At 40.0% G+C, this 144,179-nt stretch overlaps 1 protein-coding gene across 1 annotated transcript; it reads left to right on the forward strand.

Moving 5' to 3' along the window:
- The first annotated feature begins 26,469 nt into the window (after positions 1-26,469).
- Tnfrsf21 (TNF receptor superfamily member 21) lies at positions 26,470-92,625 on the forward strand. The gene is made up of 6 exons (XM_047559421.1): positions 26,470-26,988; positions 47,602-48,250; positions 49,750-50,244; positions 73,097-73,362; positions 89,847-90,075; positions 91,776-92,625. The coding sequence occupies exons 1-6, from the start codon at positions 26,893-26,895 to the stop codon at positions 92,003-92,005; spliced, it is 1,965 nt and encodes a 654-aa protein (XP_047415377.1). The 5' UTR covers positions 26,470-26,892; the 3' UTR covers positions 92,006-92,625.
- The last annotated feature ends 51,554 nt before the right edge of the window (positions 92,626-144,179 follow it).

Consider the following 144,179-nt stretch of genomic DNA (forward strand, 5'->3'; position numbering starts at 1 on the left):
ACTACACTGGCCAATAACAGATTTTGAAGATGGAATTTTGCTTTAGAAAATAAGCCCCTTGCCTCCCCTATCCATCATTTTTATTCTTTTTGGTTTTACTTTTCTCCTGAAGTATCTCCTTATAACTCTACACTTAACTATAGCTGAGGTCCCTGTTAAAGAAAGAAAATGAAATATAGATTTGTGTTGTGCCTATGGGTTTCCCTTCCTTCCCAGGCACACATTGATGTTACACTCCATGGCTCAGCTTGCAGAGAGATGCCCTAGAACAAGAGTAACCACTCAAGCACTTGGATTTGCTCCCTGGATTGCTCCTCACCCCAGTGTCCATCAGGCTTCTGTTCTGTAAAAACCGGAAAAGTACATAAGGGTCTCTGGAGCAGGCAATGAAGCTGCAGGAATCAGGTGAGCCAAGTTGGTAAGCCTCTATCTTTGGGGCAGAGTGTTGTGGCAGATTAGCATAGAACCCAGTCCAAGTAAAAATAGGACTTTTACCAAGACCATGATTGGAGAACACAAGTACACAAGGAGAGAGCTGAAAAGTCAAGGAGAAGCAGGAATGGTTAGCTATTAGTTTAGCCAAGGTTTAACTTTGGCTGGTAACTTTGGTCACATTACAGAGGGATGCCCTAGAATCAGATTTACCTAATCTAAGTCTTGTTTTTCCATAGTTGAAAAATGGAGATAATGAATGCCTACCTCAAAAGCTTATTATCATGATTAAATAAGGTACTGTTGGTGAAGCACCTTGCAGATTACCCAGTACTTAGTAAGTATTTAAAAATATCATTTGCTTTCTACATAGCTTCTTTTTCAAATAGTACTCTGGAGCTATTATTCAATTGTGTGCATTTCTTCTCCATTTCATGATCAAGGACTTCATGTTGGTAGTCTTGATTTTGCTATGAAAGGAGAATTCACACCATGGAAATTGGCATATTGTACAAGCCAGGGACTCCTCAATATTCTTCCACTCAGAATTTTTCAACATTTATCAGTATACCAGTGAGTATTGGTCAGATAATTTAACATCTTTTTTTTTTTTTTTTTTTGCAGTGCTGGGGATTGAACCCAGGACGTTATGCTTGCAAGGCAAGCACTCTATCCACTATGTGTGCTATATCCCCGGCCCTAATTTAACATCTTTGATCCTCCGTTTCTTCAACTTAAACAAAGAAGAACAAAATAAATTCTCTCTATTGCACAAAGATGTTATGTCAAGTAAAAAATGAAAAATAGAACCTGATTGAGCGTATTAATGATTCATATTAATGTTAGCTAGAAAAGATACCAATGATACTTCTTTCTGGGAAATGCACTCAAGTCTCAGTTTTTCTGAATACCCTGGGGGAGGTAGAAGACCATAAAGGTGAACATCTCAACCAAATCTACTCAACCAGCATATGTGTCCGAGGCCTTATGCTAGATGCCAATGATATACCAGTGGTGAAGATAGAGTCTCTGCTTTAGGGGGCGTACTACTAAGGGGAGAAGCCTAGCAAACCAGAATAACTATGCAGAAGCCACTGGCTATTGAGTATTTGAAATGCGGCTAGTCCAAACTGACATGTGCTGTAAAATGTATTATTTAAATTAATTTCACTGGTTTCTTTTTATATAGCTACTAGATAATTTAAAATTATGTATGTGGCTCACATTGTACTTCTATTGACCATTTGCATATCTTCTTTAGAGAAATATCTATTCAAATCCTTTGCCCATTTTAAAGTTAGATTGTTTATTTTTTTGTTGTTAAGTTATAAGTATAATTTATTATTCTGGACACTGTACCCTAATTAGATAAATGATTTGAGAACAATTTCTCCCAATAGGTAGGCTCTTTCTTCATTTTCTTAATAGTGTTCTTTTTCAGATTATTTTGGCTATTCAGGTTCTTTGAATTTCCATGTGAATTTTAGAATTAATTAATCTATTTCTATAAAAGATAGTTGAAATATTGATAGGGATTGCATTGAATCTGTAGACCAATCTAATGTTAAGTTTTCTAATCCACAAGTATTTATTTAGGTGTTTGTTAATTTCTTTCTGCAATATTTTATAGTTTCCAGTGTATAAGAAACTTGGTTAAATTTTTTCCTAAGAGTTTTATTTTCTATGCTATTGTAAATAGAATTGTCAAACTGGAATAATAGTAATTTTATTAGAACTGGTTTTGACTGTTCGTTTCCTTGGTCTCTCTGTTAAACTGTCTGTCTCCTGGTATCACACCCAGCTCTTAAGCTCCACTAATTCTAGTTGATTGCTCTATTGGTTTAGATAATGCCCTACATGTTAACTTGCTTCACAGTCTGATTCAATTAAATTCAGGGTATTTACAGAGGTACCTTTTGGGGCAAATTTTGAAGTTTGTTCTAACCCCTAGAGGGCTCTCCTTAGCTAACTCTTTGCCTGGTTCCTTTTGGTAAACCAGTTGATCTGTGGTTCAACTTGATATTCTAATAGAGCTATCAGCTTCCTCTTAGTTGCTTACCACAAAAATCTCCATTGTTTACCAAAGTGACCTAGGCTTGAGTTTCCCCAAATATGAGTCCATTCCTTTGGGAAGAGCGTTTCTATTCTTTTTTTCACTATGATTATACATAACGATGGAATTCATAGTTAAATATACATGTATGCATAGTATATAACAATATAATTTGGCCAATATCATTCCCCAGTATTGAGCTTTTTATTCTTATGGCATACTCCCTCTGGACAAAATAACTGAGCCCTAGCTTTGGAACTGGACATGGACACAGTGGGATACTTCTCTTGAAGCCACATTCCCACTTAGCAAACAAGGTCCTGGATAGGGGTGATAGCTTCTGTTCTTCTTGGTTTGCCTCTCCCAGCATGGAATCTGTCTCATGAGTAAGTGATTGCTAGGGCTCCATATTTACAGCTTGCCACACCTGGGGCCAATCCTCTGCCTAGCCCCCTAAAGTTGTGAGATGGATGGAGCTAGAAGGGATGAGAAATGCTGCTCTCCACCTCTCTTGGTGAGCTATTGTTTTACTTGATTGAAAGCTGAAAGGACAGGGACCTTGTTTTCTTGTCCATACGCACCAGGTTAGCACTTCTGTCATTGCACTGAGGCATGGACAAGGAAGGAAAGGAGTCATGGTGTTCCTTCTGAGATTTAGCAAATTTTCTTGAATAAACATTTCTTTCCGTATGCATTATAGACAACTTTCAGAGACTCAAAAATGTTATTGTTATAGAATTTTCATCAATTACTGCTGTTTCCTGGAGAGTGAATTCTCACAGCTCCTTGTTCTGCCATTCTGGAAGTGGAAGTAGTTGTGATTTATTATTTTTTTACACAAAACTCCAAAATGATAAATGAGAAAATGTGTTGGATTTTACTATACTAAAATAAAGGTCTTTGTTAAAGAATGGATAGTATATAAGAAATTAACTAATACAAACCAGGTGGCAGATTGAGATAAAATATTTACAAAGCATATTTATAATAAAGCATTGCATATTGTTAATGGATACACTTCTAGAATGCATAGGAATTCCTAAAAATATGCAAGAAAATGTTGGGCAACCTGTTAGAAAAATGGACAATGGTTGTCAATAGGTAATTCATGGAAGGCAAAAACTCTTAAAACTAATAAATTCATAAAGAGAGGCATTACATCATTAGTAGTTACTTAAAATGCAATTAAAGCAAAATTTCACTTTAACCTTAAAATCAGGCAAAAAGAAGTCACATGCTATTGATATGGTTTGGAAATTAAATGTCCCTCAAAGACTCATGGGTTTAAGGCTTGTTCCCCAATGCAGCAATGTTCAGAGATGGGGTTTTCAAGAAGAGATTGGGTGGAGGCTTTGATCTCATCAATGGATTAATCCATTTAGGGATTCATAGTTAAATGGATTATTGGGAGGTGCTAAAAAACTGTAGGGGTTAGAACCTAGTTAGAGAGAGTGTGTCCTTTGGGGCCTTGCTTTGGGAATTATGTCTCGTCTCCAATCCTTTCCTTTCTCTCCATTGATCATGCCCTTCCACCAGGATGTTCTGCCCCAACCAGAGAAAACTGACCTTTGAATCAACACCTTCAAAACCATGAACCAAAATAAATCTTTTCTCTTCTAAGTTGATTTTCTCAGGTGTTTTGTTCCAGCAACCAAAAAGTTGACAAACATATTATCAAATGCTGATCAGAAAATGGGGAAACACAAAGCCTTTATGTATTGCTGGTGAGAGTAGAAGCTTTTGGAGAGCAATTTGGTGGGTATTTAGTGAAAATAAGTATATTCTTAGCCTATAGTTCAGGTAATCTCTTGCTGAGGACAGTAGCTTAGAAAATCTTTTACAGAGAAACGAAGGGAAAATGATTCACAGGAACATTGCTACTAATGTTTATCAGAGCAAAGATTTGGAACCAACCTAAATGACTATCAACAGGGAATGAATGAACATGATGTATATTTTCAAATATATCAAGCGCGTTGATCAAAAAGAAGGAACTACTATACATATATCATAAGTACTGTTCACAAGCTTAATATGGAGGATAGGAAGTAAAAAGCAAAATGAAATGCTAGAATATTGTATTTTATGTAAAATGTGAAATAATACTTTTAATGGTCCACTGTTATATAAATTTGTGATTATAGATATGGATGGTGGAATGATCTCATGAACTATGCAAGCATGGGTATATATGGTGGGAGAGAAATGGCAAATGGCATTTGGTATGAGAGGTGAAGATAGCAAAAATGCATAAAATGGATTTAACAGGGATTATGCAGTTTGTATAATCTGGTTGTTGCCAGAAATGTGCTGCACACTGAAGAGTATGCCTAGTTCTATGAAACTGATTCTACATGTGAGAGCTTCACAACATTAATGATGATGATAAAAATGAGATCATTATATATAAGTGACTAACAATGCAAATAGCCATACCCGGTTCTCCTTTGCTTTCTGACTACCTTACAGGGTAGCACCAGAACTAGGAAGATAAATATTCAAGATGAATGTTGAAAATTCCCACAATAATTAGAGTTTGGATTACTTTACTAAAAACTAGACATGAAGTGCTATTATAAAAGGTACTACTTATTTGTTTAAACTGGTCAGTGGTTCAGTCAAGTGGAGAACAATTGGGAAGACAGTTTAAAAAGAAAATATTTCAACAAGGCAAGCTGTTAAGGCTCATATGAATTATCCATGGAAAATGAAAAATTAAAATTCTGAACAAAATCCCTAAGACTTGAAAGATGATCCAAGTGGTGCCATCTGCTCATAAAATCATTGGGAGGCTGTGGAACTTTCCAGCACTAGGTTGGATTGTCTTCACAAAGCTGCCTGGACAAGATCCTGTGACTCCAGATGATCAGGCTAGTTTCCAGGTGAAGAAAACCACTAATACACTTTCATTCTCCATACTTCATACATTTATGCATAACAATTCCTAAAGTAAAGAAAATAGTGATAAACCCTCATAAACCAACACTTCAAACTATGCTTCCTTCTATTGAATTAAAACCTAGAACAACCCCAATTCATTATCAACACCTGCCTGATTCATAATCATTCTTCCAATTTCATCTCAGGTCTGAGAAGTAGAACGAGCAAGGGTATTGAATACAAACACATCTGGGCACAAACCTAGACTCAACTCCTTTTTAGCTGCATGATCTCAGTCATGGTTTAAAATCTCAGGGTATCACAGTTTCCTGAGTAAAATAGGGGAAATCATATCTAACTTTTGAGTGATTTTGAGAATTGAAAAATTAAAGCAGGCACTCAAATCAATATTTATGCTTCACTACCCCTTCATGTTCCTCTACTGCTCTCGTTCCTACCATCTCTTCTCCCTTGGAACTTCCCCATCACATGCAGGTGCAGTTCAATAACTTATAGCTTGATTGTAATCTCATTTCATGGTGTAAGTCTTCTTATCAGGAAGAGCTTGACATGAATGTTCTTTTTTTTCTTCTGACCTCACTCTCTGCCTTTTCTCTCCATTTCCTCCTTCCAGTGTCTAGAAAAACTGGTGTTTAACAAATCCTTGTAGGCATCCTGGCTAGAGGGTTCTCATCCTTCCTAGATGCCGCCAGGAATATATCTCAGTTAAGTGCAAAATTTCTGGACAACATTCAGGGCAACTTCATTGTCAGGAAGTGAAGCAAATGTTAGAGTTAGAACATTGGTTTGATGGATGGTGCCAAGTATTTCCATGTTTCCAGAATCACCTCTATCCTTACAGGGCCTCCCTCAAACAGACAACTGGAGGCCTTCAATATGGGCTCTCTCTTTTTTCCTCTGCTGATGATCCCTCCCAACTTAATTTCCTCTTTGTCCCCCAGACAGGCACTTTCTAGATATTGTAGTGAATCCTACTCAGAGAATAACTTGATGGTCTTACTCTGCTAAAGCCTCTGGTTTTGTACTGTCTTACACTTTTTTTTTTTTTTTTTTTTTAGTTCTGGGAATTGAACCCAGAGGTACTTTACAACACTGAGCCATATCCCCAGTCCTTTTTATTTTTTTATTTTTAGACAGGATCCTGAAGTTGCTTAGGGCTTTGTTAAGTTGCTGAGGTTGGCTTCGAAATTGCAATCCCCAGTTGCTGGGATTACTGGTGTGCACCACCATGCCTGGCTCTCTACTGCCTTATTATAAAACAAGTCATATTTATTGACCACATGTATTTAAGCCTAAGAGGCATGTACCCTCCACTTTACACACAGGAAAACTGAGGCACAGAGAGTTTGCATAACTTTCCTAAGTTCTGTATCTGTTACCTAATCAAAACTTCATTGCTAGTCAGGTGCAGCGGTGCATGCCTGTAATCCCAGAGGCGCAGGAGGATCTAAGACAGCCTCAGCAACTTAGTGAGGCTCAAAGTAGCTCTGTGAGACCCTGTCATAAAATAAAATATAAGAAAGGGCTGGGGATGTGACTCAGTGGCTAAAAGCTCCTGGGTTCGATCCCCAGTACCAGAAAGAAAACTTCACTGCTGCCACCCCAGAGTTAAACAGGTGTGAGGAAAAGAGAATCCCAACCTGCCCCACAAGTCTTGATATGTAGAATGCTTCCCCTAAATGTCCCTCAGATTTCCCAGTAAGTGGGTGGCAGAGGAGTCTTTTTTTCTATCTGATCCCCTAAAGAGAATTGGTTGGGATTAGGGTTTAGCCAGCAAGGGCACATCCTCAGGCTTCTCCTGAACTTATGTGGTCAGTGAGGAACCCAGAAATCTTGAATATCTCCATAACAGTACTTCTCAGTTCATCTGCTTATTACCAAGCCGAGAAAAAAGAAATCATGTAAGCACAGGAATTAAGAAGAGCCCTCCTTGGGGGCTGGGGCTGTAGCTCAGTTGCAGAGCGCTTGCCTATCACTTGTGAGGCACTGGGTTCTGTGCTCAGCAGCACCACATAAAAATAAATAAATAAAAGTATTCTGTCCATCTACAAAAAATATAAAATAATAATTTAACAAAGCCCTTTTTGCCAGACACAGTAATGCACACCTGTAATTCCAGCTACTTGGGAGGTAGGAAGATCACAAGTTCAAGGTCAGCTTCAGCAACTTAGCAAGACCCTGTCTCAAAATATAAATAAAAAGGATGGAGGAATAGCTGAGTTGTGGAGAGCCCTTGAGTTTGATCCCCAGTGTGGTGAGTGGGATGGGGGTGTATCAGAAGAAAGGACAGAGGATGATATACCATGCATCCAACCTGTGTGCATTCCTAAGGAGCAACTCCAGAAGAATTCTCATTAGAACAACAGCCTGATTATTGCCAAATTGCCATGAATAGGAAAGGACCTAAAGAGTCCTGGATTTCCATTAAAGTACCCCATTGGCTGTAACTGGTGCAAAATAAATAAGCAAAAAGTGTTATCATCAGAAAAAGATAGGTAATCTTTCTTTTCTCCAGATAACATAGCAGCACTTATTGTCATGGGGAATTCTCTTTTCTAATTTGTTTATTTGTTTGTGGGTACTAGGGATTGAACCCAGGGTCTCACACGTGCTAGGCAAGTGCTTCACTGCTGAACTACATCTTTTGTCCCTTCTAGTTAAACTTTTGCTATCATGTAGGCCTATAATGATACACCAAACCATGAAAATAGTTTTACCCTACCATCCCCAAACAGGAAAAAAATATGTAGTTTTACTGGTAAGGGTGTGTGTGTGTGTGTGTGTGTGTGTGTGTGTGTGTTGATAACCAAATTCACAAATTCACTATTAATCCTTTTTTTTCTTCATATTTTTTATTGTGATAAAACACATCTAATGAAATTTACCTTCTTTGCCATTTTAAGTGAAAAGTAGTATTAAACACATTTGTACTCTTCTACAACTGTCACCATCATCCATCTCCATTATTCTTTCCATCTTGTAAAATAGGAATTCTATATCCATGAAACAACTTTCCCCTCTCACCTAGCCCCTTGGCATCCATGATTCTACTTTCTGTTGTGATGATTCTTTTTATTTTTATTTATTTATTTTTGATTCATTGTACACAAATGGGGTACAACTTTTCTTTTCTCTGGTTATACATGAAGTAGAGTCACACCGTTTGTGTAATCATACATGTATACAGGGTAACGATGTTTGTCTCATTCCATTCTTTCCATCCCCCACCTCCACCCCTCATAGTCCTCTACACAATCCATCCTTCCTTTACCCCTCCCCCCATTATGTATCATCATCTACTTATCAGAGAAACTATTAATCCTTAAATGGATGATTTCATGGATATACAATGTACCAGTTTCTCTAAAATTTATTGGGAAAAGAAAGGCTTCCTGTTTTTCCAGGTGCAGGGAGCAGGGTTTTTCCTGCTTAGTGGGATGCACATGGAGTGCTCTGTCAGCTTCCACATCACAATGACCCTCAGGAAGCCAATCACTGAGCCAGTTCCAGTATGTCCAAATGTAATACGAATTTCTATGAAAGGTCTTTAAAGGATCTTAAGTCATTATATTCTGGCCATTATGAAGAGGGCATTTATTCCAAACATGAAAATTAATCCAGTTACATTTCGATCATAGAATTAATGTCTGCTGAGCAGTTACTATGAACAAAACACTCCAACAGATTTTAAAGAACAGTCATTCTTCTTGCTGGTGGAGGAACTTAAGACCTGGGGAGCTTTTCTTTCTAACAATTTTGTTGAGAATTAATTTACTACTACTTAACTTGCCCATTTTAAAATGCAATGAATTTTAGTAAATTTACAAAATGGTGCAAACATCATCAGAATCCAATTTTAGAACATCTTCATCACCTCAGGAGCTTTAAGAAGTTGCTAATGCCCAGATCTCACCAAAGATGGATTAAGTCAGACTTTTTGAGTGGTGATTCAAGTAGTGTCCCAAAGGGTTGTGAAATGCAACAAGTACTGAGAAGGACTGCCTTAAGAGGACACCAGCTGGAGTGCGACCCATCATGCCACTGTGGAACCTGTCTATCAGCAGGGTTTCTTAGCCTTGACATTAACAACTGGGGCTAGATAATTTTTTATTTTATTTATTTATTTATTTATTTATTTATTTATTTATTTATTTATTTATTTATTTTAACAGGGTCTTGCTAACTTGCCCAGGCTGGCTTCAAACTGGAGCAGTTCCTACTTCGTCCTCCTGAGTAGCAGAATTACAGCTGGGCTGGATAGTTCCTTCTTGTGAAGGGCTGTCCTATGCATTGTAAGATGTTTAATAACATCCTTGGCCTCTACCTACTGGGTGCCAGTAACACCTCTCCCCTGCCCTAAATTGTAACAAGAAAAAATACCTTTAAACATTGCCAAATGTCCCTGTGTGTCTGTGTGTGTGTTTGTGTGTACGAGTGTATTGGGGTGGGGTTTGTTGTGGGGGCGGGCCCAGTTAAAAAACACAGTTTTGTAAAGATTCTAAGACATGGTTACAAATAAGTGAAAAACTTGATAAAAATAAAAACACTGTGAGTGATACAAAAACGATGTTATAGTAATTTAAAGGAAGAGGAGGAGGAAGAAGATTCTGTGTGTTTTGGTTTGGATGTGAGATGTCCTCCAAAATCTCTTACGTGAGACAATGCAGGAAGGTTCAGAAGAGAAATAACTAGGTTGTAAGTCTTAACCCAATTAGTGAATTAATCTCCGATGGGATTAATTGAAGTGATAGGGTGTGGCCAGAGGAGAATGGAATTGGGGCATAGCTTTGGGGTATATATTTTGTATCTGAAGAGTGAAGACTCTCTCTCTTGCTTTCTGATCACCATGCTGTGAGCCGCTTCCTCCACCACCTTCTCCTGCCATGATATTCAACCTTACCTGGAGCCCTAGGGAAAGGAACTGTCCTTCTATGGACTAAGACCTCTGAAATCATGAGCCTTCAAATAAACCTTTCTTCCTCTACAATTGTGCTGGTCAGATCATTTAGTCACAGCAGCAAAATAGCTGACTAAAAGATTGGGTATATCCCAGTGTGGTTTAGTGGCAAGATATCGGGCTTTGAAGCAACCAGACTTAGACTGATATACTGGTTCTGCCATTGACTGGTTTTCTGATCTTGAACAAGGTAGCTAAATTTTATGAGCCTGTTTTCTCAGCAAATATCCAATGTATATTAACTCAGTGTAATTTACGAAATGAAAACAATGAGATCTATCTTGCTGTGCTATTGGCAGGATGTTCTGGTTTTAATACCAGGTATCTCCCAAAAAGCTCACGTGTGAGACAATGCAAAAAAGTTTAGAGATGGGATGATTGAGTTGTGAGGGCCTTAAACTAATCAGTGCATTAATCCACTTGAATGGATTAATTGAGTGGTAACTATAGGAAGGTAGGGTGTGACTGGAGGTAGTGGTCACTAGGGTTGTGCCTTCAGGGTACATTTTTTGTCCCTGATGAGCAGAGCTCTCTCTGTTTCCTGATTGCCATGACCTGAGCTACTTTCCTCTGCCATGATGTGTTGCCTCACCTTGGGCCTAGATGGGGTTGGCCATGTATGGTCTGAAGCCATGAGTGCCAAATAAACTTTTCCTCCTTAAAATGGTTCTTGTTAGATCTTTTGGTCATAGCAACACAAAAGCTGAGTAAAAACAGGAAGAGAAGTCCTATGATAAACATTAGGCACACAGTAGTCACTTGATAAAACCTTACATTGATTGGGCATTTACTCTGTGGTAAAGGCCTTATATAATACCCCATTTCATTCTCATAACAATCCTGTTACATTGGTAAAAATTATTATCCCTTTTTTACAGATGAGGAAACCAAGACTTTGAGAAGTTAAATAGCATGACCAGGTCATGGAGCTTGGTAAAGAGGAGGACTCAGATCTTAAAAGCTGGAGTATTTGAGACTCTACTCCATGGCACAGTCCAATGCATTTAAACTTTCTTATCCTAAGGACTACCTGGTACATTGTTAAAAATGTAAATCTCAGTATTCAGAAATCCTGGGATAGGATCATGAATCAACATTTTCTACAAACACCACAGATGATTCCTATAATCAGCTAAGTTTGGAAATGATTGTTATAATGCTTCTTATAAATATTGAATAAATATTAAATAAATAATAAACTAGCTAAAAATCCTGGTTTGGAAAATCAGGGAAATGTGTAGAATTTTGACAGAAATAGCAAGAAAGACAGCATTACTGAAGGAAGGAACAACAAGTAAAGGGTAAGAGGCTTAAATATATGGGTCATGCTTGGGTGTTTCAGTAATAAAAGCTAACATTTATCTTGTAGTGAGACCAGGCAATATTCTAAATAGGTTGCATATATCATGTTACTTAATCTTCTCCAGTGACTTTGTGAGGTGAGTACTATTATTTTCTCATTTACAGGTGAAGAAACTGAAGTACAATCTTGTATAAGGTCCCATACTAGCAAGGGTCAAGACAGGACTTGAAACTAGCCAACCTGATGCCACAGCCTGCCTCTCCTAATTTGCATGCCACATAGCAAATTTTGGTAGGAAATTGTGGAAAGACAGACTGGAGCTGAAGTTGAAATATTAGCTCTTTACTTTTTTCCAGCAATTTCTATGACCCAGTCTCTCTGCATGCATTGCCCTGGGGAATCACAATGGAATTGCATTGCATCCGATTCTCATAACTGAGTTAAAGTACCTGAAACTCAGGGAGTGTATGACTTTGTCCAGTAGAGTTATTTTGTTATAGGAACCAGATTATAAACTTAGTTTTTCTATTCCCAAACATTTATTTATTTATTTATTTATTTATTTATTTTCTTTAAATTACTTGCTTCATGCCCATTATTCTTTCAACAAGTAGTCATGGAAAACATGCACTGAGCCAGAGCTACAGAAAACTAAGGTGTGCTTGTGTCCTGAAGGGAATCACAATCTTGTGTGAAATACACAGATAAGCACTTAATTCTAATGGTAGTAGAGTATTAAAAGCACTCTGTCTAGAGAAGAAGAAAAACTAAATTCTACCCCGGGGAGCAGAGAATTGGAGATGGCATTAAGCAGACTTGAAGAACCAGCTCAGGAGACCTGCTGGGGGTAGAGACTTAATTCTTCAGACAATGGCACACAGTGAGTGCAAACAAACCAGCATTTAAGATTAGTTGAAGCTGGATGGAAAACTGATAGGAGGTAAATTGTTAGTCCAGTTGGGAAGCTATTCTGGTAGCTTGAGGATAAGATGGAAGAGACACTGGAGTCCTAAATTAGGGCTGTGAAAGTGGAGATGGGAGGGCAGGGAGAAAAGCAGAGGAGAATACTGTGCATGGTGAACATGCAGATGTTGGGTCTTTCTCTGTGTCCTCTACCTAGCAGGAGGATGTACAGAGGGAAAGTTTGTGAGGCATACATTTGAATCTTTGTAATTTACTCCTTGATCCAGGGGGTTGAACTCCTGCGCATAAAGTTTTCTCTCATCTCTCCCACATATATAAGTTCCTTCACTTCCAGGAAAATTAGAAAGTTGCCCTTTGTCAATGCTGCCACTTTGGGGATAGCATTTGATGTCTGGGAGGCAAAAGATGAGAAGTTAAGATAAATTTCCCCAAATTTTTAATGTTGCTAAGACCTCTGCAGACAATTTATGAGTGAAAATTCTAAAATTGAACCTCCTATTATTAAGTATACTCTTTTCATTTTCATGTTTACATTAAATAATCAAGACTCAGTTCTAAAAATAAGGTACAAGTATTTGCAACTTGACTTTTCCTATATTCTCACTTCCTCTCTCTGTGTTTTTTCAACAAATTTGTTGAGACTTCAAAGTTAGACATCAGCTGGGCATTCTGTGGTCCCAAATTTCCAGACATGATAGTGTTCTGTGGAAGTCCAAAGCCCACCCCAAGATGACTATATCTCTTGAAGGCTTGCAGCATGTTCTGATCCAAACTCCTGCTTTTGCTGTGTTCCTAGGTTGATTGATAATCTGGAATAACTCTGCGTGCCATTCCTTCTTGTTCAACAGGGGATTCAACTCCTTTCACTCTAAGCATGATTCTGGGCTCACCGAAGGAAGGCAGGAGAAGGGAGGGGCATGTATGTTGCAGGGAGACAATATCTTCAAATCTAAAAAGTCATCTAGCCTTCTTAGCTGTCACTAGCAGTGACTTCCTGGTTTTAGTCAGCTATTTCACTGCTGTGACTAAATAATCTGACCAGAAGAATTTTAAAGGAGGAAAAGTTTATTTGAGGCCTCACAGTTTTGGAGGTATTTGTCCAAATGCCTTCAATAGAAGGCTGGTTCCCTTCCTCAGGGTTCGAGGTGAGGCAGAACATCACGGCAAAAGACATGGCAGAGGGAAGCGACCCACATCATCAGGAAGCAGAGACCAACTCTACTCTGCAGATACAGTCTAAACCTCGTAGCCATGCCCCAATTCCCACCTCCTTCAGCCACACCCTACCACTTCAATTAATACCTTCAGAGATTGGGTTAAGACTTTTACAACCCAATCATCTCTGAATTTTCCTGCATTGTCTCACATGTGAGCTTTTGGGGGACACCTCACATCCAAACCGTAACACTTCCCATTGCCCATTTCTTACCCAGGACAGATCTCCAGCATGCTGCTTCCTCTTTCCCTTCTTCTGTTCTTCCTCCTGCCTTGAAATTCTCCTTTTTGCTTTCTGAGACGGTATTCTGTTCCCAGCAGCTTGGACTCTCGAATCCATTGGATAGCAAAATGATTCAAGAGTTTAACAAAGTGTAGGGGCTCTTTTCAACAGAATCCAGCCTCTAGATGGCAATTTGTGGTGATAGATAGCAAGGCTCCTTTCCTTCCGTCTCCCATCTGTTATTTCTGTACGTGCTATCTTCTGTTACAAGATTTTAGTCTCTTGGTAATAAAACCAAATAAAGATAGGTACAAAGTGCCCAAAGAATGCCAGTAAAGAAGAAACTTGCACTCAAAGGGCTTTTGTGTTCATCTTTGCATTTTCCAGTTTTAGCAAGAATCCTGCTAAGTCAGTTTAACCAGAACTCTCACCCTTGATCTCTAATCCAGTTCCTCATCCCCTGCCATATGCTAGGTCATGTTTGATCACCTTGGCAAGGATTCAGCAAGAATCTTTCTAGGTCTATTTAGACAGAATCCTTCCTTACCCCTGATGATTCCTCTTAGTATTTTCTATCACTGATTTCTTCCCTTCTCCTTGGCTATAAATTCCCACTTTTCCTTGTTGTATTCAGAGTTGAGCCTCATTTCTCCCTGTGAGTTCCCATTGCAGCAGCCCTGCTAGGTACCAATCACAATAGTCCCACTTGAACAAAATCTGCTTTACTGTTCTTTAGCAGGAACAGTGTGTCAGAATGGGGGATATATATATATATATATATATATATATATATATATATATTTTTTTTTTTTTTTTTTTAACATGGATTTGGGTTCATGTCTTGAAGAAAGGATAGGAGTTCACTGTGCAGGTAAGGGAGTCAAGATAGAAGAAAATTAAAAAAAAAAGCAAATAAGGGCAGGAAACAGCACAAAATATAAACAAACTGCCAAGAAATTCAATATGGATGGATCATATTATGTATGGTGGGAGGGTAAGGATGGAGGAGGTGAGGCAGGGCTAGTCATGTCCATAGCTGGAAGATTTTTCCTTGGCAACGGGAAAGCTTGAGAAATCATGCAATGTCTCTGTCTTCCTTTTTTTAAAAAAATAAATCGAAAGTACAGTTTATCTTTTTCTAGTTGTTCCAATGACATCTTTAGTCACATTATGTCTCTAAAATTTTTAAAGCTTTTGAATCTTTTATTGACATAAAAACCATATATATTTATGGGGTGCAGTGTGATAATTTGATACATGTACACAGCGTGTAATGATCACATCAGGGGAGTTAGCATTTTCATCTCCTTAAACATTTATCATTTCTTTGTTCTGTGAGACTTGGAACTCTTTTCTACTTCTTTATAAAATATACAATGAATGGCGAACTACAGTCCTCCTTCGTCCTGGGCTACAGAACACTAGAACTTGTTCCTCCTGATGTGCCTGCCTTTTCTCTGCTGCTGTGACCTTTCCCCATCCTCTGGTCAGCATATGCACTTGTCATTCCCACCAAATGAGCCAGATGGGAGCATTAATTTATTTGAACAGACATGTGTCAACATCATTTGGAGAAAAGGCACCAGACCCATTACATACACTCAAATAATGCGATTAAGACTAGTTTGAAAGCAGCAGTCCTCAGTCCCTCCTAATTAAGCCCTGACTGCTTCAGCTCACTCTGTTTCTCAGCTTGTATCCTTAGCAAATTTCCACTTCTCTATCTTTCCACTCTTCACCCCTTACCCTAGACACACACACACACACACACACACACACACACACACACACACTGTCTTATAGGCTCTCCCTTGCTGCCATGTAACTCTTATGACAAGTTTCAATATTCACTGGATTTCCTTAAGTAGAAGGGGTAAATTCTTAGAACCCAACCCCCCTAATGTGGGGGAAGTTACTACAATATGAAACGTGGTCATTTTCTTTATATCTTTATTAGATTCATGGAATTCTAAAAGCAAGGGACCTTAGAAACTGTATTATGGAATCCAACTCCCAAGACTCTAGTAGGCAGCTTATAGTTGAATCTTCTCTTCTTTTAAAAATCCCTTCAGACTGCATTTTGATGCAGTCCGGAAAACATTAAAAAATAAATAAATAATTTTTAAAATCCCTTCAGCCACTCCATGTCTTTTCACTGGAGAATTTAATCCATGTATGTTCAAGGTAATTATTGATAGGGAAGGACTTACTGCCGACATCTTGCTAATTGTCTTCTAGTGGTTTTGTTGACCTTTTGTGCCTTTCTTCCTCTCATTATCTTCTCTGTGGCTAAGTGATTTTCTCTCGGGTTATTTTGATTTCTATGTTTTTATTTTTTGTGTATCTACTACAAGTTTTTACCTTGTGGTTACCATGAGACTTACAAAAAAAAAAAAAAAAATCCACGTCGATCAGCTTCTCATCACTGTGACCAAAATGCCTGACATGAACAACTTAAGCGTGAAAGATTTATTTTGCCTCATGGTTACAGAGGTTATAGGCCACAGTCAGTTGACTCCGTTGCTTTAGGCCTGAAGTGAGGCAGAATACCATGGCAGAAGGGTGTGGTAGAAGACAGCTGCTCAGATCATGGTGGTCAGAAAGCAAAGAGAGAGAAAGCATCCAAGGAAAAGATAAACCCTTCCAGGGCATGCCCCTAATGACCTACCTACTACCTCCAACTAGACCCCACATCTAAAGTTTCCACCCCCTCCCCATAATGCCATCAGATTATTAATCCACTGATGACGATATCAGAGCACTCATAATCCAATCACTTCCCCAAAACCCACCTCTGAACATTGCTGCATTGGGGACCAAGCCTTCAACACAGGAGTCTTTAGGGGACAGTTCATATACAAACCGTAACAACATCTTACAGTTAGGTTATTTTGAGCTGAAAACAACTTAATTTTGATTGTAGGAAGAAACTATAGTACTTCACCTCTCCTCTATTTTTAAATTCTGACAGCTTTCTATCTCTTTGTGTTTCTCTTCTCTCTCTTGAACTCAAACTTTACTCTTTTGATGCAGTCCCATGAATCTCATAGACTTTCTTCACTTCTTTTCTCCTCTGATTGTTCTTTATTCTTTTGATGCAGTCCCATGAATCTCATAGACATTCTTCACTTCTTTTTCTCCTCCGATTGTTCTTTACTCTTTTGATGCGGTTCCATGAATCTCATAGACTTTCTTCACTTCTTTTTCTCCTCTGATTGTATATTTTAAAATAACCTGTCTTCACATCCACATATTCTCCCTTCCTCATGAGTTCTGCTGTTGGTGTGCTCTATTTTTTTTTTTAAGAATAATAAATGGCTCTATATGAAAGACAGAGTTTAACTTATTTGTGGAGTAGTCAAGGAAGTAGGATCAGTTTTCAACCCACACTATTCATAAATCAGTTCTAGAAAAGGTGTCTTTAAGATACACATATCCATTGTGCTCATCCTTATGAATTCTTTATGTAGCATTACTTTTAGTATTGGGAAGAGAGGTAACTAAAAGCCTTGCCAAGTGACAACCACATTGTTGGTTAAATCTAAGAATTTAAAAAGTTTTAAATATTTCAGTGAAATGATTAATTTCAAGCAAGGTTTGGGTGTTTCTGACCCTTGGGAAATGACTTCAGGTACAAGCAATTTATTCAGCCTAGGTCATAACTCTATGTACAGTATGTCCCCCAAACTTCAGTGCAGTGTTAAGTTTTAATTACTTCAAAAGTGCACATTCTGCAAACAATAGCACAAAATCCTTTGAAAGTATTATTTCATTTTCTTTATTTGTATGCATTTTGGTGAAATTAGAATAATTTTTTTTTTGTATTGGCCAATGTTTGTTGCCTTCAATTCAAAAGACAAAAATTAAACTGAAAATATAGTATTAACAAAATCACAAAAATGTAGTAAGCATTGATGGGATTTTAGACATGCTACCCCAAAATATGATACGATGGCATTCAAGTAAACAGCAGAATCAGGACATTATCTCTGAGTTTCTTCTGCCCTTCTTCCTTGAAACAGGCCATTGAAGATTCTCTGACCTCCTTCTAAAGGAGGTCAGAGAATCTTCATTCTGGATCTATCTACCCTAAACCCAGAGAAAAGAAATGTCCTAGTCTCTGCAGACACGGGGACACAGTGAGGAATCTGAACAAACAGCCCTGATAAGTCCCCCTTCCCTGTGCTATTACCATAGGCTGCTGTTTGATTTATCTAATCACACCTGTGCACTGTCTACTCTTCATCCAACCTAAGCATAAATATACCCAGACTTCCTTTGGGTCTTCATTTCTGAGGCTTCCATGTCACATAAACTTACATGAAATGAATGTATACACGATTCTCTTTTGTTACAAGTGTCTCAACCAAAAACATTGAGATGGGTGAAATTACTTCCCCCCCCCCCCATAATTTAAACTTCAAATGATTTTTTAAAAAAAAGTTTGTATTGAGGTTGAAAATCACAGTGACCTCTGAGGTACCCCACATAAAATACCATGTGTAGTGATTGTCATGTGGGGTAAAAGTAAAACGATTTAATCAGAAGGGAAAATTCCTTCTCAAAAGAAAAAAATTCTTTTCCCTGAGATCAGATGATATAGGCAGTGTGCCAAAGTGTTAGTCATACACAAAAACTAAAGACCCTTGAAGAGCTGAGGCTGGGTGTATGTGTGAAGTGGTAAATTGGGGAGTAGGCAATTATATTACCTAAATTTTCATTGCTTAAATGAACTTGGATCCAGTTGTTTACTTGCTAGCAAAATTACTTTTCTATCATTTGTCAGAAGCTTTAAATGTTGCCCTGACCATTTGTAGAAACTGAAAAAAAAAAAAAGTTACTCAAGAGATGGAGTTCCTATTTACTCAAAGAATCTTCTATAACAAGGTGTTATTGTGAGGCAGTTCCCTGTACATTGGCTAGGGAGTGAGCTGAGGAGCCAAGAGACTTGGGTTCAAATTCTATCTCCACCAGTGTGCTAGGTAGGTGAACAGGCAAGTTGCAAAAGTCCCTTTAAGTCTCAGTTTGCATGGGGATGATGATGCAGATCATATAGACCTCAAAAGATTATTGTATGTATCAAATGAGGTAATACACACGAAGGACTTCTATGGTACATAGTAGATAGTCAATATTCAATACATGCTACCATTAGTGTTCCTTTTATTTCTAACAGCTCAAATCCTCTCCTAGTTTTCATCATAAGTGGAGTCAAGTTCCTTCATTTGGAGTGGGCCAAAAGAGAAAACTGCTTCTTTCTTTTGCAATAAGCCCAATTTCTGAAAGACAAGGTTTAAGACTTCAAGACAGAGGAAGGTAAAACAGGATTGCAAATTCAAAGTCAGCCTCAATAACTTAGTGAGGCCCTAAGCAACTTCCTTTGAAAGCAAGATCCTTTCCCAAAATAAAAAAAATTTTTAAAAATGTGTTGGGGATATGGTTCAGTAGTTAAATGACCCTGGGTTCAATTCCTGGCACTGAAACACAAAACGAAAGCCTTTGTAAAAAACAAAGGGAAATCATTCTTCTCTAGGATATGAAGACTTTTCTGTGCAAACTAATTTGAGATTTTACCAGAAGTGACTTCAGAAAGGTTTGGGGAAGTCCTGAGATGTTGGGAAGAACAAAGGTGTGAGAAAGGACCCAATAGAGAGGGAAGAGAGAGAAGGCTTTTTGTTCCAGGCTCTCTTTAATGGGTAGATGAACTTTCAGAACAATAACTTCAAATCCAAACTTTGTATTGAGCCCATTTTTTAATTTTTTATTTTTTGGCAGTACTGGGGATGGAACCCCGGGCCTTGCACATGTTAATCAAGTGCCTTATCATTGAGTTCCACCTCCACCTCTGAGCCCATAATTTTAACCACTGTACTGCAAGGGCCCCACTCCACTGGAAATCCAACACCTTCTATAGGCGTTTGAAGACGGGCTGCCAGGTGAAATGAGTTTTTGCTTCATGCGCACTAGTTCTTCATGGTTTGCATCTTAAAACACTTATTCGGTCACCCAACAAATCTGTATTAAATAATCTGTGTGCCAGTTTCTATGTTAAATATAGTGTCAAAATATGAATGGTATTTATATATCTGGCTCTCTTTCCAATATTATCACCCATGCAGATGGTGGGGATTGTGGTTTGATGAGAGGAAAAACCCAACTAGAGAGATAAGAAAGTGGTTATGCATAAAAAAAAAAAAAATTTTTTTTCAAAACTTAGTAACACAAAGAAGTAGCAGGTAATGTGGATGCACTTTTTTATGTGCATATTTCTTAATGTATTTAAGGATGAGGACACCCAGAAATCTTATTTATGGGGAAAACCAGGAAAGAGAGATTCTTTAAAATGCTAGGGGAAAAAGAGGTACAATTTTAGAAGAGTTGTAAACTCTAGACCATAAGAGGAAGCCTCAGCCTTGGCGAGAAGGACCGGTACCACCACCGCTGAAACAGGAGAGAAAGACGAGGAGGGGTCGGGGAGAATGGCCTAGAATTGCAAGAATGAAGTAGAGGAAGCTGGCTTTGCAGAAGCATGATCATCAAGATTATCTGAAGAGAGTGAAGGGACCAAGGTGGGGACGGAGGAGTTGAAAGCAGAAAAAGGCTGGTGCAGCTATCTGGGTGGGTGTCTTGAGAAGTCAAATAATAAATTATGCCTGTCATCAGGAGGTGAGGACCACCTGAGGTGGGTGGCACACAGCTTTGTTGGTGTCTTTACCATTGATGGATATTCACAGGGGAAGATCTGAAACCTTCTGGCCAGGCTCTGCCAAACAACTCAAACCCTGGTAGGCCAGGGGGGAAACTTGTGGGATGGCTCTGGGGCAAGTGATGTGACAACGGGATTGGGGACAACAGAGCAGGGAGAGGTAGATAAACCAGAAGTCATGATGGACATCCAGGTCAGACCAAAGGAGGGAGAAAAGTACACAGCTTTTGGTCAGAAAGAGAAAAACGTGAGTTTCAAAGGACAGTGTGACGTTGTCCTATTTCCTGTGCCTTGCTCGTTTTACTTACTTGGTTCAGAAACCCAGCCAGTTTTTTCTAATTTACATTTTCTCCATATTCAAGGAATGACCCATTTACCCTTCTCCAAATTCTCCAAACTCAGCAGTCATTTTCTGTTCTGTACCTGTACAGCTTGAGTCACACATCTTCATACTAAATGACCATTTGTATATGCTTCCATGTATCTGATTTTCTTTCTTTCTTTCTTTCTTTCTTTCTTTCTTTCTTTCTTTCTTTCTTTCTTTCTTTCTTTCTCTCTCTCTCTCTCTTTCTTTCTCTTTCTTCTTTCTTTCTTTCTTTCTTTCTTTCTTTCTTTCTTTCTTTCTTTCTTTCTTTCTTTCTTTCTTTCTTTCTTTCCCTCCCTCCCTCACCCCTCTTTTTATTCCTTTCCTTCCTTCTTTTTTCTTCTTTCTCTCTCCTTCCTTCCTTCCTTCCTTCCTTCCTTCCTTCCTTCCTTCCTTCCTTCCTTCCTTCCTTCCTTCCTTTCTCCCTCCCTCCCTTCCTTCCTTCCTTCCTTCCTTCCTTCTCAGGAATTGCAGGGACGCTTGATTACCAACCCACATTCCCAGCCCTTTTTATTTTTTATTTTGTAACAAAGTCTCACTAAGTTGCTGAGGGCCTCCCTAAATTGCTGAGGCAGTCCTCGAACTTTTGATATTCTTGTCAGCCTCCCCAGCCACTGGGATTACAGGCATGTGTCACTACGATGGGCTCGACTCGATGGGCTCGTGTATGTGATTGTGATGTAAGTTTCTGTAAGCTTCACCTTGTCTGCTGTTCTGTTTGCAACCCCACCTCTTAACCCTGGGCCAAAGCAAGTCCTCAGTAACTGTTTGATGACTGAGTAGATCAGTCAGAGAAAACAAGTGAGAAAAGTGGAGAATTCAGTTGATTTGGTAAGTTTCAAACTAGACAAGCAATTCCACGGTCCTTCCACAGTTCCCAGTTATTGCTTGAGCATCCCCCTCCGCAATCAATGCCTTCGACAATCTTCTTTCCCATCCTACTTCAAACCTCCCACACTGCTGGAAATCAGGTGAAAAGATCCCACATGAGCCTATTAGTATCCTAACTCTTCCACGGCAGAAAGAATAAGAAAAGATAAACTTAGTCCATGCTTATTGTTTTGTGCATGTGGAGGCTTAAAATATCAAACAGATGCAGAGAAGTGCAGGGGCCTGTCCAAAGTCACACAGCTGTTAATGCTAGAGCCAAGTTCAGAAACCAGGATTCTCGACCATTCCACTTTTTACAACACCATCTTGCAGCTCATCTAAGTGTTTTTTCCCTAAATTCTAATTTATCTGAAGACATTTAAAGCTTTCCAGTGAATGTTTATTCTTTAGTAAGAAGAATTTATAAAAGATTATCCTCCCCAAAAGGAATTTCAGAGGGGAAGTTGATTTTTTTGAGTACATACTAAGGGATAAGTCATTTGAGGAGAATTTTACAAATTTTTTCTTATTTGATCCTCACATAGCTATTATGAGATAGTTTTTCTTTTTGACTGCCTTACAAGTGAAGAAAATCATTAAGGTTAAGGTACTTGCTCAGACCTACCCAGTTAATGTAGTAAAATGGGGATTTGAACCCACATCTGGACGCTTCCCAAACCTGTTCAATTGTGTGTGTGTGTGTGTGCACGCACCAGAGATTGAACTCATGGGCACTCAACCACTGACTATATCTCTAGCCCTCTTTTGTATTTTATTTGGAGACAGGGTCTCACTGAGTTGCTTAGTGCCTCACTTTTTGCTGAGGCTGGCTTTGAACTCACGATCCTCCTGCCTCAGCCTCCTGAGCTGCTGGGATTACAGGCATGTGCCACCACCATGCCCAGCCCTACTAACTTTTGTTTAAATTATTAAATAGTCTATCTTTTATCAAGAATAGGGAGAGTTATGAATGGGATCTATTTTTCCTCATGAATTCTCCTATTAACTAAGAAATTATTTCAGACTATGAGTGGGAAAAGCTTATGACAAAAAGAAAAATTACAGGGGTGGGTTCCTAAGCACATGGGTGATGGGCAATTACAGGCAAGCTCCTTTTTTCCACAATGCTATACTTTTTACATGTTCTTTCCTCAGAGAAGGAAATAATTTAATCACATCACTGTTCTTGGGAGTTAGACAGATGTGTCATATCTTCTGATAGGAATTGGCCATCTTATTGTTCAAATCATCATCCCTTCTTTATCATCCAAGAAGGAAGGAAGCTTCTGGAACAATGCCCACTTTGCAATTCTATCCCCATTTGATCTTATCCAAGGGTGCTGTCTTTGTAGTATGTCACCATGGAGACTGGATCAAACTCATGCTCATGCACTTAATCTTGCAATCTGTTGCTGAATGGCCGATATTCCTTCTTAGGCCAAAGAACAGCGGGTTCTTAAATGAGTTCTTTTAAGGAAAAAGAGGCCTGGACAAATTGTTTAAACCAAGTCCTGGACCCAGCACTTTAGTAATACACAAGATTAAACCTGTCGCTGTTTGTATAAAACAACCCAGGATATTTGAATTCAGGCTTGGACAATGAAAAGATACAATAGATGTGTTACGTATTTGACTGCTTGCCAAACTTTCCAAGTTTGTTTCACTCAACAAATATTTACTGAGCTAGGAAAACTATCTCATATCTTGACTATGGAGAAATAAAGATGATTAAGACATGGACTTTGAACAGGACACCGTGGCGCATTCCTGTAATCCCAGCAACTCAGGATCGCAAGTTTCGAGGATAACCACAGCAAAGGTGATACCCTGTCTGGGAAAAAAAAAAAAAAGTGACTTTACTAGGACTTTGAACTTCAAATTAAAATGAATGAGGAATTTTTGCTGGGCTTTTGGTAAGGGAAGAATATGATCAGATTTGGGTTCTAAAATGTTCATTTTTCTTAGCAGGTGAAGAAATGATTTATTGTAGGACTGAGAGTTCCAGGGACAGTTAGAAGCAGAGAAACCAATCATGTGGTTTGGGTAATCAAGGCAAGAGGTCTAGACTACAGCAGAAGAGCTATACAGGGTACAGGAGGGGCAGGGGACACAATTGATAGACTAGAAGTAAATTAGAATTGAATGAGTTAGAATTAGCAGTTCTTAGTGTCACATTGTGTAAGATGAGTGATGGATAACTAAGTCTGAGACAATGGGAAGGCTTCCCTGAGGTTCACATGATAATTCTGCCTGGCTAAAACTTTAGTCACATAATAATTAGCAGCAGTGGAGGCTTGGAAATGTATTCTTGTATTCTGGGCAGCCACATGATCAACTGAAAATAGGTATGTACTTATCATGGGGGACAATAGCAATTGTAACTACCCATACCTGTATTATAACTGTACTATTTTAATCAGTGATACTCTTCTCCTGAGAGGAGACTGAGAGGTCTTCAAAGGCAAGATGGGGTTTTATTATATCTGCAGCAACCAATGGTGCCCGGCACATAATGGACACATAGATACCTACCTACAACGTGTTGAAATGAAATGATATTGTTGTTGCTTAGAAATGTTTCATGTTCTTCTTCCCTCTGAGCTTGGCTTCAGATGACTCTTATACCTTTTGTGTGTTCACACTTATTCCTGTCAAATTTCTACCATTCCTTCATAACTCAGCTCAGAAATTTGGCCGTATAGCAATCACTTCTTAGAATGGGAACAAATGTTATTTTTATTATGAAAAGTGGGTACGTTAGTCCTCCCTCCCTTATCCACAGTTTCTCCTTCTGCAGTTTCAGTTACCTACAGTCAACTACTGATGTCACGACTCGAAGGCTCAGTGATCCTCTTTCTGACTGTATATCCCAGAAAATCAATAGTAGCCTAACACTATATCATATGCATATGTCATTCATCTCATCAGGTGGACACTGGGTCATCTCACATCAATCACCAGAAAAAAAAGTGTATAGTACAATAACATATTTTGAAAGAGAGACAACATTCATATAACTTTTATTGAGAATCTTGTAATTATTCTATTTTATTAGTAATTAGCATTGTTAATTTCATTCTATGCCTAATTATAAATTAAGCTTTATTATAGGTATGTGTATATGTATAGGGAAAAAAAAACATAGTATGTAAAGGGTTGGGGGCTATCCATAGATTCAGGCACCAACTGAGAATAAGGATAAGGGGAGAAAACCATACTTATATTTCTAAAACTTGAAAATTTACCAAAACTTCCCAAAGTGTTCAGGATAGAGAAAAAAGTACGAGGCAAGATGGTAATACTGGTGCTTTCCCCAGTGTCTAGTTATATTGTCTCAGGTCTTTAAATAGAAAGAGAAAATATGGAAGGATAAAAAAAAAGTATACTGATTAGAAATGTACTAAGGAAAGTAAAGTATTAGCATTGCGTTTGAGATAAAAAAAATCTAAGAGAATTGTACAACATTGGGCAGAAGTTGAAAAAGTCCAGAGATGGAGATTGGAGGTAGAGTGATTTTATGGCAAAGATAAAATTGATCTTACCCACTTAGTTCTTGCTTTTAATCTTTTGATCTTAATTATAATTACAATTTATCAACACGGCATCTTCTCTTTACTTAATCTTTAGAAAGAAAACTTCCTTATGTATCATTGAATTTTTATCTTTTCCCAGAAAATACATGTCTAAGTGACTATGTTGAGTTAATCAATGGTTGAACCATTTTTACAAAGTGAAATGAAAGTCGATATTTTTTAAAAATTCAGAGTAATAAAACTTTATACCCCATCTAGATTCAAATTATGCAAGATTCAAATGATCCATAATTTATCTGGTTCAAAATCTGAATCCTTTAGGAAAACGAATCTGTCCACAGATTCAATGAGTCTGATGCTGTGGACCATCCAAAGATCCAATACTAGTACTCGGGGTCTGGAATTCTTGGTATGGATTTCCTTAACTGCATTCCTTAGCCCAGAAGGCCTCAAATTTTACCTGACTTTTAAATCACTTGGGGAACTTAAAAAAAAAAAAAAAAAATCCCAATGCCCAGGCCAGGCCACATCCTGTTCCAATTTAAGTCAGAATCTCTGGTGATATTGATTGCCCAGGAATCAACACATAAATGTTTTAAACCCTCCACCAGGTTCAAAGCACAGCAGTTTGAGAACCAACACACAAGTCTCTTTGTCACGTAGTGGATCTAACTATTGTGTGGTCGTTGGTTGTTTTTAATAATTGTGTCGGAAACAATAGCTAGGTCTCGGCTGTAGAAATAATTTAGTTAACATTATCTTAGAAAGAAGTTAAATCAGGGGTATGCATGACTTCGCAATGCTTCCCCTGGCTCCACAAGCAAATGCGATTTCTTCAACGAACGCCAAGGGGCGCCCTCTCCCTCCCCGCTGTACCTGGAACGCCTTTCCCTTGCCGACCGCACAAAGAGCCCGACCTCCTCCCGGGTGACATCACAAAGGGCCGGTCCCCCGCCCCTTCGGCGCCACCACGTGTGTCCCCGTGCTTAACCGCCACCCTACTCAGTCCCTCGCCGGCGGGTCTGGGCAGCGGAGGAGGGTGGTTGGTAGTGGCTGGAAGCTTCGCTATGGGAAGTTGTCCCTTTGCTCTCTCGCGGCTAACCCTCCTCCCTGGTTCTCCGCAGCCGCTGTCGGAGGAGAGCGCCGGGGGGCGCGGGCTGCAGCCGCGGCTGTTTCTCCCAGCCCGGGCGGCCGCGCCGCTCGGCAGGTGCTGAGCGCCTCCAGAGCTCCTTTGCCGCCTCCCTCCCCTGCCCGGCCGCCTGGCTGCCGCAGTGCACATGGGGTGTTGGAGGTAGATGGGCTCCCGGTCCGGGAGGCGGCGGTGGATGCGGCGCTGGGCAGTAGCAGCCGCCGATTCCAGCTGCCGTAGGGCCACGAGCCCCGGGAGTCCCTGCGAGCCCCCGGCTCAGCCATGGGGACCTCCGCGAGCAGCAGCACCGCCCTCGCCTCCTGCAGCCGCATCGCCGGCGGAATTGGAGCCACGATGATCGCGGGCTCCCTTCTCCTGGTGAGCGCTCCGGGGTACCGTGGGTGGCGGCTGCGCGGAGCACAAGGAGCTGCTCTCCGGGAACGGGGCGGGTCCCCTGACCGCTAATGCAGGAGGTGCGGGGTCGAGCCAGCTGGATTGGCAGGGTTGCAAGGGAAGCCAACACAGCGGAGGGCTCCTAGTAGGTCATTTGGGCTCAGGGCTCAGCTAAGGCTTGGGAATGTAGGCGAATTGTTTTCCTTGCAGTCTGGTTGCGCTGGAGGAGGCGAGAGAGGTGGCCGCCCGGCTTCCTGCGCATTTCAGGGCTTTTTTCCCTACTCGGCCTACCTCTCACCCTGTACATCTACCCTCACTCCGACATCCCCACAACCCATCGACCGCTGCCCCTTCTCCATGGTGAGGGGTGGGAGCTGCAGTATAGGAAGCCGATGGCTCGCCGCTTTGTTGCAGCTGCAGTGTCATGTCGGGATGCTACCGCAGTGGGAGAGCGGTACCGGTGCGCCTCGGATACTGGAGACCACTCGGTGCTTCCGCTCGGTGCATTCCGGAGCAGGGCACAGGCCGCCCCTTTCTTCATCCATCTAACATCTCTCATTTCTCCTCCCACTTGGCTCGGGTGGGTCTGTTTCTGAACGAAAAAAAAAAAAAAAAAAAAAAAAAATCCTTAGATCCACTCTCAGGCGCCTTCAAAGCACACCGGCTTGAAGCCAGTCAGCATGCTGGCGCCCGGTGGGGCGGGGGGAGGGGAAAGAGATCTACATAAAGAAAGATTATTTCCTCCAGTCTTTACTATTTTTCATTTACCTGTGGTTAGACAGGTGACCCTGCAGGGTGATGGAGGCTCCTTCAGCACCCAAATTGCATCCACACCTGGGGCGTGCCCTCTGCGTAGTCCTCCATCACCTGTCTGACCAAAACCTGAAAACATCCTTGACCCAAAACTTACAACTTCCCCTAAGTCCCTTCCCCTTGTTTCTCATATTGGGTGAAGGGGTGAATTAGACGGACGAAATGGATGAAATCAGACCTTCAAGCCAATATAAGCTTCCCATGCCTATATTTCATCCCTGCAGGGAGGATGGAGGTTGTTAACTAAAAACCAAACAAAAATGAAAACAAACAAAGAAACAAACAAACAAACAAAAAGAGGCTATTTTCATGGCAGAATTGTGGAAGGGAAAGGCAGGCTTGCTGTCTCCTCCGAAAGAGCTTGCTGACTGGCCAGCCAAAACCTGCTTAGATCCCAGGGCACTGCTGTTGCCATGGCCTGGGAATTCATCCTACAGACACTCTGGTTCCTTGTGTGTGTGTATTTTAAGGGGAAGGGAGAGACTAAAGAAAAGTTTGTTGCTGTTAGCATTTATAATGAGGCAAGTCCGTGTCTCCCTACAGAGACTCTTTTCTGCCCATTTATAATAATGGTAAAACCCAGGTTTGTATCCTTGAAACAAGTATGGTTAGCAGGAAAGGAAGTTCTTGGGGCGCTGAATATGGATTGACAATCGATGTAGAAACATTCTGAAGTCCATGGAAACACCCACCCTAACACGGGTGGATAGGTTTGTTAAAGAATTTTCCTCTTTAAGGCCTTAGACCCACTACTCTAACCCATCACATGTTTGCTGAGTGCCTCTGATACATCTGATTATAATATTCCTCAAAGAGTCCACTCACTGAGTGAATTGTAAGGTGTTATGCAATATTCATTTATTTTACCTTTTAGCATGAGATATGTACTTAAAGAAGGGTTTCACTGTAATCAAAGAGTAGATTTTAACTAACCAAGAAAGGGTCTAGCTCCTTTGCTTGCTCAAAATTTGTGCACTGGATTTGTAACTTAAGACTAGAGAATATGGGTAAAATTTATAATGGGGTTTAGAGGCAATTTCAGAGTGATAACTAATCCAGAATTCCTTCTATTGCTGCTAACTATAATAAAAAGGCTTTGCTTAAATTCATAGAATGGCAGGATTTGACGCCTATCATCCTGGGGGATGATTATTGAGTTTCCTCTTTCATGGCCTTAGATGTACTACTCTAAGTCACCACATCTTTGTTGGGTGCCTCCAAGACATTTGATTATAATACTCCTTATAGGGTCTACTCCATAAGATAATTTTCTATATATCTCCCCAGATACATAGTTGGACTGAGAGGGTGTGCCAGGGATCACCAGGGACTGTGGTATAGCACTCAACCAGGGTGGGGAAGAAATCTTTTGTCCTTTCTGTACCCACTTTACGTGCCCCACACTCCTCAGCACAAGCTTTGTTTTTTATTTTTAATTAATCAATATTTTTTTTTTTTTAGCTGCTGACAGACCTCTTGGGGGGTTGAGAATTGAACCCAGTACCTCACACTGCTAGGCAAGTGCTCTACCACTGAGCCCCAACCCCAGCCCAGGACAAGCTTTGTTAATGTGTGAAACAATGATCTCACTACATTGTTCTGTGAAGTATTTATTTATTCATTGGGAATCTTGATCGAATCACAATGACAGACACCATGTACCTCAGGGAAACGTAGTGAGGTGCTCAGAACCTCCAGTAGTGGGGATGTGGGATGGTTTGATTAAACATTTATTATGGCTTCTAACTACCCCTCTTCCTTCAAAAATCAACCTTTTTGTGTGACAGTCTTTGTTATTGTCATTATTTTTATGACACTTCCTTTTCTTTTTTTCTTTTTGTCCGAAGACAGGGTCTCACTCACGTTTCTTAGGGCCTCCTTAAGTTGTGAAGGCTGACCTTGAACTTGCAACCCTCCTGTCTTAGACTCCTGAGTCGCTAGGATTACAGGCATGTGCCACTGTGCCTAGTAGCTTACTATAGGCTTTTAAAAATACGTACATATACTGGGGTTGTAGCTCAGTGATAGAGTGCTTGCCTAACTTGTGTGAGGCACTGGGTTTGATCCTCAGCACTAAATGAAAATAAATAAATAAAATAGAGGCATTGTGTCCATCTACAACTAAAAAAAACTTAAAAAATTAAAAAATATATGTGTTATATGTATGTGTATATATGCACGGATATCTAGAGAGCAGTTGCTATGTGCCAGATAGATGCTTTATATACAGTATCTCACTTATTCCCAACATCTCTGTCAAGCAGGTGATATTGTCTTCATTTTACTGGTGAGAAAATAGTCTCCAAGAACTTCTTTAGTTCGTCCTAGGCCACATAGCTTTGAAGTAATGGCACTGGGTTGGAACTCCTTAATTAACCTTCTCCCTCAGCCCTGTGCCACATTGCCTGTGTAACAACTTCCAGTTGATAAAAAAGTGCATTAACAGAGAAGGGTCACTGGGGGAAAACTGAGGAGGAAGTCTGGCTGGCTGTAGAACGTAGTGAGAATTACGTGAGTGCCTTTGGAAGGAAGTGTTCTTGCCTCTTCCCTTTTTGCTTCTGATGAAAGTAAAACACAAACTGAAGACAAGGTATGTGTTCCAGACCAAAAGTCTGGAGACAAGGTAAAGGAGACCTTTGGTTTGTGTCAGTTCAAAGAATGCGCTAGAAGAGCTTACCCAGTGCAAGCCAGAGATGCCTCTTGCCCTCAGGGAGCTTTCTGGTACAGATGAGTGGAATGTCAGGAGAGAAAAGAACCACAACTGAGAACACTGGAGCTGAACTTTTGGAAACTATAATTTTTCACGGCGTTTGGATTCCCGATAGGACCGTTTGCTATATATCTGGGCCAGCTGTGTGCTTACAAAACACCCACTATTTGTTTTTGTCACTGTTATTGAGACTGGACATCTAGCTTAGTGCTACCTTCTAACCTTATTGAATCAGTGTCCTAGCATATTGGTACTTTGTTTTGGCTATTTGACTATGCAGATGAGGAGTGGTCTGGTGGGGGTTGACGTGCTAAATCATGTCAAGACATGGTGTAAGTTCATGCAGAACTTAAAATTAGAGCTTATGTTTCCGAAAGATTTTCTCCTGACACTATACTCCTAGAGTCTGATAACTGGAAGGGAGCCCAAAACCTCTGATCTAACACCCTATATTTCTTAGTTGAGAGAAAAAGAACCTAGTTTGAAGAAGGGGATTTTTCTGCTCCATGTTAACAAATAAGCCTACATTGAGCATCCTCTCTGAGTGAGGCACCCACCTAGGATGTGGAAATCCAGAGATGAACTGGAATTTGCATCTTGCCACGAAGGTACAATTTGTAAGATCTGTGGTCATCATTAGTGTTGTTGGGTCTCACTTGCTTATCTGGAACCGGTGGATGAATGTCTTAGATTCAGGGTAATAAACAAAATGTGATTGATGATAAAATCTTTGAAATACCTGAAGTAACTTCTGTTGTTAGTCTGAAAATCAGAGAAAGGCAGCATTTCCAATTTGAGGAAAACGCTTTCCCTCAGTAGGGAAAGTGATTTACAGGAAGTCAGGAATTAGGAGGAATGGGCATCCCAGAACTTGTATTGGAATGAAGGATTCCTGACTTTCTCCACAAGTCATGCCTGCCGCCAAAATTATAGAATGGGTTCAAGCATTCTCATGATAGAAGTAAAGCCTCTTTGGAGGCTCCATTAGTTTTGTGCTTGCTCAGCAAGAGCTTTATAAAACATGTAAACAATAATTGGCTAAAGTAAAGTTTATTAATTTTTTTTTTTTTTTTCTTTTCGTGACGGGAAATGGTCAGATGCATCATCAGACTATTCAGGGGTGGGTATGAATCCAGTGACTTTTCCTTGCATAAACAGCTATGCCTATTTTCCAGTAAGCGCTAATATTCTTCTGACCTTCTTACCCCAAGCAGGCTTGGCAAACTGCAGTGATGCCAGGTCACCAGCAACTTCTTGGCAAACTCAGGTGCTTCTCTTCTGTGGAAAGAGGAGCCTAGATTATCTGAGAACTTTGGGCATGTGTCTAATGATCATCTGGAGCAGATTCAGTCTGGACCATTAGATGTCTGTTTAACAGAATGACAACCAAAGCCATAATAGGAGTCAGCTTGGCCCCCCCAAATTGAATTCCCCTTTAGTGTTAGCAGGAAGCTGAACTTTGTGGCTGGTGTAGTAGCAGCTGCAGAGCTTTGGTTCTTTAGGAATAAAGGGTGTGATCATAAATGAATCCTGGCCTTTCTCCAGTGTTTATATTTGTCAAATACCAAAAAATCAACAAGAATCTTAAATTGGCTTGTCTGTTGCCACCTGGCTTTCCTACCACCTTCCTTTTCTAACCTGAAGCTGAGAGGAACAGAGCCCAGGCAGATGCTACAACCTGGGAGGAACCTGGCAGATGTCAGTGAGTATGGGCAGGACCAACAGTTATGGAGAGGGGAGCTCACTGATATTTAAATCCAGATGGCACTGATATTTGATCCAAAGCAGTAGTGATCTCACCATTCTTAAGGGGCACTAAAGGTCACCCACCAGGAGGATTTTCATATCAGTGTCCTGGCTATGGAGAGGACAGATTTTTGCGGTGAAGGGAAAGCTATGCACAGAGGGGACTCAGGCAGGTGTGGGGCCAGGCAGCACCTGGGTGGGTCATCAGGGTGCTACTCTATGCTGTTTCATCTTCTCTTCAGAATATTAGAAAATTACACCCAAGACTGTCCTAAACAAATAACAACAAAGAAATAAAAACAAAAAGGAGAGAGAGGTTTAGTTAGCTAAGTCGTAGCTAAGTCTTCTTATCTAATATTTATATAATTAATTTTCCATTTTTTCCCCTGCTGCCAGAACTGCTTGGTGTGTCTGTTGTTTGGCACCATTTGCACATCTGTCTGTTTTGGGAGAAGGAGCATGAGCTTAATGGATTTAGAAGAGAGGTGGGGAGCAGGTCCACGAGTCCTGGAATCAAATAAAAGCAGTTGTGAATTCGATAGGGCTTCAAGGGGAGGGACAAGAAAATGCCTATTAATGTTAATCATTGATATCGATGGCTCTAGCCTTCATTTACTGAGTGCTTATCACTGATGTTGAATACCTTCCACAAACCATCTCAGTAAATCACACAAGTCCCCAAGCTAGGAGCATTAACCCCATTTTACAGATAAGGGAATGAGGTTTGAGAGGGTTTATGTTCCTGCTTTTGGCAAGTGCTGGAGAGAGAATTCAAATCTAGGTCAGTGTGGTTTCATACACACTGCTCTTTCTGCCAAATTGAAGGTAGGGGCCAGACCACTTGAATTCACCAGAATTTTGTTTTCTGTTCACTTTCTACACAGAAATGATCTTTCCAGAGAGTTAAGTATGCTCTGATGAGCAGCTCTGCTCCATGATGGTGTTTGGAAGTTTAGCCAAAACTACTAGTAAGAGTAACTTGTGTGTGGATTGAAAGGGGAGGGTGTGGAACCACTGGCAAGCATTTTCCTATGGTGTGACTCTGACGGGCAGTGGTGCCATGGTTAAGATGGAAAGCTACTCCTGCAAATTGAAATGTTATAAATAGGGAATGAATGCTTTGCCTCCCTGCAACTTGGGTCACTTTGAAAAATATTTGCTTAGTGAGTAACAGTGTGACATGGGTTCTGCTTAGTAATGTAGTTTCAACTCACTTATGCTAAGAACCTGAGGGCTTTTAGGAGTTTTTTTTTCCTTGCTGTCAGCTTAATTATTTGTATAGGGTAAGTGCATGGGCTTGGACCGTCTGTTGTTAATATTTCCTTTGTTCTCTTCATTTCAGGTCTCTTAGAAACTGGTTTAACACTGGGATTTGAATGGTTCTACCAGTGTTGGGTGTGTGAGATTAATCACGCTTACTGGTAGCATCCTCTTCAAATATATCTCTTTTGTATATTATAGGGATTGAGTCCACCAGGGAAAGACAGAGGGTGAGGGGAAGTTGTTTAATTGCTGGTACAGGAAAAGTGGTTGGAATTCTGATCTCCTGAAGAACCTTATGACAGACCATTATCTCATTTCTTCTAGATATGGCCAGCTCTACCAATGAAAAGTAGGAGAGGTAGGAGGGTTGGGAAGGCAAAAGGTGACAGGTTCCCAGAATAATTTAATTGGTTATCATCCAACCCTAGCTCCTTTTTTTATGTCTAGAAGTCCATGGCTCTTCTTTCCTCTTGGATTTAAATTGTTTACCTGTTTGTATGTGTGTGTGTGTGTGTGTGTGTGTGAGAGAGAGAGAGAGAGAGAGGTTTCTATCACTGTGACAAAAATGCCTGAGAAAATCAATTTAAAGAAGGAAAGTCTTATTTTGGGTCATGGTTTCAGAACTTTTGGTCCATAGTAATTTGGCCCCATTCTTTGGGCCTGAAGTGAGGTAGAACATCATGATGGAGAGGGTGTTGTGGAGTAAAGCTGCTCAGCACATAGTGAACAGGAAGCAGAGAAAAAGAGAGGTCAGGGTCAAGATAAACCTTTCCAGGGCATGCTCCAATGACCTACTTCCTCTAACTGGGTCCCACTTCCTGAAGTTCTTACTACCTCCAAAAATGGTATCAGTTATGAACGCATCAATGTATTAATCTGCGATTAAAACCCTTCTGATCTAATCACTGCCCAAAAGCTCCACTTCTGAATATTGCTGCATTGGGGACCAAGCCTTCAACACATGAGCCTTTGGGGAACTTTCCAGATCCAAACCATGATACTGGTCCAGGAAAAATTACAGAATGGACAAAGTGTGTGTGTGTCTTTCTGTCCTCATGTTCAGGGGCCAGTGTTGTTTCTTCCACTCAGTTTCTAAGAAAATGGACAGTGTGCTAATCATCTTTGTATTTCTGGTTCAATGTCCTGACACATAGTAGTTAAACAATAAATGCTTGTTGGATGGTTTCCAGAAAGATCTTGCCTTACATTAACTCTTTGTTCATTCTAGACAACTTAGGGGTAGTTGGAGGTTGGGCTACACCTCAATACTTTGAGCTGCAACTCAAGAGTACCTGAGTTATTAAGAAAGAACATTTTAGAACATTTAACATAAGCAAGTTGGCGAACTCAAAGAACCTAGTGGATACAGAATTGTCTTTATGTGTCCGACATATTTAGTTCTCTTCCTTGACAATATTTATGTATGGCTAAAACCAGTGTGTATGTACTTGCTGGTGTTTGATTTTCCTTGTGTAGCTATTTTCTGCTTTCTTACAGAGATATATTTGTATTTTTCATTTATTTAATAAAATTTATGTAGCATCTATTAAATGTCAGTCATGGCTAGAATCTGGGTATATGATAGTGAATGGTTACCCACAATCTCCCCCTCTTGGAGTTCCTAGAAGGGTGATGTTTAATAAGAAGGAACCAAATACAGAGCAGGAGGAAGAGTGTGCCAGGGGGAGAGAACAGCCCAAACAAAAGAAAGAGCCACCATGTTCAGGGAAGGGAAGGAAAGCCATTGTGTTTGGTGTGCTTAGTGAATGGGGGCTTAGATTCTAGTGGAAGAGACAGGAAGATGCTAGATCATACAAGACCTCTGAAGATGTGAAGCCATCAGGATGTCATTCAGAGTGCAGTGAGAAGCAGGATAATAATATGGCTTGAATTAAAAAGAAATTTTAATGATTCCTTTGTGTGTTTCATTTTTGCAGTGCTGGGGATGGGCCTTAGGGCTGGGGATGGGCCCCAGGGCCCTTGTACATACCAGGCAAGCACTTTGCCACTGAGCTATAGCCTCAGTGCCCCCCTCCTTTCTTTAAGGTCACTCTGGCAGCTCTGTGGAGAATGGATTAGAGAGGGGCAGGCAGTGAGGGTGCAGGAGGCTGGTTGGAATTTTTTATAATCGTTTAGGGTAGAGATGATGGTCTTGGGCTAGTGGATTAGAGGTATAGAGCAGAGAGTTTGGAGTTTGCCTATGGTGATAGAAGGGGCCAGGTGGTTTTGAAGTAAAGCAATGAGCAAGGCCTCCTCCCAGGTTCCTAAGTTGAGTGTCTATGGTGGGAAGAACAGACTGGAACAGGAGTGGATGAGATTGGGAACCCCGACAGCCGGGTGTGTATTAAGTTTGAGGTGCCTGTGATTCACCTCAGTTCAGGCCTTCACACCAGCCAGTTTTAAAAGAGCCTCACCCCCTGGTTGGATGTGTTGGGACTTCCTGCTGTTGTCAGGTGCTGTTCTTCTACCAAGCAGTCTCTGGACAAACCAATTACTCTTCTTCCTTTTGGGTTGTTTCCCCGAAGTGTATTCCTCAAAGTGGACTTGCTGGATCAGAGGAAATGAATGAACAGTTTTATGACTTTTACTGCATATTGCCAGATTGTTTTCAGGAAGACAATTAATACAAAGTGCCACCAGTCACCCATAAATGTGTTTTCTATCCCATGACCTGCCAGCAGTGGAGTTTATCATTTTAATTTATTTATGTGCCTTTAACATAGATATTTAAGGTATTTGGTTGTGCAGATTGCCTTTTTGGCCGTTGCTGGAGATGTCACAAATTTATCCATATTATGATTACCATATTATGATTTATATATATTATAATTAATTACTCATGTTGTCCTCTGTCTCAACTGTGGATCAAAGTTATTTTAGTTTCATTTACATTAATTCTTTATACCTTTTTGATTATAAGCTTTTATTAACTGTGTGTATGGAATGTATTTTTACAGTTAGTATTATATCAAACATGAACATTTAGGTTTATATTGTTAAATCTATTTTCTCTTTTTGGTGTCTGAATATTTTTCTTGTTGTTGGTGTTCATTTTATTAGTCAAAATTGATCCCTTAACAGATGAGAAAAACTATTTCAATACTTTGAGTTTTATATATATATATATATATATATATATATATATATTTTTTTTTTTTTTTTTTTTTTGGTACTGGGGATTGAACCCAGGGCTGCTTAACCACTGAGCCACATCCCTAGCCCCTTTTATATTTTATTTAAAGACAGGGTCTTGCTGAGTTACTTAGGACCTCGCTAAATTGCTGAGGCTGGCTTTGAACTCGTGATTATCCTGCTTCAGCATCCCAAGCAGCTGGGATTACAGGCATATGCCACCATGCCCAGATGAATTTTATAATTTTATCATTTTTAAAAAATTTGTTCTACTTAGTTATACCTGACAGCAGAATGCATTTTGACACATCATACATAAATGGAGTATAACTTCTTATTCTTCTGTTGTACATGAGGTAGAGTTACACTTGTTGTGTTATCATAGATGCACATAGGTTAATAATGTCTGATTGATTATACTATCCTTCCTACCCTCAGACTGCCTCCCCTCCATTCACTTCGCCCTGTCTAATCCAGTGTACCCCTGATTTTCCTCAGCACCCCCTTATTGTGAATTAGCATCCACATATCAGAGAAAACATTCAGCCTTTGGTTCTTTGGGATTGGCTTATTTTGCCTAGTATGATATTCTCCAGCTCCATTCATTTACCTGCAAATGCCATAATTTCATTCTTCTTTAAGGCTGAGTAATATTCTATTGTGTATATGTGCCACATTTTCTTTATCCATTCATCTGTCGAAGGGCATCTAGGTTGGTTCTATAATTTTATCTCTTAAAGGTTCGGTCTGTTAACTTTTCTAGGCCTTAATGTCCTATTTGTGGTGAAGAATTACCTACGTGTGTTCTACAGGTTGTTTATGCAAGTTCTGTGAGTAAAGGACTGTGTGGGCAAATACATTTGAGAAGGGCCACACTCCTATAATTACCCATTGTGGTCAGCTCTTCTGCAGGGCCTGCTGGAGCCAACAATAGGTTGATATTAGTTGTGTCTTTCCAAGAGAAGGTTATAAAATAAAAATTGCCTCAACTTCAGACCAGGATGGGTAAATTATCTGTAAAGTGCCAGATAATATGTATTTTTGATTTGGGGGGGCATATGTTCTCTGTAGTAATTATCAATTAATTCTGCCTTTATGTGTAAGAAGAAGAAACCCTAGGCAATACCTCAAAGAATGAACATGGCTGTGTTCCAATAAATCTTTATTTGTGGACATTTGAAATTTGAATTTCATGTAATTTCATACATCCCTGAGTGTTATTCTTTTTTCCCCCCAATTATTCAGAATGTAAAAATCATTCTTAAGCTTGTGAGCTATACAAAAACAGGCAGATGCTAGAGTTTGCTCACTTTTTTTTTTTTTGTAAACCATAAAATCATTAACATCTTAGAGGACTGGATCAGGGAAACTCACCCTGGGAAATGCCTCTTTAATTGCTACTCCAGTTTTCTAAAGTGTACTTATTAATAGTAAATCCTTCTTCTCTCTTGTGCTTTCTCATTTGCTATTTACCACAATTTAATTTTAAATGTTTTGAAAATTGTCCCATGTTTCTCTTTTAAATTGTTGCCATGAAGCCTGTATTGTTTTGTTCTGTAGTGTGCTCCATGTTCAGGAGGGTGTGTTTCAGGATTGCAGCTTTTTAAAATCTGGAATTTTTTATACGTTTCTCAGGAATCGAATATTCGCATCTTAATTGGGATGTGTTAAAAGATGGTCGAATTCTAAGGGAAGCTCAGATATAGTAAGATAATTCAATGAGAGTGATAATTAAAATGACCAACATGTATGATTCTGATTCTCAAAACAGTCTTTGAAGAGGAGGTATTATTCTTACTTCCATTTCACTAATGAGGAAGTGGAGACATAGAAGTTGAGCCACTTGTCAGGGTCACTCATTATTAAGGATAGAAAAAACGCTAGAGTGTTTTTTCCTACCTCCCACCAGACACCATATTCTCCAGTCACACCAACTGGAGTTGGTGTCAATTCTGACACCGTCTACCTGGAGACAGCATCAAATCCCACAGGTTGAGGGCTCAGTTGAGGCCACATGACTGGCCCCCACTTCCGATGCCAATAGCAAGTCCCAGGTTGTGATCTGTGCCTCTGATGGATCAGCTATGAATCAGGGTTCCTCTGACCCCCTCTTTGGATTCAGTTAATTTGCTAGGGTGAGCTCAAGAAGCTCAGGGAAACACTTTACTTACATTTACTGGCTTATTAATAAAGGATATTACAGATGATACAGGTGAACAGTCAGATAGAAGAGATGCATTGGGCAGGACATGTAGGAAGGACCTTGGAGCCCCATGCCCTCTCTGGTTGTGCCACTCTCCAGGCATGTGTTCAGCTATCTGGAAGCTCTCTGAACTCTGTTCTTTTGGGGATTTAAGGAGGCTTCAGGATATAGGTGTGATTGATGGCATCATTAACCATTAGTGTTCAACTCTACCTTTAAACTCTTCCTCCTCCACAGAGGTTGCGGGGTGGAACTAAAAGTCCCAACTCTATAATTTTAGTTTTTCTGGTGACCACACCCCATCCAGAAGCTACCTAGGGGTCTCTAGTCACCAATCATCTCATTAGCATACAAAAACACTTTCATCTCTTTGAATATTCAAAGGGTTTAGGAGCTGGGTGCCTGGAACCAGGGACCAAATATATGTTTTTATATCACACCCAGTCAGTTCCTAGTAGAGCTGGGCTTACTTGGTGCACTCCAGGCTAAAATAGGTTTTGCTTATACATTGATGCTGGAGTTGCTACCCTGGCTGGAAAAGTTGGTTTTGCCTGGGTGTCTATGCTCTTCTGTAAATCCCCCGTGAGTATGGAGCAGCACCCTCCTGTCCGTGCCGACTGTCTTGTATGTGATGCCAACTCGCTTACCACTTAGTGACTAAGTAAGTGGGCAGCCTGCTCATGGCATCTCAGTGTGGTGGAGGTCTTAGAAATAGCTGTGGTGATGGAGGGAGGCGCGGGTGTGTGGTCCAGTGACTGAGCGCAGGGTGCACAAACTCTTCTGCATTGCAGATTCTGGGAAAGCAGCATGGGGTGAAGTCCTGCCTGTGTTTTTCCTTTCCCAGTGTCCCCTGAGCTTGCCTCCCTCTGGTCCCACAGTCAGCACATTCTAACCATGGCATTCTCTCTATATTCACCAGCTTTAAAAGCAGTCCTTGCTTTTGCCCTGGCAACGGAAGACTTTTTTTTTTTTTTTAACCCAAGAGGACAGTAGGAAATGTGAGAGCTGACCAAGTTTATATAACATAAGTGGGAACTGTTCTGCCTGAGATTTGTGAGAGCTTTGTCCTTGAAGCATTCCTTACTGTGTATTCTTTTTTCCCTTCAAATCTGGAGAATTCCGAGTACCCTGTCTTGATATTACAGATTTAACATGATGCTTCTGATAAAGTGGTCAGAAAGTTTAAAAGTATCCAGTTCTGCCTGACTTTTGCCTTGTGGTCATCTGTTAGTGTGCTTTATAGTCACTGTCACAGGATTAACTTGGTTGCCTAATAGTCTCCACAGTCACCAGATTTCCTCTTAAAACAGACGAGCTTTATGCAGCATTGAAAAATATTCTACAGCAATCTCCCAAGTGATCTCCTTGCTTATCTATCATGAATAGTGAAAGTGTATCACTGCCTTGAATTTGCACATTTCCCATTAAAATATTATTATTATTTGATAAGGGCAAGAACCACATAAATGTGTTGTAATCATAGCTTCAAGGAAGTTTTGTTTGTTTGAAAGATGAGATCACAGAATAAGGATTGTTAAAGAGTAAGTAGGCATCAACATTCTGGTGTGTGTTTGTGCAGCCGGGTGCTTCTTGTGTTCTGTCAGGCCCATCCCTGTGCCCTGGAGTATAAGTGAAAGAGCACAGGCGTGGTTTGGGTCACCAGGGTAAGCACTGAGATCCTGGAAGCCTTTACAGCTGGTTATTTACAGAGACTTCTTCCCTGCTTTGGAATTTGTTTTGTTCTGCTTTTTACCTTTTAATCATGCAATGTTTATTGTGTTCCTACATCATGTATGGCTTGGGGTAGTATATGATATTTGCTTCTGTCATCTGTTGTTGTTTTTGAAATAAATGTTCTGAAGTTTAAACTAGAGAGGAGTTTAGCTAACTTTTGAGAATAATCTCATTACACTGCTTATAATTTTAAGCATCAAGTTAGTGTAATCTTCTTTTAAAAAAATGAAAGGGAAATGTTTTAACTCTTCAATACATTAGCTTTCCATCTTAAATACCATGTAAAGGGTAATTCTTGTAAGCCCAGCAGTGGTTCTGTTAAAAGTGATGCCCTTGGTGTCTTTGGAGGTGAAATGAACTATTTGCCCTCACACCGATAGGTTCTAGGCGACACTCTCATGTTATACAACTAAGTTGTGGGGGTTTCTCACACTTGTGTTTATATACTTGCTCATTTTTGGCAACCATCCCCCACCTTTTCATCTACTGTTTCTAGTTATTCATGGTCTGCAAATTTATTCATTTAGTCCACATACGCTGGTGAGGTAAACAATGAATTAGGTCCTCCAGGCTTGGATAGGACCAGTGTGTAAAATAGGCCTCATCCTTGTCCTCATGCATCTTGTGGTCCAGAAGGGAAGACACACTAAACCCATAAAATGTGGACATAGAAAATTATGGTAGTCTTAAAGGGGAAAAAGAGGTTGGGAGAGGTTGTGAACTTATTTTCCACTGGGGAGGGGCAGGCATGGATAGCATTCCAGAGGGGTCCTGTCTCTGTTAATGATTTTGCATTCCATCTGAAGTCATGTGGGAAGCCACGGAGAATTTTAAGCTGGGTATGAGGATCCGATTTGGTGGGTGAGTTGGAGCGGGTGGTACAGAAAGGAAGAGCGTAACTGCAGCATTCATTGTTAAGCTCTCAGAGGAGGTCTGAGGGTTCCTGTGAACTTGTCATTTCTGTATTTTTGACATTTTTTTTTTTTTTTGACCGCACAGTGCAGGTATTGCCAGACTTTTCCTTTAAAGGGCCAGATGCTAAATCTTTTGAGTTTGTGGACCTTTGTTGCAGCTATCCAGCTCTTCCATTGCAGTGTGAAAGTAGCCACAGGCAATACCTACACAAATATCTGAATTCCATTAAACTCGTCTGTTAGAACAATGGGCTTGTTGGATTTAGTTAACTGGCCCCCAGCTCAGAGGATGCTTTGCTTATTATTTCTGCCATCTTCATTAAGGAGATTGTTGAGCAAACGAGGAAATGTAGTTTACATGGTTGTCCCTGGCCTTGAGCTGCTTATAATCATTGTGGGAAGATAAGTATATACACTTACGAGGCCATTAGCGAATATTAAAAGACAATATATAATTAGGCACCAATATGATGAACAGAAACAGGAAATGTGATGAAGAGTTTGCTCATCTCCTTGGAATCTGGGTGTCTAGAGGTGTGTGGAATTTGAGTGTCTAAAAGCTTCACAAAGTGGTGGACCTTGACAACAGTAATCACAACATAGAAGGTTAGAGTTGAATGCAACCTAGTCTAAACCTGCTAATTTTATAAGTAGACCAACATCCAGCTGATTTTAAGACAGAGGTTGGACAAGAATAGAAATCTTTTCTAAATCTTTGCCCAGATATTCTTTCTATCCTAGATTTAGTCCACCCATGGACTGGAAATACATATATGGTAGATTCTTACTAATAGAGAAGAGAGGATAGAGAAAGATGTTTCAAGTTATGGGTTGTACTGAAACTTCTTTTGATCTGGAAGAAAGCAATTCTCAAAAGATGGAGCAGTATTGTTGCTTCTGCCATTTGGAATGGGAAGGAAAGAAAAGAGAAACTGGGTGGTTTAGGGGTAGGGAAGGAGGGACTTAAAGAAGATTGGAAAACGTATGCATTAACGAGAAGGTGATCTCCATGGGCTTAGGTGGAAAAATCTCTAAGTTATTGCATACCCATTATAGATGAAGAGGTCTGACTTTAGAGAGAATGAAGTAGTCTAGAGTTTGGATGTGCAGATTTTATGCAGTATTAGAAATTAAACAAAAACAAATCACCACACAGTTCATAGGGCCTGTCCTTTTTAGATACAAAACCAAAAGAAAACCTAAAGCCACAGCAACGGCTAACTTAAAGTATGTCCATATGTATTATGTACAGATACTCAGAAAAAGGTCTGGAAGATGTGCACCAAAATTAAGTGCAGGCCCCTCTGGGGGGATGTGAGTGGATTTGAGCAGAGAGATAATTGTTAGAATTAATGCAAGAATGTTTATATTTGTTATAAAATACTAATAAAGAACGTTAAGATAATTAAAAGTGCCAGGTTGGGTAAGAGATCTGGAGGAAGTCCCTCTGACAGAGATGGGATTGGGCTGTGTCCATATTATGTCTTATAATCAGAGAAGATTAGAGCCAGAGGGGGTCCTGGCTTAGTTTGGGGGTCCAAAACATAGTTGGACAGTGAAACAAACCACAGCTAAAACAAAACAAATTCTTGGTCCCATTACGGGCTCATAATGATCTGAGGGTATGAGACTAGGGATATGAAGTTTTTTGTTGTTGTTGTTGTTGTTGTTTTTAAACAAAGCTTCCCCGGTAGTTTTGGTACTGCATTTGAGACCTGAGTGAGGCTTTGGTGAAGAACCTCTGATCTAGTTTATCCATCTGTACCAATGGGAGGATTAAGGTTCTTGATCAGGTTGGACCCAGTCTTGGGTTTTCTGGCTCCTACTTTCCCACATTTCAATGACTGTGCCTCCTGCTTTCCTTTGTATCAGCCTTAGGTATCATCTAAATTTGTTTTACATTATACAGAGACCATCCTTAAATCTATATGTCTGTATAGATTATTTTGAGAGGGGGTCTTGCTTAGTTGCTTAGGACCTCACTAAGTTGCTGAGGCTGACCTTGAACTTGTGATCCTCCTTGCCTCCTGAACTGCTGGGATTACAAGTGTGCACCACCACACCCAGCTTTAAATATTGTTTTTAAAATTGATCTACCTCATCCTCACTATACCCATTACTTTATCCGCAGGATCATCTCTGAGAATGATTTTTCCTGTGTTTAATTTTCTTAGAAGCCGAGGGATTGCCACCAGGCTAGTGGGAAAAAACTAGGAGATCAGGAGTCTGCAGTGGACTAAAAGATCTCACTATAACAACTTCTCTTAGGTGCCATCTATCTCTGTAAAGAAAAAGGAGAGGTTGCCACCACTTCCTCCACATGGTTCCCCCAGTTTTGAAGCATAGTGGGTTTAGCCCCTGACTTTAGAATTAGAAGAGATCTTTTCAGAATCATTTTAGGAATTAACCCTCTTTCAAGTGAATTCTTTAATTGGAAGACAGGCTCATTAGCACATGGGTAAAGTGGAACTGCTGTTTGAGGCAGAGGTGGGGGTCTTGGAACCTACTTCTCACTCTTTGGTCCAAGAGACGGCCCTATGAACTGTGTCCTCTATAGTGCTCTTTTGAGTCCAGTTTGAAAGCCATCTCTTTCTTCTTCTTTCTCCTTCCGTAGTAACCATTAAGCAAATCCAGCCAACCAAGCCCTCAAATCTGTTACCTTCTCTCTGTTTCCATGGCTGCCATGCTAGTCCCAGTCACCAGTGACTTTCACCTAGGCTCTCACCTCCTAGTGCACTTTTTCATCCACTTCCACTCTTCACCTTCCACTTTGCAATCAGATACTTTTTATTCACAAATGTGATGACATGCCCCCCCCATATAAACCTAAAATCACTTGTCATTGCAGTTTGAGTTAAGATAAAAATTTCGAGTCTCTCCAACTTTAGCTGTGGCCACTCTGATGCATCTCAAGGTAGAGACTTAGCTTTTTAGTTCCTGATAGGAGCTTCCTTATCCTTCAAACTTTTGCTCTGGAGTTCGCACTGCCTAATCCCCTCCACTTCTCCTTGCCTTCACCCCTGGAGTTAATTTCTGCTTCTCCATTCTTGAAAGCTTCTTTAAAACATTTCTTTAACTTTTCTGAGCTAAGAAGTGCCTGTCAATGCCCTCTGACAGAATTCTATTTCTCCTTCTCTACAGCAGTCTTGGTTCTGGCTAATTACTGGTTTTATTGCTTTCGTACATCTCACCTGGAATAGAATTCTATTTTTTTTTTTTTCAAAATTCTATCTTTAACCCATGGCATGGTGCTTCACATACACATAGTGGGTCTTCAAGAAATATTTGTCCAATGAACTCATAGTGTCTAGTTTTCACACAAATCTCACTTCTGTTGTTTAGCCCAGGTAAGACTATAAAAGCATCTATTGTGTGTTAGCTGGTTTTTGGGGCTGGAAGTGCAGCCTGTAGTATGAGGTAACTTACAGATCCATTTTCAGACTCTTAAGAACTGATAAATCCACTGGGAAAGAGTGTAGGTGCAGTGAGGTTTGGAGGAAGAATTTGTGACTGCTAGAGAGACCTGGTAACTCAGTAGTCAGGGGTCTTATGGAGAACCTGTCATCCCCTATTTTAAATTTAAAAGAGCATTCTCCAGGGGAGATATACACAGCTGTAGGAAATTGTTTTAGTAAGTGTTTTTGCTGCTCTGACCAAAAGACCTGATAAGAACAATTTTAAAGAGGAAAAGTTTACTTTGGGACTCACAATTTCAGAGGTCTTAGTCCATAGATAGCTGACTCCATTTCTCAGGGCCTGAGGTGAGGCAGAACATGATGGCAAAGTATGTGGCAGAGGAAAACAACTCCCCAGTTGGAACCAGGAAGCAGAGGGAGGGAGGGAGGGAGGGAGGGAGAGAGAGAGAGAGAGAGAGAGAGGGAACATTTCACTTGCCAAGAACTAAATATATACCTCTCAAAGACAGGTCCCCTAATGACCCACCTCTATCAGCCATACCCTACCTGCCTATGGTTACCACCTAGTGAATCTCTATTGGGATTAATGTACTGATTAGGTTAAAACTCTCATAACTAGATCATTTCACTTCCAAACTTTCTTGCATTGTTTCGCATGAACTTTTGCGGGGATACCTCATATCTAAACCATATCAGAAGTCTACCCTGAAACCTATGCCCATATACGCATGCAGTGCCATTTTGTGACCCGTGCTCGTTCTGTAAAGCCACCCTCCTGTGTGTGTGTGTGTGCGCGCGCGTGTGTGGCTGGCTGACTTCCCAGCCTTCCACAGAGGAAGGGAGGTTGACTTAGGTCATGCTGCACATCAGAGTGATGATGCTCATCCCTGACCACCACTCACAGGCTGGGTCTCAGATTCTGTTGCCTGCTTTCATTTGGGTTATTTATAAGTATTTCAAACTTTCCAGGATGCTATGGCTATCTAAAACTGCTTTTTCATGTAGACATTTCATAATTAATAGAAGTATGGAGCAGAGAGCCCTTGGATACCCCTTGGACCCTGACTTCAGTTTGGGGGAGATTGGAACCAATCTTGTTCTTGATATACTTGCCAAATGAACTCAGCCTCCACAGGACAGTTTCCTCTACCTAACGCATCTGCATTGCTCAGAAAAGTGTGGCTAGAGATGATTTTGCAAATAGAAGGGGCAAGAAAAGGAAATATAAAGCCAGAAGTGAAAAGGGAAGACATCACAGAATTTATCATCAAGAGGGAGGTTCTTTTCCTTTGGGTTCAAAAGTTAAGCATTTTTTTTTTTTCCTTTTGGTCTCAGATTAAAGAAAAACCTGAATATTATAGGCCAAAAATTGTTCCTTGTCATATAACAGGAGGTTTGTTTGGGATAAGAGAATTTAAGGGGAAATACTTTTGGTTCCTATAGTTAAATTCTGGGGCAGAGGAGGAACTGAACCTTGAATGAAGTTTCAAGATGCTAATACAGGAACTCTAATCACTTTGAAAAAAATCTGGGTTTATTCTCTTAGTTACTGGTTCAGTGGTAAATTTAGTGGGAATTTGCTTGGGCAGATAGTTGGTAGTTAAAGACAGCCATTATTTTCTTACAAACTTTCTCCATTTCATAGAGGACAGTGAGAACTGTTGGAGACTCTCAATCTTCATTACTGCAGAAAAGCTTTCTATTCTTATTTTCCCACTTCTCAGAAGGACCTTAGTATTTAGTACCACAAAAATAATTTACTTTCCTCTAGAGTTTTCATCTTGAAACTAGCCTAAAATCCTTTTTGCTGAGTGAAATTTCTGTTCTATGAAAGACATTGAAATGTCTATTGAGTCCCTCTTGCTGGGTCTTGGTGGCTGCAGGCCCATGACCTACCAGCTGCAGGCTTCAGAAGCTGTACAAATAGGGTGTGAATATGAAAGCATCAACTCTGTTATTTAAAGCACATTACCAGGAAGGCCAAGGGCCTGCCTCTGTTTTGAAAAAGGAAGTTTAACTTCATATAGAAGAAACATTTGGGAAAAATTATGCCAAGTCTATAGGTTAACCCTAACCAGGCAATATGGCGCTAGGGAAGTGGTAACTTGAATACATGCCATCTTGGTTCTCAGTTGCTTTGTTTTACTATTGAGAAATGGCAGCTTAACATTTGGGTCAGGGAAAGGAAGACAACTATTCAGCAAGTTATTTTCTTCTTACTTTAGTATTTTTACTTCTATATAGCATCATCATCACCATTATTTTTAATTTGTGGTACTGAGCTATATCCCTATCCCATATATAGCATTTTTAAATACTATCCACAGAGTGCTTTCATATTCATATTATTAAATGATTTTTATAATCAATTTGGAGAAGTGTTGTCAGCTTCATTTTACAGATGGAAAATGGGGAGCTGAGTGAGGCAAAGGTCAGGCAACTGAACCAAAGCCTCACAGCCAGTAGATCAGGCACTAATGTGGAGTTCAAGTCTTCATTTGCCTCTTCCTGTGTCTTGAGGCAGTAGTGTTAAGTGGATGTAGCATTGGTCAGACCTTTAACAAGAATGATGCTGGTGGTGTTGGGATTGCTGTTCCTTTCTTCTCCTCTTGTCCTATATAACACCTTGGTTTTTGTTCCTTCCCTTTCCCCTTTTATTTCTTTCAGCTTGGACTCCTTAGCACCACCACGGCTCAGCCAGAACAGAAGGCCCCAAGTCTCACTGGCACATACCGCCATGTTGACCGTGCCACTGGCCAGGTGCTAACCTGTGACAAGTGTCCAGCAGGAACCTATGTCTCTGAGCATTGTACCAACACAAGCCTGCGTGTTTGCAGCAGTTGCCCTCCAGGGACCTTTACCAGGCATGAGAATGGCATAGAGAGATGCCATGACTGTAGTCAGCCATGCCCCCGGCCAATGGTTGAGAAATTACCTTGTGCTGCCTTGACTGACCGAGAATGCACTTGCCCACCTGGCACGTTCCAGTCTAATGGTACCTGTGCCCCCCACACAGTGTGTCCTGTGGGTTGGGGTGTGCGGAAGAAAGGGACAGAGAATGAGGACGTGCGGTGTAAGCAGTGCGCTCGGGGTACCTTCTCTGATGTGCCTTCTAGTGTGATGAAATGCAAAGCATACACAGACTGTCTGAGTCAGAACCTGGTGGTGATCAAGCCGGGGACCAAGGAGACAGACAACGTCTGTGGCACACACCTGGCCTCCAGCACGGCCCCGCCTTCCCCTGGCACAGCCATCTTTTCACGCCCTGAGCACATGGAATCCCATGAAGTCCCTTCCTCCACTTATGTTCCCAAAGGTAATTTAACCTCATGAATTATTTCTTTGAGGAAGGCTTTGAGTCCACTGGAAGTACTGTCAGTGGGCTTGTGCCAAGGATATGGTCTCCATTTTGTGTATCCCAAAGTCATCCCTTGGAGAAGGGCCCTTCATTTTGTGGCTAATTAAATCTGGCTTCTTTTGAGTTATTAGAAACATTTAAACTTAGGCATTTTCTATTAGGAGAGATCAAATATCTAAAAACTAGGTCACATCAAGAAAAATAAGAACCTAGAGAAATAAGGACAGCATATGACCTCATGTAAGTTACTTAACCTCTTCAGGTCTCTGTTTCAAACTTGCCAAGTGAGTGATTTAAGTGTTTAATGTTCCTTCCACATTAAGTTCTCTAACATGGACTCGATCCTGGTTGAACACCACTGGAAGGAAAGAGAGAGAGAAAGGGAGAAATAGCCATTACAACTGGAAGAAAGAGATGAAAATTGAATCCAAGGTGGGTCTAAGAATGTGAAGGAAACTTGGAAGCTTCAGAAGACAAGCAAATATAGATCAGATTGAAGATGACTAGCATTCACATCTGAAAAAGAATAACTTAGTGTTTTTTCAATGGTCCTATGCCTATCATCAAATATCCCAGTTTTCCTGAGATTCCATTTGAACCTCTAGCAGAATATGAGTTAGCCTTTATTTTCAATCCTTTTTGATTGAATTTAATTTTCATGAGATGATAACCAACTTGAGCTGTACTTCCTAGCAAACTCCCTTGGTCCTCACCATAACACTATAGGGAGAACCTTTTCACATCTGCCATTTTGAAATAAAGAAACAGACTCAAAGAGTTCAAATGGCCACTCCACACTTTCTCAGGGGATGACACAAGGCCTGGCTTTGTCTGTGGGGTCTCAAAATTCCCATTTCTCACACTCCTTAATGAGACTACTTGGGGAAGCTTCTCTGAAGGAAGTCCACTCATGTCAGCCCCAATCTTGTTTAATCTATTGATAACAGGTGCTAAAAAAGTCCTGCCCTATTTTATTCACTGACCTGTTCCACCAACTTTCCACTTAATCAACCTGGATTTGTATTTGAGCTCTTTATCTTAGTCATATGCTCAATTTTATCATTGTATCATGAAATAGTCCAAAGATAAGAGAGGAGGAGAATGAACAAAGAAATTAATTTTGAACTAGTTTTCCGAATAATCAAAACAATTTAGAATTGACAGGAGCACTGAACACACATCTCTCCACTTAGGATATGATGTTCAGATGGTGGATCCCTGAGTGTTTCCTTATTTTTTGTGCAAGAAAGTGAGTTTAGCTATTCAGATTTTACCTTCTAAATAAAGGTGCTTTTCATAAACACCTTTATGAAAATGTGGAATATAATTTATTCTTAAACTTCAAAGTTCTTATCTTTGATTATCTGGCCTAATCTGGAGATGACCAGGGAGAGGAGGGAATATATAGATCCCCAAATATAGAAAAGCTCTTCCCCGCTCCTTACTCTTTTTTCTAGGCATGACCTCAACAGAATCCAACTCTTCTGCCTCTGTTAGACCAAAGGTACTGAGTAGCATCCAAGAAGGGATAGTCCCTGACAACACAAGCTCAGCCAGTGGTGAGGAAGGTGTGAACAAGACCCTCCCAAGCCTCCAGATAGTCAGCCACCAGCAAGGCCCCCACCACCGACACATCCTGAAGCTGCTGCCATCCATGGAGGCCACCGGGGGTGAGAAGTCCAGCACGCCTATCAAGGGCCCCAAGAGGGGCCATCCCAGGCAGAATGTACACAAGCATTTTGACATCAATGAGCACTTGCCCTGGATGATTGTGCTTTTCCTGCTGCTGGTGCTTGTGGTGATAGTAGTGTGCAGTATCCGGAAAAGTTCCAGGACTCTGAAAAAGGGGCCCCGGCAGGATCCCAGTGCCATCGTGGAAAAGGCAGGGCTGAAGAAATCCATGACTCCAACTCAGAACCGAGAGAAGTGGATCTACTACTGCAATGGCCATGGTGAGCCTTCTCTTTTCTCCTTGTTTGCAGCTGTCCCTGCCTTTCCCCAGCTCATTTTCTGAAGGAATGGGAAATGCATAGTTTGTGGAAGCTCCTTTGGGACACCAAGTGCTACTTGATCTAGTTGTGTTTTGGCAAATGATTCTGACCATCTCATCAGAACAAATTCAGAGAGAATACCTCTCTTCCGTTCCCCCCCAGCACCTTTAAAACAGGAGAAGATTGCAGAATCAGTTGAGAGTTGAGAGTAACTCCTTAGGAACTTTGTTTGACTGGGCATTTAATAAACAAGGAAATGGAGTCCAGAGAGGTTAGACTCAAACAACAGGCTAGTTGTTTGTGCAGGACAGATGGGACAAGATGGTACATCTGACTCTTGGAGCCTTTCCTTTCCAATGTCATTGGACTGCCAAAAAAAGTAGAGTGAGACCAAACCCAACTTGTAAGTTTACCTTGTGGCAGGGTTTGAATCTGAACCTTACTTTTCAATTCCAATGGTTTTCCTCATACACATCCCACCACCACTCAAATTTTAGCACCCCATTTCCATCAGAAGGGTAGGTGGTCTTTTGGATGATAGGCAACCACCCTGTATATGCTGGTCATCATCTGAGGCTGGTTCCTGCATCTCTTGTTTAGTATTTGGTGTGTGTTGATACAGGCTGGAACATTTTGGTGTTTCCTCTTTGGAGGGCAAAATGCAGCTCATAGAACTTGTCCCAGAGCCAAATTTGACCCGAGGATTGCAGTTTTCTGACTGTGGTATAACTTTCTTTTCTTTAAATCCTAAATGAAATTCCAGCCCAGTTTTGGTAATCCCATTCAGGTGTTACTTTTCCCCTAAAAGAATAAAGGTGTATGCCTATATTTCTAAAAAGTGGTTTGGCCTTTTCCATTTCATCTTGAAAATGCTTATGCCATTTGAACCAGCAATTCTATTTTATGAATCTATCATAAAGGTAAAACAGAAATACTGCCCCCCAAAAATGCCAGTTCAAAAATTTTAAACTTTTAAGTCAGTGTTATATACAATATACATTGGAAATAACCAAAGGACCAATTTGAGGCAAACAACTAAGTAAATTATGGACGATCCACATAATAGTATATTGTGTTGACACTGAAGATTTAATGAAGTTTTTGTTTTCACCCATGTCATAGGAATGTTATATTAGGTTAAGAAACAAAAAACCCCACCAAGCTACATTCTTTATATAATACAATACCAGTTCTCTTAAAACTTTAAAGATTGAAAGGAAACATGCCAAAATGACCATTTTTTTTCCCCTCAGGGTGGTAGATTTATGTGGTGAATTTTTCTTCTTTATTAGTTTTCTGCACTTTCCCTAAGTTTTCCATAATAAGCACATGCTGCTTTTATGATAAAAATTTAGAGAAAGTTAAAAAATCCACACACACACACAACTCCTTTTGCCTCCCTTGCTGACTGGTGTCAATGATCAAATCCAAGTGAAAATCAGACTGAGGCCAGTGTCCTACCTGGTTTAGGGCCTATGCTGACTTGAATAAGACTCTCAGCTGGCTGGAGAAAGCTTCAGTTCTCCTCTCGCAAAACGAAACAAAAAACAAAAACAAAAACTTTTCATTTGCACATAATTGCAAACTCAAGGAAAGTTGTAAGACTAGTAAAAAGAATACCTGCATACCTGTGCCCATTGGTCTTTTTTTAATTTATATTTTACACTTTGCTCTTTCTTTTTCAGTTGCTTTTTCTCTCTATAAAACCATAGGTAGAAAAAAGTGTGTAGATTTTTATACAATAAAATATGTATTATAGAATTATTTATTATTTAATATAATGAAATATAACATATAGAATATACATATATGTACATATATGCACATATAATTTTTTGGAATCACTTCATGGTCCTTTACCCCTCAGTACTTCAGTGTGTATTTCCTAACAATAAGGATATTCTCTTGAAAAAGCATAACATAGTTTTTAACTACAATAATTTAACATGGGTCCAATCTAGGATTAGAAAGTGCATGAAATTGTCCTGTAAGTAGCCAGTCAGAATATTTGTTCTGCTCCTGATTTTTACCTCATTAACAAAGCAAATGTGAACATCCTGTTAGATTATGTAAATATTTAGAATTGTCCTCTCATTATTCATTTTATTAAAGAAGCAAATCCCTTCCTTTAGTGGTTGCGTTTATAGAGTAGGTTACGAGCAACTACATTTATAAACTCTCTTTTGCAGTGTAGTTTTCAACATTCTTGAGAACACAGCAAGTTGTAGAAGTAAAAGTTGGGCCAGCAGCAGAAAGTAATTTAATAGGGTGACCGTAGACATTCTTATGGCCACTGTAACCTTGTAAACTATTATGCCTGTGCCCTTAAAACAATACCCTATTTTGTAAAAAGAATAGAAATGCCAAGTTAAACAAAACCCAATGATACCCTCTCCGAAAGCAGTATTTCAGCAATATACCTTTCAAACTTAATCACAGTAGTCACATTCAGGTGTGACTATCTTTCTACAGCTTCACCTTTCCCCCAGGTTTTTGTGTTAGGGTGTTTATGTTTAAGGTGTTTTTCTAAGGAGGGTCTTTTCTTTCTAAATTGCTAGTCTCAAAGGTACAACCAGGTAAAATCGTATTACAAAGAGAGGTTCTGTTTGGTACAAGTCATTACTGGTACCTGGAGGGAAACCAGGCCTTGTTGATCTGATTGCACTGTGTTCTGGCCAGCAGATTATCCTGTATAATAATATCTCTTCCTGGTTCTTGTTCACTTCACACTGAATTGCTCATGAGGATGAGGGTGGAGATAAAATTTCGGAGCCCTGGTTGCTATCAGAGGTCCTATGAGGCCTCACTTACCTGTGCACGTTAAACAGAACAGTCAGGGCTGGGGTTGTGGTTCAGTGGTAGAGCGATTGCCTAGCATGTGTGAGGCAATGGGTTTGATCCTCAGCACCACATAAAATAAATAAGTAAAGGTATAGAAAATGCCCAGTTAGAAAAAAATACAACACAGTACAATCAAGTGCTTCTGATTGCCAAGTAGACCCTCAGTGTTCAGCAACAAAGCCATGAATGACCATCACTCTCTCCAACAAGGACGTCTATCATTACTCAGTTTTACTCATCCCTCTCTGTCTACCATGGACTTAGGGTTTTTTAAAGTTGGAGTCCACAAAACTGCAACCCTACTTTCTTGGAGTCCAAATGTTGGAAACATAAGATGAGGGGTATATGACCAGGAGGATGGAAGAATGAGGGTGCTGTAATATTTTCTATGTTCCCTTCCTTTCTGAAACCAGAGTGATTTTGTTTGGTAGTTTGGGACTGAACAGTGGTTTCTTGTAATATATCTATTTTAGCAACAAGAATTGCAAATCCCTTCAGAATTTTTCTATACTGAAATCTACTTAAGAGCTTATTACTGGGTTCCAGGGTCATCAAGAACTAAGTTGGTCCTTAGTGCTCAAATTGTCACACTCTTGTCATTTTTTTTTTTTTGAAATGTATTTCTTTTTGTAGTATAATTTCAACATAATAGGTAAGTGTAGGTGGTAGTCCAAAAAATTCTGTTTAATTCAAAATTAAGATTAATATAGGGTCCCATTAATTGGGAGGTTACATGGAAAACAATATTTTTCATTTATTTTGTTGCAGAAAGCAAAACAGCAAAGAATAAAACTTAATTTCCTCACAACTGGTTGTGCATTGCCCCGACTAAGTCTCAAATCATCTCAAAACAGTCACTGTGTTCACTTCCTTATTATTAGAGAAGAGACCAAACTGTAGTCCAGTTGAGAATGGGGTGACTGAGAACAGGGGCCAACTGCTGTCCCCTCATTGTTGCTTCCGATTTGTGCCATATGATTTGCTTCTCCTTCCTGTCAGTCTCTCCTCTTTCCCTTCCTTCCTTCTTTCTTCCTGCCTCCTTGCCTCTTCATTTGCTAAAATGTATGATGTTGGGTTCCCAGAAAGCTGTTCCCTAAAGATGTTGAGGGGAAGTCTGAAAAACAGTTCCCTGACAGGACTTAAGGAGGAAGCTCTGGAAAGCATTTAAAGGGAGCAAAGCATCAGCCATCCCTGTCTTCCATCATGTTTCCTTTTTCTTTTAGACTTCAGGCTGTGAAGAAAAATGAGAAGAAAAGGGTGAGAGGCGAAGGAATTGGATTTATCTAGTTTCCACTGTGTTTAGTTCCTGATGAGCCCGTTCTTCAGTGCCCTGCCTTAGGGAGCTAGTAAGCATTGATGGGGAACAGTGATCCCACCCATGTAGTTACTTAGGCTACATGACAGATGGAGATGCCATCTTGTGTAAGTGGACAGGAGCAGGGATTGTGAGAGCAACTGGGGCACTTTCTCAAGCAGGCTGTTAAACTGCAGCAGCAAAGGGGCAGGGTCTCATTCTGTGTAACTAGATTCTGAGATGCTATTAATTCTTTAACTTTTACCATTTGCCATTCTAGCTAGTTGTGGCTATGTAGATTTTCTCATTTACATAGCTTATAAATCTTAGAGAGCAGACATTGGGTCATACTCTGTGTCCCCTATGCCTATAACCTGTTGTTTAGGGTTCAAGGAAGGGTGGTCTAGTGCTGAGCCGGCTCCTAGGGGAGCCACTAGTCACATGAGCTATTTAATTTAACACTGAACAGAAAACTCAACCCTCAGTTGAATCAACCACATCTTGAATGCCCAGTAGACACACATGGCTAGTAGTTACCATACTAGATGGGACAGCCACAGAGTCTTTTATCATCATAGAAGTTCTGTTGGGTGGCACTGGTTTAGGGCACCTATTATCTCCTTAATGTACTCATTCTTTTCAAGGTTGGATTGTTTTGAAGCCATTGAACTATTGATTTTTTTTTTTTTCGGTGACTTACAATGATATTTGGTGTTAGGGATTTAAACAAAGATCTTAAGGTGGGTTTTTATACTAATTTTTCATAGATACCCAAAGGAATTATTTTTCAGAGTTAAGGAGGCTTCCATGCCACCAGCTCTCTTTAAACTATGCAATAAACAAACTAGGAAAAGATCGCTGATATTCCCCATCTGATTTGCCTCTGTCACAGTGAATACTGACCCACAGACACTGGAAAGCAGAGTGATGCAAAGGGCGAGAACCACAGATTCAGAGGTCAAGGCACTTTGTAACTGTTCAGGTGCTTGTGTTTAACTGGTATGGAAGGCAGTAGAACCTGTGAGTGACCTTAAGCTGAGAATACTTGTGGGAGTCCTGCAGCTGGGTCCGGGTTGGGAGAGATGGAGACATTGGAGGTAAGGATTTGGAGGAGGAAAGCAGCATCATAGACTAGTGATCCTATCAGTACACCTGAGCTCTAAAATTCTAGATTTGCTATTTCCTAGTCAGGTACTTTTAGTTCAGATCTTTTACTTCTCTGGACCTCTGTTTATAAGATTAGAAAATTAGAAAAAAAGGCATTACAACATGCAGATAAAAGCAAAGACTCTAGAGTCCAGTTACCCTCCACCTATTGACTCTGTGACCCAGGGCAAGTGACTTAGCTGCTCTGCATTCACTTTCCTCATGTATCATGTGGGGACAGCACAAGTACACAGGCTGTGGTGAGGATTAAGTCAGGATATGTGTGCCCGGTGCTTAGCACGTTGCTGGCCATAGGTGCTGGCAACAGTGAAGGTGAGGTCAGATGATGGAGATGACCCAGACAGTACGTCAGCATCCTTCGCTCATGTCATCTTTATCTTCATCCTATCTTCATCCTCTCTGGTAACCTCTGGGTCTGTTTTCTGATTCACAGAAATAATGACCACAAGCAAGGCAGAAACTTTAAAATAATAAGCAGCTGTTCTTATTGTCAATGCTGCTACCTTACAAGGGCTTATTAGAAATGTGGCTTTTCCTTCATGAGTTTAAACTTAATGAGTTTACTGTTATACCCTCTCAAGTGGACAGAGAACTCCTTAGATAATCCAAGAGATTCCTTTCTTACCCTTGGATGTGAATCTATCCTCCCCACGGTAATGTTTTCTCTAACCCACCTTCAGCAGGGATCAGCAAGCTAAGAGATATTTTAGGCTTTGAGATTTATACAGTCTGTGTTGAAACTATTCAGCTCTGTTTTTGTAGCATGAAAAGAGCCAGAGACAGCATGTGAATGATGGGGCTGTGCTCCAGTAAAACTTGATTTGCAAGAGCAGGTGGCTTATCCTGCAGGCCATAGTTTGCCAGCATGTGATATACACCGAAGATCTGTGGTCTCTTAGCAGCTTTTACTCTCCTACCTTCTGGTGGCTTGCACAGCTCTGAAAATCAGTCTGATTCTTCTTGGAGCCTGTCTCATCTTTGCCTTTCATGGTGACTGTTTTCCCAGTCAGCTGAAGAGACAAGTAACAAAGCAGAACTATCAGAGTGGTTCTGATGTGTGACAGCTAGGAGGACATACCTATTATCCTAAAATCCCTCCTTCTCCTCCTGTAGATACCAGCTTTTACCCAGAGAGCTCAATCCTATGTGTCCGTCCACCCACAGTGTACCTTTCATGGATCTGTACTACTGGGTCTCTTTGCCAGACCATAGAGGAGGGCAGGATGGCTTGGGTTCCGATCTTGCCTCCTATCTTGTATCTACCTGTTCAGGGAACTGATGTTTTTTGAATGGAGAGCAGGACCAAGAGGACTAGTGAACAAATGCATAGAGCATTGGAGTCCAGCTCCTCCCTTTCCCTCCTTAAAGAGAAATGGAGAGATTAATCGAGTCCAATGGACTATTTGAACTCAGTACTCATATAGTGCTGCTTAAAAGCTGGGAGGAAGGAAGGAATGCAGGATGTGTGCACACAGAAAGGACATCTGCAATGCAGTTCTTTAAAAAATATGAGAAGGTTGAGCAGAGGCATGGGCTCATTTCTCAGAGGTTGGTTTGCAGTACTGAGGAGCAGCTGTAGGCAGCAAAAATCACATTTGACTGAGAGAGCTGAGGTCCAAATCTATCCTGCTACTAAAAGACTGGGTGATCCTGGCCAAGGCATGCTCTGTCTTTGGAGATCAGCTTTCTCAAATGAGGAGACTTGAACCCATCACAGGAGGGTGGTCAACGTGACAGTTTACTTTTGCCTTTATTGAGTATGCCTGTTGTCACACTGATATCTGTCAGGTTAAATGCTGGCCTCGTGGATTTTGCAAGGTGTTGAATGTAGCCTGGGGAGCAGCATGCTGCTAGTCAGAAGGAAGAGGCCAGGTTTAATTACAAGTGGGTGCCAAAGAAAGACTGTGTGCTCATAGCAGGGTAAAAGAAGTTTCCTCTAATTTATCAAAAAGTGAAGGCAGGGTAGTAAACATGTCTACTCAAATGGTGACACATGGTTGGGGAGGACCATGAGAAAGTGCAATAACTGTGTGCTTTTAGGGAGATTGTGACACGTTTTTACTGGTAGAGATTGAACAGTTATTATAGACCTAATGTTTTGAGTCTTTAAGCCTCTACAAGTGTGTCACTAGACATCATAATAGTCCAACCTGCACCTGGAATTACAAAGGAATTGAGATGCCTTTTCGGAGGATTTCAACCATTCCTAAATTTTTATGCAGAGGGAGACTTTGGTCTCATGTGGTCCAGCTGTCCCAGCCACAGATGGAATCCTGAGAACGGCTTTGCACTGGTCACATGTGGTGGTGGTGGTGGTTGTGGGGGCAATGTGTCCTGACATTTACTTCCTCCCAGTCCTGCTATGTATTACTTACTAATTAATAGGTTTAGGCTTGGGCTATACTGAAACCCTCTTCACTTCAATATCTTCTTTTCATGCTAATTAGGGTCAACATAAGTCTCCCTAGTAAAGCGGTTCTCAAATTACATGTTTTCTTCAGAATAGTGCATCTTTGTAACTCATTGGGACTTTGTGCTTAAATTCTACAAGATAATCTAAAAGTGATCCTTGAGTATAGAGAAAACTGCCACTCATATAAGGGTAGAAAGCTGCTATTACAGAAATAATTTACTTCACTTCCAGAAAGATGATATCTGCTGGGCATGGTGGTGCACATCTGTGATCCCAGTGGCTCAGAAGACTGAGACAGGAGGATGGCCAGCCTCAACAACTTAGTGAGACCCTTAGCAACTTAGTGAGACCCTGTTTTAAAAATTAAAAAAAAAAGGGATATAGCTCAGTGGTAAAGTGCCCTGGGTTATATCTCCAGTACCAAAACAAACAAATAAAAAACCAGAAAAACCATGTCCAAGTACTTGTCCACAGAGTACATCTTTAGCCAAGACAACCGTGAATTTCTTCAGGGAAAAATGCTGTAAGAGATATTAAGTTAGAGAATGATTATCTTTGTTTTTGTTACATGTCTTTCCATCTTTGATCTGCTTTTTGTTACATCTGTTTGACAGTTATTATTATCTGTATTTTGAACTACTTTCCTAAAAAAAAAATGAATTGGTCAATCATTAGATTATGAATTAGTTGTTCTTTGGGCAAAGCAGGGGAACATAATACGTATGAAGCAAACAGTTCCTGTGTACATTGTGCTGTCCTGCTCTGAGGTGATGGGGAGGATGTTTGGGATAAATTTGTAACCAGGTTCACCTCCGAGGAATCCTAAGGTCAAGGAAGAACTGGGAAATTTTACAAGAAGATTTATTATTAAACCACTTGTGATGTTTTCATTTAATTTTATGTGTTTGAACACCAAGTTCAAGGTGCATTGTCTTAGGACCAGTGGTTAGTAGGCTTTAGTAACATGAAGAGTGTTTGTTTTTGTTTTATTTTTGGAAAATGTACAAGTTGGAGAGCAGTGGGGGGGGGGGGGGAGAGAGAGAGAGAGAGAGAGAGAGAGAGAGAGAGAGAGAGAGGGAGAGGGAATGAACGAACCATGAGAGAATAAACGAACCATGAGAGAGAGAATGAACCATGGTTACAAGAGACTCACTGAGTCTAATCTCCACATTTTACACAAGATGAAGCAGAGGCACAGGGAAGAGGGGTGATTTGCTCAGGATCCTATGGATTGCAGGGATAGGAAGGAATCAAGGCCTGGTTCTTCTGATTCCTGAAACAGTGCTTTTTATATTTTACCTGTTTCCTTTCTGGTCAAAGGACTGCTAAGTACAGAGGCTATTGCTATTTGAAAATAATTACTCAAGTTATTTGAATGAGAAAATGGAGAGGTTGTTTGTCTGTGAGGGTGCTGAAGGTTTAGGTTGGAGGAGCAAAAGTCCCTGTGGCCTTTACGAGGGGTCATGAGGAGAGGAGATGGAAGTTGTGTCTCGGAGGAGCACCCGACCTGGTTTCTCCCTGGAGTGCCTTGCTGAGAACCATGATGGTCCATAGAGAATGCGGAGGAGGCGGTGGCACGTGTCCGCCTTTGCTAAGCATCGTCACTGAATGATTTCAGGCTGTGGAAGGAGAAAGAGCAGTGACCATGAAACAGATGAGTACGTCTTGGCTGAGGTGAAAAGAAATGATAGAAATTTGTTAAATTCTTGCGATGTGCACATCACCTTCCCACTTTTCCACTTTTTCCGCTTCATTTCTCCTTGCCTTGCACCCTGTTAGCCTATCCCCCAGGGGCTGGAGCAGCTCCTAGCTGCTCCTGACATTCTCTGACTTTAACTCAACTTTCCTTGAAAATGTCCTGGTCCAGGACAAATCTATGAGAGACTTTCTTTAGAGGAACTTTATTGTCTATGTGTTGATTTGTAGGGAGGGAGAGAAATAATAATTCATACTTATCAAATGTTTATTGTGTGTCAGGCACTATTTTACGGAATTTATATTTATCTTCCCATTTAATTAATAGAACAGTTTTATGATGTGAGGCTCATGACCGTTTTACACATCAGGAACAGAAAGATTGAGTAGCTTGACTAAGGTTGCACCACACAGCCGAGGTGAGCCTGGGCAGGCACTTAGGCATTTGGCTTTGGATCTGAGCTGGTAATTAGTGTGTTGCACTGCTTCTCACTCCTGTCCCTCCCTCCTTTGGAGAAGGTGTTGGGGTGTGTGGACACACAATTGGAACCTAGACCAATGCAAGTGTATTATTGCAATGTGCATTTCCTTTATTTCTACTTGTCGCCCTTTCTATAACTCCATGGTGGGGAATGGGAGCTAGTAGGGAAACATATTGAAAGTATTTATATTAGTGGGTATGGTGGTGCACACCTCTAATCGAATGGCTCAGCAAGCTGAAGCAGGAGGATCACAAGTTCAAGGTCAGCCTCAGCAACTTCGTAAGACTCTAAGCATCTTAGTGACACCCTATCTCAAAGTGAAAAATAAAAAAAATGGCTGGGGATCTAGCTCAGAGGTTAATTGTCCTAGAGAGATGGGATTGATGATTCTAGTCCCCGGAGGTAGCATGGTGTGATGAAAAAAGACAGATGAGTCAGATTGAGGTGGCTATGGAGTGTTAGTGCTAACCAGGTAACTGTGCCAGGCCACTAAACCTGTCCTCAGTTTGCTCATCTGCAGTGTGGATATGACTCCTTTCTCAGGGTTGCTCATAAAGATTGAATAAGATTGTATGCAATGTTGGTAAAACTGCTAGCCTGGCTTCCCTTCTGTCCCTAACAAGAAGGACATTGGAATGAACCATAGTGGAGCATTTAGAGAGGTGAGGTCAGGACAGAGAGGCCCAAGATTTTCAACCCAAGTAGAAATGCAGTAAGGGTCAAATTTAACGGGACATACAGGCCAGGAGAAATGGCCGCAGAGAAAGATCCTCATTGGAAATGCCATCAAGTCTGATTGTCCTCTAGTATAAAAGAAACTGGAAAAGAAAAAGTATTACCGGGGTAGTCTGATTTTGATCCCTCAGGGTGGGAGGAAGGACCTTTGCTCACACTGCATGCACCTGCTGGGATGATGGTGGAGAAGAAGACACTCCACCAACAGGTGAAAATGGAAACCCACCCAGGAGATGTGTGGAGTTGGGCAATACTGGGTGCAGGAGGGAAGCAAAGGGAAGGTCCTTGTGGGGCTTGGTTTTGGTGACCTGTATCATAAAGTCCTTAATTCAATGTCTCTTTAATGTCTCCTTCCATTGTAAAATCCTTCAGTGATACAGATCCTGAAATAGAATTCACAACCAAAGCCCTTTCATATGTCAGGGTTGAAACTCAAAAGAGTAAGCACAGACCAGCTGGCTCGTTGGTCCAACCTTTTATTTGCATGACTTTCATGCCCCAAACAGTATGTAAAACTGTTCTTAGAGGAACAATACTTCTTAAGAACCAGGACTTAATTTGCTTAGTGCACTTATTTTAAAAGTTCAGACATTGTTATTGAATTGAGCTATGTTTTATGTCTTGAGTTTTTGGTGATAATATTTGTTATTTCTTCCATTCTATTTACAACTCACTGCTCAAGCAAAGCAAAACATAACATCACCCCCACCTTATATAGCAAGCAAGGAGAAATAGTTTTTTCAGTAACAGCTTCTTTCTCAGTTCTAGGTCTTTATGAATCCCAAGAACAGGATTAGAAAAAGTTTCCTATCTTTCCCAAGTGCAGTTTCTCCTTTAGGATTGGTTTATTGTGGGAGAACTGACCTTATTGGGAGTTGTTAAGAAAATGTATCTCTTAGATCTGCAGCTCTGCAGCCACCTTCCTCTTTTCCAGGCTGAGCAGTAAGATCCAGTCCAGCTGTGCAGCTGATTTGCCATGCAGAACAACTGTGGGAGTAGAATTGTGTTTGTTTCTTGTATAAACATTTCCCAGGGTTTGCAGTGGTTAGGTGACAGGTGTTAAGCAACTGGAACCTAGGCCCTGCATATATTTGAACAATATAAATAAAGTCTCGAGCCAGGTTTTAGGAAGGACTTGAGGAAACATTTCATGTGAATTATTAAAACCACCATATGCAGTGTTCAGAAATGAAGGTATTAGGAACTGAATACTAAATTAGTACCTTCAATTAGTACTTCAATTTTTTTTAAAGTGAGGTTAGGATGTTTGCTACTACCCACATGAGACTACTAAAATATATTTTATAATATTTTATATATTTTAGCCTTATAAGAAGGGTTTCTGCTACTGTTCACGTTTTCACTGTCTACTTTAATGAAAACTTATATCATGCTTACTGAGTGCCATGTCCTGTTGTCAGTAATTTATAAATATTAATTTAATTTTAATAATCTTGTGGAAGGCCACGTTGTCCTCATTTTACAAATGGGGAAAATGAGTTACAGAGTAACTTGCCCAAGGTCTCTTAGCAAGGAAGTAAGAGTGCCAGGTTTTAAATTCAAGTTTCAGTCTGACTCCCTTGATCGTAAGAATTTGGATTTTCCATCAATTACTTGATGCTAGACTTTTCTAATTTATTTATTTATTTATTTTTTGTGCCAGGGATCAAACTACTCAGGGCCTCACCCAAGCACTCTACCACTGAGCTACATCTCCACCCTGCTGTGGTTTTTTTAAAACCATGTTCAAATCAAGAAAAATTTTATTTCCCTTAGCAAAACCCAGTTTGCCCAGCTTGTTCTGAAATAAACCACTTAGAAAATCGTCATCCACAAAGAGCTTCCCTCTGTAGAAGCTGCTCTGATTTTCTACTTTTTCATAAATTGCTTGGTGGAAAAATTTGTAAGCTGAAAGGTTTTAAAAAGTGAAGCCTGCTTGCAGTAGTCAGAGGTGATGGAGTCGTGCTGATCGGAACTCACATCACTGTAGCTTGGTGGTTTTCTCAGCACCAGACAGCAGCAGCAATAAGCAGCAGCAGCCCCAGCCCTTCCTCCTCTGCCAGAGACTCCTTGACTAAAAATTCCAGACAGTCATCCTGTCTGTCAGCCCACATTTCCTATGGGAAGTAGACTTGAAGTGTAAACACCAGGAAGTTGGGCAAAGGGAGCAGATCATTTTGTCTCAGAGGCTGCAGTGTGTTGGCCCTCCTGCCGCAAGGCTGCTGCCCACTGCAGTCATTTTACAGGGTGGGGATGGCTAGGCTGCTTTCCACCCCAGACCCCCCACCCCATTGCCTTTTCCATGTTCGCTTCCAGCCGTTCCATTTCCAGCAGACAGCACCCTCCTGTTTAAACTCCTGGGGAGTTTGGGAATTCTAAGGCACACAGAACTACTGCAACAGAAAGGCCTCAAAAGCATTATCTCCTGTGCAGAGTAGCCAGAGATGTGGCCTGTGCCCTTGGGAGTTAGAGGTAGCTATCCTTCCAGGGCCACCCACCCCTGACTACCTTCCTCTAGGCTTTAGGAGAAAGATGTTTTTACTTTTTAACTGCATATTTCCTATTTTATTCTATAGCTTATCTAAAGAGTTTTTGAATTTAAAACTGTTTCACTGAAAAACAAATCAGCATTTCTCCCACATAGTGCTCAGATACTAATAGAAAAAAACAAATCCCTAAAAATGTGTGTCCTTGAATCAACCTGGTCAGGTATTATATAAGCATATTTTGCAGAGGAGGAAGAATTTCTGGAATTGCGTCGATCGTTCTTCACAAGTTGTTTGTGGCTAATGTAGCGGATGTATAGAACTCAGTGTGTTGGGTTGGTGATGATTCACCAAATTTTAATAGATAGGTGGGTTCAAGTTTGCAAGTTAAAAAAATAATAACTCTTACTATGCTTCATCAAATCTGTGACACAGTTGATTGTGAGACATATTATTATATACATCTCTAATGGGTGGGGGCTATTGAACAGAGCTCTGAAAGTTAAAATATGCATTCAGTTGTACTAGCATTAATGAAATATGGCTGTATTGTGGCCACAGTCATGCCTCTTTTCCGTGTTGTCTGACAACACAACTCTAAGTTCAGTGTTCTGTTCTGTTTTTCCCTACTTGGCCTGTGCAACATTATTGGTCTCCAAGACATGATACATTCTCTGCTCTCCTCCTGTGTCACTGGCTGTTCCTTCCCTTTCTCCTTGGCTGGTTCCTCCTCATCTTCCTGACTTCTAAACAGTGAAGCCCCAGGGCTTCATGCTTGCACCTCTTTCCCACCTATAAACTCCCTCCCTTGGTAATCCATGGCTTTAAATACCACCTGTCCGCTGGTAATTCCCAGGTGCATCTATCCAGCCTGGACCTTGTACCTGAACTTAAAATGGAAATATTCTTCTGTCTGGTTGACAGATCCAGATGTCTGTCAAGCTTCTGCTTAAGATGGATAAAACTGAATTCCATACCATACCTGTATATCCATTGCCCATCATGGAAAGTGCTCCTCCATTCTCCCCTGTGTGCCATCTGAAACCTTAGTCATCCTTGATTCTTCTCTTTCTTTCTGACCCCATATTTGGTGCATTTAAATTTTATCACTTCCACTTTCAACATATATGCAGAAGTTGACTACTTTCTACTACTTGCACAGCCTCCACTTGGGCCCAAATCTTTCTCACTCCCTCCTGCATCGATGCTGTGCCCTTTACCTGGTTGCTCCATCTCTGTCTGCACCTCTCCAGTTTATTCTTGACACATAGCAAGAATGATAGTGTTCAAGGGTTCAGTCAGATTGTGTCATGTTTCTCTTAAATCGCCAGTGACTTTTTTGGATGCAGAGTAACAGCCAAAAGGCCTCATGTGATCTGCCCTCCTTTCCAGTTTTCTCTTATTCTGTGACTCCCACCACTCCCTCCCCCTCACGCCCTTGCTGCAGTCAACCAGCCCTTCTTGCACATGCCCACACCTTTCCTTCTCTGCTTCTACTTGTACCTGCCAACTTCCACCCTGCCTTTGCATATTCTGTTCCCTCTGCCTGAAACTCCCTGCCCCAGATATCAGCATAGCTTACTCCATTGAGTCTTGACTCACATGTCCCTCTGTGAGGCCACTTCTCCACATGACACCCTGCCCTCTTCCCCTACTTAATTTTCCTCATTAGCACCCCTCACTAACATACTCTGTATTTTATTATTTTTGGTGGGGACTGGGGTTGAACTCAGGGGCACTCAATCTCTGAGCCACATCCCCAGACCTTTTTGTATTTTATTTAGAGACAGGGTCTCTCTGAGTTGCTTAGTGCCTCACTTTTGCTGAGGCTGACTTTGCACATAAGAATCTACTGCCTCAGCCTCCCAAGCTGCTGGAATTTCAGATGTGTGCCACTGCACCTGACCACATTCTGTATTTTATTGTTTATTCTTTCCACATTCTCCCGTAGAATATGGTCTACACAGAAAAGGAACACACACACACACACACACGCACACACACACATATACATGTATGTATATATGAATTGCTTTGCATTCATTCATTGCTGTCTCCCCAGTGCCTAGAACAGGGTCTGGCACAAAGTATAGGTACTCAATAATTTTTTTTTTTTTTTTTTGTGGTGCTGGGGATCGAACCCAGGGCCTTGTGCTTGTGAGGCAAGCACTCTACCAACTGAGCTATCTCCCCAGCCCTCAATAAATTTTTGTTGAATAAATCAATCAATAGTTTTAGATAATTGGGACAACTTCAAAGAACAGACTTACACAGAATAAGAAGGAAACAGAAGGAAACATTTTTTTATTTTTTTTCCCCCTGTGGAATGAGATAAAAGATTATTAGTTTTCCTTAGAGCATTAGGGATATCTATTCTTTCCATTTGGAAAATTCTCTACTGTTTTGATAGTTTGTCATTGAAAAACCTTCTATTAACATTAAGAGATCTTTACACAGTTTTTTTATTTTGTAGCTCCTAAGATTCATCTGAGCTTATAATTACTGTCTATTGAAACTTCAGTAAGATAGTGATTAATTCAGAAATCATTTTCAGATTTTTTTAAAAAAATGTGAACTGTTTGTTCAACATTTGTGCCTCAACTAGGGAGGGCATATTTTTAACCTGGGGCCTACCAAGTTCCCAGTGTTGATGAAGCAGTTTCTTTGTAATAAATACACTGGGGTTGTCCCTATTGACATGCCACTCCTTAACCCTCTGTGATGTACTGTTTCTATGAAACACATGTACACACGGGCTGGTTGCTTTTAGGAGCACTTACTTTGTTATTAGGGCAGGCAGACACGGCCTAGACAGCTAACTTCAGCAGAAAGTGCTGCAATGGGACTCTCTGCAAGGCCTTTCCACTCTGAGCTCTGGCCTCCAAAGTGGGTATGGTAGGCCACCCTCAGTTGGAAGAGGGCACTGTCTGAGGGGGAGGTTCTTGTGCTAGAACTGGGTTCCAGGAAGCCCAGGTTCCATTCACATTTCTTCATTTATTCAAAGGTATTGGTTGTATTTCCTAATATAGGCTAGGCTCCAGTGGATGCTGGGGATAATGGTATTCAAAGCGGATGTGAGACTTGGGGAGAAGATGGTTAGAAGGGCATCTCTGAAGACAGGACCATGGTAGAGATTAGGGTGTGAATCCAGGAATGCTGAAGCCAGGCTTTCACTTCAGTCTCTGAACCTGACATGTGTTGATCTGTACATACATTGTATGTCTTGTGTCCATTCTTGCCCCTGTATCTGCAGTTTGCAAGCCATAGACATGGCACATGCCTATCATGAGCACATCCTTCAAGGAAGGATGGGGTGGTGTTGGAAGGGAAGTCATCTTGGGCTCATGTGTACTGTTTTCCACATGTAGCTCTCAGGAGACTGTTGTGTGTGTGTGTTGAGAAACCAGCATGGGGTAACTGTGGAGTCATCTGTCCTGGGAGGACGTTGTATGTTAATTGCCTCCATGGGAATCTTCTCATTATATTACTTTGCCTCTTTTTCTAGAAGAATAATGAGAACTGACATCACCTTTAATGAGTATGAGAGATACAGTGGGAATGCTTAAATCCTTTTAAGTGATGGCTTTGCTACCATCAAAAAGTTTATAACCATGTTTAGCCCTTGGATGCATCCATTCTGTGTGACACTGGATTACAGGCCATGAAATCTAGGGTGCTGTGATAACAGACAGCCTTTGTCTCCTCTGGCTCCGTAATCACTGTCCTTCATACCTCTTCCAAAGAAAGCCGTAGTATGATTCTTACTGAAGACACTCATTTCAGATATTTATCTCCAAAAGGGAAAGGACTTCAACACCTCTTCTAATTATAAAGATCAATTCAGGTTTTTATAAAAAGAGAAGGAAGCGTTTTTGCATACTAGAGCTGACATTGAGCTTTTAAAAAGTGATCCTTGAATTAGCATTGTCACCCAGATTATGTCTAATTCAAGGTTTTAGAATGCATTGGAAAATGCCATTTCTTTTGTTATAACCATTTATCACCTTGTGCCTCTATTCTTGCGCTCTCTTGCTGTGGATCAGGTCGAGTGTCAGCCTGATTCTGTTGTGATTCCCTGCATGCAGTAGAGGTGGTGGCAGCAGCACTTTTCTATCCACACTGGAGTTCTGTGGATGAATTTAGTGATGGTGCCCCTCCTGGCACATACTAGTGAGGGTCCATGAAGCACGGAAGCCAGAAACCTGTTGCTGGGCTTTGTTGGTGAGCACCTATGATCCTGATGCTAAGAACCATCTCTATGCAGAACTCCTCCCATCTTTTAGATGCATCCTCCCAGTGATTCTCTTCTATGCAGAAATAGAGGGGGCAAAAGAAGGAGAGCCATAGTATTAACCCTGACAGGCATTTTTAATACCCAATCACATAATCTTATCCATACTGCCAGACAAGAGGTAGTAATTCCACTTTGCTTACATGGACACTGAAATCTTAGAGGTTATCATTTGTCCAAGGTCACCCAACTAACAAGTTATGGAGTTGGAGTTTGAAATTGAATCTTGTAATGGCCAAATTCATGATCTTTCCACTACAGTTCTCGTCCTTTCCCCAGGAGCCAAGGCCACCTACCTCCTCAGTTTCTGGCAAGTACCACCTCAGTTTATAGGGCTTGACTTCTTTGATGACTTCTTCAGAAATTTCACCCAGAGCTCTAGGGCCTGGCACCATGGAGAAAAGCAATGCTAGGCTGCATACCCCTATCTATCAGCCCTTCTGTGGGTGGAGGGTTTTGTTACTTTTCAGTGTAAGAAAATGGAGGCTAAGCATTCATTCAGTTAAACAGTTTAGACCAATTCAGCACGCAGTGACTGTCTCTAGTCTTAATGAAAACTCTTGGGAACTCTGATGGGACAGATGACCAGAGCACCTGCCAGAGAGGTGGTCTCCATTTCACTTCCTGTGACTTCACATATAAATTAATAATTGTGGTGGGAACTTTCATTGTCATGTGTGTGTGTGTTTAACAAAATACTTCTCTAAATGTTTATGATATTTGACAGTCTGGCTATGGTCTTCACATTACTAATTGCAGGGGTTGGTTAACTGTAGCTTGTGGGTCATATCCATCTGTTTACATGTTCTTATAAATCAAAATGTGTTAGAACCCAACCATACACATTTGCATGCATGATCTTTCATGCTCCATGCTAGAATAGGGTGGCTGCTTTCATGCTACAGCAGGGTGGAGAAGACATGACAGAGTGCAGGGTTCTTGAAGCCTCAAATATTTGCTATTGTCATTGCAGAAAAAATTTTCTGAACCTCTCCCCACCCCTTTTTTAGGGTATCACTATTTTAGTGAAAAGGAAAGAATTTGTTAGCCCCAGAGAAAACAGCCCTAAGTCTGTTTGGTCAATAATAATAAACCAGGAGGAAGCATAGACACTACGGCCAGCCTAGAGCATGTTCATGCCTAAATCAGATGACCGGGCTAAGGGAAAACTTAATTTCTGTGAGTACTATGCTTCTCCACTGCATCACTTCCATTAATGACAACAGAAGCATCTCTAAGCAACTGACTGACCTTGTACTAGTCACCAACCTCTACGTGGTATTTTTTACTGATAAGATAAATCACTTAAAAGTTTGTGTTTATAAAGCATATAAACACACACATACATCTTAAATATATAGTGGTTCCTCCTATGCATGGGGGATTGGTCCCAGGACCCCCACAAGGATATCAAAATCCAAGGATGTTCAGGTCCCTTATATAAAATTGCATAGTACTTGACTGCAACATAGTAATTTAATGTACATACATCCTCTGATGTATTTTAAATCATTTGTAGATTTCTTATAACACCTCGTATGATGTAAATATTTTGTAATTAGTTATTATTCTATATTGTTTAGAATATAATGACCAAAAAATGTTTGTACATGTTCAGACAGATATGATTTAAAAAAAATACCTTTGATCTGCAGTTGTTTGAATCCACAGGCATAAAACCTGTGGATATGGAAGGTGATGGTATATGTACCTGTTTATGCATATGTAATATACATAGTTTTAAAAGGAATAATGAAATAAATATTGAATAAAGTAATAAAATAAGAAGATCCATTTTTCTACCATCAAGCTTAGGAAATAGGACTGTATGAATACCTTTGAGGTCCCTTCTGTGTACATTCCCTTCCCTCTCCTACCCCAGAAGTAATTGTATCAATTTGGTTAATTACCTTGTTGCTTTTCTCCATAATTGTATTTCTTTATTACCTAAAACTATTTTTTTTTTTTTTTAACAAAGAACACTTTCACATTCTGACAAATTTGTGTTTCCCTGGTGTTGCTTCAGTTTCTTGGTGATGATTTTTTTCTGCCTTCAGATTGCATGAGGATTATCAGTTATGCAAACATAGCCTAACACACAGGGCAGCTCAAAAAATACTCTTGACATATTGGTCGAGATGGACTGGGGACAAGGTGCAGCCAACTCAGGGGCTAGTTCAGATTGTTCAGGCTCTTCGCCCCACCGGGGTTTTGTGATAATGTATTAAGTTGAAAGGCTGGTATCTCCTGAGGGAGCGGTTGCCTACTCTGTCTTTGATTTCTCAATTCTCCAATGGGAGAGGGCAGTGTTGAGGAACATGGTTGGCCCAGGATAGTCCCAGAGAGGAGAGATCTAGTTGAGTAAGAGAACAAGATGAAATCTTTAAATTCAGCTTCCAGTCTATTTAATTTGAAGGAAAATCTCATTGTATCCATTCTTTTGTGTTTTTCCTTTTTTCCTTATTTTGTGTCTTTTTTTTTTTTTTTAAAGTATAAATACTGGGTTTTGGAAAAAGGAACCATTGTTAAGCTTTTTAAATTCTATAATTACTCCATAAAGGCTGCGTATTTGTATTGGAAATGCATTGAGACTTAAGTTTTAGTGCTCAGTGTATATGTAGCATTTGTAATGATGGGGGTACTTCCAAAAATAAATTAACTGCATAGAAAATGTTAATCAGCTCATTCCCAGCAACCACAGTATCTCCATTGTACAATAAGGAAATGGACGTGACAGTTAGTGGTTTGCCCAAAGCCACACTGCCATCAGCATTATGAAGTTTTAAGCAATGGTCCTTCTTACAAGAAAATGCAGTCATGTTTTCATGTAAGACACTGTGGGTCTTAGTCAAATTGACCTAAATTAGATTCAGGGACTAACAAGACTTTTGGTGTTGGGAAGAATCTACCACAATAACCACAAAGAGCTGGCTTGTTTCATACAGTTACCTGCAGGGTTTTAAATAACACTTGGGTGTTTTGAGGAGTCTATTTGCTTGAAATCAAAAGCTCTGCATCTGACTGAACATTGCTACGAAACTAAAAAGCAACTGGATCAAGTAGGGAAAACAGTGTGAAACTACAATTAGGTCTTGATTTGTGACATTCTGTATTTTTGAAAAAAATTTATGATTTGTAGCAATTCTTTTACAGTTAAGGAGAAAGTTTTTGAAAACAATTTTCAGAGAACTGCTTTTGGATATTGTATTTAGACACTTCCAAATCATCTACCTAATAGGATTGTGTGGTACAGCAAGGACTTTTGGGAAGGAACCACCAAATCCTCCATTTTCAGTATTCTTGTTCTTTTTCTTAGGCAAAAATTGATAGTTCATTTTATAAATACTTTCCTCAACAATTATTGGGAGCAAAAAATATCCACTCCCTCCACCCCCACCCCACTAACTGCTTGTTAATTGAAAAATGCAATTAATCATAGTGGTAAGCTCCTCTTTAGTTTCCTGTTTTCCTTTCTTCCCTAAATCTCACTTGGAACTTGACCACCCCCCTTTTTTTTAACATGTAGTGAATACTTTTAAGACAGTGTTAGCATTAACAATTCCAGTATTGGGGAATGTAAGCATAGCCTCATTCAAAGACATGGTATGGATTTAGAGGATTCACTCACCTATTGATGTAAAAAACCAGAACCCTCACATGAGGATACTTTATGTATAAAACAGGCAAAAACAACTTGCAATTGTAGAGAGAAGATGCAGAGACACCAAAGTGAGCTACTCACAGAGAGTTCCACCTGTCAGAGGGTTCTTGCCAAACGCTTATCATTATGGATCTGGAGATTTGATTTCAGCATTTCGCCCTGTATTCATCAGATGTGGGGACCACAAACTCACATTAAGAATTTACAAGTGTGATGATCCATAATAATACAGTAGTCCTCTGCTTACCCAGTTTTTGCATTTCTTAGCAATACTGGCAATTCACATAAGCTAGAGAAGCCATAAGTGCTTTCTTTTTTTTTTTTTTTTTTGTGGTACTGGGGATTGAACTCAGGGCCTTGTGCTTGCGAGGCTAGCGCTCTACCAGCTGAGCTACCTCCCCAGCCCAAGCACTTTCTTTTAAGTGAAAAGGTGAAGGTTCTTTGCTTAATAAAGAGAGAAAATCATAATGCTTAATTTGCTAAGATCAACGATGAGAATGAATCTTTTATCTGTAAAATTTAGAAGAAGACAAAAGAAATTCAATGTTAGTTTTTTTTTGGCTGCACCTCAAACTGCAAAAGTATAGCCACAATGCATGTTAAGTGCCAGTGAAGTTGAAAAAGGCATTAAACTATAAAATTAGGTATTATTTGTGGTGTCGGACAACCACTGGGAGACTTCAAATGTATTCTGTGGATAAGGGGGGACTAATGCATGTTAAATTACTGGGGGGGGAGAAGCTACCTGGCAAAAAAACCAGCCTGGGTAATTTGCTCAAAGGAATATGCTCCCTCTTGGAAGGTAGCACAAATTAACACTTTTAATATTAGTTACACCTTTGACAATTCAGATTACCAACCTGGTGAGCTGGGGTAAGTACCCAACCCACCTAACTTTGTGATATTGGCCCAACAGCCTAACATTTCTAGCTGTTTTTTCTGCTTACTTGTACAATTGGAATATTAATGCCTTATAAAGATGTTCAATGAGCTAATGCCTGATCTTAATACCTGGAAGATAATGGCTATGATGATGATGATGATGGTGATGTTATTTTGGCTCTTATCTTTATAATAACTGTGCAAGTCAACTTAGAAGACTACATAGACCAGAACATTGCTTGTTGAGCATAGAACTAGAGTCTAGAATCACTTCTATTGGCTTGGAACAGTTGTGTACATTGCCAGTTGACATAAAGGACACCATTCCCCAAATCTGCACATTCTTTGTCTAGACAAGGCCAGGTAAAGTCTGTTGCAGCCTTAATTTATAGCTTATATTTTTTTTTTCTGAATTTCATGAAGTCACCACTTTTATAGTCTGGGATCTCTAATTTATTTGGTTAAATTTGTATTTAGTAGTAACAAAGGAATCACTCTCATTACCTTGATTGGGTTTGGCTTTTAGAACATCTTCTGGGGCTCATGTTTTATACTTAGAAGATTAATCCTTCTTCTGGTTTCACATTTCATAAGTGAATGTTTTTAAATTAATACACTGGTTGGTTGGTTGATTTATTTTTTAGTTACTGGGGATTGAACCTAGGACCTTTTGCACCCTAGGCAAGTGCTCTACCCTTGAACTACATCCCTAAACCAGGCAATGAGATTTGTGTGAGGGATCTGACTAGTTTCCATGTTGGGCTGCGTTTGCCAGGTACCTTTGACACAGGGCATGAGGAAAGCCACCTCCTTGTAGTGCATACCTGTTCTGAATTTGTTTTTATTTTATTTGATCTCCGGTGTAGGTATCGACATCCTGAAGCTTGTAGCAGCCCAAGTGGGAAGCCAATGGAAGGATATCTATCAGTTTCTGTGCAATGCCAGCGAGAGGGAGGTGGCCGCTTTCTCCAACGGATACACAGCGGACCACGAGCGGGCCTACGCAGCTCTGCAGCACTGGACCATCCGAGGCCCTGAGGCCAGCCTCGCCCAGTTAATTAGCGCCCTGCGCCAGCACCGGCGCAATGATGTCGTGGAAAAGATTCGTGGGCTGATGGAAGACACCACCCAGGTAATGTAGCCCTGGTTGCGTCTCTGCCACTCACTTCTCTTTTCCTCACTTTTTGTCAAGTACAAGTGACAGGGGAAAATAGCTGATGTTAGGTGTTTAGGGACACACATCCATACCCCTACCTTTTAGGGCTGGGGTTCTCAATGGTTGTCCATAGAATCATCTAGGGACCTTTTCAATAGTTCTGATGCTTGGACCCCACCGCAATTCAGTCAAATCAGAACCTCTAGGAAAAGGACTATGAATCGGTACTTTTTAAAACTCTCCAAGTGATTCCAGTGTGCAGTCAAGTTGAGAATTATTATCTTTGGGATTGGTTCCACATCAGACTGTGCCAGTCAGATCAACTCCATCACCTAATTTACAGTCTCATTTTGATCACACTCTTTGGACAAAACCAAGAAGGAAATCTCTTTTCCCTATCCTCTTCCCTCCTCCAGAGGGTGTGTGTGTGTGTGTGTGTGTGTGTGTGTGTGTGTGTGTACGCGCATGCGCGTGCTCCCATGTTGGTTAGTTAGGGAGGCTTGCTCTCACGTCTTGAGGATGAAGGTTGTGCTACCAGCAGTGGCAACAGAACCTGTTCTCCTCCTTGGTTGTTCAGTCCTGCAGATCAGATAGAAAGTGAGGGTGGGGGGATCCTAGAGTGTGATTTATACCAACAGCGCTGGCTTTGCAATCAAGACACTGGATGTGAATCCTGGTGTAGGTTAAGTTACATCGACTTTTAAAAATTTTACTGTTATTTGCATTTGTAAACCTATTTTATATGTATTTTACTAGAAATAAAACAAAATGTCATGATGTAACTCATTTAACAGCCCTTCTTTAATTATATTGCCATGAAAGGTGATGAATTTAGTATAGAATTGGGTGTTGGATCATATTTCTCACAGACTTCAATTAAACTTCTGGAATGTATTTCTAAAAAAAAGAAAATGCTGCCACCAAGGCTTGATAAAACCCACTGGAGATTCAAAAGGCCCTCTGTTTGTTTTATTCCAATGATCTAGGTAGAGATTTTTTTCCCACAACTTAGTTCACTACCATTCTGCACAAAATTTTGTATATCAAGGGACTCAATTTTATATACCTAAGAAGTCCAAAAGTTTTTATGTTTTTATACCAACAGTGTTAGTTCTCTTTCACTGCTGAAATAAATTCACATCAGGTGGGATTTTTTTTTAGCCATGCAACTGTTTGGATAAAAATTTATAGGTGCTAATTGACTTTGAAGTCAGTCTTTAAAGCTCCTGGTATATTTTTAACTTTTTGGAAATGTGGAATTTCAGAAAAAAATATTTACTAACAGACCAAGTATAAACATTGAAAGTCACACACCAATGTCTTATGAATTTCTGAGAAACAATCTCAATAAATATGATGTGCAACTAAAACTAGCCTTTAAATAATTGGATTTTTGGTAAAAGCAGAGGAGAGATTTACCCTTCAATTAAATAAAATGTTTGCAGTTTGAATAAAGGGAATTCAGAGGCAAACCAGTATTCTGCTGATTTTAAGGGAAGGACTGGTAAGACAGCAGCAGACTTGAAAAAGGATTCAAATTCTTGGGAATAAATCACCAGATCTCTTTGATGATGCCCAAAAGAAAGATAATGAGACTGATTGACTCAAACCCCTGGTGGGCCCAGGAAAAATGAATTAGAGGAGACCACATATCAAAGAGATTAATTCATAGCATAAAAATCATAGGAAATGAATAAAAATGAATTAGAAAACAAAGCACCCTTTTCCCAAATGCTAAACTCTTATTCACTTTAATCCTTTCCTTCTTTCTATCTCCTCCATAATACAAAAAGATTCTAATAGTATCTATTTTTTGTTATTTACATTCTGAGAAACAGTGGTGTGCAAGTATCCTCTAGCTTTCTGTTTGGTTCTGCTGTACCCTGTGTGTGATGACGGATGCTGACAAGGCAATAATAAGCTTCTTTTTCCATGTTTTAATAATAGTGTACATCACTATCTAGCAACATTCTGGATCCAGTTCTTACTCTAATTTTAATAACCAACAGGCATGGATTTGTGGCTGTCAGTTCTGATTAATTGCACAGTATGAAACTGTCCATAGTTTATCTCTAGAGATTTGTTAAGTCAGACAAGAGAGTCAAAAGGCAGGAGGCATAATTGAGGTTTACTCTTTGCATCTTATGATGAATTTTGTACTCCCTGTGTATTGTAATATTGATGAGCAATGGGGACTTTGCTTCAGGAGTTCTGTGGACTCTTAATGTGTAAAAATGACTTTTTTTTTTTTTTTTTTTTTTTTGGTGAATGCCTTTTCCTGTCATTGAATCTGTTATAGTCCACCCAAAGAAGTAGCTCTGTTGTGGCTTTTAGTTACCTTTGCCTAGAACAGCTGGTCCATTATTAACCATGGTGTCCTATAAACCATTTTAAAATTAACACATCCAGAGGCTCTATCTTCCTTAATTTGAGTTACCAGGTGTTTTTTTTTTTTTTTTTTCAGGTTCTCTCCTTTCAAGGTCAATGTCTAACATAAGACCAGCCTTCTAGAATCCTATCTTTTCTTTCAGGGCATGAGCATTTGGAAGCAGCAGAGTAGTGGGCTGATGGTTGGAAGTTGTAAGCATTTGGCCAAAGTTATTAAAAAAGAAAAGAAAAACACAATATAGCATTGCAAATTGTATGTTATCTCATTTTCCATCCTTTTACCTTTTTGTTTGTATGTGTATCTTTATTAAAAGAATGTCTCTTGTAATAACTATATATTTAAGGTGTTCTTTTAACTCCAGTCTGATGGTTTTCGTCATTTAATTAGAGTATTTCAGTGGGTTTACATTTTTATTAATGTAATTCTCATATTTGGGTTTAAGTCTACCATCTTACTGTTTGTTTTCTATTTGTCTCATCTCTCTCTCCCTCTTTTCTCTTTCCTTTCTTTTGGATTAGGTCTTCTTTTGGATTAATCAAATATTTTCTATTATCCCATATTTCCTCCTCTATTAGCTTGTTAGCTACACTTAAAAAAAAACTTGTAATGACTACCCTAGGGATTATAACTGTGTAATATGAAATATATTATAAATATGTACCTTGTTCAAACCATTTTTAGATAATACAGCAAACCCTAGAAGACTTGAGTACTATTTATCCTTGTCTTGCATTTTGACTTCATTGTCATGAATTTTAATGCTACATGTTTAATGCCCCCCAAAGGCATGGTCATGGTCTTCCACAGTGAGGATTTATGGAGGATTGTGGAGGATTTATTGATCTTTTCTGTTGAACTTCATGCTTTCCTACAGCTTCAGCTTTTATCTGGGATCACTTTTTAAAATGTATACTTATACCTAAAGACTGCTTCTTAGTGTAGGGGTCCATAAGTAAACTCTTGTCTTTTTATCTAGAAAATGCCCACAGAATAAATAACTAGCATTATTTCACACTAGTTTTTGAAGGCTAACTGGAAATAGAAGTTTAGCTAGCAGATTATTTTCTTTCAGTCCTTTAATGCCTGGGTTGAAGTTTTCCCCTACTAAACAGCCAAGGAGATGATGTGATTTTATTTTTAAATCTATATCGTGTAATAAATTATGTTATAGCAGGCACTTTGGGCAATGCAAAGATTAGCATGTCAAAGTCAGTGCAGTTGAGGGAGCTTGCAGTTGAAGAGAAGAAGTGAACACATACTTACCTCCTCTGAGGGAGCATATTCAGGGGACCTGGATGGGGTATGCTAGCTGTCCTAATAATGGGCTCCAATTGGAACAGAAGCCTGGAGATGTGTGCCGGTTTAAATTCCTGTCCTGGGGTATACTCGCATTGGGAACCCTGGGTAAATAATTTGACCTCTGGGCCTCAGTTTCTCCATGACAAAATGGAAACAACATGAGTGCATGGACTGCGGGTTGCTTTGGGAATGAGGGTTGTTTGACCATGGTAAACAGCCAGTGAATGTTTACTATTAGTTGCAATTATTTCCCAGCTCTAGAGGCCAGAGCAAGGGAAGAATGTTCCTAACTAGCTCCAACACCCACACATAATGAATCTTTTAAATCCTGAACACTGAGGGTCACTTAGTCTTGGGTGGAGAGGTTCTCCCAATTCCAAGACTGCTTAAAGTAGACAGTCAAGGCGAAAAAGCTTGCTGCCTGTCTTCAGTGCCCCAGAACTGGAAAGCCCAGCTAAGTGTAAATATTTATTCCTTACTGACTGAGCAAGTGTTCCTAGGCTAGCTGGAATGTTTTCTGTAGCAGGGAAACAAAGGTGTGTGTGAAGATAATGTTCTGCTCCCTCAGTGGCTGTCAAGAAAAAGGAAACAACGTGGACCAACTGAATTTCTAGGATTTCCTTCAGTTAAGTTTTCCATGTGTCCCCCTCCTCCAGTTTTTATTTTAGGGCCTTTGTAAATGCAGATAGGCTTAAGCAGTGCCATCTTTTCTTTTTTTAAACCTTATTTTTAGGCGCCATTCCCACCCCTTGGATGTAGGGAGTTTGTTTTTTCTTCATAGGAAACCCTGGGCGAACAATTCCTTGGACTCTTGAGATTTTTCCACTTAAATGGGAATTCAAGGATGTGCCCTTCACACACTGAGTGGTTACCAAAATTAATAGAGGCAATGACTTGTGAAACTGGGATGCAGACAAGTGAGACGTGAAAGTGATGCCTGGTAGCAGGGGGGCCGAGGCGACTGTGCTATGAATTCCAGGACCCTTTTATGGTTCCATTTGAAAAGACAGGAAAAAGGAATTTTCATGCACTTAAAAAATGATAATATTAAAAACAACCATTGCAATTTAAACATAATTGAAAGTGTTACTTTAACTGTCTGCTTTGACTAGAGATTGACACATTTTAAGGACAGATGTTGATCAGGCAGGAGAGGTGAGCATCTGTGTTGTTCTTCTTATCACTTCTTCCATAGATTAGGTTCATTAAAACTATACTATAATTTAGCAGCTAGTGGACCCAGGCATAATGTTTACTTGTGTTTACCATATTGACTTCTGTGTAGTAGAACCAGTCTTTATCCCTAGGAATCTTAGCCCTCCCCAGAACCACATAGGAGACACACATCTCAGGGGCAGAGTCCTTGGAGTGCTTCTTTCTCTGAACTACAATAGCCTTAGTGTTGGAGTCCGGGTGGCTTTGCTCTGTATAATCAACTGGGACAATCCCAACAGATAGAGAAGTACTGGGCCTTCTATTTTGGCTAGAATAGTGCTCCTGCTTCCTCTGCAAAGGGGACAACAGTTCCTGATTTTTGGCCTACCAGCTGCAGGATGCAGCTGTCCTTATCTATGGGTCTGACTGAGACCAGCTATTTTCAGAAATATAATATAGTGAGGGCAAGTTATGCCAGCTGTACATCTAACTGTTGGTTTTTGGTTATTCAAATTAGTTTTTAATTTTCCAGTCAGTTATCTCTTGGAAAATAAAGGTTATTGTCTTGACATCTAAGGACCTAAGATGGTAGCCAAAATTGCATGTCTCTTCACCCCTGCCCTCTGCCAAGTCACTATAGCATTAGAGGGTCATTTAAGGTCATGTTACTTAATCTTAGGGTGTGACTGTGGGCTCTGGGGAACTTCTGGAGTAGTGAGGAGAAGAGGACATCATAAAAGGATTGCTGACACAGGTTCAGGTACATTTCGTGATGTTTGTGTTTAAGGTTGCCATTGTGCACAAAGGAGCTATGCCTCTGAATAGCCTTTAGATTTTTAATGACATTTCAAGCTGTTCTATTTATTATCATATTCCAAAGTTTCGTTCAGTTAGTCAACAATGTTTTGTTGAGTACCAGCTGTTTGCCTTGTACTAGGTAAAGAAGAAGGGTGGTCCCTGCCTTTCAACAGCTTGCTTCCTGGGATGGAAACATATGTGCAAATAATTACAATTCAGCGGGATAAGTAAATGCTACGGTAGAAATGTGCATGAGGAATTATGAGATCGCATCAGAAGGAAGGAGTACTGGACCCACCGAAAAAAATACATAGAAAACTGGAACAGATGAATATTTGTCCATTTGAAAGTAATGAAAAAACAACAACATAGTTTCTTTCAAGATGATATTTTGTTCTTCTCCGATACTTTCCCATTTTTATCTAACTACAGAGCCCCATCTGCTTTTTCACGAAAAAGGCTTCTCAAGCCTTCGACTCTACAGAGAACATCTGCTTTACTTATGTCCTTGTTTTTTTTACTGCTTGATAGCAAGCTTTTCAGAAGACTTTAGCTGTTCTGTAATATTTAAAGGCACAGGAATAGGTTCTAATGTCCCATTTCATGTCAAGTACTGGAGGTTGACTTTGAATCTCCAAGAATCATTAGAAGGGACTAACAAATCCAAGTCTTGGACTTTGTTCCTCTGAATTGGGTTTGAATCTTTTTTTTTTTTTTTTTTTTTTTTACACTCACTGTGTGACCTCTGGCAAGTCCAGTTATGTTTCCAAGTCTCAGTTTCTTTATAGTTGTCTTGGAAGGATATCCTGAGAGTTATGGAGCATGGTATAAATATCTACTCTTCCACTTGATGTAGAGTAGGAGGTGTGAAGAATCATGGGGACTATTTTCTATTTTTTTTGTTGTTGTTGGAGCAAATGCAGTTCATAAATGCATATTAAGTAGAAGGCAAACCAGCATTTGCCGAGTATCTATTGCATCCCTATACTTGTCTGCGTGTTTTAAGTCTATGCTTATTTAGCAAGTTCTATGGTCCTGAGAGGTTTAGGTAGATATTTATAATTAAGATGTATTACTGTATTTCATTGGCTCTTATGTAATTTGTAAGATGTACCCTTATGATGTGTACCACTGAGAAAGAAAAAAAATTATTGCAAATTTTAGATGCAAGTTACATTCCTACTTCAAAGATGTTAAAATATAAAAAGATATGTATCATGGAAATAATGAAATATGGATATTGAACTTTATATGTATGGGTCTTAAGGTGAAAAACCTGGAAAAATGGATTCTTGGGGTGCTGATATTAATGTTCTTTCCCTCCACAACACACACATTCACACACACACACACACATTTTGTCATCAGTTATCATTATTATTATTACCACCGTTAAGTGTGGGATGATTTACAGAGTCATTTAATCTGGTAAATATTAACACAACACTCATTATATATTGAGCCCCGTACCAGGTACTGTGAAACTAAATGAAGAGAAACAAAACTCAAAAACAGAATCGTCCCTCAAGATACTGACATTTTTATAGTAGGGATATGTGAGCTAAACTTTATAATATATTCTGTGAAACGTCTATAGAAGAGATTGAAGTGAGCTTTTATTATTTCTGAGATATAGTATATCAACATTCAGAAAAAGGCCTAATCTATTAGTTTATGACATTTTCCATCCCTTTAGTCCACACCCCGACTGACTTTCTAAAAAAGTGCATTGGGAGGAAATCAGAATCAGTAGTGTGAAAAGAAGCTTATTTTTTTCTATCAATTACCAGTACCAGAGAACACATTTTCTTTTTTAAAGTCAAAACACATGTCTAGAGAAACTTACTAGCTTCCAATTTTAGCCTGGCTTCTCTACCCTGTTTGTGAAACTGTCCTTTGATTTGTTAAAACCCAAGTGTCAACGGTAGGTACAGTTGCTGATAAGGAATTGCATCATGTCAGCAGTAGGTTTTATTGTATACCAGTTAATGTCAACATTTTAGTGGCTTGTTCCTCATCATTACCTTGAGAAAAAACATCACTACTGGTTTTCCCATAAAAAAATTGTGCTAGAGGAAACTTTGATGTAGATATTTTTGTTGTTTTTATGATCACAGCAGTAGGTAAAGCTCTTCTGAGAATGATAGAAAAGCACAGAAGCCATACAAGAAAGATTCGGCTACTTAACAGTAAATATACAAGGCAGCAGATATCATATACAATTCAAAAGACAACAGCTGGGGCAAATTGTTTGCAGTATAGGCTTAATTTTCTTAAAAAAGAATTTTTACAAAGTAGTTACAAGTAAGACAGTGTTGTGAACAAGATAGTTCCACAGAAGAGGAAGTACTGAAAACATTTAAGTACATGCAGATTTTTAACCTCTCAGATTAACCAAAAGGAAAAGGTATGAAGGAATAAGGAAAGAACAGTGTCCATTGCTGATGGGCATTTAAATTAATCCAGCTTCTACAGTAGATCATCTGGCAGTACTTACCACAATATGTGCCAATTGACCAGTGTTTCTACTTTTAGGAATAACATCCTATACATATTCAGTGATGTAAATACTAGAGTATTCATAGTAGTTGTTATTTATAATAGCAAAAGAGTAGAACCCTCACATGCCCTTCACCCGAGTACTCATTACATAAATTATGGAATATCCATACAGTAGAACTTGTCACAAAAGGTGAGTCAACTCTTTATCTGATAACCTCCAGAACTGTTTTGAAGGGGTGAGGTGAAGAATGTTCGTATTTATTAGTACTGTATCTGGAAGAGTCAACAGGGAATTGCTAACTGCAGTTTCCACCAGAGAAGGGGACCTGAGTAACAGACCTGAAAGTGTTTGGGATTGTATTCTAATGCCCTGAATCCAGTTAATATAGATGTATTAAACAATACTAATTTAGTCAAATGTGTCAAGTTCAGAAAGCCTGAGTAACAATGATGAAATTGAGCCTTCTTACCTTGAGGTCTTAAGTTTCCTATGAAATGACTTTCTACCCTCCTCATTTTCTTACAGCAAGCTTTAAAAAGGTTTGTGCAACTTGTTTTCATGGTTAGAATTGTCTGAAGACTTTTTTTTTTTTTTTTTTTTTTGGTGGGAAAGAAGTTTAGGGAAACCCCTGCTTTCCAAGGGAGCATGATCTAATGTTCAGATGGCTTGGCAGTGTGTTCTATCACGAGTGGGTTCCAGCTTTGAACGAAGAAAGCCCACTTTACTATCCTTACTTCCTTTTTTGAGAAAGCTAGTCAGTGAGTCAGCTCTGGGCTCTAACAGCATTACTGTTGATGTCAGTGAAGGGACAGCTTGCAGATGCACATGCCAGCACCGGGGCGGGGTGCACCCTCCCTGCTCCTTCCCGTTCCTCTGTCCAGAGCCAGCCGGTTCTTACCAGCTTTGGCTGCTTCATGCAGCATAACTTGGGGCATCCTGTAGTTTTTCCCCAGTGCATCCAGAAAGGAACAGTTCCCTTGCTCAGGGCAAGGACTGGCCATGGACACTGACTTAAAGATAGCAGTATTAATTAGCCTTAAGGAAAGTTGCAGTTAGAACAAAATTCTTCCATTATTCTGTGTTTTCACAGATCTCGGGTAGGTGGAGGTGTTTTTTCAAACAATTCCCCAGTGCTTTTGGCATTTTTTCAACCAGGTTAATGCCAAGATTCTTCTGATGACCAGTGAGTTCATCTTGGAGGTTCTGCATTGTCTCCCAGCTAAAGTTCATCTATGCTGCTTCCCCCATCTGGCTCTGGGGGTTCCCTGAGAAGCTGTGCAGAGCATTTGGGAGTTGCTCTTCCTGTTCCTGCTTCCATACCATGACCTTCAATGATCCCAAGAGATCTAGATAGTCAACCGCCCTCCTATTGTCCACCTGCTAATTGGTGATTTATATTTAAGTGTTAGCAACCTCCCTGCATAGACTCCTATGGTCTGGAATAGGCAGGAGAAGAGAGAAGGAAAGGAAACAAGAGGCTTTGGCTAAACAATCAGAAGCCTAGGAAAAGTTTGGGGAATTTTTATCTTAACAGTTATTTGGCTCTTAAACCCTCTTTTAAATTTTCTTTTTCATAACTTTGTGAAGTGAGACCTATGAAACAAAGAAAAATTGAAAGAACAGTACAGCAAACACATCTAGAGTTAACAATTACTTACATTTTGCCATATTTGCTTTATCTATGTGAATGTATATAAATCTAATCCATATTTCCATGTCTAAGATTTTCCCTCCAATTTCTTATAACTGATAACCATTCTTTGAAAGATTTAGGAATCAGTATTTTCCCATTTCCTTCAATTTTTTTTTTTTTTTCTTTTTGTTTGGAAAGAAAGAAAGAAAATGCTGAGAAAATTTGGGTTGTTCTTGGCAAATACCCCTTACCCTGGGTGGGGTCTGATGAGAATTCACTGAGAATAATAACTTAAAAATTGTTATCTTATCATCTGGGACTTTAAGGAAACCTACCCCCTTCTCCCTCTTTTCTGAAGGTGATGAATTTGTTTTATCCTTAAATTTTAATTAATTTATTTGCACTACGGGGAATCAAATCTAGGCAAGTATTCTGCCACTGAACTATATCTCCAGCCCTGTTTTATTTATTTTTTTAAAGGAGAAAACGTTATATTCAGGTGTTCTTCAGTATCTGAATTTAAGAATTGAATAGATTCAGATAAATTTTTGATAATGAGACCGCTAATCCTTACTTTCTGAACGTTCATCCGTTAAGTATCTGAAGTTCTAATACCACATTGGCTTGGGTAAGAAAGCATTGTTTATTATCCGAATTCCTGCTTTCTAACATAAGGATTAATATATTAACACACCAAGAAATATTTATGTGGTAGGCACAGTGGTGTATGCCTGTAATTCCAGCAGCTCAGGAGGCTGAGGCAGGAGGATCGTGAGTTCAAAGCCAGTCTCAGCAACTTAGCAAAGCCCTGAACTTAGTGGGACACTGTTCCAATATAAAACATAAAAAGGTCTGGGTATGTGGCTCAGTGCTTAAGCTCCCCTGTGTTCAATCCCTGGCACCAAAAACAAAACGAAACAAAACAAAAAAGCAGAAACAAAAAGAAATATTTATGTGTCAGGAAGGATAACTGGTTGGTTTTTGTTGTTGTTGTTTTTTGTTTCGTTTTTTTTTTTCCAGAACCAACTTAAATTCCTGTATGAACCTGTAGATGGTCTGAAATCTCATTTGATCTTAATTGCATGAATGACTGGGGCAGAAAGAGAAGCAAACTTGAGATAATATCATAATCCTTAAATAGTCATGAATTTATATTTGTGACTATAATTCCTTTGAGATTAACCTTTAGTGGAAATTGAATTTGTTTTTTTAACCGGTCACTGACCTGCTGGGATCTGAAATATTTGCTAATAGAAAACAAAGTTATTGGCCACAGTTGAAGTGTCTGATGTTTACAAAATCTTTCATATTTATCTCAGGGCAGTTAACCAGCTGGAGTATAAATTCAACTTAAGGTTTTGGGTTTTTTCAGACTCTGCTTCTGGACTCTTCACTCTGGCCAAATGGCCAGGGCAACTCCTTGTGGCCAAGTGATTGACTATAATCAGTTTACTGAGTATGTCGTTTCTAAATGCTGTGAGTCCAGATGTGCAAGTGACATGACCCAGCAAAGGGGTAACTTTGAACCTAGACAGAGCTGGTCCTGAATCCTGGCTCTGTAACCTTGGGCAAATTACTAAACCACTTTGAACCTCAATCTCCTCATCTATAATTGGAGCTAATATCTCAGTAGCAAAAGGGTTATAGATATATTATTTTGAATTATCTAGAACAGTATTGGTAATGACTTATTTCTTAAAGTCCTTTTTTTGTTTACTGGATCTGAGTAACAAGCTGGTCATCTTATATGGAGTAGCAATTAGTTTCTTTTGGATTTAGTAAGTGGGCTTCTAAAAACCATAATTAAAGTGACAGATTTACATGAATGTAACAATTTTTCCTTCTTTCTAAGTGTTAGATGATGTCTAGAGGGAAAGTTCAGTTGAAGAGGGGCTTTTGACTATAAGGAATTTTCTTCTGGAGACAGGCAAATTTGACTCCATGGCATGGAGGAGGACTTGGTAGTACCCAAAGAAGGAGTGCCAGGAGCCACGGGGTTAAGTTTAAACATTTTAGCAGACTTGCAAGGAGGATCCAGGCTGGGTAATTAATACTTCATTTCAAGGGTCACTGATGCATCAAAGTTGTTAATTAGTTTTATGAAAACAGATTGTGCAACCACAGGGACACTGTAATTGGATAGTAATTGAAAATAACTCAATGGTATGCTTTAGTTGAGTGAACCAGTTGTGGGGGATAACTTGGGAAGGAGAAAGGAATTTGGGGTGGGGGTTTAGGAGATTGAAATAGTAGTAGTAAGACAAGCAATAGAGAAGCCATAGTGGAAGGAATGGAAGGACCCAGATGACCTAGTCTAACCTTCTCAGTTTAGAAATGAGGAAGCAGGTCTCATGAGGGAAGTGGTTTTTCAGACACCATGCAGCTGGTTAGTGTTACATCTCCTTTCTTCCCTTGCTATGATTTTCCAGGATTTTTATTACTGATTGTTTAGGAACTGATTCTGGGCAATGGGAAATGCATGCTGAGAAGATGCCTCATGAGGCTGGAGTTCTGGCTTGCTACTGACTGCACAGTCTACTCCACAATGCTGCCAGAGCATAGAGGAGAAGAAAAGCAAACACCTCAAAATCTTTTTGCATTCATATATTCCATGAATGAGGCTTGGAAAGATTTTCTTTTAGCATTCATGGCTCTGCCATCCCCAGGAGCTGGGGGAAAACTACAGCCTTTCCCATTGTGTCCTCTTGGGGAAGGCCAGTCAATTTTCAGTTTGGTGCTAGATGTGTGGAGGATTATTTTTGAACACCAGTTTCTGATTGTGAGTTGGCTGAGCACCAAGAATGGGTGCTGCAGTTTTAGAACTCTGCTTCGACTGGGAAGGTTGGGATGGACACAGCTGGAAAGGAGAAGATGACAGCTTTGACTCATTCCTGTACAACCCAAATACAAGTCAAACCATTGTTCTCATGAACACTGTTGTAAGCCTCAGAAGCCCAGAATGATCAGCTCCCCAAATTCCAAGCAATACTCTGTTTACTTAACCCACTGGGATGGTTCCTTGTACTCACTGTCTTGGCTCTCAGAAAGGAAAGGAAGTCAACAACTGAGCTATAGGTATGACTTACCTGTTGAGTGAGGTCAACCTTATGTCTCTCTTCCCTTATCAGTTTGCACTAATAAATATCTGGAAGGACTAAGTGTACCTGCTTGGAAACCAGTGAGGATGACATTTGGGGATTCATTTGATTAAAAGAGATGGTGCACTCCTCAAGTGCATGCAGTGGAACTCTTCCAGTTTGGGCTCCAAGGAGCGCTTTCCCTGCTTTATCCCTGCTTCATCCCCTTTTGGTCTGTCTTACCTCATTTCTCAAGTTAGCATGATTATCCCATTACATTAAAGCAAAAAGATCTGTGGTTTTCAGGTTTCTCCAAAGGGACATGCCTGTAATCCCAGCACCTTGGGAGGCTGAAGCAGGAAGCCAGCCTCAGCAACTTAGCAAGGTGCTAAACAACTTGATAAGACCTTGTCTCAAAATAAAATATAACAAAGGCCTAGGGATGTAGCTCAGTGATTAAGTGTCCCTGGGTTCAATCCCTGGTACAAAAAAAAAGAAAAAAGATCTGATGGATACATTTCCTTTACAGACCAAGTTTTCCCAGAGGCGGCTATTCTTCTAAGTCTTAATATCTGCCTAAGCAGTAAGTTGGGGTTTGTATGAACAGTTCTGTATCCATGAACACTTAACAAAAACAGAGGAGCTCAGTCTTGGAGATGATCTTCCAGCTATCCTGTTTCATGGCCACCAATATAAATAAGAGTTTCTGCAGCCACAACATTCCCAAGTTAGCAGAAGGAAAATATACTTACCAGCAGAAACTGCTGGTAAAAATAACATGTATTATTTTTCTAATTGTAAGATTAATATATCCCCTTAGAGAATTTGGAAAACTTGAAGAAGCTGAAAGAATAAACTAAATTGCTGTACTTTGTGACTTTTTTCTAAGTTTGTATTCAAAACTTTTTAAAGGAAATAAGACCCTCTTCTATGGAAATCTGGCTTTCTTCCATAGATTTTTGTCTTCCCTTTTAGTATCCCAATCTTATTATAATGATCTTCACTTTCTATAAACTCTAAATGATGAACTTTTGGAATTAATAAATTAAGTTATCCCACAAACCCTGGTGATCGTTTCTGATTAGAGAGATCACAGGTAACAGAGTACAACTACAGTTGCAGTGTTGCAAACCAACTTTGATGGATATGTTAAATGGAGGAAAGAAATAAGTTTCTTTAAGCATTTTTTTCTTATGGAAAAATATAACTAAGTTTCAGGCAGATTTGGAACTCAAGCAGCTACCGTTGCAAAAAGCAAGAGACAGATATACTTAGGAGCTGAGTAAATTTCTAGAAAGATAATTATCATGCTGTCTCTGACTTTAGCCATGCTTGCTCGCTCCATTGTGGAAATGCTAATACCACTCCAAGGGAATTTTCATATTTGCCTTACTGTTAATTACAAAAGAGCATCAGTTTAATGTTCTGCCTTTCCAAATTATTTTGGCAATCATGTGCTTAATTTCTACCAGTAGGAACTTTTTGCAAAACTGAGGGGGAAATTAAAGATGTAAAATTTTGAAATGAGTTCAGGAAATAGACTTCTTAGTCTGTTCGCATGTGATTTGTGGGTGGGAATTTCTTTTTAAACAAGAACAGTGCACCATATTGATGGACTGTGTCTTCCAATATAATGTCCCTGAGAACCAGAATGTGGACAAGAGCTCTTTGTCTAATTGAAGGCATAAAAAAAAGTATCTTGACATGAATGGCCATATGCATGTTCAGGAAGGAGGGGCACATGCCAGGGCCTATTGAATTAAAAAATGTAAAGTATACACATAAAACTTGTCTGAGACACAAAGAAGATCTCTGGGAACAGGTGTTACCTGCATCTGAAATGTACACTGGAAGGAGAGGCCGGGCATAGGTGGTGGTTCAGATGTGGTGGTGTATCAGATGTGTACAGTAATCAGTGGTCTTTCACAATCTGCAGTCTGTTGCAAGAATTTTGCAGGCCTTAGAAGTTGTAAAAGAGGCAGTTGTGTTTGCTTTCTGCCTTATGTATCTTTGGTGTAATGCTTTGAAACGAGAGTCAGTGTTTTGGTTGAAGAGTTTGAGAACATTTCACTTTAAGTGTATGAGGGAAGTGATAGAGTTCTACGGAGAAGTGACTAACAGCTCCAGTGAGTGTGCACGCCACTCCCTGAACTCTGCCCTGTGATCTGGCCCCTGGTTCTCAGACATTCATCTGGGCTGGAAGGGCCAATAAAAGGATCAAATCAATGAAGCAGCAGGTGCCGTAAGTGCCTGCCAGAGTTCCAAAGTCTTTTCTCAGGTGAAAGGGTCAAGTGAGATGTCAAGCAGGCCTGTTCTGAGCCCTGGTGTTCCTCCTGTCACTGTGTACTCTCTTCGTTATTTCTCCTGTAAAACAGGGTCACATCCCCTATGTTTTAGTTTTGTGTCACTGTGACCAGAATACCTGAAAAGAACACATTAAAGGAGGGACAGTTGATTTGGGGCTCACTGTTTCAAGGTCTCATTCCATAGGTGGCCAAATCCATTGCTTTGGGCCTGAGATGAAATAGCACATTACATCACGGGGAAAGGGCAGGGCAGAGGAAAGCAGCTCTTGTCAAAGTACCCAGGAAGTGGGGCAGAAGTGGGCATAGGGAAGAGGCACCCTTCCAGGGAATACCACCAGTGACCTACCTTCTACAGCCATAATTCACCTGTTCATGTCAGTCTGTTCAAACTAGGATGGACTGATTCAGTTATAGCTGTTAGGATCCCAGTTATTTTGCCTCCAAACCTTCCTCCTGCATTGACACAGGTGCTTCTGGGGGACACCTCTTTTCCAAACCATAACAACCTATTGCTTTATACTGGCTCCATTGAATCCTCCTGGGATAAACTGCTCTCACACCTCACTTAGCCTCTGTAGGAGCATCCTAACCAGTCTTCCTATTTGATTCTTCCCTCCCGAAAATCCTCTCTTCACACTCTAATGGTAGTGTTGTGAAGCTCACTGTCCCCACCTGAACCCATCTTGTGTGCTTGCTTGCTTGCTGTTGTGTCTCTGACCTCCACTCCAGAATGTAAGCTTGAGTCTCCATTGCATCTAGTTCTGTCCACTTCCCTGTTGGCCTTACTTAAGAAGACATTTCCTTCCCCAGGGCTCATTAATCTGCCAAGGTTGCACAAAGCACCATAGTCTGTCTTACCACTATTCGTCTTACCCCTATTCTGGAGCTTAGAAATCTGAGATCAAGATGTCAGCTAGGTGGTGTCTCCTGACGCCTCTCTCCTATACTAAAAGATGATGCCTTCTCATTATGTATTCATAAGGTCTTCCCTCTCTGTATCCATGTCCTAATCTCCTTTTTATTTTATTTATTTATTTTGTGGTACCAGGCATCCCCAACACTTTTCATTGTGAGACAGGGTCTTGCTCAGTTGCCCAGGCTGGCCTCCATCTCCTGGTCCTCCTGCCTCAGCCTCTCTGAGTGGCCAGGATTACCTGCCAGCACTACTACTCTTGGCAAGAATTTAACAATATTAAATGGAACAAAAGAATGACTGAGGAGGGGTTTTAATTTGGCTATCTTTTTCTATATCATTTTTAATGTATATAATTTTTTAAAAAGTGTTTTCTCCCTCCTACAGCTGGAAACTGACAAACTGGCCCTCCCAACAAGCCCCAGCCCACTTAGCCCAAGTCCCATCCCCAGTCCTAACGTGAAACTTGAGAATTCCACTCTCCTGACTGTGGAGCCCTCCCCACTGGACAAGAACAAGGGCTTCTTCGTGGATGAGTCCGAGCCTCTTCTCCGCTGTGACTCCACGTCCAGTGGATCCTCAGCACTGAGCAGGACCGGTTCCTTTATTACCAAAGGTACAGTGCCCACCAGTGGGGCTCATGATGCACACTCCGAGCCGCGTCAGAAGCCCCGGGGTTTCTCCCTTGCTGGTCCCATGGTCCAGTTGTCACTGAGCCATTTGAATGACCTATCCTGGAAAACCTGCCCTAAACTCAGATGAGATTGACCTCTGCTCTGAAAAACCATCTCATTGACCAACCAGTACACACCTAGGCCTGCGTGGAGAAGTGACTATCACCCTTTGTCTTCATGATGCTATCAAATGTGCATTTTGGGAAAAGTTTGATAAAATGTAGTCTGATCGGCTTTTTTTTTTTCAAACCAGGGCTTGAACCCAGAGGCACTTAACCACTGGGCCACATCCCAAGCCCTTTTTATTTTCTATTTGAAACAGAGTCTTGCTAAATTGCTTAGGACCTCACTATGTTGTTGAGTCTGACTTCAAGCTTGGACTCCTCCTGCCTCAGCTTCCCAAGTCTCTGGGATTACAAGCATGTGTCACCATGCCTAGCATGGCATGTTGGGCTTTTTTTTGAAAATTATTTATCAAGTTTTCTAAATTCAGGGATTTCAAGTATATTGAGAGTCAGTAGTACAATAGTGACATAAATTGATCCTAAAATTGCTCTAAACTACATTGTAAATAATGTTTTAAACAATAAATGGATACTTTTGGTAAACAACTTGCCACTTTTGGTCTACACTGGTAGTGTAGGGAATTACATACACTATACTGACGGCAAATTTTTGTTACAAATTCCCTACTTTTTAAGCAATTATATTGAAATTTTAGTGAAAAGGTTATAATTTTTATTATACTTTATAAAATTACTTATGTTTTATGCATATATATGTACTAATTATATTTAATATTTATATAAAATTTTTGTATTTTAGTATATATTTTGTTACATATTTTAAAGAGAATGTTTTATAATTTTGATAGAAGTCAGTAGTTCCTCACCCCAATGTAAAGTATGACCCAAAAAACAACATTTCTTATTTATGTGCTGTTTCTTTCTCCACATTTTGAAGTATTGCAATGTAATCAGGAAGTCAAATAAGCAACTGCTCTGGTTTGAGAGTTTTGATCATTTGGAGAAGGGGTGGGCCAACATACATCTTTGTTTAGTAGACATTTTATTGGTGGAACAAATAATGAGGATTTCTTAAAGTATTTTAACATTTTTCTCCTGAGTTTCAGAATAATTTAGTAATCATTTGAGTCTAGATAGATGTCACATTAATGACACATCTATAACCCATTCAAGCAGGTTCTTGTCTGATCTCTATTGTTTGCAGATCTTGTTTGCTATCTTATGTACAATGCAAGTAAAAACTCATGTTTTATTATGTTTTCGATACTGGGGATTGAACCCAGAGGTACTTAGCCACTGAGACACATCCCAGCCCTTTTTATTTTTTAAGACAAGGTCTTGCTAAGTTGCTGAAGCTGACTTTAAACTTGGGATCGTCTTGCCTCAGCCTCCTGAGTTGCTGGGATTAGAGATGTACCACCATACCTGGCAAAAACTTGTGCTTAAAAAAAAAAAAAATGTGCCTAATGGTAACACACTCACTTTGAGGGGGATTAGAGGGAGGGGGATTGAGGGGGATTAGAGGGAGGGGGGATTAGATGTCCCTCTCTAGACAGCCCCCACCCACTAAAGCAATCCTTTCATCTGTCTCCTTCCCTTTCCTCTTTTCCCTGCAGAAAAGAAGGACACAGTGTTGCGGCAGGTACGCCTGGATCCCTGTGATTTGCAGCCTATCTTTGATGACATGCTGCACATTCTGAACCCTGAGGAGCTGCGGGTGATTGAAGAGATTCCCCAAGCTGAGGACAAACTAGATCGGCTATTTGAGATTATTGGAGTCAAGAGCCAAGAAGCCAGCCAAACCCTGCTGGACTCTGTTTATAGCCATCTTCCTGACCTGTTGTAGAACATAGGGACACTGCATTCTGGAGGTCATGCTGGATATTAGTGGCAGGGTGGTTTTGTTTTGTTCCTGACTTTTGTTTTTTGGGGTGTGTGTGTGTGTTTAACAGAGTATATGGCCAGTGTTTGAGTTCTTTCTTTTTCTTTACCCTTCTGGGAAGTTAGATTAAGTCTTTTTAAGGTATAACTGTTGCAAAATATCCACCACTAAAGTTTTTTAAGTTCTGTATTTTCTCTGTGTTTGCCGCCTTATGTATTTTCAAAATTATTCTGTGCACTTTAAATTCACTTAACTTACCATAAATTGCAGTGTGACTTTTCCTGCACACTGGATTGCAAGACTCTTAACTTCTTAAAAGTATAAATGGCATCTCATGAATTCTATAAGCAGTCTTCATGTCTTTCAACATCCACACCTACTTTTTTTAAAAATAATTACTACACATTTTTATTATTGTTTGTTCTTTACACATGTTCTTAAGAATTAAGGAAATTTAAGACCCTATTGAGTTACTGTAATGCAATTAGTCTTTGAATTATCTTTTTAATATGTCTTGTCGTGTAGTTCATATTCATGGCTGAAACTTGACCACACTATTGCCGATTGTATGGTTTTCACCTGGACACTGTGCAGAATGCTTGATTACTTGTGCCCCTCTTAATGCTAATATGCTCTGGGCTAGAGAAATAAAATCCTCGAGCCATCCGGACTTGCTGTTTCAGTGGCTTGACAACTGGGCCACCAAGGAACTTGAACTCCATCTTTTAGGGATTGAGCTCTTCTGGAACACATTGCTGCACTTTGGAAAGTCAAAATTGAGTGCCAGTGGCACCTTTTCCATAGAGAATTTGCCTAGCTTTGCTTTAAAAGGTGTCTGTTTTTATACACACATAGCCAATAGGTCCAGTCTGCCCTCAAGGCCTTGATCTTGCTGGATTTCCTTCATCATTCAATCACTTTAATTAAAAATGGCTGCAGCTGTAAGAACTCTTGTCTGATATATTTGCAACTATGCTCCCATTTATAAACCTACCGTCTAATGCTCAGTTGCCAGATTCTAATGCAAAGGTGGTGTGGACTCCCTTTGTGTGTGGGGGTTTGTGGGTAATGGTGAGGGACCGATATCAGAAAAATGCCTTCAAGTGTACTAATTTATTAATAAATATTAGGTGTTTGTTACTTGAGTAGTTTGAGTGTATTTTATCCTTAACTGCCCTGCCTTGTACAGGTTTTCTGGTTTTAACCCTATGATTAGTCTCTTGAAAAAGTGTCTTCTACCTTCCTCAGGCTCTCTAATCTCTAAATCATGCAAATTAGCAAAGGTGTCTGAAAAGGGACTTGGAGGCTCACAGAGAAGGACTCTGGGGAAATTTACTAAGCATTTCCTAGTCTTTTGGGCTAAACCTTAGGCTCCTATTTTTAAGATTGTCCCTATTTTAAGAACTATACAGAGGTAGAGCAGAGAGGTGCAAATAATGACTGGGCCTGGGAGTGTGTGCTTATTCATTTCCACTGAAGAAATTTGCCTCTCATGGGACAATCTATACAAGTTCACAGGTATAGGAAACCTCATTGTTCCTGAGTAACTCCAAAATGTAATGTAATGTAATATAAAAATATGTCATTATAATATAAAGCTGCTCCCCCGCCCTTTACACTGCAGCCATTTCTCTCCCTCCCATCTTACAATCTAGATTGTCAGTCTGTGAACATCCTAGCCAGCTATCCTAGCCATCCTAGCCATCCTAGTCAGCCTGCGAACCCCTTGGCCTGATTGCTGTAAGCCTGCAAAATTCCACTACTTAGGAGAAGCTCCTGCGCCATTCTCTCTCTCTCTCTCTCCCTCTCCCTCTCTCTCTCTCTCTCTCTCTCTCTCTCTCTCTCTCTCTCTCTCTCTCTTTCTCTCTCTCTCTCTCTCTCTCTCTCTCCCAGCCCTGAGAGCGGACGCTCTGGTCCTCCGCCTAATAAAATCTCTGGTGTGAGTTCCCGTGTCCGGAGTGGCTTTCTGGGTGCTGTCACTGGACCGCGACTCAGACTGGGTGCTCCAGAGTGCTTATTACCCTGGATTCAAGGGTCTGAGCTGCCACCTGAACTGAGCCGCGTTTTTTTAGTCATTATTTTATTTATTACATGCCTGGGAGCTTGGGACCCCTGGCTCTACAGAATTCCAATGACCAAAGTCAGCACTTTTAAGTTCCTCTTCCAGTGAGTATCTAGAAAGGGACACCCCGTCTGTACTCTTTTGACACTCTCCTCTGCAACATTACGGGGTTTTTCTGGTTTTGTCCACTTTCACATTAGTTTCCAGAGAATTATCTTGACATTTGATCTTCCTGGTTCTCAAACCATGTTTCTCTTCCTTTTGTTGATAAAAGACAGGAGCTCTGTCATACAAGGACCAAACTAGAATGGGACAGAGATGGAAGAGGAAGAGACAGATCTGCCACTTTATGTGGGAGTGGAAAATAAAATGAATGAATGAGTCAGGATTACAGTTGTTTATAGATCATTTGTAGCTTGGGAATGCTTTTATTAATAACCTACATTTACATTTTTAAACTTTACAAAATGCTTTTTATAGTATCATTGAATCCTCACACCCTATAAAATAGGTACTATTATTGCACCTATTTTACAAAATGAAAAATTGCCTTATAAAGCTAAGGAACTTGTTTAAGTCCTCATAGCAAAGTTATAGAGATCAAACTTGAATCTGGGTTTTCTGAATGTCTGGATTCAAGACTGTTCATTCTATTCAGGAACAGCAACTAGAAATCTCTGTCAGTTGAAACAAGAGGGCCTCGATCCTGGTGACGAAGTTGATCTGGGTTACAAGTAAAGCCCTACATGCGAGTGTAACAAATGCATGTGAAAGTATAGGAATGGGGTGATCTTTGGTGATGGCCCAAGGTAAAGAGACATAGGAGTTGTGGTTAACAAAAGCTTATGTTTGAACTTACATGGTGCATAGGCTTTCTAGAAAAGAATGTAAACTCCAGCTGCACTATTAAAATACACAGTTTTGATCAGAGTTTAAGATCAAGTCATTTACACTTTGGGGTTCCCTGGTTTGGGCTTCCTTATTTTGAGAAGTATGGTGAAACTAGAAGATTTCCAGTGTAGGGGTTGGGAGGTGGGGGAATAACCAGAAGGGTAAGAAACAGAGTCAGGGGTGACTATTGGGAAATCTAAGCCAGAGGACGAAGATCCTCTAGGCAGGAGAAAGACTAGCTTCAGTAATTTGAAGGGCTAAGAGACTGTTTTTCTTCAGAGAGTAACAGTTTTCTCTAAGCTGAGTTAGGCTAAATGCAATTAGATCAGGCTGCTTTTCAGAGAATGATCCCTCTCTGGGAAAAAGTTGGACAGGAGTCATTGGTTCTCAAACTTTCATTTAAATAAAAATCAGCAGGGAAAGAGCAGTTTGTTAAAAAGGCAGATTCCCAGAGTTCAATTAAGCGGGTTTGTGGTGAAACCCAGAAAGAGCCTCCTGCACACTTATTTTGGTCACATTTAGAAGACAATGTTTAGATATTTTAGATTCTTATCACTGTGGACCTTTAGGACTGGCAATGTGGACAATACCTGGAAAGTTCAGAAATGCACAACTGGAGGGCACTTTGATGTTCTCCTTTAACTTTAATGTGCAAATGAAACACGGGGTGGGGAGGTCTTGTTAAAATGCAGATTGTTTTGGGGGATGGGACCCAAAGGAGCTCCTCAGTGAAGGCGTGCTACAGCTCTTAGGATAATGCTGGGCACCCCTAGGTGGTGCCTCCATTTCACAAAAAGAGTAGCACTAACATGGGGCAAGACTACACCAATTCCACCCAAGGAAAGAAAACATTCTGATGATCCAAAGAGATTTGCAGAACCAAGCAAACCTGGTCAAAATCTACAGAAGGCAGTTCTCAGACGTAGCTGCACATTGGAACCAGCAGTGGAACCCTGGGAAAGCCGGTGCCCAGCCGTACTCCAGACCTACCATGTCAGAATCTCAGGGTGGGACACAGGCAGCAGCATTTTTTTAGTTCCTCAGGAGATCTCAGTGTGTACTCAGGTTGGAGAATCACTTATTTAAGAGCTTGAAAAGAGAGTGCTTCCTAAGCCTCATCCAAGATCTGAGTAAATCTCCCAGGAAATTAACCTGGGACTCTTATTTAAATGTGATTTTGCTGTAGCCAGTGAGAGGAAGCCTGTTCACTTCAAAGCAACTGGGAAGCAAAAAAAGAGAGGAAGAAACTGGGGTCCCAATATTTCTATCAAGGGCATGCCCCCTGTGACGTAACTTCCTTCCACTACACCCCACATCCTAAGAGTGCCACAGGCTGGTCACCAAGTCTTTAATACCTGGGCTGTTGGGGGAACACTTGCACACTCTAGTGCTGTGCAAAGAATTGATACACTATCAAGCACCGATGGAGTGACACCTTAAAACGTTAATTGCAGAGATGAACCCACCTGCAAATAATTCTTCATAGACTTAATCATAATATATCAGGTACGATTAGTCAAGAATATTAAGGAAGTGATGTTATTCTGGCTTAGGTTACAACATATTTTTCAATAGTTTGTTTTCAAAGAGCTGTAGTAAAAAATGAATCACGAAACTGCACTATCTCGTAGTGATTTTTGTAGCACCTAGGCCAATTGCAACATCGATCTTATTGTGTAATGTTGCAGACACAACATGTACCTAAGTTGGACTTCGACTTGAGAAATGTGATATGTTGTCTAGCAAACACACAGTCCTTGTTTTTGGTAGAAACCTTGGATGCCATCTAGAGAGCCCTGTGGTTTTCTGGGAGGGAGCATTGTCCATACCTGCAAGTTAGTGGTGGAGCCTGGCACCTGAATCCCCCTAAGCACTCTTTCACAATGCCAAGTTCTCCTTTTGCGTTTACTTGTAAGCCAAAAATAAGATCTACTCATTTGACCAAGGGTTAAGTTTTTGAAAGATTTTTACCTTATTTGATTTTAAATAGCCGTATATGTGAAACACATTTGCATGCCGGCGTCCTGGATTTCAAATATGTTTATAGAATATCTTGCAACATGTATTAAAAAGATACCTTGAGGGAGAGTGGGCTAGTCAGGAGATAGGAGAAAGGAAATGTTTTTGTCATGACATGCACTTTTGAGTCTTTTGAGTTATCTATCCTTCATGTGTATTGTTGATTTTTTACAAATTCTAAGTGAAAAGTTTTTAGAATATTTCCATAGCATCCAGGAAATGTGCAATCATGAAGGTCAAGGTAAGAATTATATAAATAAGACTTGAAATGCTACAACAGCTTTGTGGGAAGCATTGCAGGGAAATCTGTCAAGGGAATTAGCCTCTTGTCTGCTGTCTAGGAGTGGTAACTTCCCCCTTCTCTCTCCAGCTTCTTCTAAGGATTTGGGGTCTTTTTGTTGGGCTTTCTCTCAAGCTTATGCAAAAGTAATAAAAAGTTCAAATGGGCCAGGTTCTGTGCACACATCTGCAATATCAGCAGCTCTGGAGGCTGAAGAAGGAGGATTAAGAGTTCAAAGCCAACCTCAGCAATGGGGAGCACTAAGCAGTTCAGTGAGATCCTGTTGCTAAATAAAATACAAAATAGGACTGGGGGTGTGGCTCAGTGGTTGAGTGCCCCTGATTTCAATCCCACCCCCTGATTCTCCAAAAAAAAGTTCAAATGGGAGAGAAATTAGACAGGTGGAACTTAGCAGCTATTTTCTGTCTGCAACATCTTTTTATATTTCTTAGCACAGGAAGCTCTCATTACATCATCTTGGGAAAAAAAAAGTTACAGATGTCTTAAGGGTCTTGTGGTAGTCCTTTGTCTCTCCAAAGGAGGTGCTTCTGTTCTGTACCAGTGTCTCACAGTCACTCAACTTCTGCTTTATCCACACCAAAACGGCAAATAGGAAATCTCATGGGGGATGGAAAAGAGATAAGAAAGTACATTTCCAAGAGTCCTGTGACAATTGTTGCTCATTATTTATCACTCCTTTCATCCATCCGTGAAACATTGGAACAACTACCAAATCGCAGCTATCAATGAGAAGAGAGCAGTTGTCTGTTCATTGCTGAATAAATGAATAAATGAAAGCTTCTGACATCCACAAGTTCCCAACTTAGAAGGGAAGCTAGGAGCAATATGAACTTAACAAAAAACTATGAGAAATATGGATATCATAATCAAATGTAGCCAAGTGTAAGGGTATTAATATGAATAGCATATTAGAAGATCCAAAAACTAGTATAAATCAAGGATAAAGATGGCAAGATTTCTTAGTGTAAGCCTTCCTCTTTATTGATTTCAAAGAATATTGTGTGGAAAACAAAGGGCTGACAAGTGAAGTGCAGTTCCATCCATTTAAAAGCTTTGGGGAATGATGAAAAGGGAAAGGAAAATGTGGTTACATTGTAGACATTTTCATATAAGCAAGGATTTCGTACCTTTTATCCATTGATTTCCCCCCATTTTCCAGGCTTTTTGTTAACCAGCATGAGACAGTCATGTGATGGCTTTGCACGTATCACATCTTCAGAGGATGTGAGTGCTCACAGAACATTCCCCCTTTACAGTATTCAATACACTTGAGATTATTCACTGTTTCATCTTATCTGAATCTTGTAGTATAGGAACTCTCATATTTTTATTCTACTAATGAAAATAGAATAATTGTCTCACGGAATCATTATTTTCTTCTGAGCAGAATCTAGGAGACAGAAAACATTGTAGCATCCTGGGGAGAACACTGAGCTTGGATTCAAAAGTTCTGGATTCATGGTGACTAGAAAGTTAGGCTAGGGAAGTCTGAGTGTGTTCAAGTCAAATATCAGAGTAAGGTGATATCCCAGAGGCCAAGAAGGCTCTGAGAGTTTCAAGGAAGCAAGAGCCATGAGACAGACACTGTTACCACAGTCAGGTCAAGCTCTGGGTCAGAAACCAGAGTCTGAACATACAAGAAAGAAAATCAATATCGGAGAAGAGCAATCAGAAGGTGATAGTGCAGTGCTGGGAACTGAGGCAAAGGCTCAGCAGAGCTACGCATTTCTTCTTCACTTTCTCTTTGGGCATAAACTGAGTCCAGGCATGTAAGTGAGTTTCAGGCCTGGGAAGGGCTGATGGACTCGTAAATTGTAGGATGGTGAGCCCAGCAGTGGAGTCAACAGAGTCTAAAGGTCCAGATGGGAACCTAACTGGAGGATATGTGCTGGCAAGTTCTAAGGGTTATGAGTCTCAGTAATCTAGGGCTTGTAGGTTGTAAGGACCATTTCCAAGTTTCCACAGTTTAAAGTCTCTAGGTGACTCCAAGCAGGAGTGGGGTGGGAGACCAACCAAGGCCTAGAGAACAGGGTGTGGGATAGAGAAGGCTAGTAGCATGTATTGGACAACTACTTCCTAAAAGGTGGGATTGGGGTAAAAAGCCCACTAGAGACCATCTGGGAGGAGGATTCACTCTAGGCTCTAACTGCCCCCCCTAAACAGCTCCTCCTCTCTAAGACCAGCTCTATCCCCAGAATCAAGCTTCAAGATTAGGGTAAGAGTCAGGCAAACAGCAGTCAAACACAATATTATCAGAACCTAGACAACCATGGGTCCCAAATAAGGAAAACAGGTGAGTGATTCCCTGGCTCAAAAGAGGAAATAAATGGGTGGAAATGAAGTTATTCCTGGTTTCAGGAGAATTGGCATTCTCCTGTTCTGGAATAACATTCTCGATGGATCCTGAATCTGAATGAGAATGAAAATCTAAATGTCAAGTGTGAAACTAGATCCAACATGGTCAAATGGTGCCTTCCACCACCATCCACTGAGTCATCAGTTAAAAGTTTGATTAATTTTTAGTTTAGAAACAAATATTTTTATACATTTAATAGCTCCAGATATCTGTGACCCAAGGATGAGTGTATTATGTAATGGAAGGTCCATTAGAGGTCATTTAATCACACTTCTCACTCCTGAGCTCTCTAGTGCATTCTTTATTGCAATTCAAATTCATGACCCCTGGAACTAAAAACATGACCCCTCTAGCCCTGGAGCTCTGAAAGCAGTAGAGCGCAACAATTCAAGAGCAAAGTGTAAAATTTTCATCTGTGAACCAAGTGGAGGCAGTGATCACACCAGATTAGACCAGTGTCAAGGGTTACCTACACAACCCCAATTCAGCTGCCAGTCGGCAACTCTGCATTTCCTTTTGAGTTCTACAGATTTTGTTCACACATCTACATGATCAAACAGCTACATGATCAAACAACCCTGGTGTTACAAAACGAACATTTCCTAATATATTTCCACAGGTGCACTGCAGGTACAGTCAACCTAATAAAAACAATCACTGTAACAAAAAAGAATTATTTGCATCACCACTCCCCATCTCATAATTGTTTTGAATTTACTTTGTCATACTGAGTGAAGCAAATATGTAAAAATCATAAAGTCTGGTCTAGGGTCTGACTTGAAAACATTTTTCTGGGAAAACAAATGTTTGCAAACTTAACAAATGTACATGCTGTGGATAATATTCCTCACAGTCAGGTAGATTCTAGACCAAGCAAAAATCTTTGGGGGAGGCACCAGTCTTTGGTTAATTATCAAAGAGATAGGACAATCTTAGGAGAACTTATTTTCATAAGAGATGATGTCAAGGTTGAAAAGTGCTTTGGTGAATCCAGGCATTTGGGGAATTCATCATAGCTGCGTCTCTTATGGCATCAGGACTCCCTCTCTCTCCCATGAGCCTTTCTCCAGTTGCTCCCTTGCTCGTATTGGTATTGTCCTCCAAGGTCTGGATGCAGTGCATTTTGAACTCTTGTTATTGGCCCCATCTACCTATTCAAATGTATTGGTCCAGCAATGTGGTACATTTTGCAGTTTCTCAAATAGACCCAAATGTCTTCCACAGATCTTTGCCAGGGCCACTTCCTCTGCCCCAAATCTGCTTCTTCCTCCTCCCTCACCAGCTAATTCACTCCTACTTTGCAAGACTCAGCTGCACCATCAACTCATGGGAGATGCCTTTCTGCCACCTGTCAGTCCCCACTGGTCTGTTACATGTTCCAATCTTGTCTACTGTATACCAGGAGCTGTACCTAGTGAATGTTTATGGGATTAACAAAAGGAAGTTAGGGCATTATTGTGAAGCTTGGAGACTGGTTAGGAAGGAAGGCAGAACATTAAGAAGAAAGGGAGGAGGGCAAGCCAGATGTCCTATGGAGCAACAGAACCTAACGACATTAAATTCAGAAAGAGGAAGATGTGGATCTCGTTTGCCAGGTGTTTCCAGTGTATTTGGAGTTGGCGAGGCAAACCCAAGTGAGAACATTAAAGTTATAAATTATAGAACTATGATCAAGAATCGATGGGGTAAATATACAGTGGAGAAGCAATTAAAATGGGAGAGTGTTATTTTCTGTCCCTCCTGGAGACTGGGTGTCTTGCTCTTTTCTAGGCTCCATCTCTTGTTTAAATAAAAGTAAAATTTATGCAAAATGTATGTTTACCTCCTTTCTGAAATTTCCTCAACATGAAATGACACAGTGTCTTATATTTGTTTCAAAATAATTTTGGGTTGGGGGATGGGAAGTGGGATGAAACGATCCTGGCTAATCCTCCTGATTAGTCCACTATTGTTGACTCTGGGTGACAGTTACACTGGGGCTTATTAAACTCTCCTACTTTTGTGTGTGTTTGAAATTATTCATCATAAAAAGTTCAACATTAATCTTTATCATGAACCATGAGTTCTTCTTCAGGGGAGGCCATTAAATATTAACTGAACCTTTCCACATGCCTTTGACAAGAGTAATACACAGGTGCAATGTGTCAGATATTTAACAAGGTACAAGATATTAAATTGTGATAAATGTAACTTTCCCCATGCTCCCTGCTTCCCATTCAACCTGAATACAGCTTTTCCTGGATCCTGACTCAATTCAGGAATGTTTTATTTTGGAGGAGCTGGCGAGGGTCATCAATGGCCTTACCACTGAAAAAGGGAACAGCATTCTCCTTTCAATGGATAACAATTGAGGGTCACTTATATATTAAATATCCACCAAATGTGAGAACATGTATCAGGGCCATGCTATATCCCCTCTTATTTCCAAATATGTGAAATGGATCATAGTACCTACCTTGGAGGATTTTTGGAGGAGTAAATGAGTCAGCACACAAAATGACCAAAGACTTTAGGAAGTTGAGCAACCAGTAAGTTTTACCATCTGTGTTAGCGCTAGCATTAGCGTTAGTGTTAGTAGTGTTGGTATAGCTCTTGGATTGCTAAAATGACATTTTTAGCTGGAAGTGGTCAAGATGAATGGATGAAGGAGAAGGATTTATGGAAGAAATGAACCTTGCCTTGATGGAAAGACAGTTTACTTTTAGATAGAGGAAGAAGCATGATTTTCTGAATAGAAGAAGAGGAGAAAAGACAAGAGTTAGGAATGAGCATGGGGAGTGCAGGGGTCAGTGAGATGGCAGTTGTGTGTAAAGCAGGGCGTGTGGGATGGAGGAGGGGGAGTGAGGCAGGACTGGAGTGTGGGTACAAAGAACAGGGCAGTGAAGTTTAGACTTGAAGCAGGAGGCAGTGTGGAGCCAGGGGAGTGGTCTGGTCCAGGGAGGGGTGAGATGAAAGCATATTTCAGGAGGATTAGGCTGGCAGGAAGCATGAGATATCTTGGTTTTGGGCAGGTTCAGACCAAAGATTGACAAGAAGTCCCTAAGGAACTGTGGTATTCTGAGGTTTGGCCCAGTTTTGGGCTCCCAGCCGCAGTTGTGACACCTCCTTGGGAAAACTGCAGTTTTCTAGGGGACCCAGTGGTGTGTCTCTGGGTCTCATCCCACCACTAGTTCTGCTTCTATGCTGTCTGCTCACCTGACATCACCAGGCAATGCCACCCCAAGCAGGCTGGGATTTTCAGAGGCAGCTTCCAGAACCTGCCTCTTCTGGATTTCCTCCCCTGCAGAGAGGATAAAATGCATTGCTCAATTTTGCCAGGGGCCTCTGTAGTCATAGGACCATGGCTGACCTTGGCTTCTCTTTGGCTTACCTTGTATGCTCCTCTCCTCCTGGAGAGCCCTTTCCCCTACCTGTTCATACCTTGAACTCATTTAAACCTTCTCCACTCCCCTCTGATTCCTTCTTGTGAAACTTCTAAGGAGGAATTGTGTTTCCAGGCCCAGGAGCAAGATTTGGAAAGACAGCATGTGCTGCCAGGCCCAGGAAGGAAAGTTAATGAGAGGGTGAGTATTCTTACTCTGACTTTCTTTCATTGCTAGTATTTTATAGGTAACAAGGAAAGCTCCGGGCATTTGTGCCCCACCCCCAAGTAGACTGGGAGCAGGGCCAGAGCTGCAGTTCTTGCTCAGCCACCTCATGGCCCACACTCTGCACCATCTCCAGGAACTACTCCTCCATTTAGGCAATGGTAACTTGGGCTTCTTGCTCTGTAAATCCTTTCAAGCTTCAGTCTTCTAGGGTTCCCTGAGAAGCATCCCAGTCCTAGTGCATTGACTTGAGTGCAATCCTGGGTCTAACCAGGGCTGTAGCTGTTCTGAGAGGGAAAATGAATTAAATAACCACGGAGGAATCACTCTTGCAAACAAGTCACACTCACAGGTATGCACACCTATACATACAAACTCTGACTATGTCCCACTCTCTACAGAGTGATTGACTCCCCTACTTCCAACAGTACTGGGAATTGAAACCAGAGGTGCTCTACCCCTGAGTTAGATCCCCAGCTCTTTTTAAAATGTTTGTTTTGAGACAGGATCTCACTAAGTTGCCAAGGCTGGACTTGAGCTTGTGATCCTCCTGCCTCAGCCTCCCAAGTTGTAAAGATTACAGGCACGAGTCCCTGCACCCAGCTTGATTTACACTTGCCTCAAGAAGCTTCAGTGAATGTATCACCTATAGCCTTACTAGAATCCTCCCTCACCCTGTTAAAGCCCTTGGTGGAGACAAAGCTAAGGGGAAATTCACACTTAATAAGCTCATGTGGTCTAGAGTCACACCAGCAACTGGTCTTCCCACCCTCCCTCATTTCCTTGAATTATCAGATCCCCTTCTCTGCTATTCTGTCCCCAAAACAGTCAACAGGTAGGTGATAGGTATCCAGGGTGCTTGGAGCCCTGCCATGGTCTCCTGTGCTGTCTCAGAGAGGCACAGGCCAGGACTTTGGCTTGAAGGAAGATTTTATTCTAGTTAGGGAAGACAGGTAACCAACCCTACAGTACATGGTAACTACCAGTGAGCAGACAGTCAGTGTCATAGGACTCTTCAGGAGTCTGAGGAACTAACAAGTTTAGGGAAGATTTCCAAAGGAGATGCCTGCAAGAGAGATAAAAAGAAATGGGGGAAGTTTTGGGCACACAGAGCGGACATGAGTGCTTTCCCAAGGAATGAGTTAATACATGTGAGGAAGAAGAGGTCCATGACAAGCCTGGATTTGCCTGTTTGAGGAAGAATTTCATGGGTGGTAGGAGATGATGTTGGAGAGAGAGAAGGAGGAGGCATCTGGGGACAAGTAGAACAGCCAGCACTTGGAAAGGAAAACACAGGGAGTGTGTGTAGCTGCTGTAGTTCTAAAGGACGGTCAGTCAGTTATTGCAGTTGGGCTATGAATTAATACCACCATGGAATCCTAAAAGAACCTGGAGAAAATGTGCATCCTCAAGAGATCAGTTTGCTTTATTCAGGCAACATCCTCCTTAGAGTTGAAGTTTTTCTTTCTTCATTGCTAGTCTACATACTACAGTTGCTTCAATGTATGCTTTGCAGACTTTAAGCATGGGTTTCCTGTGGGCAGGAATATTAGGTATGTGCAAATGTGTATGTGTGTTTGTGAGAGAAAGAACGCATTGAGGAGGCAGGGAAGAAGGATTAGTGTAGTTTCTTGCTATTGGTGCCCAATTAAATTTAACATTTAATAAAAGCTGCTGTCCTGAAAAAAGAAGAGAGCATACGTTAATCAGCTATTTATCACTGTGACCAAAATACCTGACAAGAACAATTTAGAGGAGAAACTATTTATTTGGGGTTCATGGATTCAGAGGGTCAATCCACGGTCAGTCTACTCTGTTGGTCTGAACCTGAGATGAGGCAGAATGTCATGGTGGAAGATGTGATGGAGAAAATCTGTTCAGCTTATGGCAACCGGGGCGGGGGGAGAGAGAGAAGCCAGGGGCAAATTATAGTCTCCAAGGGCTAATTCCCAGTGACCCACTTTCTCCAGCCATGCCTCATCTGTCCATAGTTATTGCCCAGTAACCTATTCAAATAATTAACCCATCAAAGTTACAGCTCTCATCATCTAATCATTTCCCCTCTGAGTCTTCCACCATTGCCTAGCACATAAGCCTTTTGGGGACACCTCAAGTTCCAACCAGAGCACAGCTGCACTGGAAACACCATGCATTCCCTTTTTTGTTTAGTGGACTCTTCCACCAACTAAGTCAGGGCCATTTAGTCACCTTGGTGGTAACCGAACGCTGGCCAAAAGAGAGAGTAGCTTGGAAATCAATTTCCTTAGCTGGGCATAGTAGCACATACCTGTAATCCCAGTGACTCAGGAGGCTGAGGTAGGAGGATTGTAAGTTCAAAGCCAGTTTCAGCAACTTAGTAAGACCATTTCAAAATAAAAAATAAATCAGCTGGGGATGTGGCTTAGTGGTTAAGCACCCCTAGGTTTAACCCCACTCTTCCTGCAAAAAAAAGAAATCAATTTCCTTGAGGCATAGGCTTTTTCTTGCCCTTGAGTTCTGCAGTTCTTCCTAGTCTTTGAATTCATTAACTCTGCTCTCAACAATATCCAAAACCCTGGGTAGTGGCTTTACAAATTCAGGGATCTTCTGAGTTGAAGTAGTTCCATGTTAAACTGTCACTGCTACTAAAAGAGTAGACACAAAATTCTCCCAAGTTTGGCCCATCACCGCCATGGTTAGTATTGAATAGAAAGTGATAGGTACCATTTTCTCAAGGAGTCAACCTTTCATCCCTGTTAAACCATTAATCAAGCAAATACTAACTGAATGTCTTTTATGCCATTCAGTATTAGGAGGCCACTTCCCCTCCTCTGATATCCAGGAATTCTAAGTCTGACTTCAGCTTATTGCCCTTACTCCAGAATCACTTGGTTTCTCTGAACTACATTCATGTGTTTCTTCCTCTGAAAGCTAGAGAAATATCTGATCTCTAAGCACTCATGGAGCAAGCAGAGAACTTAAATGACTAAGAGTCAGTAAAAGAAACTAATTCAGTTATTAAGCTGTCCTATAACTTTGGACCATATGGAATTTTTTCTTTTATTTGAAAGGTATAGTTCACACTTAGAGAAAGGAATGGCATAAAGTATCAGTCACCTGAATACCCACTGTCCTGTTTCATCAGAAATTAACATTATGACAGTTGCTTCATGATTTTCTCTTCTTTTTTTCTCTTTCTTTTTGCTTTTCTTTCTTTTTCTTGTTTGGTGCCAGGACTTGAACCCAGGGCCTTGCACAACCTAGGCAAGTGCTGTACCACTAAGCTGCATCCCCAAACCCAGAAATTGTTTTCTCAAAGAAGAAGATCTTTGTACATTAGTCCCAATTCTATTATGCGATGTAGAGATGAGTTGATTACCTCTGTGCCTGGTGTTTAAAATGTGAAGAAGGGTGAGACCAGGTTAGGGAGGAAGTGACAAAATTTCAGATTCTGTTACAGCATAGTTGTGAAATATGCTTAAGAGAAAGTCTAAAATAGTTTAGACTGGAGCTTATCAAGTATACTAAATAAAAGTTTAAGTGAATCTTATTTTCTCCAGCTACAAAAAGTTTTTGGAAGTCTTTCAATCTACAACACAATAAATTCATCTCTCATTCATATTGTTGTCCCTACCCTCTTTAAATCAGCCATACCCAAATGATCATCACTGAGAATTTAAGAATATGACTTATTCATTTGGTTTCATTCCTTATAAATCTCAAAGTTCAATGTCACTTTTCTAGTTTGGCCTGGTTTAATCAGTCTCTAGACTGCTCTCTGGAAGGAGAAAGATGTGTGAGTAGTTAACTCAGCTTCATTAATGAGTTGCTACTTGAGGACTCTGAGTTTCAAAGAGTTTCACTTGAATCAAAAACTTGGTTTATAGAGTATTCTTTCACTTATATTGAATGAAACAATCGAATAATGATTTATAGAATTTAGAAAGTGTAAAGCATGTGAAAATACTTGAACAAGTTAAAGATGACTCTAAAAAAGCTGGGTGTGGTGGCACATGCCTGTAATCCCAGAGACTTGGGAGAGTGAGGCAAGAGGATCACAAGTTCAAGGTCAGTCTGGGCAACTTAGTGAGGATCTGATCCCTGTCCCTACCCCCAAAGACTAGAAAATTCCAAGATTTTCCATACTGGTTATACATACTATTAAAGGGTTGGGGATATAGCTCAGTGGCACAGTACTTGCCAAACACGGGTGAGACCCTGAGTTTGATTCCTGGTATGGTTAAAAAAAGGTACTATAAAAAAATCATTGTCTTTAAGGACCAATATCATGCCAGAAATGCTATATGCTTAAATCAGTTTAGGGTAGAACCGTCACTTGAGTTCAGTTTGGATGACGACAGTGACAATGAACTTAGCTGGGAATTAGGAGAGGTTCAAAGATGACGAATCATTAGCTAGTTCATCATCATGATCAAATTGTGTAGTCAGGGAGACAGACAGGTGTGTACAGCTAAATGGACTCAAAATAGCAAGAACAAGGGCTATAGCAATCATACGAAGGAAATGCCATGTGATCAGTGAGAGGTGAAGAGTTTGCTAATTCATCAAAGATTTATGTGGCAAGTAGTGAACAGTCGATTTTAACTGTCAGGAATTCAAGAGTTCAAGACACGAGGGTATATATTTTTTATTTTTCCACTGCTGAATCCAATGGACCCTCTACTTCTTCTCTTACTTGATCTCTTGGCGGCATTGACACTGTGGTCCATTCTCACCCTCTTATACAATTTCATACCTTAACTGCTGTAACAGCTTGGCTTTTTCCTTCCTTTTATCTCTGATCTCCTTTCCGTTCCCTTTATCTGTCAATTCCTTCTTACCCTAAATATTTATGAATGCTTTTTTCTCTGTTTCAATAACAGACCTCTATCCACACTATACGTGAATAATTCCTATTTAACCTTCAGACATCAGCTCAATTATTACTTTCCTCAGGAAGATTACCCAGTCTTCCTACTCCCCAAGCCTTGCCCTACCCAGTCAGGAGCCCCTAGATGGATGCACACAGTGACTGGCTAGTTCCTGAATTGGTACCGAACATACTTCATTGGCAGTGCTTATATCCTGTAATTCTAAATACGTGTCATGTTCACCACCATATTCCCAGCTGAAAGTACAGAGTTGGGTTAATATGGAACAACTTAATAAATATTTCTTGAATGAATAAATGAACAAATATCTTTTTCAGGCAGCAAGAAACCTGGCTTGGCTAAGAAGAGCTCATATAGGGGATGAAGGGAAAAAATAGGCTTAAGAGATAATCTTGGCTTTTCAGTTAAAAAATTTAGATCCATTCTCTAGATAAAGTTGACATTTAGAAGGGGTCTGAGCCAGAGATCCACATGTTCTAAGACTAGCAATTTCTTCGTTATGTGGTGTGGTATGAACCATCAGTGAGGCTAGTTGGAGTGCTTCGTAGCGCTGGTGAGGGCAGACCCACAGCAACTGTAAGCAGGGAGCAATGGTGATGGATTGGAGGCCATGGTAACCAAAGGGCTGTTGGGGGATAATGAGGAGAGGCAAGTGCTGAAAGAACTCTGGGCATTCTCTTTTAGATCATCACCATTCACTGGAAGAAAGAGAGCAGAGGGAGAGCCAGGTTTAGGAGGAAGAGAGTCCATTTCTTGCTAAAGCTTGAGCTGGCAGGATATTTTGGAGACATGACAAAGAGTCATTTGGGAATTTTAGCCTGTAATTGAGAAACTCTGAGTAGGAGGGGTAGACTTGAGAGACGTTTGAAAAGAGGTAATGGTTAAATATGAAGGAGATCAGGTAGAACAGAGAAAGAGGGAAGAGTTAAAGGAACATCGAGAAATCCCCCTTTTAGCCGGATGTGATGGTGCACACCTGTAATCACAGTGATTAGGAAGGCTTAGGGAGGAGGATCACAAATTCCAGGACAACTTCAGCAATTTAGTGAGGCCCTCAGCAACTTAGACTCTGTCTCAAAATAAAAAATGAAAAGTCTGGGGACGTGGCTCAGTGGTTAAGTGCCCCTAGGTTCAATCCTGGTTACCAAAAAAGAAAGAAAGTAGCAAATAAAGAGATAAATATCATCTTTTATGGGTTTGGTGTATAGCTCAGTGATAGAACATTTGTATAGCCTGTGCAAGGCCTTTGGTACCATCCCCAGCACCAAAAAGAAAAATGAATCCCACCATTCAGATGGGTGCACACAAAGTCCAAAGAACAAATGAAGAAATTTTTCAAGAAGGAAAACTTAGTCACACTCAAATATTGTTTTGGCTGTAGTCTTCAAGAAAGGTAACTTGAAAGTTGATAGACAACAGTGGCAACAATGGAGAAAGAGTGATGTGGCATGGATTTCCAGGGAGGAGACTGTTGAGTTTAAGAGGTAGAAGGAAAAGCACGGATGATCTGGGGTGGAGGACAGTGAGACCATGTTCCCTTTCTTCACTTTGAGGTCCAGGAGAAATAAGGAAGGAAGCTGGCTATGCCCCAGAGAGTTAAAAGCTAAGAGAATGTTAGGTTTTCAGGCGTTGAAGGAAGTGGAAGGGAAGGAAAAGGTGAAAGTGTTCAGGGGAAAGGTCCAAAGTACAAGGAATTGACTTGCAATGGAATGAGAGTTCTCAAGGTCCCAGTGGAAAGATTGAGCCATTCAGTAAGTTTTCATTGTGTCAAGTCAGCCCAACATTGGGGCACACGTCATCAGCTATATCTATGGCAGATATGTAAATTAGAGGTTAGGTCACTTTATTACATTTATTCCTAAAGATAAACATTGACTAGTCGTTATCATTCCATTGTTCTGATTTTGGTTCGTTCTGAGAACTGTTCTCCTATTAGTGTCTTTAAATGGACTCGTGTTTTGTATGTTCATTCTAAACAATGTCCACAAAATCACTAGTTTATACAATTTATATTTAAATGTTGTCAATTAAATACACAACTTAAAATACAAAAGGTTTGTATAGGTCAAGGGTAACTGACGTCAGAATCCGAATCTTATCTCCAATACTACTTCTGTGACCTTGGGGAATTTACTAATCTCTCAGAGTCTCAGTTTTCTCTTAGGTAAAATGAGGACATTGTTGGATACTTCAGTCATGATGTCTTTTCCCTCCCCCAAACTTTTAAATATCTCTACCTATCTTGTAATGTAACTTATTTGTCACTTGTCAAATTCTACTTTAAATTTTCATTCAAGGGAAATTACTTAGCACTCATTTTGTGCCAGTCCCTGAAAGTACATGATGTTCAAGACCCAGAATCCATAGGCTGCCTTAAAAGGTAGTGACAGGCATTTGACCACTGCAGCATACAGTGCCTTTAGTGTAAACTCCAGAGAGCAGGTCTGATCATAGGGAAATTCTGCCAGATGTTGTGACTCTTGAATTCAGGCTCAGAGAATGAGTCGGAGTTATCCACATAGACATGGAGCATAGAATTTGAGTCAAGGGAGCAGAAAAGGAATGGAAGGCCCTGAGTTTGAGGACACAGTGCACTCATAAATCTCTAATCAGTTACCAGTGACTGGAGCATAGGGCAGGGATAAAGATCAGAGCAGGAGACTTTGGATTATGAGGAGTCTTACAGGCCATATCAGAAGCATAGATGATACACATGGTATGGGGGTAGAGGCACAGGCTTTAGAACTTTATTTATGGGGCTCAAATCCTCCTTCTACTACTTATTAGCTGGTATTCTTGGGTAAGGAACATCATTATCTGTATTTTAGCTTCCTCATCTGTAGCATGGAGATAATATTAACACTTGTATATAAAATAGTTGAAACAATGCCTAGCACATAGTAAGTGCTACAAAATGATGATTATTGGTGGTGAAAGGTCACTGAAGGATAAAATTAAGGCAGTAGCATGGTCAGATTTGAGTCTTAGGAAGATGATAAGAGGAGTATAAGAGATGAACTAGAGGACCAGGGAAACTGAAGTTAAAAAACTGCTAGGAGGAAATTAAAGTCATTCCACAGCAGAGTAACGAAAGTGTTAGAGATGCCCATGGAGGAGGAAGAAGAAAATAAATCAATTAAGAAGGAGCCCTTGTAAGTCTTGAAAGGTCATCAGATGGAAAACAGGATTGGGGGTAAAGGAGAAAGAGGAGTTAACACCCACTGTACTATTTTTATTATTACTATTTTTTTTATTTTTTTACAGACTGCATTTTGATTCATTGTTCACAAATGGGGTACATCTTTTCATTTCTGTGGTTGTACACGATGTAGATTCATACCATTCATGTAATCATACATGTACGTAGGGTAATGATGTCTGTCTCATTCCACCATTTTCATACCCCCTCCCTCTCATTTCCTTCTACATAATCTAAAGTTCCTCCATTCTTCTCTCACCCCCACCCCCACCCCCATTATATATCATCATCCACTTATCAGGGAAAACATTCGACGTTTGGTTTTTTGGGAATGGTTTATTTTACTTAGCATGATATTCTCCAATTCCATCCATTTATCTGCAAATGCCATGATATTATTATTCTTTATTGCTGAATAATATTTCATTGTGTATATATACCACAGTTCCTTTATCCTTTCATCTGTTGAAGGGCATCTAGGTTGGTTCCACAATCTAGCTATTGTGAATTGAGCTGCTATAAAATTGATGTGACTGAGTTACCGTAGTATGCTAATTTTAAGTCCTTTGGGTATAAAACGAGGAGTGGGATAACTGGCTCAAAAGGTGAGTCCATTCCAAGTTTTCTTAGGCTTCTCCACACTGCTTACCAGAGTGGCTGCACCAATTTTCAACTCCACCAGCAATGTAAAAGTGTGCCTTTTTCCCCACATCCATGCCAACATCTATTATTGTTTGTGTTCTTGATACTAGCCATTTTAATTGGAGTAAGATGAAATCTTAGAGTTGTTTTAATTTGCATTTCTCTAAATACTAGAGATGCTGAACACTTTTTCATATATTTATTAATCACCTGTATATTGTGAGCACATGGGTTTGGAGTCAGGTGGTCCTGGGGGACAATCTCACATTCATTCAATTAACCATGGAACCTTTTCTAAGTATTTGTCAGGCTGAGGCTTGATGCCTTCCTCTCTAAAATGGAGAGTTGTGAGAAGTGAAATATGGTCCACTAGGGAATGTACCCCGGTGGTGCCTGACCTTTACATAGGAGGCACTCATTGAATTGGAGTTGGGTCTGAATATGAATATGCTAAATTCCAGGTGCCGGGGAACATCCCTGTGGATAAAATATCTCTTCAAATAGAAAAGGTGTCTAGTTTTGTGCCTTGCAGCACTTATTGAGTTATACCTGCAACATAGAAGCCAAGAGGAGGTCCTGATCTTGATTTGCTGTGTCCCTTAGAGCCCAGGACTATTGCCTCATTCAACACCAGAGCTTACCTGGATTCACTGATGAGTGAGAAGCCACTTAGATTTGGATAAGTGGAGGCTGGAAAGGGTCAGGAAGAGGAGAGAAGGACCAGTACTCTGAAGACTGATAATGTAGTAAATAGAAGACACATCCTTATCTGTAGATCAAACTCAAGGAAACTGATTAGCCTTTTCAGCAGTTATATCCTCCCTGGTCAAGATTTAAAAGAGCAACAAGATCTTGGTTCACATTTCAAATCTCACCCTGAAAAGTTTCAAGAAAAACAAAGCAGACACAGTGCCTCATATTTGCAGAGCAAATTGTTGTTATCCTTATCCCCATGTGGAGACTTTCTAAGCTTTGAGTGCACCCCTGAATTCAATCCACAGTATTTCTCTCTCTCTCTCTCTCTCTCTCTCTCTCTCTCTCTCACACACACACACACACACACACACACACACACGGTCCATCATGATCTCTCAACAACTTGTCATCTGTTGAATTGGATTTGGGAATCTACATGGAGCTCCATTCTCAGTTTGTGCTCAGATTGTCCTTCATTTCAAGCAAGGGTTGAAATGCTTTTGGAATCTGTGGCCTGCCTGGCTAATCAGATAAAATCTTCCGAGGCCAAATCTAAAAGGAAGTTTCTCAGGGGGTTCAAAGCTTTACTATAAACAGCCTAGGAATCTGTAACTGGTCTGAACTTTCTTTGACTAACTCCTGGCTTCTGGACCAACACCAGCCACTGCTCTGACTTATCTCTGAATTATAAAGAGGATCTTCATTGCCCAAATTCTAGAGAAGAAAAGGGGACGAGACGTAGGGTCTTTACAGCATCAAGGAGCTGAAGTTGAACACACATAGAATTGATCCTTTTTTTCTTTTATTTTGCATATCCAAAATAGATACTGTAAAGCCAAACCAATATTAATCAACAACATTTAATTATAAACTAATTTCAAATGAAAAACTACCTGACCAGAATTGGCATCTATAATAAACTATATCATTTCATACATGTCATCACATTTAATTATATTAATCTTTGCAATGAATGAATGAAGGAGGTAGTCCTAATCTTGTTTTAGAAGTGAAGAAACTGAGATTCAAGGTCACTTAGTTAATATTTTGTTCTTACAGTAATTAGTTTCCCAAACCAAGGATATATCCTTTTCTCAGACCAGCATTCTTGTTCTTGTCTGACTTTCTAGCATGTTGATTTTTGACTTTTTCCAAGCCCACCTCCCCTAGCACCTGACCAACTGCTGTGGATTCACAGTCAGCCCTTCTGGGTCACTTTTACTTTCTTCTTCTCCCCCTCCTCCAATCTGGGAGCCTGGTTCCCCAGCTAGAAATCAGTTGCAGTTTTCTTTGGAAAATATTGCCTTTTGTGTATATAAATATATGTGTGTGTGTAATACGGAAATACATGGTCATTTTGTCATCTCCTAATGATCCAGGCACAGCAGGGGGGGAGCATTTGCAAAACCACTCAAATATGACATGCATTTAGTGCTACAGTCTCATCCCCCTGACCCATTCCCCATTTGTGGAAGAGGAAATAAAATGAGAGAGATCAAGAACTTGCTTTAAGGACTCAAGACTTAAAGGTAATTTCCAACCGCAAATTCACACCCAGTTTTCTGACTCCAGTCTCCAGGCTTTTCCTCCAATGCCGGCGTTATTCACCCTGGTTGTGCAATGCAGTCAAAAGAGCTTATCCAGTATTTGGACCCCATCCCAGAGACTCTGATTCAATTGTTTTTTCTAATCATTGTAGTTATATTACTGTCCCCTTATCCCCTTTGCTAAGACATAAAATAAAAGGACCAAATACAATCTGATTTGATTTTTCCATTGTATCTACTTTGGGAACTTAGGTCCTAAAACTAGACTATGATTTACATTCAAGATGATTTGTCTCAATTGCCATAGATTAACCCTAGGAATATGTGGACTCCATACAACTGGAAACATGGATACAACGACTTAGAGGTACCAAAGTAGAAGAAGAAACATCACATTCTGCTCCTCTGCTTACAGTGTGAAAAGACTCCTTAAAAAAAATGGCATTTTTGGGATTTTCCTCAAGTTTATTTTGCATTTCTTTCTTTGGGAACTTTTTGTTTTAAGTTATACCATTTTCACAGTCTCCTTTGTTGATCCTCACTTCATGGACTATTTCCTCTTTCTTCAGGCCAGATAAGCACAAGCTAAGGCTATACAATTTGTGTGTGTGTGTGTGTGTGTATCAAGTTAAATTTGTCTTCTTTCTTGCTTCTATTTCACTCTAAGGATTTTGCTAATTATATTCATCTTTTCCTTTTGTCTGAAAAATTCTTGCACACAAAGAATACTATCATGTGCCACTAATTATCTACATTTGAAATCAATCTTTATCTCAATACCATTGACCTATTTATAAGAACTGTAGTCTGACCAATTTCATTTTTGTGAATTTAGGTTTTTCACTGCAAATCAGGAATAGTAACATCTACTGACTGGGATTTACACAAAAATTTATTTACTTCACAGAATTTATGTTTTATTTGTTTAACATGTCTCTTCCGCTGAACTGTACATTCTTCTAGGCATTAAGTTTTGATTACCACTCTGTATCTAGGACCTAGAATTGTTGTGGGGATTTAGTAGGTGCTCAGTAAATATTGGTGAAATGTTGACTGCTGAGTGCGCTTGGGAATCAGACTTGCCTGGATCTGAGTTTCTGCTGTACTGCCTGTGAGTTGTGTGACCTTGAGAAAGTTATTCAACTTCATTACTAAATACCTCATCTGATTGTGTGAAGATTAAATATGTGGTTTACAAAGAAATCAGTCCAGTGTTGGGCACATACAAGAACCTTATAATTGCTAACAAAAATGCGATGAATCTTAGAAATACTGATTTTCACAATAATATTATTGGTAACTGGAAGTATATTGCAGTTAAGAATTAATAGCCTCAAAAAATTAATCACAATTGAGAGCTGGGGTTATGGCTCAATGGTAGAGTACTAGTGTGCCTGAGTCCCTGGGTTCCAGACCCAGCACCACAAAAACAAACAAACAAACAAACAAACAAAAAAACAATTGCAGTTGAGCTCCAGGGAGGTAAAGTAATGAAGTGTATCTTTATTCACTTTCCTTCCTTTGATTTCTCCTGTTAAGGGTTTCTATTACGAAGAAGAAAGCAAACAGGCAAATCCAATTCATGCTGAGGCACTAAAGACTTCAGGAGTTATTCATTTTTCATTTAAAATGGTACACTCAAGACCTGTGCATTTGACTGTATGTAAATAATGACTCCCTCCTTTTCTACTACTGGGGATTGATCCCAGGGTTGTTCTACCACTGAGCTACATCCCCGATCCTTTTTATTATTTCAAAACAAGTTCTCACCAAGTTGTTGAGGCTGGCCTCAAATTTGCAATCCTCCTTCCTTAGCCTCCTAAATTGCTGGGATTATAGGGATGCCCTACCATGCCTGGCTTAAAGAATATTTTTTTGAAAAGAAACCTGAACCAATTTTAAACTCTAGTTTGTGATATGCATCCTGCAGAATTTGGGGGGTGAAGTGGACTGCTGTCTGCAAGTTATCCTGAAATGCATCCAAATATCATGCAAGAATGAATGAAGAAAGCCTAGATATGGAATAAAGCTAATATAACAGAAACACTCATTGTAGCATAAACACTCACTGTAGCATCTACATGTTAGAGGTGTCCACCATTTACTTTTTAAACATTTCCATGTGTTTGAAAATTTTTTAATATTGGGAGGTAGGAGGACCCCTGAGAAAGCAATACCCAAACCCAAGGAAGACTCATTCATGATGGATTTCAGGCCTGCAGGACTTGTCAGTGTCAATATCAGGAGGAGGACCTGAGTCTCCACCCTCCAATACGTTCTCTAACTAATGCTGACCCAGATGGAACAAATGTGCACACAAACAAATAGGTCTGAGGTACAGAAAAAGCAATAAAAAGAGCCTGTGAGAATGAGAAATAGAAGCAGTCTCTCTCTAGGCACTTTGGAATAGCTGAGTTCTTAGGATCCCAGGTATCCAGGACTTCAGAAGAGACATGAGACTCTGGTCCCTCGTTTTCTTGTATCAAACCAAGTATATCAAAGCTTATATCAAACCACGTGGTTGGAACTATTAGGAACAATTGACCACTTGGTGCAGTACCATGGAATTTTGGACATGTCTTTGTAAAGGTATTATGCTAACTTGGGTTAAAACCCTGACTTGGGGTTTTTGTAATAATAGTTTTTTTTTTTTCTTGTGAAAAGTCATAATCAAAAAGGATGTGATCGTTGGGCGCTGTGGCACATGCCTGTAATGCCAGCGGCTTGGGAGTCTGAGGCAGGAGGATCAGGAGCTCAAAGTCAGCCTTAGCAACTTAGCAAGGCCCTAAGCAACTTAGCGAAGCCCTGTCTCAAAATAAAAAAAATAAAAAAGACTGGAGATGTGACTCAGTAGTTAAGTGCCCCTGGGTTCAATCCTTTGTATGAAAAATAAATAAATAAAAGGATGTTATAATTTTGAGAATTGTGTGTCATTTTCTTATTAGTTAGAATGGTTTAGAAGTTTGGTTACAGGGCTGGGGTATAGCTGAGTTGTAGAGTGCTTGCCTAGCATGTATGAGATCCTAAATTCCTGAGTTCAGTCTCCAACATTGCAACACTGCAAAAAAAGAAAAAAGAAAAAAAAAAGAAGAAGGAAGAAATATGGTTATAATGGTTATAGGCTAAAGATAAGTTTTAGGTTTATATACATGTGAACAATCAAGGACATACTCATCTAAGGAAGCACAAATAGCTTTGGTCATAAGGACTGAAATGGGATGCAGAAAGACTTTAGAAGAAAGACAGAAAGCAATACCCATAGTATCCTTCATAGAACAAAAGGGCCAAGTTATCATCATTAGCTCGTTAAAGTGACAGTTATAAAGCTCATTTTTTAAACTTTTTCCTCTGTTTGTACAAATGGAAATACCCTGCAGGGGTTTTAAAAACAGGTGTATCAACACTGAAAACTGGTTTGACCAGGAAACAACACACATTAAATACAGTATTAAAAAGTACAGAATGAACAGAATCAGGGGAGAGAGTAAGAGAGAGTAATGTGGCAACCTGTAGGAATCCTGGTCAGGGGCGATGTACCTAAATCAAAGTCACGGCTAAGACCAGCCAATCACATGAGGAAGATAGCAAATAAAACTTCCTGATTTACCATCTGATTGAGAAATGGAACCAGCTTCCCGCTGGGCTACTTTGACAACTTGTGAAGGTCCCAGGGATCTTAACACAGTTCCCAGTCCTGGACTTTAGAGAAGCCGAGCATGGCAAGACTGTGCTACTCTATACTGTGAAGTGCTCAGGGACCTTCTAGCAAGAGAACATCTCTGTGCATGTGACAAAACAAGCTCTCTTCAGGATGAATTACAAAAGTGTGCACCTTTCTTTGGGATGCCTCAAGATTTGGGAAGGGGAATGGTGGCTGGATTTCAGCTCCTGCTCCCTTCTATCTGGTCCCTTTGCCAAGTGCACACACACTCTCTAACAGTACCTAGTGGCCCCAGAGAGCTTCTTACCTACTTACTGTAGGTGTATCCCCTTTTCACAGAATGAGGAAGTTAAGTCTTGGAAGCCTAAACTGTCTTATTTAAGGCTATGACCTAAGCAGTATTAGACTTCCCTCAGGAGGTGAACCATTCCGAACCTTGGCCTTCATCATTCACAGATGTCTAGACACCTACTACATGCAAATATTCTACCAGGTACCAGCAGATGGGCAGTATAGATACCAACATGTTTCTAATGTGGTGTGGGAGGTAGGCAGGCCATGCTCTGTGCGGACTCTGTGCAAGACAGAGTGTGCCATCAGAGTTCACGAGGAGGGATGACAAATCAGTCTTTTCTGGCACAGTCCAAAGAAGTGGAGCTGAGAAGGTGAAATCTGAGTTGAGTGGCGAATGGGTAGAGCTCAGAAAACCAGAGAGGACCAGGCGGGATGCAAGGGGAGGAAACAGTGTGACAAAGGGATAAGGAAAGGCGCCACCTCGGTGATCCCAGTCTCTCCAGGGCATCTGTTCCCCACTTACCTGGGCCCCTCTTTAGTGCAACCTCACTCCAGACCTACAACACTCTGGCCGACAGAACTTGCCCATGCCACGTCTCATGCATCCCAGGCCTTCCTTCTCATCTCTATCACTTAAGAGAATACGGGGTTTAATACTAACATACTACCTACCTCGTCAACAGTTTTACAATTTAATGAGGAACTTTTGGACAGACTGTCATAAAACATTTCTAAAATGTTTGGAATTACAGCAGAGCAGAAAGAATTTATATTTGATATCTACTGCTGTGCAAATTCCCCCTAAACCTAGCAGCTTTAAATACCAAACATTTATTACCTCAGAGTTTCTGAGGCTCAGGAATTCAGGAGCCACTTGACTCAGTCTAGCTCAGGGTTGCTCATAAGGCTCCAGACAAGATACTGGCCTGGACTGTGTTATCTGAAGTTTGAGTGGGGCTGAAGAATCTGAGTTCCAGGAATCTGTGGTGGGTCTCAGTTCCAGGAATCAGGGGTCTTTCAAACAGGTGAGTGTCCTCAGGACATGCAGCTGGCTTCCCCACTGTGAGTGATCTGAGAAAGGGCAAACAGAAAGCTCAGTACCTTTTATGACTTAGCCCCTGACAAACCTTCACTTCTGCTGTACCTGATTGGTCACTCTGACCATGCTTAATTCGGTATGGAAGAGAACCATACAAAATAATGAATACCAGAAGAAAGGCTCCGAGACTGGGGACATTTGAGTTTGTACATTGGGGAGACTAGTTTCCAGAACATTTATCAGAGGTGATATAGTGAATGGGATTCTTTTAAAACACCAAACAGGGGCTGGGATGCAGCTCGGTGGTAAAGTACTTGCCTTGCTTATGTGAAGCCCTGGGTTCCATCCCCTGCACCACCAAACAAGACAAAAACCCACCTGAAAATGCTGAGTCAAATATTTTTAAAAGACTTTACAAATGCATTTTGATACAAGCAGGAAAATAAGAGGCAAAACAAACCAACAAGCGAGGAAGCACAAATCCAGAGAGCAAGTCGGTGCTGAAGCTGAAGGCTTCTCTGGGGCAGAGTGACTCCCTCGCGCCCAAATTGGTTTAATATCTGCCCACCAGACAGGAGACAAAATCTCAGGGGATGTGGGAGACAGATTAGAGGCTTCCTTATAAATCATCTATATCCCAAAGGACATTTCTCAGTGATAATTTACGACAGGAATATTTGAGATTCCTTTCTCCGTTCAAAGAAAGGAAACTTGCCCGTCTCAATCCTGCCTCTGGATGCAGGAGGAAGAGTCTGAGGATTTATAACCAGAGGTTAGCTTTAGGTGGATTTGCAGCCAAATTTATGCTCTCAGTGTGATTCAAAAAACCTTAGTGATAATTTGTTTTAATGTGACTCAGAGTTGGGAGTATTCTCAGCCTAGAAACGAATGTGAATCCTGAGGAAGGAACCACTGTTGACCCAAGACACAAAGATTCCCAGACAAAAAATTCCATTGAACTGGAATTCACCGTTAAAAAAAGAACCACAGTACGTTTGATGAAGAATGGCACCATAATAAAGAACCAGCAAAAACACAGGCTGACATATACTTCAGATATTCAATTATTGATGATGGAATAAATTTAAGTCTGTTTAATATGCTTAATCCAGAAAAGACCTTATCAAATGGTTGTGTGAAAAACAAGACACTTGAAAATAACTAGGATATCAGACAACCAAATAAAACTGCTACAAATTAAAATTAAAATTATTAAAAGTAAACAAGTTACATTTAAAGGGTCATATAATACCTGTATTACATATCTTGGCTCATAAAACTTGAAGTATTTATTACCTGTTCCTTTACAGGAAATCTATGCTGACATCTGCTTCAGAGGTTGTTGCTCAGACTGGGATTGAGATGCAGGGAGAAGCCAGGCAACGCGCTGGTTACTGCAGACCAGGAGGCATGAGGGATGGAGGGAAGGAAGCCCCTTTTGGACATGTCTTGGCCTCGTATCAGAAAGGAGACTGTTTTTATGGTGTCTTTTAAATATAGCCAGATGGACACCTCAAATGACCCCAGAGGATCATTGGAGAGGCTTTGGCTTCTCAACTTTTATTAGCAGGGGATATCTAAATTGCCCCTTAGCTTTAAGAGTTTAATGCATTACTATAGTGACTCAGCCACATCAATGTTTATAGCAGCCCAATCCACAGCTAAGCTATGGAACCCAACCGAGGTACCCTTTTACAGATGAATGGATAAAGAAAATATAGTATATATACACAATAGAATATTGCTCAGTCATAAAGAAGAATGAAATTATGGCATTTGTCAGTAAATGGATGAAACTGGAAACTATCATGCTAAGTGAAAGAACCAATTCTCAAAAAACAAAGTCCACATGTATTCTCTGATATGTGGATGCTAACACAGAATAAAAGGACCAGGGAGGAAGGAAGAATAGTTCATTGGATTAGACAAAGGGGAATGAAGGGAAAGAGGGATAGGAATAGGAAAGACAGTAGAATTAATTGAACATAACTTTCCTGTGTCATATGTGAATATATGACCAGTGTAATTCCAAATCATGTAGAACCACAAGAATTGGAAGTTTTACTTCATGTATGTATAATATGTCAAAATATACTCTACTGTTATGTATAACTAAAAAGGACAAAAAAAAAAGAGTTTAATGCCTGAGTATAGGAAGATCTGAGGCAGAAAGATATATGTTCATTTTTGTAATTATGCAATTATGGATGGCATTCTGCAAAGACAGCAAATTGAGAATAGGAAAATTTTTTTTCCTTTGGTCTGAACGAGGTACCTCAGCTGATTACCTCCATGTACTCTCTGATTGCCAAATGTGGATCAAGGTCAAGTGCTTCTTTGTGACCAGTGTCTGTGCCAAGATGGGCTCCAAAACTGTGTTTCTTGAGTACCAAGGGCTGACACATTTTCCCTGGGAGGAGTAAGGGCGGGGTGCTTCTGGAGGTATGAGTTGTAGGAACCAACACACAAGGTGATTTGGGAAAAGAAGACAAACTACTAACCAAGCCTCTGGATCTCCTTTGAAGATGGAAGATACAGCTGGTCTATTCCAAGCCTCCTTGAGGATGTGTGCTCATATCTCTCCTAGTCTTCAGAATGAGTCAACAAGGACCAAGCTATAGAAGAAGGAGCCAGGCTATGAGAAAATTTCTGAGCCTCTAGAATATACTAAGTGCTTTACACATTGATGATCTTTGCAATAATCTCAGAGTAGTTATTAGCCTCCCCATTTTGCAAACAAAGAAAATGAGGGCCAGTGAGAAGCATCAAGAGATGTGTCCTAGGCAATAAAACAAATTAGCAATGAATTTGAGCAGGTGTCATTCCAAAAACCCAACTCTTTCCCACACCCCTACCACTGGCAGACAACTGCAGCCAAGAGCCACAGGGAGGAAGCAACACTACTTTGTCAAGAATGGGAAGAAAAACTGAAAATCAAGCCTTGCTGTCCCCATGCTCTATTTCTTATCAAATGTCCCCAGGATTCTTCCTATCTGATGGGTTAGTTCTATCTCAGTATCACAAATGAATGGAACGACCAAAATTAAAATTAAACAATTTAAAATATTCTGTTATCAGGGAGTTGCTATGGAAATAGTCACATGTTGGGAGTGGAGAGGTGTAGAATGAATGGCCTATCTAGATTTACTTCTGGGCTAGATGAATCAAGCTGTTAGGTTCAGAAAAAAACCAAGATAGTCCAGTTCTGAAGCCAAAGGGGTTGATGCCCAGCACTGACCATGAGGAAGGCACCCAGGGGCACAGAGAGTGGATCAACCCTACCACACCTGAGTAGGGAGGGCAGCTGGGAGGTCAGTGTGTGATCACAGATTTTATTGCTGTTGTGATTATCTTGGAAAGCCAAGCCCTAGTTCTCTGTCTTCTGCTTGAGGAAGCAACACTATCATGGGAGTTTTGTGGTGGATCCAGAGAAGAGATAAGAGTCTTGTGATGGATTTTATGTGTCACCTTGTCTGGTCCATGGAATGCCTAGATACTTGGAAAAACAGTATTCTGGGTGTCTGTGAGGATGTTTCTAGATGAGATTAACATTTGAACTGATGGACTGAACAGAGCAGATTGCCTTCCCTAAAGTGATGGGCCTCATCCAATCAAGTGAAAACCTAAAGAGAACAAAAAGGTAGAGTAAGGGAAAATTTCTTCTCTGACTGACTATTGTTGAGCTGGGACATGAGTCTTATAAAGGCTTCAAATTAGCACTTGGACTGAAATTTACAGGACAGGCTCCCCTGGTTCTTGGACTAGCATTTGAACTGGAAATTACACCATCAGCTCACATATATCTCGAACCTTTCAACTTGGACTGGAAATCATTGGTTCTCTTGGGCTTACAGCTTGCTGACTGCCTCCATACTCATATGAGTTGATTATGTATTAAAAGTCATATATCTATCTATCTCTAGATCTATCTATCTATATCTGTACCTATCCATCTGTATCTATTGATCTATCTACCTATCAATTAAACATCCTCCTATCTATCCATTTCTTTGAGGAGCCCTGACTACCTAAACTAATACAAGGATCTTCCTTCTATTACCTTCTCTTCACCTTGGGACCTCCACATGAAAGTTGTGGATAGAGATAGCTTTGGGAAAGCCTGGGAGCAATTCTTGAAAGCCGAAAATAGTTTAAGAACTGGTGATCTTTTTTTCAACCTACAAAATGTTTTATTCACTACCTCTACTTTTAACATGCCTTGTGCATTTCTAACCAGGTAGATAGATTAGATGTCTCAAATAAGGACTTAAGTTTGTTCTCTGCATGCATAGTAGTGCTGAATAAACTACACACATGTAGCAATGGTTGTATCTGAAAGTGTCTTCTAAGTGGGAGCGTTCTGGCTTGTAATCTGTTATTTCTTCCATTTCCTTCTCTCTTATATGACATGTGATACAGGCATGTGTGTCACTCTGATGGGTTACCATTTTACTTCCAAAAGTCCTTTTCAGAAGAATGCTTTTCTATGAATTTTAACAGAGTATACAACATGTGTTAGTTTAGTAACTACTTTTGTCAGACATTGTCAATGTCTTTAATATCTAGAGTCTAGATATTATAAAATTAGGACTCGTTGTCTGTTATAAATACAACATGTATATAGTACAGCAAAGTTAAATGAAATGCATGTAATATACCGGGCAATGGGTAAGCACAGTCTAACAAAGCACATTTTGTAACTTCTTTCCTCCAACCTCCCTCAACCCATTGAACAAGTATGGACAGGATACAGTTCAAAGGTGGTATAAAGATTCCAAACACAACATTTCCCATAAGTTTTTTTGTGGGGTGGGGGACATCAGGGATTGAACTCAGGGGCACTTGGTCACTGAGCCATGTCCCTAGCCTATTGTATTTTATTTAGAGACAGGATCTCAGTGAGTTGCTTAGCACCTCACTTTTGCTGAGTCTGACTTTGAACTCGAGATCCTCCTGCCTCAGCCTCCCAAGCCACTGGGATTACAGGTGTGCTCCATAGCACCCAGCTTCCTGTAAGCTTTTAAAAGCTATTAACAAAAGTTTTATTCTACTACTACTACTTTTTTTTTAATTTTAATTTTTTTTTTGTTGTAAACAAATGGGATACATGTTGTTGCTCTGTTTGTACATGGAGTAAAGGCATACCATTTGTGTAATCATAAATTTACACAGGATAATGTTGTTTGATTCATTCTGTTATTTTTTTCCCTTCCCCCCCACCCGTCCCACCCCTTTTTTCCCTCTATACAGTCCTTCCTTCCTCCATTCTTGCCACCCTCCTTAACCCTTACCCTAAACCTAACTCTAACCCTAATACTAATCCCTCCCACCCTCCATTATATGTCATCATCCTCTTATCAGCAAGATCGTTCGTCCTTTGATTTTTTGAGATTGGCTTATCTCACTTAGCATGATATTCTTCAATTTCATCCATTTGCCTGCAAATGCCATAATTTTAACATTCTTTATGGCGGAGTAATATTCCATTGTATATATATGCCACAGTTTATCCATTCATCAATTGAAGGACATCTAGGTTGGTTCCACAATCTGGCTATGGTGAATTGAGCAGCAATGAACATTGATGTGGCTGTATCTCTGTAGTATGCTGATTTTAAGTCCTTTGGGTATAAGCCAAGGAGTGGGATAGCTGGGTCAAATGGTGGTTCCATTCCAAGCGTTCTGAGGAATCTCCATACTGCTTTCCAGAGTAGCTGCACTAATTTGCAACCCTACCAGCAATGTATGAGTGTACCTTTTCCTCCACATCCTCGCCAACACCTATTGTTGCTTGTGTTCTTGGTAATCGCCATTCTAATTGGGGTGAGATGGAATCATAGGGTAGTTTTGATTTGCATTTCTCTTATTACTAGAGATGTTGAACATTTTTTCATATATCTGTTGATTGCTTGCACATCTTCTTCTGTGAAGTGTCTGTTCATTTCCTTAGCCCATTTGTTGATTGGATTATTTGTATTCTTTGTGTAGAGTTTTTTGAATTCTTTATATATTCTGGAAATTAGTGCTCTATCTGAAGTATGAGTGGCAAAGATTTTCTCCCACTCTGTAGGCTCTCTCTTCACATTACTGATAGTTTCCTTTGCCGAGAGAAAGCTTTTTAGTTTGAATCTATCCCAGTTGTTGATTCTTGCTTTTATTTCTTGTGCTATGGGAGTCCTGTTAAGGAAGTCTGATCCTAAACCAACATGTTGAAGATTTGGACCTACTTTTTCTTCTATAAGATGCAGGGTCTCTGGTCTGATTCCGAGGTCCTTGATCCATTTTGAGTTGAGTTTTGTGCAGGGTGAGAGATAGGGATTTAACTTCATTCTGTTGCATATGGTTTTCCAGTTTTCCCAGCACCATTTGTTGAAGAGGCTATCTTTTCTCCATTGCATATTTTTGACCCCTTTGTCTAGTATGAGAAAATTATATTTATTTGGGTTTGTGTCCATTTCCTCTATTCTGTACCATTGATCACCTGTCTATTTTGGTAACAATACCATGCCGTTTTTGTTACTATTGCTTTGTAGTAGAGTTGAAGATCTGGTATTGTGATACCCCGTGCTTCGCTCTTTCTGCTAAGGATTGTTTTAGCTATTCTGGGTTTCTTATTCTTCCAGATAAATTTCATAATTGCTTGCTCTATTTCTGTAAGGTACATCATTGGGATTTTAATTGGAATTGCATTGAATCTGTATAGCACTTTAGGTAGTATGGCCATTTTGACAATATTAATTCTGCCTATCCAAGAACATGGGAGATCTTTCCATCTTCTAAGGTTTTCTTTAATTTCTTTCTTTAGTGTTCTGTAGTTCTCATTGTAGAGGTCTTTCACCTCTTTTGTGAGATTGATTCCCAAGTATTTTATGTTTTTCAATGCTATTGTAAATGGGGTAGTTTTCCTAACTTCTCTTTCTGAAGATTCATCACTTATGTATAAAAATGCATTGGATTTATGAGCATTGATCTTGTAACCTGCTACTTTACTGAATTCACTTATGAATTCTAAAAGTTTTCTGGTGGAATTTCCAAGTTCCTCTAAATATATAATCATGTCATCAGCAGACAGGGATAGTTTGAGTTCTTCTTTTCCTATTTGTATCCCTTTAATTTCTCTGGTTTGTCTAATTGCTCTGGCTAGAGTCTCAAGGACGATGTTGAATAGAAGTGGTGAAAGAGGGCATCCCTGCCTTGTTCCAGTTTTTAGGGGGAATGCTTTCAGTTTTTCACCATTTAGAATGATATTGGCCATGGGCTTAGCGTAGATGGCCTTTACAATGTTAAGGAATGTTCCCACTACCTGAATTTTTTCTAGTGTTTTGAGCATGAAGGGATGCTGTATTTTATCAAATGCTTTTTCTGCATCTATTGAAATACTCATGTGATTCTTAACTTTAAGTCTGTTGATATGGTGAATGACATTTATTGATTTCCGGATGTTGAACCAACCTTGCATCCCTGGGATGAAACCCACTTGATCGTGGTGCACTATCTTTTTAATATATTTTTGTATGCGATTTGCTAAAATTTTGTTGAGAATTTTTGCGTCGATGTTCATTAAGGATATTGGTCTGAAATTTTCTTTCCTTGATGTGTCTCTGTCTGGTTTCGATATCAGGGTGATATTGGCTTCATCGAATGAGTTTGGGAGGGTTCCCTCCTCTTCTATTTCATGGAATACTTTGAGGACTATTGGAATGAGCTCTTCTTTAAAGGTTTTGTATAACTCGGCTGAGAACCCATCTGTTCCTGAACTTTTCTTTGTTGGTAGGCTTTTGATGACCTCTTCTATTTCATTGCTTGAAATTGATTTATTTAAGTTGTGTATGTCCTCCTGGTTCAGTTTAGGTAATTCATATGTCTCTAGAAACTTGTTGATGTCTTCGAGGTTTTCTGTTTTGTTGGAATATAGATTTTCAAAATACTTTCTAATTATGTTTTGTGTTTCACTTGTGTCTGTTGTGATATTTCCTTGTTCATTTCGAATTTTAGTAATTTGAGTTTTTCCCCTCTTTCTCTTTGTTAGTGTGGCTAAGGGTTTATCAATTTTGTTTATTTTTTCAAAGAACCAACTATTTATTTTGTTAATTTTTCCAATTGTTTCTTTTGTTTCAATTTCCTTGATTTCCGCTCTGATTTTAACTATTTCCTGTCTTCTACTACTTTTGGTTTTGGTCTGCTCTTCTTTTTCTAGGGCTTTGAGCTGTAGTGTTAAGTCATTTATTTGTTGATTTTTTACTTCTTTTATTGAATGCACTCCATGAAATAAATCTTCCTCTAAGTACTGCTTTCATAGTGTCCCAGAGATTTTGATATGAAGTGTCTTTGTTCTTGATTACCTCTAAGAATTTTTTTATTTCCCTCCTGATGTCTTCTGTTATCCATTAATCATATAATAGCATATTATTTAATCTCCAGGTATTGGAGAAGTTTCTGTTTTTTATTCTGTCATTTATTTCTAATTTCAATCCATTATGATCTGATAGAATACAAGGTAGTATCTCTATCTTCTTGTATTTGCTAACAGTAGCTTTGTGGCATAAAATATGGTCTATTTTAGAGAAGCATCCATGTGCTGCTGAGAAGAAAGTGTATTCGTTCTTTGTTGGAGGGTATATTCTATATATATCGGTTAAGTCTAAATTGTTGATTGTGTTATTGATATCTATGGTTTCTTTATTCAATTTTTGTTTGGAAGATCTATCCAGTGGTGAGAGAGGTGTGTTAAAATCGCCTAGTATTATTGTGTTGTGGTCTATTTGATTTCTGGAATTGAGAAGGATTTGTTTGACATACATGGATGAGTCAATGTTAGGAGCATAGACATTTATGATTGTTATGTCTTGCTGATTTATGCTTCCCTTAAGCAGTATGTAATGTCCTTCTTTAACCCTTCTGACTAGTTTTGGCTTGAAGTCCACATTATCTGAAATGAGGATGAATACTCCAGTTTTTTTGCTGTGTCCATATGCATGGTATGTTTTTTCCCATCCTTTCACCTTTAGTCTATGGGTATCTCTTTCTATGAGATGAGTCTCTTGCAGGCAGCATATTGTTGGATTTTTCTTTTTAATCCAATCTGCCAGTCTATGTCTTTTGATTGATGAGTTCAGCCCATTAACATTCAGGGTTATTATTGTGATATGATTTGTATTCCCAGTCATTTGACTCATTTTTGTTTTTTGACATGATTTGGTTTCTCCTTTATTTGGCTATTGCTTTAGGCTAGTTCCTCCCGTTGCTGATTTGCATTGTTGTTTTTCATCTCTTCCTCATGGAATATTTTACTGAGAATGTTCTGTAGTGCAGGCTTTCTTTTTGTAAATTCTTTTAGCTTTTGTTTATGATGGAAGGATTTTATTTTGTCATCAAATCTGAAAGTAAGTTTTGCTGGGTATAAGATTCTTGGTTGGCATCTGTTTTCTTTCAGGGCTTGGTAAATGTTGTTCCAGTCCTTTCTAGCTTTTAGGGTCTGGATTGAAAAATCTGCTGATATTCTTATTGGTTTCCCCCTGAATGTAATTTGATTCTTTGCTTTCGCGAACTTTAAAATTCTGTCTTTATTTTGTATGTTAGGTATTTTCATAATAATGTGCCTTGGTGTGGGTCTGTTGTAATTTTGTATATTTGGAGTCCTATAAGTCTCTTGTACTTGGTTTTCCATTTTATTCTTCAGATTTGGGAAATTTTCTGATATTATTTCATTGAATAGATTGTTCATTCCTTTGATTTGTTTCTCTAAGCCTTCCTCAATCCCAATAATTCTTAAATTTGGCCTTTTCATGATATCCCATAATTTTTGTAGATTCTGTTCATGATTTCTTACCATCTTCTCTGTTTGGTCAACTTTGTTTTCAAGATTAAATATTTTTTCTTCAATGTCTGAGGTTCTGTCTTCCAGGTGTTCTATCCTATTGGTTATGCTTTCTATGGAGTTTTTAACTTGGTTTATTGTTTCCTTCATTTCAAGGATTTCTGTTTGTTTTTTTTTTTCAGTATCTCTAACTCTTTATTGAAATGATCTCTTGTTTCCCGTATTTGCTCTTTTAACTGTTGATTGGTGACATCATTTAATGCCTGCATTTGCTCTTTCATCTCCTCGTTTGCTTCCCTGATTGTTTTAATTATGTACATTCTGAACTCCCTTTCTGACATTTCTTCTGCTGTGCTGTCATTGTGTTTTATTGATATAGTATCTAGGTTTGTTTGGGACATTTTCTTCCCTTTTTTTCTCATATTGGTAAGATATCAGTGGGACTCTGAGATAGTGCAGATTTCCTCTTTGGCTTATAGTGTCCCTGTAGATTTCCAGTATATCATCTCCTAGCCTTCAGTAGCCTGACATCTTGGAGGAACTTGATAATGCAGTGCTTCCGAGGAAAGCTCCCCCTAGCCCGCTACTGGTTCCAGGGCTGGGGGCTGGCTCTGTGAGGAAAAGCTCTTACTGGGCGAGTCTGCTCCGAGGAGTTGGCTGTAGATTGTGTCTGCCGCCGGAGGGAGCAGGGCTGCTTGGGGAAGTCTCGCTGCCCTGCCCTGGTCCCAGAAGCCGCCTACGGGCCGGGACCTACCCCTGGGTCCGGGGCTTGGAGCTAGCTCTGTGCGGAAAGGCTCTCACTGGGCGACCTGCTCCAAGAAGCTGGCTGAGGAACGAGCCTGCCGCCGGAGGGAGCAGGGCTGCTTGGGGAAGACTCTAGCTGCCCTGCCCTGCTCTGAGAAGCTGCCCCTGTCCGGGCCTGCCACCCGGGCTGATCTTCACCTGGTGGGAGAGACTTACCCCACGGCTCTATGTTAGTCCAAGTCTCTCAATGCTTCCCCTTCTTGAATCCTGGGTTCTGGAGCGACGGGAGATACAGTCACCCTCTAGACCGCCATCTTGGATCTCCCCTACTACTACTACTTTTAAATACAGCAAAGCACTCCTAAATCTCTAGAAGGACTAGTATTTCTTATAAGAACTTGTTTTATATGCACACAACACTAGTAAATAAAATTGCTCCCCATAGCAATGGCTATAATGTGAGATATCTTCTAATAGGACCATTTTGGCCTTGAACCTTTTCCTCCTTACTTCTTTCTCTGCTTTCAGTTCAGTGGACAAGTACAGGCATATGTAATGTTTAGAGACCCGGTTGAACAAATTCATATCCAAAAGTCATTTACAGAGAACAAGGGCTGGCAGTTTCATGATGAGTGGGCTGGAAGAAACGGACACAGGGTCAGTATTGTGGAATGTGCCAGTGCATTTACATAGGGCCCTGCACTCAGTATGGTCCACACTTGGTTTAAGGCTCTGTAGTCTTGAGATGCTTAGTAGATTTTGAATAAGGGGTGTCATATTTTCATGTTGCACTGACCCTCACAAATGATATAGCCTGTCTTGAATGAACAGGTATGGCAGTGTCCCTTGGAGAAATGTTGGTGACTGGGGTGGGAAGTGATAGCAGTAACGATGACCACATAAAGCCCTAAATGGTGCTTCCCAACTTCTCCAAATATTCACTCTCCCTTACCACAACCATTAACCTTAGGGGCCAGGGACTCCGATTTCTTCTTTAAACAGTTGAAGGAAAAATGGAAAGTGCTGATTTCATGAAGCTGAAGAAGCTTCTAAGTGAGAAAATGTACAGTCCCATTCCAGGCCCTCAGGTTAAGTGTCATTACCCTTTGTTAACACAGAACTTTCTCTCCAGGTCTAAGAGGTTAAGTAATGTGAATAGTCTGGCAAGGCCTTCCTTCCCCTTAAAGAGAATATGATCTCCCAAGGCAATAGGTCATAGTGAAGTGCATTTTACTGGAGGGGGTCATCAGAGAGGAGCTGGGAGTAGGTTCTGAGGCTGCACTTAAAAAGTCAGGGTTGGACTTGGCCAAACTAGACTTTTAAATACCACTTTACAACTTACTAGCTTCCTTGGGCTGAGGATTTCATACTGATTATAGTCAGCATTCTAAGCATAATTCAACTTTAAACCTATTTCCTTTCTCCAAGAAGTCCAACAATCTCCAAAAGACAAAACTTGCCAATTTTCAGTTCAGTCCTTTGCGAGGGTTTGTGATGTTCACTAAAGGAGACACAGGAGGGCTCTAGTGGATGAAGTTCAGAATTCTTTTAGGTGTTATAATGACTGTAGGCAGGTAGCAATTGGGTAAAGTTATCTTCCCAAAGAGAGAGAAAGGGAGTAGGCACTCATCCAAATAAAGAATGATTTGGCTGGATCCAGAACTTGCTGACATTTGACCTTTCACTATGGGGGATATCTAAAAAAAAAAAAAAAATAGGTATATTAATCTAAAAATCAAATTAGAAAAACAAATATTTGAGCCCAAATCAAAATGGAAGAAATGGAAAGAGAAGTACAAATAGAATATTTATCTAAGGAATAAAGAGTACCTGAATTATATACCAGAAAGTCACATTTTCCTAAACTAGTTCCAAAGGAAATACAACATTAACAAACATTTATACAACTCTTGCTTGTATTAGGTACTGCTACAACACTTTAAATTTGTTAGCTTAATTAGTTCTCATGATGATGTCATGTCAAGAGAAGGAGCACGCAGGAGGGGTCATCCCATCCATGACCTGCATGGCAGGGCATGAGCAGAGAGGAAAGCTGTAGGCCAAGAGTCAAAATCCACAAGTATGGAAAAGTTACCAGGAGACTGATCAGGGAAGGAAAATGGGAAGAAATAAAGTATCTTCATTAAATTGCTGGGTGATTGCTCATTCATTTATTTATTCAAAATTTACTGAGATGTGTTACAAGGTATGACCATGTTCAACATTAAAAATAATGTGAATTGTTTTAAATAGTGCTAGTACTTATATTCTACTAGTAATATATACACATTCCCATTGATGCTCATCACTCCAACACTGATCTTGATAAATCTTTGAATTTTTGACCTTTCATATAAGTATAAAACAGATGATATCTACTTATGAGTTTGTACTTCTCTCTCTGATGTTAGCAATAGGTATGTGCAAAAGCATTTATAGCAGTACACTTCAGGAGAGCACAAAGCTGGGATAACTCAAGTGTCTATTGACCAGAACAAATAAAAAGATTAATTAATGTCTATTGACAAAAGAATGGATAAGACACTGGGTTACTTGTACCATGTAGTATTATTATACAAGACAATAATTACTTATATGGTTAATAACATGCATAAATGAGACTGAGTGAAAGCGAAGCATGTTCCCGGAGACTATAGACTATATAACATATTTTTAATAAAGTTCTAAAGTTAGAATGATAAATTGTTTAGGCTTAAATAATTTATTTGTTTTTTTAAAAATTTTTTTTAGATGTCAATAGACTTCAATAGACTTCTATTTTATTCATTTCTTTGTATGTGGTGCTGAGAATCAAACCCAGTGCCTTACAACGCTCTGCTACTGAGCTACAACCCAAGCCTCTTAATTTTTTAATATTTAAAATATTAATATTTAAAATAGTTAATGAATTTCATATATATGATAAAACTGATTTTTTTAAGAAAGGAAATGGGAAAAACAATTCAAGATGGAAGTTATCTCAGTGGGGGAAGCTGGGGTAAGGGGAGAGTCCACAGATGAAGTTGTTGACAGTATTCCCATTTTTGGGCTAGGTGGTGTACCCATAGATGCTGATTATAAAAACAGTTAAGTTCAAGGGAATTACTAAAACAAAGGAGGATTATTCATGGACTGCTATGGATGCTGTTTCATGAACCACAGATTATAAATATTCAGTGTGCTTGATTCAAGAAGACAAAATAAAGCATTTATTGAACTTCTAGTGAGAACTGGGATTTATTCTACAATAATAAGCAACCCTAAACTCTCAGTGGGTTGCAGCCACTAAGGTTTTTTCTCCCTCAGATCTCATGTCAAATATGAACTAACAGAGAGTCTTGGGATCCTGGGTGACAGAGTAACGAACATCCCTAATGTTGCTGGTTACCGATTTCTTCACCATTGAATAGGTTTCTAGTCTTTTCTCCTTTAACTTCTAGGCCTGAGATCTGTGAATGGAAACAAAAGAGTTGAGAAGGTAAAATTACGAAAAATACCAAATAAGATATTAAAATTGAAGACTTAGGCTGAAATATTACTAGATACAGAGTTTTTGATATCCAACAGTGTTTTATTTATATATACACACATCCTTCCATGGTTATTGAGGTTGCAATTTCCATAGTTCAGTCAGAGTATATAACTCTGGCCACACAGAATGAAATGATTTTTTACTGGTAGTTCCCATCAAATGCAATCAAAATGACCCATTTTTCTTTTGTACAATATCTGGGCTTACTCAAGTGTGTCTGCTGATTTGCTTGACTTTCCTCAATAATCCCTTCAAATCAATTGTTAACTGGCTAACCCCAGGAGGTACTTGAACTTTACATAGTTTTAGGGACAATTTAGCAACATTTCAATCTTTCAGTGCAGGTAATTAGAAGATTATTACCTATTTTTTTCTTCACATTTCTTGTCTAATAAATGTGCAATTTTTTTCGTTTTTTTTTTTTTTTTTTTTTTTTGGTATTGGAGATTGAACCCAGGGACACTTAACCACTAAGCCACATTCCCAGCCCCTTTGTATTGATTTATTTTTTTGAGACAAGGTCTTAAGTTGCTTAGGGACTCACTAAGTTGCTGGAACTGGTCTCAAACTTGCAATCCTCCTGCCTTACCCTCTTCTTTAACTTAGTACGACTCCCTTACACTAAGTTGTCGATGTGCATAGATCCTGTTGTCATTTTCTGGTTACCTGATGATTAGCAACTACTGTTCAATCATTTAGTCAATAAAACTTTACCCTCCTACTTTTCTAGAAATTACATGTATAAAACACTAAATACACAATAGCATGGCATTTGAGAGTGCTCAATAACCATTAATATAATTGTTAATAAGTACAATTGAGATTATACTTAGAATGATCACCACTGACCACTAATTACTAGGGTGGGTTTTATAAGCTTCCCCACTCCAGTACTGTAAATTTGTTCTTAACAGAATTTGTGAAATGAAAAGAGGGAGTTACCCAGAGTTTAGCCTGACTTTGGGGAGACCATAGGGGCAAGAAAAAGTTCCTTGAGAAGCTGTTGAAAATGAAGACCACATTCTGTCCCATTCCTCTTCCTTGTGAATTACCCACCAATTGCTCCAGGAAAATAATAGACCATGGAAGTGGGTGGAGAAGACTTTGAAGTCTTTACAAATGGTTGGAGACCTGTTTTTTGTTTTCCTGGCTGTCATAGCATCCTTCCCCCTTTGAAATATTGTCCTATCATCCTGCATGTTACGAGAAAGGAGGAAAATGCTCCTATTACCCTGCAAAATAGACTTCCACCTTGTGACAAAAGGAGCAAAAAGACTACCTTTATGTCCTACTTCAAAGGCCTGGTATTAGGAACAAGAGCTTGATATTCTTGCTTTGTCTAACTCTCCCACTTTGACCTAATTTGCAACCCCCTGAAGCTCTCTGCATACTTTCCCATGTGAAGTTATTTATCTTCCTTAACAGTCAACTTATTTGGAAAGGATGCTCCCCCAAGCTCTGTTGGTAATCTATTCCAGTACTAAATTGCTACTGTAATCACAAAGTTCCTAAAATAGCCTGTATTTCTCCTGCAGCTGCAATCACCTCTCACTCAACATAAAACCATTCCCTAGCTTCTCATTGCTTTTGAGTGAAAGTGTCTTCTAGGGCCTTGGAGGCTGTACATGATCCAGCTTCCTTTTCAGCCTCTTGTACAACCCACTTAGGCATTTTGCTCTCAAGGCTCCAATGTGTTTCCTCCTCCACCCCGAAGTATTTCTTGTTCTTTCTTTGGTCCCACCTTAAATCCTACTTCTTCCAGGAACTCTTTCCTAACCACCGCGACAGGTTCATACAGTAGTAATTTCATTACTTGGGTAATCATTTGTTTAGTGTCTGACTTTCTCTCAATGCTATAAGTTCTGTGAAGGCAAGGATCACTCCTCTTCTTTTTGTTGTTGAGTGGCCTGGTTCTTGCACAAGACCTTGCTCACAATAGTTAATAATATGCATTTTTGAAAATGAATCACTGCCCAATCAATATCCTCATTGTTGGAGCTGAGATGATGACCACCTTTCTTATTTATGATCTACAACCTTAAAGTCTCCTCTGATAATCAATTTATTTTTAAAATAGTTTTATTTTGATATCATCAGATTCACATGTAGTTATAAGAAACAATACAGATACCCTTTGTCCAGTATCTCCCAGTTGGCAATGACCTGCATAACTATAGTACAGTATCATAACCAGGAAATTGACATTGCTAGAATCCACCAATCCTACTCAGGTTTCACTATTTTATATGCAGTCATTGTGTCTATGTATGCCAATTTAGTTTTATGTTATTGTCTGTATAGATTCATATGCTGCCACTGCAATCAAATACAGAAGAGTTCCATCAGAAAGGTCATTCATAGCCTTGTAAGCGCCACAGCTGCCACCTTTCTTCTCCTCGTCACATTTTCTGGTCATCAATAATAGTCTGATCTCGCAATCTATACTTTAAGTCATTTTAAGAATGTTACATAAATTGAATTATTTAATTGAGAGTGACATTTTTCCCTTAGCATGAATTCCTTGGTAACTACCAAAGTTTTTGTGATGTATCAATATTCTTTCATTGGTGAGTAGTATTCCATGGATGGAACATAGTTTTATTTAGTCATTCCTTTATTGTAGGAGGTTTGAGTTGTTTCTAGTTCTTGGTCATTACAAATAAATCTGCTGTGAACATTCATGTACATATTTTTGTGTGAACATAAGTTGTTATTTCTCTGGGATAAATGCCTAAAGAATACACTTGCTGGGTCATATGGTAAGCATATGTCTGTTTTTTTATTTTAAAGAAATTCTCAAACTGTTTTTAGAGTGGCTGTACCATTTTATTTCCCTACTAGCAGTTTATGACTGATCCAGTTTCTCCACATCCTTGCCAGCATTTGGTGGTGTCTTTTTTTTTTTTTTTCTATTCTGATAGCTGAGTAGTACCATATTATAGTTTTATTTTGCATTTCTATCAGGGTTAATGATCTTTTATGTAATTCTTTGCCATCCATATATCCTGTTCAGTGGAATGGGCTATCTTTTGCTATTTTTCCTAATTTTTGAATCTTTTCAGACTTGAATTTTGAGAGTTCTTTATATATTATAGATATTAGCAATCTCTAGTCTACCTCCTTCAACTTCAGTTGAGAAAACAGGGTCAGAGAGGCAAAAAGACTTTCCCTGTCATTTACTAGCTGAGAAAGGAGAGGCTGAAATCGTTGCCTCCTGAGTCACCATGTAGTTGTTCCCCTCAACTTGTCTCCCTGTCTCCCTGACTCAGCAACTACCTTCGATTTTGCCCACACAATTTCTCCAAACACAACACTCTTTTTCTGGGCATGCACCCTTCCAGGATGAGCTGTCTAAAGATTGGACTCCTGCATTTCTTGCCTGTGTTAGACATCCCAGTCACACCCACCGGGAGAGGCTTTAATTGATGCCAGGATGTGACTTCTAAGTCCTACATTAGCAATTGAAGACTCATTCCCCTAGCTGCAGAGAGTATGGTCCTCAGAATTGTGAGCTGCCAATCCTCTTCAGAATTATTTAAAGATGACCACCTCACTCAAATTTGAGATCTTGCTGGGTTAGTCTGTTTCTGATAACTAGTTAACATGGTGTTAGAAAGGCATGCTCAATGCTGCATGACTCTGTATGGATTCAGAGCTGCCAAAGTCTTATTGAGATTGTATCCCTGATCCCTTTTCTCTTCTATAGGTACTAATTGCAAGAAAAATCTGTAATACAGATTATATTAATGCAGTAGCCTCCACCTGAGAAGGGTAGGATGACCAGGGACTGAGGTCACTCAGGGCTGAAGATCTGGGTAATGCCATCTTTTCAGCCACCAGGGCCAGCAGAGGGGCTAGCCATGAGGGAGGACGGTTTCCAGTGGTTGAAGAGGAATGACATGATGAAATCAACTGTGTTCCTGAAATCAGCTGCAGTGGGCAAAGGTGTAGCTTGTCCTACTAAACTCCCTCTTCTAAGTTTCCCCTGGGAGACTCTCAACCCTTCCTCTACTCTCTTTCCCTGTGGAATCCTGCATGGTACTTTCTATCTCAGAGTCTGTTATCTGGGAATGCAAGCTGTGGCACTTGGTGCAAGAAATGATTGGAGGAACCTGAAGATGGGATTTGGGAGCTGGACTATTTGCTATATAGTGGATGCTGAGGAACTCCACCAGTCACCAGTCAGCAGTGCTTATTAAGACACAGAAGTGGACTGGAAGGTATTGTTGAAAAAAATGGTCTAGCTGTGTTTTAGATCTTTGAGAAATACGGGGAAAAGATACTCTGAGGATAGTGAAATTGTGTGACTGTTGCCAAGCACAATTGACAGTTATGAACTAGATAATGAAAGACTGCAAAAGCCTCATTGGCAATTAAAGACTAAGCGTGAAAGCTAGAGGGCTTCTTTGGTTGCTTATAAAGAGGCTCTCATCTTCTGAAGCCTGAGGGCCGAGAAATTGTGATCCATGATGTAATTGTATGGGTGGTAGAACTCCAGAAAAGGCTAAGATGTCAAGTTAGGCAGGTCTGCAGTGCCAAGACCCTCACCTTGATTGCAAAAAAATTGGATCCTGACACTTTAGATAGGGCTAGATTGTGGCTATGAAAGAAAAAAAAAAAAAAAAAAAAAAAAAAACCCTTGAATTCCAAGATTACTTTTTATGCTCTGAACTTCCAGAAGAGTTTGACTTTTATTAAGTATGAGTGCTCTTCCCAAACTTGAAGATCATGCAGAGCTCTCAGAATCTGTCCCCACTTCTCCTGGTCACCAGGCCAATAACTAGGATTAAATAATAACCCAGTTTGCCAGAGGATGATCTGGGACTGATAAGAGAATAGGTTCTAGACCCAAAGAGGCTGCAGGACCTAGCCTGAACAAGCCTCAGAGTTTATTATTAATTTCCAGAGACCTGAACTGGCTAGACATCCCATAGAATACCTACTAGCCCACTATTTTGATGGAATTAGATTATTCGAGTCAGATAAAAAAATGTTAGTTCATTGGGAGCCCCATGCTCTTCAAAGAATAGGAAAAAAAAAACCCTAAGAATATTTAGGGAACTCCATATTATTAAAAAACAATTGATGGTAAAAGAAAACATATTTGCAGGAAAGGGCGATTCACCTCCCAGCATAAAGAAGGAAGCTTACTACCTGGTGGGTTGAGATTCTGAAGTCTGTATTTTTCACACCTAGGAATATTACTCCATTCTCTATCATATACATTGAAGGTTGCCAGTTTTGATGGGGGCCCAGAACAGGAAAATTCCCTGAGGCAGGTAAGGGCTGTTGTGTATTTATCCTGACATTGACCTTAAGATATAGAAGACCCATGATATTAGAAGTATCTCCAGTGGTGGGAGAAGACTTCATATACAGATTATGCCAAGTCTCAAAGAATAATCATAGCACGGACTGCCATGATTCTGGACCAAGACCAGGCAATCTCTAGCAAATAATTGTATATATTTCAAGTGACAGCTTCTGGCATTCTAAGCGGAGCCATGGTATCAATGGAATGGCTGATCATGAGACACCAAATGGATACAGTCAGAACTTCACCAAGAGCAGGGTTCTTTCAGATCCACCCAGTCATAAATTTGGGTAGCAACCATCCCTTGCAAGATGGAAGCAGCATGGCGCATGAGGGATGGAGCGTAAGCAGGGGTAGAGGATATAAGTAGAGGTACGAGCAAGTAGCCCTACGTCATCCTATGAGCATTTGGGGATACCTAACCATCAGCTGATAAACTAGGTAAATGTATGATTCAAAGATGGGATGACTTGATATGGGGTTCAAGTCACAATCCTAACAGGGGTCATTAACCCTGAATATCTGGAGGAAGTATGACTTCTGTTACACAATGGAGGCAGGGAGAACAATGTTGCCCAAGTAATTCACTTGGATTCTTCCTGATACTCCTTTGTCCATTCTTGATGATAAATGGGCAAATGCAGTAGCCACTACCTGAGAAGGGCAGGATGGACAAGGACTGAGGTCGCTCAAGGCTGAAGATCTGGGTAATGCCATCTTTTCGGCCACCAGGGCCAGCAGAGGGGCTAGCCATGAGGGAGGACGGTTTCCAGTGGTTGAAGAGGAATGACATGATGAAATCAACTGTGTCCCTGAAATCAGCTGCAGTGGGCAGAGGTGTAGCTTGTCCTACTAAACTCCCTCTTCTAAGTTTCCCCTGGGAGACTCTCAACTCTTCCTCTACTCTCTTTCTCTGTGGAATCCTAGTAGAGATGCTTCTAGAAATTGAAGCAGTAGGTCCCATAAGTGGAAAGGAGAGGCTGTAAGATGCTGTGATGTAATGTCTGAATCCCTCTTAGTACTTGCTATGGTTTTCATATAGTTTGAATGTGTCCTCAAAACATTCATGTGCCAGAAGCTTGGTTTCCAGAGTGGTGTTGTGGAACCTTAGGGAATTGGAATCTAGTGGAAGGTATTTAGGTCATGGAGGCACCACCCTCCAAATTGGTTAATGCTGATTTTTTCAAAGAGTATTTGTTGTCAAGAATGGGTTGTTATGAAGCAAATCTCTTATTTTTCTCTTTTGCTTCCTGTCTCATCATGTGATCTCTTTCTTGAATGAGCTCCCACCATTGTGATACCATCTGCCACAAGGCCCTCACTAGAGCCAAGCAGATGCTGGTGCCATGTTCTTGAATCTCCAGAACTTTGAGCTAAAGAAACTTCTTATCTTTATAAATCATCCAGTCTCAGGTAATTTATAATAGCAACACAATACAGATTAAGACAGTACTGGAGGACTTATTCCTCTATTGGTAGTGCTGTGTGTAGAAACCTCAGCCTTAGCTCTTCACGATATTTGCTCTGGCTAAAAAAAGTTGCTCTGCCCAAGGTCAAGTGCCTCCCTTCTGCAGCAGCCCACATTCAAAGACTGAAGGAAAGTGAAATTGAAGAGTACTGGCTTATTAGTGATTTCTGGGTCTTCTAAATAGAGGAAGTACTTGGCTTGTGGTAGTTTATTAATACATTTCTGTTTATTTGAGCTGGAAGCTAGTAAGGATGACTTTAATACCAAAGCGAGGAGCCAACTGGTTCAGCCAGGAAGCTTCCAGGTTTGGAGCAGGACTTAGTGATGAAGTAGGTTGAGGTTAAGGAATTTAATGAGTAGGATTCTGCCTACAAATAATGTTCAAATCAATTTGTCCTCTGAAACCTTAAAACTGTTTACAGTATGAGCTATAAAAAACAGTGAATATTATTTAATTTTGCTGACTCATGTTTCATTTGTGATCATCTCTTCCCATCAAAGTATACATGCTTTTTCAGAATAAGGACCAAATTTTAAACAACTCTATTTTCTATAGCACCTGACATGGTGCTGTGGTCTTAGAAGACACACATTTGCCAATCAGCTGATTTCTAACACAGCTAGTGGTACACTTTATATTCTCCAATTCCCAGGTGTTCTGGCAAAGCAAGTTTTCACTTTTATTTGCTGGGTATTTGTCACAGGGAAGAGCCCTGGTGAGGGAGTTGATGCAGATGAAGGGGAAAAGAAAACCATCATCCCAAAAGGTAGCAATTCGGGAGAGAAGTATCTCCTTCCTCTCTCCTCCTTTAGTCTCTTTCAATCCTGTTTGAATTTCATCACCAGAAGTAAAAAAGATTTCTTTGTTCCCTTGCTGGATCTAGAATAAGTTGGCATTGCTGTTTTTGTTTGTTTGTTTGTTTAGCAGAAACATCTCATGGTTCCTAGAATCCTGAGATCTTGGGCAGAACACTCTCAAATGGAAAAAAAAAAAAAGTAAAAAAGAAAAAGAAGGCTCCTCCTTTCTTTCCCAGACCTTTGAAATCGATTTGATGCATAACATTTGGTTTTCATTATTGTTGTTTTTAAATTCTTATTTTATGCAAATTGGGATGACAATCAAGGAATTTTGGGGGCTGAACTCTGGAATTCCCTGTGCTTTCTAGATGGAGGATTTTCACTCATTGTTCATGAAAAACTTGCCTCCAAGAGCACGGTGTGATGGTGTGAGAATTCTTGCTTTATTTTGCTGTACATTTTCAGGTGATGCTGGACTGCATGTCATTTTCCTGGTACATTCTGCTGGTGGTGGTAAGAAATATTGAAATGAATGAGGTGTGACTGTGCCTAAATCTCCAGGCTTGTCGGCTAAGGAAATAATTTTCATAAATGATTAAATGAAATGAGCCAGTTGAGGAAGAAGCAATTATCTTGTACATTTCTCTAAACACCCCAAAGCAAAAACCAAACACCCTGGATTTAAAAAGATAAAATCTTAGGTAATCCACGTTTTATTGTACTGTGTATGTTACAAGAAGGCAAGCATTGCTCATAACCTTCATTTGACTGCAGAAAAACTTTGAGATTAAAAGGTCTGGGTTCACCACATAAATACAGTCACCTCACACTAGACAAAGGAGCCAAAAATGTACAATGGAGAAAAGATAGCCTGTTCAACAAATGGTGCTGGGAAAACTGGAAATTCACATGCATTAAAATGAAATTAAACCTCTATCTCTCTCCCTGCACAAAACTTAATTGAAAATGGATCAAGGTCTTAGGAATTAGACCAGAGATCCTGCACCAAATAGAAGACAAAGTAGGCCTGAATCTTCATCATGTTGGCTTAAGATCATACTTCCTTAACAAGACTCCCAAAATACAAGAAATTAAAGCAAGAATCAATAAATGGAATGAACTCAAACTAAAGAGCTTTTTCTCAGAAAAGGATACAATCAATTATATGAAAAGAGAGCCCATAAAGAAAATCTTTTCCACATGCACTTCAGATAGAGCACTTATCTCCAAAATTTATAAAGAACTTACAAAACTTTAAAACAAAAATACAAAGAACCCAATCAATAAATCGGTCAAGGAACTGGACAGACACTCTACAGAAGACATACAGGTGATTAATAAATATATGAAAAAGTGTTCAGCATCCCTAGTATTTAGAGAAATGCAAATTAAAACAACTCTAAGATTTCATCTTACTCCAATTAAAATGGCTATTATCAAGAACACAAACAATAATAGATGTTGGCATGGATGTGGGGAAAAAGGCACACTTTTACATTGCTGGTGGAGTTGAAAATTGGAGCAGCCACTCTGGAAAGCAGTGTGGAGAATCCTCAGAAAACTTGGAATGGACTCACCTTTTGAGTCAGTTATCTCACTCCTTGGTTTATACCCAAAGGACTTAAAATTAGCATACTACAGTATTGCAGCCACATCAATGTTTACAGCAGCTCAGTTCACAATAGCTAGATTGTGGAACCAACCTAGATGCCCTTCAACAGATGAATGGATAAAGAAACTGTGGTATATATACACAATGGAATATTATTCAGCCATAAAGAAGAATATTATTATGGCATTTGCCAATAAATGGATGGAATTGGAGAATATCATGCTAAGTGAAATAAGCCAATTCCAAAAAACCAAAGGTTGAATGTTTTCCCTGATAAGTGGATGATGATATATAATGGGGGTGGGGGTGGGGGTGAGAGAAGAATGGTGGACCTTTAGATTATGTAGAAGGAAATGAGAGGGAGGAGGGTTATGAAAAATTGTGGAATGAGACTGATATGTATGTACATGTATGATTACATGAATGGTATGAATCTACATCGTGTACCCCATTTGTGTACAATGAATCAAAATGCAGTCTGTAAAAAGCAAAATAATAAATAATTAATAAAAAAATAAAAATATAAAATGGCCTGGGCTCAAATAATAGTTCTACTATTTACTGCCTTAGTAACTTTGATTATGCTCTTTTGTGACTTACATTTCTTATTTACAAAACTGAAACAAGAAGGATGATGTTGCAAGATTGTTGTGAGCCTTAAGTAAACAATTTAAATCACCCAACACAGAACATTGCACATAGTGGGCAGTTGGAAAACGATAATTTCTTATTTTCCACTCTTTTAAAAAAATGGGTATTATTAAGAATAAATCAGTAATGTAGATGATGGGATGGCATCTGAATGACAGTGATTTAAGATGCTACAAATTTCTCTGTCATTTTTCTGTCATTTCCAGCTGGTCTTATTCCTAGTCCCTGTTTTGTGCTTACTAGCAGAGAAGATTCCAGAGAGGTGACCCTAAACTCAAAAGGACTCTGAGAAGATGTTGAACTTTGGGGAACATAGATCCCCTAAATTTCCTTAGAGCTGAGGGGAAAAAGGAAAATGGAAGTATGAGAGGCAAAACTCAGTTTACTCTTCACAGAATACAAAACCTTATTTTCTGCAAGGGCAGATCCAAAGACCCATGACTGGAGACACTAGATTGAGACAAAAGCCTCATGTTGCAGCCCCATCATGGGGCTTGGGGCAGCCTTGCTCCTGCAGTACGAGGTTGATTTCTCCAGGGGTGATAGGAAGAGCAGGTTAAAGGAGATGGACCCAGGAAGAGTTTGAGAGTAACAAGATTTTTATCTGAGATTCTTCTATGTATGAAGGAAGGGGGACAGATGGCAGCAAGCTTCAGGTGCTAAAATAGAACTGAAGCTCCTTAACACTCCACCAGCAGGGAAGATGGCGATGGGATACCCAGCAACAATATTTTCTTCCTTCCTTCCAAAGAATTTTACAGTCTGCCTGCTGATTTTGAGATGTAGTTCCCAAAATATTATCTATAATGCTTTTATTTTAATCATATTTTAGTTGCATAAAAATGATAAGGAAGAGGGATGTCTCAGTCAATTTTCCATTGCTGTGACAAAATACCTGAGAAAATTATCTAGGAGGAGGAAAGATTTATTTTTGGTTCACAATTTCAGAGGCTAGTCCATGGTCACTTGGGTCCATTACTGTGGACTTGTGGTAAGGCAGATCATCATGGCAGGGTGTGGTTATGGGGAATGTTAAT

This window comes from Sciurus carolinensis, chromosome 7 (assembly GCF_902686445.1).
Source record: "Sciurus carolinensis chromosome 7, mSciCar1.2, whole genome shotgun sequence".
Taxonomy (NCBI): Eukaryota; Metazoa; Chordata; class Mammalia; order Rodentia; family Sciuridae; genus Sciurus; species Sciurus carolinensis.

Coding starts and splice junctions, on each gene's coding strand:
- Tnfrsf21 (XM_047559421.1), top strand. CDS start 26,893: ATGGGGACCTCCGCGAGCAGCAGCACCGCCCTCGCCTCCTGCAGCCGC. Junction 26,989..47,601: donor TCGCGGGCTCCCTTCTCCTG/GTGAGCGCTCCG, acceptor TATTTCTTTCAG/CTTGGACTCCTTAGCACCAC. Junction 90,076..91,775: donor CGGTTCCTTTATTACCAAAG/GTACAGTGCCCA, acceptor TTTTCCCTGCAG/AAAAGAAGGACACAGTGTTG.